Source organism: Molothrus aeneus, chromosome 12 (genome assembly GCF_037042795.1).
Source record: "Molothrus aeneus isolate 106 chromosome 12, BPBGC_Maene_1.0, whole genome shotgun sequence".
Taxonomy (NCBI): Eukaryota; Metazoa; Chordata; class Aves; order Passeriformes; family Icteridae; genus Molothrus; species Molothrus aeneus.
The window spans coordinates 5,502,365-5,646,543 of NC_089657.1; the positions used below are offsets into that span (position 1 = coordinate 5,502,365).

At 39.8% G+C, this 144,179-nt stretch overlaps 1 protein-coding gene across 1 annotated transcript; it reads left to right on the top strand.

The window, feature by feature from the left end:
- The first annotated feature begins 10,745 nt into the window (after positions 1-10,745).
- Positions 10,746-117,919, top strand: SUCLG2 (succinate-CoA ligase GDP-forming subunit beta). Its single transcript, XM_066557974.1, has 11 exons — positions 10,746-10,832; positions 30,964-31,105; positions 57,875-57,974; positions 58,104-58,194; positions 64,132-64,284; positions 65,244-65,333; positions 67,753-67,849; positions 71,161-71,322; positions 72,720-72,862; positions 108,663-108,783; positions 115,961-117,919. The coding sequence occupies exons 1-11, from the start codon at positions 10,749-10,751 to the stop codon at positions 116,074-116,076; spliced, it is 1,299 nt and encodes a 432-aa protein (XP_066414071.1). The 5' UTR covers positions 10,746-10,748; the 3' UTR covers positions 116,077-117,919.
- The last annotated feature ends 26,260 nt before the right edge of the window (positions 117,920-144,179 follow it).

The window sequence follows — 144,179 nt, forward strand, 5'->3', positions numbered from 1 at the left end:
TTCTTTACTGCTGTGCTGAAGCAGAGAGAGGCTTTTTCTTAGCATTCATTTCATTCAGTAAAATGAATCCTCCTAATAAATTATTGTATGGGAATTGAAGTCTTACACCTCACAGGTTTAGTTTTGCTTGTTTTATGGTATGCACAAATGTCTGGGTATCATTTCTCTGACAAAATATTTTACAAGTTTCTATTACAGCTATTTTCTGAATACTTGCAAGGGCAACTGACAGGTTACATTTTCATTTCCTGGGCACACAGGAGTGCTGGATATGGGAGGAGGAATCTTTGCTGGGTTTTCTCTTAAAACTGCCACTAACCTATAGCAGTATTTTCTCACCCTCCTCTTCCCTCCCTTTAGGCAAAATGGTACCTCAAAGGCTCCTAGTTTTATGCAATGCTCTCTAAGCCTCCTCTTCCCCAACTCCACACTCCCAAAATAGAGAGCTACAGTTGCCCCTATTTTTGTCTCTTCCTAAAAAGTTTTTAAAATTTTTTCTTTATGTTTCAAAACTGCAGTATGTTTCAAAACTGCAGAAGGAATGACAGAAACCAGTAAAAACTTTACAGCATTTCCACTTTTCCCCCACTTCACACTCTATAATCTCTGTAATTAGAAAGAAATTGTATTGCTTTTTGTTTTTCTCAGACTTTCCAGAATAATTCAACTTTCAGCAAAAACCATATCTGGAAATACACTTATATCCTAAACATAGAAATAAAAATGTTCTAATGAAAGTTAAGTTGCACTCTTACCTACAGCATTCCCTACTGTGAAGGTTACTGTTTAAAAAGTCTGATTATAATGAACCATCTGCTTGGCTTCTTTACACTCGCTTTATTCTTTATTGTGTGCTGTAATTAATGAGGCTTTCTGTATTATTACCATAATAGCCGATGTTTTTCTTTATAAATGAGAAGCAAAAGCTCCCTGATGAAAATTTCAGCTTACTTCAACAATTGAGAGGAACTGCCCTAAGACTGGATGGTTGTTTGGGGGTCACTGCAGCAGCAGAAGTCTCAGCAGCACTGCAGCCACAGTGCTTTGAAACACTGTGGCCATGAAATGATGGATGAGCTGGATGAAGTCAGGATGGCAGCCCTGTCTGTAAAGGACAGTTGTCATATGTGACTGCTGTACACTTTGGCAGATAAGGAAAGAAATGAGACAAAATAATTGAATATCAAATCTCTCTGTGAGTTTTTGCTTCATCTTTGTTCCATGGCTATGAAGTATATCATGAAGATAAGGACAGGCTGCTGATGCCTTTTGACTAGGAGGACAATTTCTGTGTTCTCCTGCTGCCTCCTTTGTGTATTTTTTTTTTCTAAGTTGCAGACCATCTTATTTTCATGGAGAATGATGGAGTTTTTAGACATACAAACCCAGCATTCTTTACAAAACAGGGAGAAATTGCATGACAAACAGGACCTCTGGTTTGGTTCTACATAGACAAGGGAGCAAAATGTCACACAACATAAACAGTCCCTGGCTTTCAGTTCCCAGATAAGCACAATGTCCTCAAAGGTCCTTTTTGTGGTCTTTGACTTTTTCACTTTTCTTCAGCTTTTTAAAAACACCTCTCACTCTGCAGACCACAGCTGTACATATAAGCCTTATGACCTTGCTATTTAGTATTAGCTAAAGCCTAAGACATACTCAGCTGAGGCTGAAATGACCTCTGATAGTTACCTTTCAAACACTTAACAACCTACCCTCAAAAACACATTTCTCCATCTGCTCATCAAGAAAAATGATTTCTGATGGTCTGTACTCACCGTTCATTCAGGACTGATTTTCTCATTTGGGGGGAATTTTATGGAGCTGATTTTCACTCTCTCAACCTCTCTCAGGTTATTAAGACAGACCTGTTCAGTCTGACAGCACAGATGCAACAGGGCATGACTGGGCTACATTAACAATTCCATGCAATTTGATCTGTGCTATATGCAATTAATCTGTTCATGCTGGTTAGAAATCCCTGGAATACTGGGTATACTGAAACTTCCTCACCATTTTGAATAAACTGGAGGAAGCCTGAGGAATTAGGAAGGAAAGTATTGCAAAATTCATAATGTCACAGAAACCAGCAGAAGAAAGATCTTAAATAATATTTAGCATATATTTTAATATAAATCTTCTATCAGTAAAGGTCTCACTAAATAAATATATATATATATGCACACACACACATATATATACACACACACATGTACTGACACACACATATATATGTACATGTATCTTCTGTGCTTGAAATGATGCAAGAAATATTTGACTTATCATTTCCACTGGCCTCAAAAGAATGAGACACTTCTGCAGGATACAGTGGTGACAAGTTTGCATTAGGCACAGTGCCACTGCTGAAGCCTGTGCTTCTGATGCAAGACAGCATGAACTGCACTTCTCCTTCCAATGAGAGGTTAAAATAAAAAGTCATTGCTATTCTCCAGGAACTCTGGAGAAGAGATGAATCTGTTCCCCATACTATTCATTGTCTGCTTATTGACTGGCACTCATATTTTTATGTTGTATCACAAGATCATACTTAGCATTAAAGCTAAGTGATTAATTCATAACAATTACTGCCTAATAAAGTCTTCTCTTCTTCACAGAAGACTGATGTATTTTGCAAATTCCTCAGTTATTTGTTGTTCTGAAGTAATGAATTAATTGCAATAATTTTCTGTTTTATAGGGTGGCAACAGTTGTGCTCTCAGTTGAAACATGGCATGTGTCATACCAGGCATACATTACTGTTTTTCTTTCCTTGCTGGCAATATTAGATGCAATTATTGAATGAAACATGCACAAACTCTCACATAGATATAAATTTCATTGGAATTTGGGGGAGTATTCATTGGCAATATTAAAATTCTTTTAAATTCTTTCAGTCATAAACAAGACTTGAGCATTCTTACATTATGCACTCACATTACTGTCTGCAGGATGATTAGTAGTGAAGTTCTCTCCTTGGAAGAGAACTGAACCATGGGCCATAGATACTGTAATAACTGTGCTCCCAGACACCAGCAGAGATAAGGAAGGTTTCTCTCAGCATTTATCCCTTCAAACTCTGTTATTTGTTATGAATCCTACTCTGAATTCCATCAAGTAAGCCACATGTAGCCTTCAGTAACAAAAGGATTCATTCCAGTATAGAGCTCAACACTCATTACATACATTAAAAGTCTAAGGAAGCCAAATCCAAAGTGAATAAATAGTGATTTGCTCAGGATACTACACTAAAGATGCATGTTACCTCAAACATAAAATCATCACAGCCATTAAATGAGCTGTCCATGATATTTTCTGTTGTTTCCATGAATTTTTATCACAGTACACAGGATTTTGATCCTAAATGACTCTCCAAAGAAATCACATACCTCCTATGGCACTTGTCAATGAACTGGTCTTCACTCGTTTGCTAAAGAAAAAAATCCACATTTTCTGAAGCACAGATTGGTAGCTTAAAAATGCTTCTTGGGGTAGAATTTTGATTGCAAATTTGCTTGTATGCACTAAAACATTCCCAGTGTTCCTAGAGAAACAAAATCATCAAAACACATTTATTAAGGACAAACAATACACAAAGCAGAAGCTGTACCTGACAGTGCTATATTTAACAGCTAAGCTTGCAAATGCTACTTTACTAATTTAGATGGATACTAGAACTTGTTGCTCAGAGAAATTTTATTCCAATTTCTTTGTGAGGCAGAGTGCAAAAGAATTTTTTTTAGGCTCTGCTACAGCCAAGCTGATGGCTAAAGCATTCCCATTTTGATCTTTATAACAAATGCATATTAATTAAAACTATGGTAATTCCTATGTACTTCTGAAGAGGCTATTAAAGGAATAGGCCATGGGGAAGTGATTTTTGATTCCTCCTAGCTCTACTAATAGAAGAAAGCTTTATATTATGATTTCCCAAATGATGAAAAAAATGTAGTTTATATGTGTACACACACATAAGACTTGAAGGTGAGATAATCTATGTCCATTTCCAAGAGTTTATGAAGATAGTTAGCTGTATGTTGTAACAATCTTCATAAGCAAAACAATTTGGAGTTATTCTGCTTACAGGGTAAAGAAAGCTTTACAGAAATGAAGCTAATAAATGATATGGGCTTCTTTTACTGGATAAAATGCATCAATATAGAAGGCAAGCATGAGGCTTTACCCTCCCTACTCATCTGTTCATATAGATACTGTCCCCTGAGGATACAGACTTTGCTTTTTGCCCATTTTCTCTTTGAATTTCCATAAAATTTGCAAACACCATTCAAAAGAAAATACTAATGCAGCTGATTTACAAACCTCTGTGTGGGGGAGGTGATGCTTACAAATGTAGTTGGAATTCTGTTAAAGTATTTAGTCTATATGGTCAGGAAATTACATTCACCACGGGTATGATCAGCTGTTAGTCAATTATATTTAATGTTTTCTTCAGGTTACTAAAGGTTCCCTGCATGAAATTTGTAGGGATCTCAGAAAGAGTCACTGTCTGTTTTTATTATTCCATGAACTTACATTTTGACTACATTTTTAAAGAATTGATACATTAGCTGGTAACTGATACATTAACTAGCAAAAGAGAGACTGGAAGTACCCCTTGCCAGTCCCTTGTGCAGGAAGATTGCTATTTGCTATTTGCTGGTAGTTTTATTCTAAAGGGTAGATTTATTCTATACAACATTTGTTAGATTTTGTAATCTAACAGATTACAAAAAAAATCAGCACAGTCTCATCTGTGTGATTGCATTTGTAGGTATTCTCCTTCTTCTCACAGCTGGTTTGAGAGATGACACCATTCAACATAAGAAAACCAGAAAAAAATTTACAAACTTTGGCATTTTTATATAGAGGCACTGAGGTCTTTTCAAAGCAGTGGAGATGAAGTCTGCCTGCAGTTGTGACTGGGGACAGCCTGGCTCCATCAGCTGTAACTGCTCTTGCCACCAGCTAAGGTAAAAAAAATTCTCCTTTATTTTACACACTTGTAAATGTCCAAAGATGCTGTCTAGACAACAAAGTAGTGAGCATATGCACCAAATGCCATAGTAACTGTTGTCACCCTGCTTTATGTTTAGGCAGTTCAGTTTCCTCTGGTGCATTCAGGTTTTGTTACAAGCTTTTCCACACAGTGCTGCATTTCTTTGTTAGGCTCCTCAGAAAGGTTATGGCTTTTATAAACTTCCATGATCACTGAACCACTTGCAGGTGTCCAACCAATTGTAATGAAAGTGAAACCTGCCTCCATGACAAAAGGTTTTATTGAAATAGGAAAACACAGCAAGCAATCTACAAAATCCACAGAAATAGTACCCTATGACCCCAAACTAGGTAGCATAGTAAGCTTCTTTTAGATCAATACTTCATTTGGCAGAAAAATCAATTTCCCTGCCACTGCAATCCATAAAATTCATCAGGAAAAAATTACCCCTCACATATTAGCAGCCCTTTCACCTTACTGGTTTGGAAATTAATTACAATAGACAATTTCAAACCCTGTAACAGGTTGGTGCAACAAGGTATTTTGCAACCTGTGAATTAAAACATGGATTAGCTGTGATGGGAACACCTATAGCTTTCCTGATTTGTCCAGCCTCCCTGTGGTAGGGGTAAACAATGTTTTTTTAGTTACAGGCTTCAACAGTCTCAAGCTGTAACCAGGTTTCATTCCTGGAAAATGCTCACCTGTTTGCAGATAACTGTGCAGGACACACAGAACACCATAAACCAAAGCTTTTTCTATCAGCATCCAAGTAATTTCTCTTATGGCAGTGCCATCTTGCCTTTATTCTTCCATATGGGAATTGCAGCCCTGCTGGAGAAGAGTTAAAGAGCTTTACTGCATGGCTCATGTGGGATTCACAGATTCCTATCAGCCACCATGGTGGATGTGGAGGTTCCACATTTGATTGCCTCAGCAAACTCTTCATCTGGGAACTTTCCTGTACACTCCAGAGAGCTTGCTGATAGGAATGTTTCTAAATATAATGCCTTGCTGCTAAATATGTTTTTAAATACACTGCACAGAAGATTATTGATCTAGTCAAGATCTTGCTTCATATTTAATAAATCTAATTCTTTTTTGGAATGTTTTTCTACATAATAAACTGAGTTGCTCAGCAGATACAACAGAGGCTGTCTTTTCATTGCATCACTGTTTTGCTGCTACTCTAACTTCCACTCCTTCCCCCAAGTAAATTTAGCTTTCTTTTTTTTAGACATTTAAAAAAATGTCTGTTAGACATTTCTTTCCTGAATTTAGATTCACGGTATTTTGTAGAGAATTCAAAGTTTTTGTAAGGATACAGTGACATCTTATCAAAGAGGTCCAGACTCTGAGATGTTGTTTTCATGTATCCCACAGCTCAGATCTTTACACTTTTTGTATTCACAGTCCTGTATCGTCTCTGACAGAAGTTCAATAAAATTGTCTTTCTACCCTCAATATCAGGGTCCTCAGCATTGTGGGAACTGAGTGTTATAGACCTACAGTCTATCTCTGCTGAGAAACCTGAACTCCCCTGTCTGCCTCATTATACAGCAGGCCACTGGCAAGAGGTAGCAGTAGCTCTCCTGTAAACTGATGCATCACTTCTATTGTTTTCAGCCTATTATTTATGTTATAAATCCTGAAATTTCTGTTTTTACACAGTCAGGTGGTTAGATATCAAAAAAGGTGGAGCATAATTGTTACTATTGCTATGCCTAATGTTGCGTCTCTTGCTATACATATTTTTTAATTTGCTTATTCCACTACTTTTTATTTTTTTTTCCATGTTATTATTTCCCTGTTTTAGACACTTATTTTCACTTTTCTAGTCACAGTTATCACACAGTGTTAAAATGCAGCACCCTGGCTTCCCCCAGCATTGAGCAGAAGATACTGTTCTAAGGCTTCACTTGGTTCCCTCATTCTGAGCCACACACAAGTTCCATTATGTACAGCAGAGGTGCAGTCTGAAAATGAAAAGGGCAGACTGATATTTACATACACAGCCTGGTGATACAGCAGCACACAGAGCTCCCATGTCACTGCAGAAAGAGAAACCAGGATGTTTAATCCTACCTAGCCAAAACCACCCTGTCCTGCTTCCTTCCAGGATACCTTCCAGTACATTTCAATAATGTTCTAATGAATGGGGAATTTGTGGCTGTGTGCAATCACTGAACTCAGTGACCTAGGAGACAATTTATCATTCTAATACACTATTTTTCATTCCTTATTTTCATCCTTCTTTTCAGACCCAAACATTGTTATTTTAATCCTTTGTTACCCTTCCTCCACCCATTGGTATATTTACCATTTATCACCTATTTTTCTTTTTGGTTTAATATTTGAACAGAGAAAGGGAATGAGAAATAGTGAATGATTGGGAGAACACCATAATCTGAGAGGTGCTTGAGCATCAGGACTCATGCTCTGCAGTGGCACTGTCAGACTCTCCCTATAATCTTGTTTCCTGTCCCTCAACTACCTACAGTGGGACTATTTTAGGGAGTTTGCTGCAGCTTTATTACCCTCACTTGTTATTCTTGAGGATGCTGTGCGTGGGGTATCTGTCAAATAAACTTATTTATTATAAACTTATTCCCTATGAAATCCGTGTGAATGTGAAGCTCAAGTTCTGTAGAGGAACACATTATTAAAAAAAAAAAACCAAAAAAAAAAAACCCCATGGTTTGGGAGGTAATCTGCACAGATAAGAAAATGAATATGCAATGTCATTGCAAAAACACTTAGAATTGTGCTTTACCTGTGATAAGGTGATTTCTTTTGTCTTTAAATGTTTTCACTTGAACACTATCAACCATTTAGCCTTAAGGATAACTTCTAAAGAGGTATAAACCTTAGACAATGTTCTTTTTTAAACTTAATTGCAAAACCATTCCTGGTTGTTTTGCATTAAATAGACCACTACAAAAAACTTAGTTACTATCCAGCCTTTTGTGTATCTTGGGGAAGACAGAACAGAAGCACACTCAAATGCTGCATATCCATGAGAGATACAGGGAGAAATGTCTGCAAGTCTAGAAGGAAAGACCTTTGAAACCAGCCTCTCCCTCTATCCTTTTATAATTTGCACTTCACCCCCCTCCTTATTTGTGAGGATGGTGTGTTGAGACTACTCCTCAGCTGCTCCCAAATTCTTGCATTGGAAGTGTTTTCCCCAACAATAATTCATCATTTGTCCCTCCTCTCACACACCAACACATCTTGTACTCCATGATCCAAAAATTCTGGCTCTTGCTTGCTCTAATTGCTTCAGAGACCTGTTTCATCTAAATTTGCTTTGGCTGAAACATACACAGAAGGAAACTGGATGTGAAGACAATGAATCTATCTTTTCTCCTCATACTTTAAAGGTCAGGTATGTTCTGCAACAAAGATACAAAAAGGAATATGTCTTGGTGACTACTCCACACTGTGCAGTGGTTTTCCACTAAATCTAAACAATAAAAAATATAGTAAAGCAGGTTCTGCATTATTTACATTAAGCAGTGAAAATGCTCCTCACAGCATTAAATGATAGCCTTGCATGCAATTCACAGACATTATCTGAAAGCTTATATACCTGCTATATATATAAACCTAATGCAGACAGCCATAATAGTCTGTATGAATAGGGAACGCTGTGCTTACTGAACCACAGCCATGAAACTAAAAATGAAATTATAGTTCCTCCATCATAATACCTAAGTCAGTACATAATATTATGAAAGAACAAGCACACAGTAATACCTGGGTTAATACTGGCACCATACATTACTGCTCAATGCTATCAAAAATAGCATCTCCAGATTCTTTATTGAAACACATTACATTACCTAAATTGTCATGACAAAGACAAAAGTGTTCAATTTCAGACTTTTCTAGCACCTCAGTTTTTATGAAATTGCAAATTTTTTCTCTATTAGACGTATAATTTATTTGCTGATTAAATTCCAATAAAGGAGTTGTTCAGTCCTGATTTTTTTAAAAAACATGTTTGGGAGTGTAAGTTCTAAGCCCCAACAGGAGCATTTTCCTTTGTTCCCACTCACATCCTGGACTGGAAGATGAGGATTTAAGTGTTTATCCAGCTATTTCATCATAAACCACTGAATAAATAATGTTCAGCATAAATAATGCCTCCATATAATGCTAACTCTGCATGCTTCAATATAGGTGAATTTAATATGAACTGTTGTAAAATTGCAAGGGTATCTCAGCCACTGCTCAGTTTTAGCTTTTTGTTTTCAAACCATGATTGTAAACGGACGATTTGTGTGAGCTATTTGGTTAACTCTCTATTACTCATAGGTGGATTATCTCAAATGTGCACTAAACAGAAACAGACAAGGAAATACTCAACTGAGTGACATAGCAACTGTATCTGCAAAGACCAGGCCATCAGACTGTTGAGTTTGCTTCAGACTGTAGACATGGTGCACCTGTGTCCACACCAGCCCCCAAGTCATTCCTGATGGATGGAACAATCTTCAAAATCTGGCTGCTGGGACTCACTTTCATGAAACCTCTGCTCCGACTGTGAACTCATGTCAGACTTTAAGTCCACATTATGGACATAAAGCTTTATGGGCTTTGCTCTTCTGCTCCATCCTCCAAGAGGGCCTGTGTTTGGTGTCTCAGGTTTGGCATTAACTCACAGGTTTCACAGAATTGTTTAGGTTGGAATAAACCACTTAGATATTCAAGTCTAACCTGTGACCAATCATCACCTTGACAAATAGAGCACAGCACCAAGTGCCACATCTAGTCCTTTGTTAAAAACCTCCAGGGATGGTGACTCCACCACTACCCTGGGCAGCTGGATTGTAACACCTGGCAACCCTTTCTGTGAAAAAATTCCTCCTAATATTCAACCTGACAGTGACATATTTCACCTGTAGATTAAGAAGAGAGTTTTATGGAGTTCAGATTAAAGTGGCTATGAAGAGTCAGCTGGATCCCGTGAGGCCTTATTAGGGTTTATTAGATTGGGTTAATTTGATATTTCCTAACAAAAACCAAAAGACCTTTTAGTCATGAAAAAAGAAGTCGGAACAGCCTCCAGCAGTGCAAGGCTGGCACCTCACACTCCCCAGGCACTCCACTCATGGCTGCCTGCCCATTCCGAGGCGCTGCCTCCTCCACAGAGCCCTTCCTGCTCTGGTCACCGCCCTGGGCCCCAGTCCCTAACCCGGCCATGCTGGGCACACTTATCTCAAACACAATTTCATGGGCAGGGCTGGAAGGGACCGCAGTGGCTCCTCTGGTCCAGCCTCCCTGCTCATCCCAGAGCAGAGGGCCCAGCATCGTGTCCAGACAGCTCTGGAGCATCCCCACACCCTCCCTCTGCAATCCGGTCGGTCAGTGCTCAGTGCACAGCGAGGAAGTTCTTCATGTTCAGGCAGAACTTCCTGGGCATCAGTCCCTGTCCATTGTCTCTTTGTCCTGTCGCTGCGAGCAGAGCCCGGTCCATCTTCTAGAAACCTTTAGAGAGTTACACACACAAACGGAGTCCCCTCTCGGTGGTCTCTTCTCGAGGCTGAACAGGCACAACTCCCTCGGTGTTTCCTGGTCAGAGATAGCGCACCCTCCTTCAGAGGGGCCTATACCCTGCCCCAAGGTGCGGACTCCACTGTCCCGGCCTCCCCCAGCCCCTCACGGCGGTGCCGCGGCCCCGCCCGGCCCCTCTCCGCCTCCGCCGGGGCTTCCGCCCGGGGCGCGGGGCAGGGCGGGGACAGCGGCGAAGATGGCGGCGCCCTTGGCCGGGCAGGCGGGGGCCATGCTGCGGGACCTGGCCCTGCGATCCGCCCGCCTGCGGGCCCGATTCCCGGTGAGTGAGCGAGCTCGGCCCCGCGCCCCGCCGTCCCCGCTCGCCGTGCCCGCCTGAGCCCCGCGGGGGGAATCTTTGTGCTCCCGCTGGCTGCGATGCTCGGGCTGGAGGATGCGCCCGACCCGCAGCCCCGGCGCCTGCGGGGTCGGGGCGAAGCTGTGGCGGCGGCGCTGGCTCAGGGCTGGGCAGACCAAAACTGGCCGGGAGCGCCCCGCTCCCCCCACACCTTCCAGAACTCTGAATTATTTCAGCAGCATAGCTGGGTGACGCTGTGCACGAAGCGATAGCGTCTGTCTGAACGCGTTTCGGTGGCAGCATCGCGGTGGGTTGGCTCAGTGCGGCTGGCTGAGGTCACGCCGGGGTGAACATGCCTGGTTGTGCTCTCCTGGGAAATCCATCCTAGCCCAGGCTTCCCGGTGGTCCTGAGCCTCAGCAGAGCGGTGGGAAAGAGCCCCTGAGCGTCCTGCAAGGGCTCAGGGGCTCTCTTGAGGTGTAGCAGGAGTTCATTATTCACCTCGACAGCAGCCTCGCCGAGGTAAAATGAGATAGGCACATTCTGGACAGCCCTTGTGCCTTTGGCAACCAACTCTGTTATTTTACCTTTCCATCATGAGCACCTGCATGAGAACCTTACTTTGCTCCACACTTCTGAGCATAAATGTTTTCCACGAAGCAAAAGCCCCTGGAACAAGCAAAGCGTGTTTGTGTCCGGCTCTGTGCACAGGTGCCGCTGCTGGGAACGCTCCTGGCTGCAGGTGCAGGGCTCTGGGGTAAAGGGTGATGTTGGTGCTTAACCTGTGTTGCACAACTGCAGCTGTGTGGTTAATCTTTTAACCTGAAGGAGGCTGTAAATCTGAAATCTTTTATGCCCAGCTTTCCTATTTGAATGCTGGGTACAGAACTCAGTGCAGTTGATTTGTTGATTTAGCATTCGTCCATTTCACGTCCATTTCACCTCCTTTCTTTCAGGGAGACTGTTTATGTGTGGATATACACACACTAAAACAAAGATATCTATAAACATACATTTTTCTATATATATACAGATTTAATCTCATTACTGTGGATGGGCAATGCTGTCAGTCACAACAATGTTTGGGGAATAATCATTTTAGGGTTGAAGATGTCTTCCTGCCATCAAGTTAGGTGAGTCTGATCCTGCAGTAAGGAATTTAGATGTAACATCCCTGTTCTTGTAGGGTTTGGAAAGGTGGGAGTATGGAGCATTGTCTGAAAAGTGTCATTTGGTGTGAACTTAGGAGATGTTCTGGTTGAGGTGCTTTGGTTGGGTTTCAAGCCCTGTCTTTACCAGGTGGTGCAGTGAGATATAGGTGGAAATTAGGAGCTCCTGGTCTGTTCTGTTATCTCTCAAAGCATGGAGGCAATCTGTAAATTGCCCCACTGAAATAACTGGCTATCAGCTCAGATACTCAAGAGTATTCTTAAGATATCAAGGTGGCCAACTTTAAAAAAAAAAACAAACCTTCTTTTTGTGCATTATTTTTGAACTAGAGCTGTTGAGCTTGTATTGTAAATCACATTTTTTAATTCTGTTTCTGCACTCTGCCAGATACTGAGAGCATCTCCCAAGATCTGTTTTCCAAGTAGGCTATTTTCAAGAACCACATCAATACCGTATAACAACAAATCAAGTTCTTAACTTCAAAGCAAACCACTTTCCTTTATAAAGGTCTTCAATTCGGCAATGTTGCATAATAGAATTCCCATCTAAACAGTCCCCTAATCTTCCACTGTCTCAGACTTTAAGCTACAAATGAGTTGATCAGCCAGAGTCTGGATTTCTGTGCTAGAAAATAGGATAAAGGATTTGAGAGTAAGATCCCGTCCATTGAAAGTTTTTCTCATTTCTGTCACTCATTCTGTTGCTCAGATGAGAAGTTACACTGTTACTTTATTTAGCACAAGCCACCAAAACCTGTCCTCAAAGCCCATCACAGTGTTTCTTTCACAGATGAGGGTCTTCCATATGGTGTGAATGCAGTCAAGAAATACCAGTCTCCAACTTTGTTGTTTTGGTAACCCTGTGTGAGATTTAAGATTCTTTCCTCATAGCCCTTATGACTTACTGTTGGAGTGATGTTTCTACACTTTGTTGCAATATTTCTTATTATTTCAAAACTGTAGCTGTGAAATTTGGTTATATGCTGTCATTGTAATCTGAACACATTTTCCTGTGCAGCTTCATTTTAGGGGTGGAGTAAATGGTAGTTGATTCTATAATATGAAATTATTTTATCATCCTTTTGCTTTCCCTTTACTTTTTTATAACTGTTAAATATTCTTTTACTCCTTTTGCTCTTTATATTCTTGATAGATTCGATTCTTTGTGCTGCTGGAGTTTTAAACCTGACCAAACGTTTCAAGAAGATAAAAGATAGGTTTGAGTTGTCTGCAGTGCATGTGGACTGGAGCACTGAGGCCTGCTCTTGCTGGAGCAATATTTGTGAAGAGCTGTGACAAACGCTCCGGGGACCGCTCGGCAGCAGAATTCAATCTTGTTGGCTGGCAACAAATAGGCTCCATTGAAGGCTGTTTATTTGAATGGGAGTTGGATTGGGCCCTTTGGGAGAATGCTGTGTATTCAAAATAGCTTCAGATGCAGTGAAATTCAGCGATGAATATAAACGAGGGACAATTAAATCAGAATCATTTAAAAAAAAAAGTGCTTAAGGTAACTCTCCAGTATTGTAATAGGGTGAGCAGGTTGGTTGGTGCGTTATGAGCCCTATGCCAACCTTCAAAATGGGCCTCAGTCCTGCCAGAACACATCCCGATTCCACATGCATTGAAAATATTAAAAAAAAAAAAAAAAAGAAGGAGAAAAAGGAAGGAGAAAAAAAAGGAAGGAGAAGATGAAATTAAACAAGATTTTTTCTTATAAAATCTGCCGGAATGTAAAGAAGTTACACATAGGGAACTGCAAGGTTGCTCACTGCAGATGCCTTCAGTTCCTAGACTTGGATATCTGTAAAACCTTATTAATGTTGAACAGAGAAAGTTCTGCCTTTTGCAAGAAGCTATCTGCTGTGATAGCTGATCCTCCATGTGACGCAAAACTGAAAAAAACTTTTCAATTCATAGCTTTAGAAGCTGCTTCAATGTTGAATTCTTCTTTTTTTCCCAGTTTTCTTTGGTGTTCTTGAAAATTTCTTTGGACTGCTTCCCTATTTGGCTTTTCCTGGTTGGCAGTTTTGCTATATTTTCAAGGTTTTACATTTTAGAGGCAGGAAATACATGAGCCTACAGACTTTCACAAACAGCTTTTTCTACAGGCACCTCATCCAAATGACAGGAAAGCCCTCCTCAAACTCTAGACAAAACTGAAATGCCAAAGTGGAGCAGATGTTTGGCCCACTCCTCCCCGGCAGTTCCATTAAACACATGGTTATTGAATCCTATTTTGAGATGAAAAAGGAAATGAAAACATAAATATAACCTCAGACTGTGATTTTTTTTTTTAAATTTTTTTTTCTCCCAGTTAGTTTTCTACTAGTGGAACTTCTACCCTGGGAGCAATCTGGCTCTGACACAGATATCCCAGCTCTGTCTTGAAGCAGAAAAGCTGCATTTTGCTGCACTGATTTACCTTCCTTTCTACCTCATGGAGGTATAATCAGGGGATGGGGCTAATTAGATAAGAAGAGAGAGCCTTCATGAATATGTTATTAGATGGAGAATTAGCTGCACCTGTGGTTTTAAACATGGCTCTGAATAAATCGTTCCTGACCCCCCCATCTGAACTCCCAACCAGTTTACCCAGAGACTCCTTACATTCCTTGGGTATGTTTAGCATTGGTTGAAGTTTTTTTATATAAAAGCAAGTGGTTTTTTTTCATTGATCTGCCTCCTGAGGAACTAGATAAACTGTCAATAGACAAACTGTGTTTTCTTTACAGTTATCTGAGTGATTGTTTCCTCTTGTTTTTCTCTGGAAATGTCAGTGTATGTGGTAGTTTTCATTTTTTTAAATTTTTTTTTAAGTCACCTTTCATTTGGTCTATCTGGCTGATGACTGCCAGCAGGGATTTTATCTGAAATGTGTGAAGCTGCTGAGGTTCTTTTGGGAATACAGAGAAGTGAGATGAAGGTTTAGACACAGTTGGGTTATAGTTGTTTCTTGGAAGTAGTTAATTTTTCTGCTATTTTGTCCTTTCTCTTGTTTAGAAGGTTCATTTTCACAAAAATGGGCAATGTCCTCATTTAATGTATAGAGATGAGGTTGTCTCCCTCACTGTTTTGGGAACTCACTCATTCTAAAGTGATTTAACCTCAACTGATAATTTTTATTGTTGGCCACACCTGTAGTGAGTAGCTCAGCTCGTTATTGCCTTGGCCAGTCCAATTTTTCTGTGCATATTTGTGACTGTTACTATCATCTACAGACTTGAGCACATACTCTGAGGGTTTTCTCCAGAAAGTTTCCTCCTCTAATTCTCTAAAAGCAGTTTCTAACCATCGGTGACTCAGCTTATTTCTTCCATAGCACTCTAATAAAACACAGGACAGAGAAGTCATATTACCTGTCCAAGTGCATATGACAGTAGCTTTGGAACTGGTTATTAAGCATTGATCCATGATTAGTAGCTATTGATTTTATTTTAACTAGATAACAGCAGGAGTGGGTATGAAACAAATAGGAGTTAAGATTGACTATTGTGAAAAATTCCTTAATAGTGGAGTTTTGCTGTGGTGCTGAATTCTTTGTTGTACAAGTGAGACTTAAAGCAGATTCTGAACTGCAAGCTGAAGCCATCCTTTAATGTGGTAATGAAAATTAAAACCCTAGATTGGTGTTGTAGTTTGTTTGTGCTATTATGCTGATGGTGATGTTTTCGTATAATTAGTGGCTAAATGTTAACTGTGAAGGAATTTAAAGACTTGCTGTTTTTCCACTTACTTGTTGGAACATCTTTTTTAATTCTTCAGTCAACAACTTATACTGATAGCACAAAATACATTCAATAAATCCACGTTTTGTTTTGAGCAGATTTACCCATGAGCTTTTTTCTTCCTGTCCTCTCTCTGGTTTCTTCCTAATTGCTCATAGGTTTCCCTAAACTATAAGAGTCTGTATCCCAAAGTTGAATTAAATTCTGATTCTGCGATGATCTGCGTGTTTGGAAGCTTTGAGTCCAAAATCATAAAGCTTTAGGCACTCACAACCCCATTGGGCTTGAATGTGGTTTGGGATGTTTCACTCAAAGACTGTTTCATTTAAGAAAAGACTTTTAAGCATGTTTTGTGCTACATTATTATTCAGTTGTGTTTACTTACCTTGCACATGGGTAGTACTTGGTGACAGATCAATTTCTGTCTACCCTGTTTGTCTTTAATTTGTGTGTTGTAGAATCACAGTCTGGGTTGGGTTGGAGTCTGAGCAATGTAAACTGTGAGAATCAGCCTCAGTTTGTGTCAGGAGAGAAAAATCACTTGTCCACCTAAATTCTTCATGAGATGCAAAAGTTTTGTAAGAGTTGTCAGGAGGAGTGAAAAATTAAGTGAGAGTTTTGATCATGTTTGCTAGGTTTGCCTGCTTGTCCAAGACTTTTGACTGAAAAATATGAAACTGCAAATTAAAAACCAGACACAGATTACTAATGGAACACTTCATTATCTTTTGATATCTTTCTCTGAAGGATCTGTGGACAAAAGGACAGTTTAATTTGACATCTGCTAATTTCATGTCAGCCAAGAAAGCAGTTACTGCCTTGTGTAAAAAAAAAAGTTGTTCATACAGAGTATTGGTATGAAAATGTCACGGAAATTCCAGTTATTGAAGGAGTTCTATGTGCCAATTGTACATAACACTGATGGGTATAGGTAAAACATAGAGCTATTCATGATAATTAAAGATGAAAGGCCTATTAAAAGAAACCATATCCTTTTTATTGTCAAGATAGTACTTGCTAAGGTTTGAAGATGGCATAAAAATGTATTTTCCCTTAAATTTTCTATCATCGTCAATTCTGTCACTCCACACACATTGGAAACAGTGAATCTATTTAATTGAATTCTTTCATGCAGAGTTTCAGTCTAGATTTGTTTTTCAGTTAAATGGCTCAGATTAAAATAGTCTAAAGTAACACCATAAATTTTGGAAGCAGAGGAACAGCTATTTAGAGCTTGCTTTAAACATGATGTGAGATGATTGGACATGACTCCAGAGCAGCTGGAGTGCTGGAGCTCCATCTAGGGAGGGTTGATGACCCAGCTGGAACCCACAGGTCAGGATTTGGGGGCACACCAACATCTCTGACAGGGCTGTTGTGCATTTCTGCTGCAGGCACCTGCATCAGCAAGGAGCAGATGAAGCTGCCAGAGCCTGAGGAAGCCTCAGCAGGCCCTGTCCTCATGGAGGACTTCATTCCCCCCAGGTCCTCCTGGAGGGACAGCACAGCTGGGAACATATCAGGAGTTCCAGGAGGTTTCTGGAGAGCTCTGATAACTTCCAAATGCAGATGTGTGAGGGGCTGACAACAGGAGAACATGTGGGAACAAGAACTGGTCAGGGCCCTGGCAGCTCCCTCTGGGGAGAAGGTGAGGGAAGAACAGTGGCTGTTGTTTATTCTAATGTTGTTTATTTCTGGATACAGCATGGGCTGCAATAAGACACAAGAAACAAGTCTGGGCACAATCCCAATTTCCTTAACCCATTGCCAACATCCAATGCCATCATCCTTTGGGCTTGGAAGTGCTGTTTCATTGAATTAAAGTCTACATTTGTCTCCCTCCATACAGTCAGAAATGTAGAAATCTGCTTTAGGTCAAAGTCTTTGAGGATGATGAAGTGATGCTTCTTGTAGTGTCCTAAGCTTGCTTTGAAATTTGAGAATGGCAGCAGAGTGAATTTATATAATTAGGTATAAAGAATGGAAAAATATTAATAAAGAAATTACCAGCAAAGGAAGGAAAAAATATTCTTAATGTTTGGCTTCATGTCAGTCTGAGTCAAATGGTCTGATTAAAATGAGGACTTATTAACAACAAAGAGTTTCAATTCAGACTGAAACAAAAAATGGGTACCAGTCTTTTCTTACTGCTTCCAGGAAAGAAATTGGTATAGACCATTCTGGACTGGTTTAATAAACCAGATATGGCTTAGGCACGCACTGAAACTGTTTCTGTAGATACTTTTCTGTATTTCTTTATTTTACTACCATGGGCATTTGCATTTTTGTTGCTTGGAAGTGTTATGTTGCTTAGTGCTCAAAGTCATATTCTGTGATGACATAGTCAGGTAGCATGGAAATTATCATTATTTGACTTCAATATTAAAGGACTGGAACAAAAAAGCTGTGATTATGTTTCATATTTCCTTCTCTGTGATGAAAAATGGAGCTCAAACTGTCTAAATTGGCATTTTATCAGTGTTTTTCTTAAAATATCAGTGACTTCTAACACTTGAAAAAGCATTCTTCCAGGGTATGGTAGGCGTGAACACTTCTTTGATAGATATGATTACTTGAGATATGAATGCAGAAACATTTCTGTTAATCTTATTGAATATGCTTTGGGTTTTGTAACAATTTAGAAAGCTGAATTTGCATACAGGAAAGAAAAAATTGGTAGTGGCTACTTTGTCTCATGTTTGGTGGTACAATAGTTTCAGAATTTTTTTTTCTGGCTATGTTTACTGTTTAGAGCATTTCTTCATAGTTGCATAAAAATATCATTTTAATCTTGTAAAAAAATTAGGAAATTAAACATTTTTATGATCAGAACAAAAATATAAAATTTCCCCTCAAGATACTTAAAATATGTGGAGAAGATGGCTTATTTCACTTTTTGAATGTGTTTTGCATATCACCAACAATCTTCTTTCATTTGCCAAGGCAGGGAACATGTTACAGTATTTTCTGCAACTGATTATGCAGTTGTGTATGGTAGTGAGTTTATTTTCATCAGATACTTCAAAGCCTTACTTTTTTAGGTCAGGAAAGGATGCTTCTCTTAAAGCTTTGAAGTATGAAATAAGCAAAATGAACATAATTTGACTAAAATTAATTACTAAGGCAAAGCAGAACTTCTGATGGTGAGAACATTGACAAAAGCAGAAATTGAATCTGGGAATTCATATTCTTCCTTTGCCCAAGCAAAAGCTCTGAAAATCGATTCCAGAGGTGTAAAGCTTCTGTAGACATGTTTGCTCTTTGGGCACATGTAATTCTGTTTTATTAGGCTGAAATTCGGTTTAAAAATGCAAGGAAAAAATACTTTGCCAACAATTTCTGCAGTAAGGACGGAGGGCATTGTTTGGCTCTTGGGGTGGATTGGCAGCTTGGTGTTTGGGCTGGCAGCTTTGTTTTGTGACATCCTGTTTGTGAGGTGACCTTCTGCATGTTGTTTCAACCAGATAGTTTTCATGTAATCCCGCAGAAAAAGGAACCTGCCCTGTGTCAGGGTTTTTGGAAGCTGTTAATGGTTCACTGGTCAGGTGAAGGTTCATGGCTGGGGTGTCCTCAGCCCTGCTCAGGCAGCCTGTCCACACTAAGCAAAATGCATCCCAGGGCTTCTCAGGGTCACGAGGCTGCTGTCACTTAATTTGCAGAAATTTTATTTTGCTGATTGCCTATAGATAGAGTCCTGAATACTCGCCTGGGTGGGCAGCAGGATGCAGTTGTCAGGGGTTTGGTGATGTCCTGCTTTATTTGGAGGTCAGTCTGTAGCAGCCTGACTGAAACAGCTGCTGAACAAGGTGTGGGAAATGGAGAAGAGAGGTCAGGGTCTTGCTGTTCAAGAGAACAGTCTTCCCACCCTCTCCTCTGTTGCTTTTGAGGACTGTAGTCCTCACAAACCCATACATGCAGACACCCAGAAGGATCATCCAGGATGATGATGATCTGCTAGGATCTGCCTTGTAAAGCACGAGGATGTGGGCTCAGATTCTGATTTTGTGAGATAAGGAGAATAAGAATGACAGAAGGAGCTTAAGTGTGACCCCGTGCATGTTCCTGGTAGTTTACAATGGAGCTTAGTGGGTAGGAGAGTGTATTTACAGAATAGCTGTCAAAATCCCTGAGTGTAAGCAAGCTGTAAATAAGTCTATAAAGTGTAATCGTTACTGGAGACTTTAAATCTGCAATGAGTGAAGGACTTGCTTCAAGTTCATTCTTGTGTCTGCTTCCTTGCATGAGAAGTAAACAGAGGGATAAATCAGAAAGCTGAGTTTGTACATATATAGGCACACTGGAAGATATAAAGGCACATTGGAAGAGGATTGTGTGATTTCATTTGTGTTTTCTGGAGCTAATGACTGACTGAGCTCTGCAGTGGAAGAACATCACACCACACTCACTGTGGTTCAGGAGAGGGCAGAGGTAAAGCCTGGGATAATCAGTTTGCAATCAGACTGAACCTAGAAGGACAAGGAGGGGCACAAGATCAAATCAAAAGAGCATAGTAGGGCAGGCATTCAGAAACCCTTGAGGTAGAAAAGTTTCTTGCAGTAGAAAGCAGGAACATTGAGGAAAACTAGTAAGGGAGTCAATACATTTTGTTAAGAATGCAGTCAGGATCTTCAGTCCCACTTCCACCCTGAGTACATTTATTCTTACAATTTCATCTGCAATACTGTGAAACACACAAGAAATAACTGAGATGTTTATAAAACTTTGTGGTTTTCATGTGCATATTGCTATGGTTTTGTTTAAAGGGAAAGGTTCATGAATAGACACTCTTCTGTTTTCTTAATCCAGTTAATATGGTTTGGTAATCTAAATTTTGGAATTGTGAAAGAGATGGGTGCTGTCTTCTGAAATCCTCTTCTGTTTCTGTGATATTTGGTAAAACACAGCAAAATTTTTGCTGTTAGAGCTATGGTGGAAAAATTTAATGTGCTTTCATGAAAGAGAGAAATAAAGCAAAGAAAGCCTCCCCAGCATCCAGCCACTTCACACACTCCTGATGTTCCTCATTTCCAGATGAGGGATTCTACCATTGAGAGAGGAAAGAAAGCACTGGCTCAAAAATAAAGAGGGATGTTGAAGTATCATTGTATGTTTCCTATAAATATTGATTAATATGTCATTGTAGTTTAATATATCTTTTAGTGGAAGGGAATGTTGTTTTAAAGATGGAAGAAGTAAATCCTCATGAATATTTCATATACTTATTAATGAATTAATTTTGAAGCAGTAGGTAGCGAATTAAATGTATAAACCCCCCCAGTAATGATGGCATTTTAATTTTAATGTGGAAAACCTTTACTAGAGCCACATATTTTTAGATTCAATTACCTTGGAAAGTTGGCAGTTCAGCTAGCGAGTGAGTTTTGGGAAGGTTCTCCCACTTCAGTGAGCAAATCGGGGGAGAGTGAGGGAGTTTGATTCATGACTTGACTTTGGGGTCAAATCCAGTAGGCTTATTTCTTTAGCTAAATCATTCACTTTCCCAGGTTAATTTTAACATTCTGGGTAGGCTGTTCAGGTTGAGGCTGAAACTGTTCTTTTTATAATTGGTTTCTGCAGGATCTTGCTACTTTGAACTGTCTTGTATTACACAAAAATGTCAGACCTTCCTACTCTGCCTAAAAGTGTTCCCTGCTGCAGTTCCTTGTGTCTAACTTTGTATTTTCTTCTTAAAAAGCAGAAATGTGGCTTATATGGCTATCTTATGTAGAGGATATTTTATGTTTATTTGATAGAAATTTCTGTTTGTTTCTGTGGTATTATTGAAATAAAACTCCTTTGGTAAAACTGAAATTTGAAGGGGAACTTAATATTGTTTCTCATTTAAATTGTGTATGAATAAATGATTACAAATTGACAGATATGGCTCTTTCTTGAGTGAAAAACCAATTTCTATTTCCTTCTTAATTTAGGAACTTAAAATTATTAAGAGAGAAAAACAGAAAATAGATGCAGTCCCAACTCAAGCAAAATGAACTATGAATTGAAAATTTAATCAGTGCTTTTGTTTCCAGGGCTGTGTTGCATTGCACTAAATGCAGATGAACCAGCTTTTCCTTAGGATTTATTGGTAACAGAGGTACTGCAGGTGGTTGTGTGGAAAATGCAAAGTTCTCCCTGTTGGAGGACCTAAACACCTACTGCTACTGATGCCTTGTTGGGATTACCTAAAACCAGACAAAATTAAGATAATAAAAAGCTGGTTTGTTTTTATTGAAGGGCCTTCAGGTACATTTCAGGCAGATGAAGCCTCTCCAGGGACCACACCCAAATATGGATGATGGGTCGTGGTTTTAACTTGGGCCTTTTTCAGAGGGCTCACCCAGAGGGTTCACTTGCTACCAGGCTTTTATTATTCCATTAAACAGTGTACAATATTTTCTGCATTAATTTGTTTTGAAATAATTCAGCCATACTTTATAATGCCTTATGGAACTCATCAATATTGCCTGCATATCTGTCTAATGAGAGCTCAGTAAATTAGCATATTCATTAAACAAACAAGTTATTGTTCTGTTAGTAATTGGTGACTGCCTGTTTTTCAACAGATGAGTGATGTCAACTGGCATCAGTTGGTTTAGTGTGCTTTGTTACCTACAGGTAGGTAATCTGTGCTTGATAATCCTTGCTTTATTAGGTTTTATTAAAATAATCAGTGCTGCCTGGTGATGGGAGAAAAGTAGTTTCTCTTAACTAAAAAGGATTAGATCCCTAAATATACCTTGTTTAGCTTTTCAGTTTAAATACATTCCTTCCCTAAAATTGACATTTACTAGTTTAACAAAGCTCTTCTCTTTGTTTCTTTCATGTTTGTCACCTTTTTTTTTCTGCTATGATGCACTCTGATTCCTCTCTCTGGTTTGCAGCAGCTCCTCTTAAAAAGAATCTTGCAATGTGTGACAAGAGAAATTGGCTTGTCCTTGAACTGTGGGAAAGTATTGAGGGCAAGATTTAACTAAGCACTTGTTTTGATTGCCTCGACTAGAAGTAAGTGGTGACACAAACACCTAATGCAGTAATAAAAACAATCCTGTGATTGTTTCAAACCACATTTCTGAAGTTCTTCTGGAGTGTTGCTGTTCTGGACAGAGAATTGCAGTGAATGTGAGTGATTGCTCTGGAAGGAGAAATGCTCTTGAGCAGGGAGGGAGTTTGATGCTGTCTTCCCAGGCTTGGTTTGCAGCAGGCAATGAGTCTCATTTTCAGGAATGAGAGCTTCTGAGCAGAGGTGGTGGCTTGTTCCACTCCTCTGAAGTTGATCAACTTGGAATACTTAAAATTTATGCTTTCCAAGCTCTTGGTCACACTCTCAACTATTTGAGCCCAATTTTTTAAACAATTTAACAACAGCAATCCTAATAATTATAGTAACTGTGAGCTCCTTTTATAAAAAAGCCCCCATTTCTTTTTTCTATATTTTGTCAGTATATGGAGAGAACCATTTAGTTATGTAACACATCTTGTTTCAAAGAGTCATAGATGTTAGGAATAGTAGCAATTATCCAACAGAGCAGGCAGTCCAGATTTACTAGACAAAAAGGTAGGGCCATACTTCATGTGTGTTTTTTATGTATTTTATTTAAAGTTAGGTTTCATAAACCTTTGTTGCTGGACAGATCTCACTTGTTCTGAAAAGTGAGTGTATAGTTTATTGGTATAAAACAGTAAATTACCCTGCAGTTTATTGATCAAAATGCATTAGCCTTTAAAAAACTGGGAAATATGATAGGTATTTTTTTTCGGTATATTTTACTGCTCAGGATATTTTGTGTGCTATATTTTCAGGAATAAATACGGAATTCAAAGGCCTATAGCTGTTAACTAGAGTTTCTGTGGGGGTTTTAATCAGTTAAAATGAATTCCCATTTGTAGGAATAAGTAATAGAATGTTAAAAGGTCTTCAGCTTTACCTGTAGCTTTAAAACCAGATGCTCTTATTTAAGGCCTGATCTGCTTATGGTGCTTTGATACAGACTAAAAAATAAGCAATTCCTGGCTGCTGTGAACAAAAGTATGGAAATTGATTTTGTCAGGAAAATATTCAAGGCTTCTTCCTAAACTAGTTCACAGAACCAATTTTATCCCTCATAAATATATCACAGAGGTCTAGATGGAGGCTTTGATCATAATCTCAGTATTGGATGAGGCTGCTGGACCTGCTGGTACCAAAGGGACCTTGCTGCCATATGGCATCCCAGCCCAAGCAGGCAATTTGGGATGGGCATGGAACACAGTTTGCTCTGTGGCTTTTAAACAGCATGACCTGGATGCTGGCTCCTGCTGTGGAAGATGACAATTGCTGGTTTGTGGCAGCCAGCAGGACATTAGTTGGGAAGGGCATTTTCTGTCCCGCTGTCCCTAATGTGGCCCCAGGTTTGCAGTGTTGGCCCTCTCTGAAGAGAAGGGGATATGTGCTGTGGCTCATGGGACAGCTTCAAGCCCATCAGCCTTACCTCTTTCCAGTTAATTTTCTTCTTCAAAGACTTGCGTTCCCTACAGAGCATATTTTTGCATTTTATGACTATATTTGTGGTAAACTTCTGTTTAGTTGTGGTGCCATTTTGCTACATTTTTGTTTCTTCTTGAATGAACTTACTCATTTTGTGGGCACTGCCAGCAAACTGAAATAAGTGCTTTAGTTTGTTTTCAGTGGCCTATGTGGTATATTTTAAATACATGACCTAATAAAATGTGTCTGTACCTACAGTGGTTTATATGAGGGTATTCAGTTTAGTTTATTTCTGATGGTTTCTTTTTGAGAGAAACTTCTACATCTTTGTCAATTACAGAGACTGTATGTCAATAAATATAATAAAGGTTTATGCCTCACATTGATGAATGGTCTGCTCTTTCATTACTGTCATCTTTGTGTATCTGCTTTCCTTCATATGTGCTTGGAATTGTATTACAGGGCAGAGTGCACAAATTGAATAAACTGGAATGCTGTAGAATGTGTTGGCTAAGCAAATAGATTTTTTTGGTGACAGACATTTATTTTTGATCACGTACACTAAATACATCTCCTCTTAATTTCAGATACAGACTACATCTCCTCACCTCCTCAAAAACACCATGGTTTTTCTTCCCAATTGACTTGTTTCCAATATAACCATTACAAAAAAGTCCAAGTTTATAAAACCTGATACTTATATATTTGACATATAATTTGCATTCATGCAGAGCTAATTTGTGTTGCTAGAGCTGTTTCATACTGGCACAGGATCAATGAGCACAGTTACAGCTCCTTGGCTTCTGTGGAGCAGCAGAGGGAGAAGAAAGAAGTGGGCATTTATTTGCCCAACTTTACTGCCAGGTGCTTTTAAAAGTCCATCTTTTTTTTGTGATACTAATACTGGTTTTCACTAATACTGTAAATGAAAAGGAGATGTTGGATGTTAGAGTGTGTCTTCCTTTTAACAGTGATGCAGTAAAATGCATTAAGCTATGCTAATGAAAACAGTAGAGCTGCTCAAATTATATAGGTGTGTCAAGGGATGTTCAATTATCCTAGAAACTTGCTTAGTGGTGGTTTTGTTTTCTTTAATAGTGTTGATTAACACTGGATTCTCTTCCCCAAGCTAGAATCATTTGGCATTTTACAAAAGTAGAGTCTTACCAAGAGAAAATAAGTATTATATTTAGGGCTTTTTTTAGGGAAATGATCTACACATGAGCTCTGGACTTAATAAGGTGAAATATTTGGTTGTGGATGGTTAGCCAAGGTAGTTCTACATGGAATTAGGCATGAAATGGCACTAAATTTTTAAAATTTTGATTTTTTTTTTATGACCAGGAGGCTTCAGTTGTAATAGAGGGTGTAATTTGAATCTTCAGTTGTTTGTCAGACTTGACCTTTCAGTTATTCCTTTTGACAGCTTCTTCATATTCTTATTGAGGAACAGACATAAGTGATTCTTTCTATTCTATTTATTCCATTTTAAAAAGTCAGCCTTGGATATTTCACCAGGGAGGCCAAGGAATGAGAAAACCTCATCCTGAGCATATAGGTTCAGCTAAGAAATAGTCAGTGCCACACTCTGATGAAGTTTGGGTTCTCTGATGCTGCTCCTGTTTGGTGCTTACATGGAACATTTGTTAACATTTCTTTTCAAGCAGAGTTTTGCTGAAGTAGTTAACATGCAACTTGCAAACTTCTTGATGAATGTGTTAAGACAGTTTCTTCTGGTTTTTTGTGTGTGTGTTTTCTTTTTCCAAAAGCAAGCACTCAATAGATACCTCCTGGGTCATCGGTAAGATGTTTTACATCTCAGTAGTTAATGCTGCACATATAACAACGATGTCTCTGTTGCAGTGTTTTCTAAATCTGTTTGGGGGTTTTTGGGGAGAAGTTTGGTGTTTTGTTTTTGGTTTTTTGGGGTCTTTTGGGGTTTTTTTTTTTGTTTATATTGAAGCAAATTTTTGCTAGAAGATGTACTTTTAGTTCCACTCTGCTTTAACTAAGTTGCTAGTTTTTCAGCCCTATTTAAATAATGCAATTTTTTCTTGTCATGTGACAGCTAAAGAATTGGCAAATGGAATAGTGGAAGAATAATGCAAATCCAAATACATTATTTGTGCAGAGCCTTTAGCATTTTTAAAAAAAAAAAAAACTACCAAAAAAAAAAGTGTTAAGCAAGAGCTTGTGCAGGTTATATGAAGAATCAATTTTTTTCCTAGCAGTAGTCAATAAACCACAGATACAATTCTGCAACACCTGACCTTGTTAAGATGATCAGAAAGAAATATTTGATTTCTTGATGTGTGTGCCACTCATTTAATCATGCTGTGGGACTAAATATGGTCTCTGCTTACATAAAGAAGGAACTTTGGACAGAAAGCTTGTTCAGAACAAAATACACAATTCCCACTAATAGCAATTTTCTAAATCCTCCTCACTATATATATTTTTGGTCTACATTAGTGTGATTCTCACTGGTAACAAAAATCTTGGATATTGAGAAGGGAAGAGAGATTAGAGGTGAAACCCAAGCAATATTTTGTGCTTTTGGAAAATGCCAAATAATTCTAGCCAGCAGGAGAAAATCTGGTTTGAAAATTGTACTTGAATAAATAATTCTGCCTTCATCTCACTTCATGTTACTGCTCAGTTGAGGCCTTTTGTTCCACTTACTTGAGTTTTGGGATTTTTGATGTTGTTGTCAGGCTCTCAGGAAATGTTATCAGTTGTAAAAGAGCTCTATTTAAGTGTACTAATCTCTTTGATAAGCACTTTCATTAGAAATTTAATCTTAAGAAATATCTTATTAGGATGAATTTAAATCCTCTTTAAAGCTTTATTATTTTAAATAACAACATTTTATTTTCTGTGTGCTGCTAGTAATGTTTTCTTAGTTTCAAAAACTGATTTATTCTTAAACCTTATTTGTGGTTTGAAAATAAACAACACCTTTTGATTTACCAGGCAGATCTGAATCTCAAATAAGATCCACTCTGCATCTTCAATGTGTACATCAATACACAACACAAAGTTCCTATATGAAAGAATAACCGAAAATGCTACCAGTGGAAAATTTTCTGGTTCTATGTCTGTCATCTTATGCAGATGAAAGATGAGATGTCACACTGGGAGTCAGGGTTTACTAAAATCCACACACAATTTCCAGTCTCTTCTTCACAGGGTGGTGGGACAGGATCTACTCCTTGTACTGCAGCCCAACCTTGCAATAAAGAGAGAGATGAATCACAGATACAGCTTGAACTTGTGGAACATACTGGGTGTCAGCTGGGACAGAGCTTCATGGAAAGATCTGAGACATCTCTGGTGTTTTCTGATCTGTTTTCTGACCAATGTGTGAGGAGATAAAAATATTCAAGGAGGGATAAACAGGGATTAGAAGGTGATGAGAACAATTAACAGAAATTACTAAAAGCTAGACTCTGCTTTCCTGTGCTGTAGGTTCTCTTTCAGCTGTTCTCCCCATTCCCTTTTTCACATTGAGATTATTTTTCTGATGCTGATTTACCATCTAATTCTTTAGTCTGTCTTTGCTGAGAGCTGGAACTGAACTGGCCAATCTAACAGTGCTGTTTGATGCTGCTGCAAGCAATGGAACAGCTGTAAAACAGGAAAATGAGTAAAACAAAGATGTGATGGCAGAGTTGTGTTCTGTGCCAGATTAAAGTCTCCTTCTAACAAATTTCAGGGGGAAGGGTTGGATTAAGGCTGCCCAGAGAAGACTATCTATGGGAAATAGCTTTCTCTCAAACCTTGTAGGTTTTTCTCTAGAGTTTTGGGGCTGTACCTTTGTGCATTAGCATCTTACTGTCAGTCTCACATGTTGATTTATCTGTAGAATGCATAAAAGTTTATGATGCCCAAGAATTTAGGCCATTTGAAGCTGATCTGAGATTTTTGAGAATGTTTGGTATAAATGTATTTGGAGGGTAGGGATTCAAGGTTCTTGTATAAATTCAGATACAGATTTATTGCAGCCAAAGCATCTTGGGCTGGAAATTAGTTCAAAGCAGCATCTCATATTTCTGTGATTTCATGGTCACCTTTTTTTTGTCTTCACCCTAAAACGCATGTCCACAGCTGTTTTGATTTTTCAAGATAGTCTTGAAAGAGCAGTCACCTTTACAGATTCAAAGCTTGTGCTTTATTTCATCTCTTGTACCTGCTTTGGTTTTCCTGCTGTCCCCATGACATATGGTGGGTATGTCCTGCAAGTGCTTTAAAGCAAGTTTTTCATGTTCCTTACTCTTCAGAGCTTCTGGTACAGACTTCAGATACTTATTAATTATATCAAGCAGTTCATTCACAACCAGGAGTTTGTCTTTTGTGCAAAGACTTGATTGAAAGTGCTCAGTTGGCACTCAGTAAGATGGTCTCTCTTTGAATTATGTGATATAGCAGGGGAAAAAACCTCTAACTAACCTGGAGTTTGTAGGCTTTGTTCTTCTGTGCCAGCAGTTGTTGAGCAGACCTTTGTCTCATCACCCTTAGGACTGTCTCATCACCCCACAGACCCTTTTCTAAGGAATGATTCTTTTATTTTCTTTCTGTGTTCTTCAGACTAGTCCGGTTCATAATTTAGGAAAGAAATATTTTGTAATATCATAATATTAATTGCCCAACTTCTATAAGAAATGTCCCTTATGTCTGTCTGCACTTTATGCTTAAGACTTTTAGCATCTCATCAGTGGAGTATCTCTGTGGGACATTTTGAGTTATATTTTGAGTTTTAATGCTGTTGGATCCCAAAAGCACCTGTTGAGAGGGTTCTTGGGAGCAGAGGTCACTGCAGTTCCCATTAAGCAACAGCCACAAAAATCTTCCCCAGAATTAATTTTTAAAAATATTTTCCTTCTTATTTATTTGATTTAGATCAGCTTAGTAATACTTATATGTGAAACTGGTTTATTTTTCTAAGTTATGAATAAAAGTTGTTTTGAAGACTTGGTCTAAATTATAAAACCAGTGACCAGAATTTTATCAGCAGTATTACTGACCTGTAGAATTTTTTATATAAACTAAAAGGATCCCTCCTGGCCCCTAGTGTTAATCCCTTTGTGGGAATGATCCTGAAGTGATAATTGTTAGAGCCTAGCAGAGAATTTATAATAGGGAAACAAATTAAATGTCAACAATTATGAAAGGGACTTTAAATTTTGACCCTACCTTTGAAGTATTGCATAACTGTAATAACATATCATCCATGAATAGCATGGAATAATATAAATCATATGAGGTGTCTGTATGATGTGCAGAATTAGAGATAGCCATGGAGCAAACTGACAATGCCATTTTGTTCCTCTAAAATACATTAATCAGGTTATGCATAAAAGGATTTAAAATGTCATCCTGAGCTATTTGTAACTGTTTAAGTTCAGTGGGAGTCACTTTTACAGAAAACATGCAGTTCTATACTGTAGAAGATGGGTTTGTGTTTTCTTTGTGCATCAATCTTTTGTGCTGTGTTTCAAAGAGAATAGAACAGATGGGAGTTTGCTTTTGAGACAACTCAGCCTGTAAACCTTGAGTGTTGTGAGAGGGTGTGTTATTGATAGCACAGAGAGGTTTTGTTTCCAGTATAAAGTTGCATTAGATTGATAATTTTTTAATCATGCTGTTAGAGATGAAAGTATAGTAAATAATCCTCTTTGTCCAACATTTCAAATACCTAGCACTGGCTTGCATGCTGTATTCCTTACTTCAGGAGAAACCAAGAACTGATTGTGGCTGGCTGCCAGGGGGACAGCACTTTGTCTCTCCATGTGGGAAAAGCATCTTTGGCTGGCACAAAATGGAATCATACCATTGCCAGGAGCCAGCTCCACCTTTGCCATTATAACATTGCCAGGAGTCAGCTCTAGCTCCTTAATTATTGCTTTTGTGTGCTTCAATTCATCCTGTGTGGAGAATGTGTCCTTTCTTAAAACCATTCAGTAAAGATCTCTGACTTCTGTAGTGTCTGAAGGATTCCTGCCAGGACAAGCAAATGGGGTGTCTTTGTGTGTGTAAGATCTTTGTACCCATGGGGTGTGGATGTGTTTATATTCCCACAGGGGCATCTAAACTGGCATGTCGGGAACGAGGAGGGAATTATTCTCATTATTCTAATTATTATAACCAGCTGTTGTTGGCCTGGCATGGCTGATGTGGCTCTGCTGGTGTCCTGCTGCTTAGAAGCACAATGAACAAACCAGAGATAGCAGACCACTGAAAATACATGTATTAGTGTATAGTTTCTTACAGAATAATGCTAATTCCATGCCACTTGTTTTTCTTCTCAGATGTGCTTCAACAAATGCATAGAATCAGTGGAAATAATTTTATAGGGAAGGATTAGGTGAAATGTTGTAGAATAAGGATATTTAACATGAAACTGAATTTGTTTCAATGTAAGAGTCTGTTACTACTTTTATAGCAGAGGAAAACATTGAAACATAAATAGACTTTGGAGTTCAAGCCAAATTTGCCTTGATATTAAATGCAAGACATTTTGTCTGGCCAAGTGAGCCTTGTGTAGCTTTTAAAAAATATCTGTAGCTTTCAGAGCACTTGGGATGCACAAATGTTAAGAAAAGACGCTTAGGTAAATCAATAAGTATTTTACCTTTTCTCTGGGTGTTGTTTAACTGCTGGTTTGAGATAACCATAAGGTGGAAGAGCTCAGTGGGCTGTCTCATGAACTCTTCTTAATGAGCATTATGTTATTTTCCCCTCTTGTTGTTTCTAGGCTGTTCAATTAACCCCCAGACGACGGCTCAACCTGCAGGAGTACCAAAGCAAAAAAATAATGGCAGACCATGGGGTTACAGTTCAGAGATTCTTTGTAGCTGATTCTGCAAATGATGCCCTGGAGGCTGCTCAGAGACTGAGTAAGTTGACTGATAATGGGAGAACTCTGCTTCACTGGGTAGCAATCTGGAAAATAAATTGTTTTCTAATAAGTTTAAACAGTCTTTAAATTCATGCTTACTGAAAAGCTTTGATATTTCATCCAGACTATAAATATATGCTCAATTTTATATATGAACAAGTTTTTAGTGGCAGTACTTAGAACTTTATTTCACAAATGTTTTGCATGCAGCATATAACATGAATTCTTTAATTAACATTGTAATAATTGAGAATGTAATAAATTGTTGTGGAGGAAATGTGTTTTGTATACTTGATATAACTTAAGGACCTGAAATAAATGAACTTATGTAACAAGCTGTTTTCAAACAAAAATTTGCTGTATTCAAAAGCAAAGGAAGGAAAAGGTTGTGGCCTCTCCATTTTAAAAGATATTTAGATGTTTGTAAATGTGTGTTCAAATGAAGAACTAGAAAAGGTGAGTTGAGTTACCATCACAAAAGGATGTAACAGTGCCTTGAAGACAAGACCCTGCATCTGGAGCTTTATTTTGTTTCTCTGACAACATCCTCATTGTGGTGTGGTGAACAAAAGATGATAATGTGGGTCAGAAATGAATTTATGTAATAGCTTTTCTCTCAAAAATAAATTGTTAAAGTACTTTTTCAGTCTGTTCTAACTGAAATAATTTTTCTATTGTTTAAAGTTGCACAGTTTTCCTCTTTTCATTCAGAGTTTTTTAATATATCAAATCTCAAAATGCCAGAGGCCAGACATTATTGTAGTCTAATTGTGTAGTAACAGGAAGGTTTTTTGGTTTGTGCTTTACATAATGCACAGGCCACTCAGTTAAATGCATTTCAGTTTTGCACACTGGAAGGTAAATTAACACAACTTACTCATATCCAAGATCTCATCAGAGCTCAAGTAGCTGAGTAGCATTAGCATAATGGCTTGTTCAATCTCTAGAACTTCATTAAGGTGATACATCTTTCAGTGATCAAAACCTTCTTATGACAATCAGTATATTTGAAAATATATCTGAAATAAAAAACTAAATGCAAGTGTTATGGGCATTTAGCAGTACAAAATGGCAAATTTGGACATAAAGCAAAGCACGTGAAATTGGAGTGTTTCCTCATGTCTGGATATCTGAGGAAATCAAGGAATGCTAACTGAAGCTGTGGCAGGTTTATCACCATTCTTACAGCACTTAAACTCTCCTCTTCGTGATTGAACTCATAAATGGATTGGCCTGTCCAATAACAATTGCTGTTCTTGATCCCTGTGACTATTTGGAGATATAAATTACTCCATTAAAGGCAGTGAACCTCCTCTGTTTTATGATGCTAGGTTTATTTTAAGTAACCTCTGTAGCTTGCTTGCTTTGCAAATCACAGAAATACCTGTCTGTTAAAAAGAAACAAACAAATAAACAGTGTTTAAATAACTAAAAGTAAAATCCATAACTAAAAAACGTTTGCTCACGCAACTTTATCAGGTAATTTTTATTTTAATTGTGTGGGCTTGCTAGCACTTCAGGAAGTAGAAGTTAGTGATACCTTTCTTCATTTGATGTAGTTGCACTCAGCCATGGTGCACTACTGAGCATGAAAGAATTGTGGTTTATGGTGTGGAATCTATTTCATGTTGGAATGACTGACACACCATTGATCCACTTAATAATTAACAACATCCTCGTTATCATTCTGGTGCTGTGCTGTCCTTGTACTTCTAACACGCACTTTGAAAACTGAGAATCAAGAACATCACTTTTGCTGCTGTGGTCATTGTTGTTCCAAGATTTTGCCAGGTTTATGTTCTTTGTGATCCCTCAGATTAATATTGGCTCTGTCACTCAGGGTTATCTGCACAATTTGCAACTGAATATGCAACCACACAAAGTAAAAAGACATGGGAAAACAGGAAACTTCAGCCTACAGGAGGCATGAAATATTATGAAATAAAATAACCAGTGAAGGCATTTTGGGGATGTTGTTGATAGGCAGGCATTCTGCAGTAAAATATGGGGAGAGGCCAACCTCCCCTGCCAAGTCCTGCTCAAAAATCTCATGTTTCAGGTGCTGTGTGCCACATTGCAGCTATCCTTCACTTTGGCTTCTTCAAACAAGAAAAGGTGCTTGTCAGCATATTTTAAGGGTAAAGATAGGATAAAGTTCTAAAAGTCAAAGGTTCAGTATTTTTCTTGTGAAAGAAAACTCTTTCTATAGCCCTCAGGAATACAAGAAATACAGAAAACAAGAATTTTCCTTTTTAATCTTAGAGCATTACATCACTCATATGGGTCTGTGTGTGTGATTAAGGGGTACAGGTAAGGGGATAGGAATTTCTGTCATGGAAGTCTGCATAAAGTCTGGAATTCACAATTTAATTTCACAATTTCACCAACTGTTTTGTGCTTGACAGAGCTGTCTTTACTGCTGCAGGGCCTGCGCTCACCAGCTTTGCTATTGTTGGATTTCCTGTTGATGCAATGGAAAGAGATGAGATGAGATGATTTTTTGCTGCTGTCTTCACTTGTCAGGAAGGTGTTAATGCATGTCTTCTTGAAAGGGTTTGCCTTTATCCAGTATCAGCAGTTTTGTTACACTTTGCTCATTTCCTCTGTTTTTCTCTATTTTTATTAATATATACGCTGAATGTTAATTTTTCTCAGATACTTTCAAAACTTACCAACTGCACAAAAGACAGTCTGCAAGGAATTTTTAATGGAACTAAAGGATTTTTTTCCCCTTCTAAGATAAGAATGGCAGATGTAAGAAAAATTAACATGACATCACTAATATTGACTTCAAAAGAAGTTGTACACAATACAGAATTAAGCCCCAAGGAATTCATTGCCTTCTATGTGCTAAGCAATTTCCCAGTGTAACTTTTTTAGAGAAGGCAATATTTGCAGAGTGCCAAGAAATTCAGTCACAATAGTTTTCTCATTTGTGTTAAAATTCCTTGTTTTTCAAGAGAGGAAGGAAAGATGTTGTCCTGCTTTGCTGCACAGTATGGTGTTGCTTGATCTGCTTTCTGAAGAAACTTAATTTCTAAACAAGTTCTTACAATTCCAGCGCAACTATTTAATAGAAAAAAAAAAAATACTTGGGAGCCAAGTTTTTGTCTGATGTATAAGCTCCTGTGGCTGTTTTTATATTAACTCACAAGTCTTCTGATCTAATTCTCACATAATTTAGGGCTTGTTTAGCCAGAGAAGGCATTTCCTTACTTGCTGTTTCTTTTCCTTGTACTGTAGCACCAACACCTAAGGAAATAATCCTTATATAGACTGTGTGTGCCTGCACTGCCTGCACTGTGCATCATTTGTGAAAGGAAAATGTGTGCACTGTGCATCATTTCAGGGCATCGTTTGCTCTGGGTCCTCAGCACAACCCCTTGAGTCTCGTGTTCTGCTCTTTGTGCTCTGCCTGATGGAGAAGTTATTAAGGGCCCATCATTTCCAGCCAGGAGGTGGGCAGAGCTGAGAGGGGCTGTGATTCTGGTGAGGGGGCTGCTGTGCACTGTCATTTGGCTCTTTGAATCAGTAGAGAGCACAGAGGTGGCTGGCACTGCTGACAGTCCTAAATCGATGCCAGGAACTTGGCACGTGTTTCTTTTTCTGAATTTTAACAAAAACAATAGAATGCTGCCTGTTGCCACTTAGAGTGTTTCATTACATTTAGGAATCAGTCAGGTGCAGTGTTCACACTCTATCACAGAGAAATGCAGTTCAATTGAGAGCAAGGTTTTTATTCACTCTTCTTAAAAAAATAATAAAACAAAATATAGCCTCTGCATGTCCTATTTCTATTGCTTATGCATGAGGGAACTCATAAAATTCAGCTTTGGACTGAAGGTGTGCTTTTTTCTATCAGGCTGGAGAGGTAAACATGTATTTTATAAGGAACAGAAAAGGTTTATTGAAGCATCTTTTCATGAGGTCATTTACCTGTCACCTATTAGTCACCATTTTTTAGAATATTGAAAGAGTTCTTGGTCATGTGAGCACCAGTCTCCTTCCTTTCTCAGTTCCTGAAGATTTTTTTCTCCCCATGGCTTTTTAATTTAAAGGGAAAGCTGCATTTTTAGATGCTGTTTTAGATCCCTTATCTGAAAATTCACTTCTCTAGTACTAGTTGTGAAAACCACTTGAAAGCAATTTACGTTTAGCAGGGATCAAAAATTGACCTTTAGGCTGGTGGTGTCCTTTTTGTGTAGATCATGAACAATTTGTTGGTGATAATGCTGTCTGCATTTAATTTAAGCTTTTATGCTGGGAAAATTAAAAACATCCTTGAACCTGATGTTTCTGAGGATATTTGAAATGTGATTTCAAGTCCTTTTTTGTTATATCAGGAAGAGCTATTCTATGAGTATCCTGTACAGAGTGCCCCCCTATATAAAATTTTATTTGAGAAACTTGGCTACTTAGCTGATCTTTTTTTACTGTCATCATGGGGTTCCTTATGTGATTTAATTTTCTCTCTGTTTCTGTCCATCAGGATAGGTAGCAGAATTGCTTCTTTTAGCATTTCTATGATTTTCTTATTTATTTCCATTCTACGCCTCACTGTGAAGTAATAATTTTTCACCTGTGCATAAAGAGTTATTTCTCCAAAACCCTCATGTACTTCGTGGTTATAACTAGTTATTTTTTAAAGCCACTCAGGTAATCCTTTTCTGCATATGTTGAAAAAGTCATGTGTTGCTGCAATAGCATTCCAGGGAACTGCACAGAACTTTGCTTGCTGGTGAGCAACAGCTCTCCCACAAGTCCTCTTATTTTCTCTGACAGCTTTTATTAAAGTTCCTTAGACTTAAATTATAGCTTTCTGAAACTGTTCTTTTCAGGCAAAATAATGCTCTAAGTTATTGACTAATATGACCTTATTCTCACATGGGTAAGTATTTAGAAAACAATCTTTTAAATTTAATAGAAAACTGGTGGTGGATGAGCTGCCTTGGACCACGTTCAGTGTTACTGAACATGAGTACATGAGTATTCCTTTGTTCCACTTAATGGATTTTGCCTTGTCAGAGGAATGAAATCTAAAATTAGAGTGAATCTGCCTTTTCCAAGCCACTTCTCAATGATAGAAAATACCTGTTAATGCTCCATTATTTGCAGTCTTCATAACACATCCCTTGAATGCATCAATTCAAAGCATTGAATTTGTCAGTGGTTTTGCTCTCTTTCTGTCCCTTGCTCAGTTCCCTGTTGTTTCTCAGAGCCTTCTCCTCCCTGTGCTCATTTGCTCTTTTCTTCTCATCCTTTCTCCCACCTTATGAGTTCTGATTGGGAAAATCCTCTTCCCTGTTTTTTTGTTTGTTTTTTTTTTTGTGCTAAACAGTCAGTTGTTACCCTATTTAGCATAGTTAGTGCACGTATTTAGCAGTTGTATACTGCTAAAAGCCATTTTTTTGTGCATACTGGTTTTTTGCTTGCTGGAGTGCTTTGCTCAGACCCACATTTGCTTGGCTTGGCAATCACAGAAGGTGATTTTTCTGTGTATGATCAGAAGAGAAATACTGATTGCTAACCATGGTTTATATGATATTTAAATATTATCAAACAATATTGCAAATAATAGTTTTTTCCTACATTTGTCCATGTTGCAATGATTTGATTTTTGGAAAAAATCCCCAAGTATCAGAGTTGTGCAAACAACTTTAATATTCTCATTTGTGTCTGAAAATGATGAAAATAATTAAGTAGAGTAAAAATTATGAAGGCAACGTGTTGTTTGCTGCTGTTGCAGTAATCCTTTGTAGGAGGCTTGGTAATCAATATGTCAGTGACCCAATTTATTTACCTCATATACTGGAGGAAAAAGATCAGTCCTGGAAAATCAGAGGAGCCAGAAAAGGTGTTATAGGGTTTTGTTTACCAAATGTGCTGTGCTAGCGAGTTTGTTGGAAGGTCCTGGGGAATTTGCTGTGATACAGCTACAGAACAAACCAGGAATAAAGCACCTCTGCATTGTAGTTATTTTTATGCACATTCTTGATTTCCTCACACATTGCTTTTTGGGGCTTTAGCTTAATCTGTCTTGGAAGCTGAACTGCACAAGGCACAGTCAAGGTGGAATTAAGATTTCCTTTGAGGGTTTCACACTCAGTGAATGTTGGTGCTACAGAACCTTTCCCCTGGACAGGAGCCCTAAAGCTGTGCTGTTTTCTCCTCTGTATTTGTGTGGGTTGGTTGGGTTTGAATCTTGTAATCCTGCCTATGCTTCCCTCCTCCCTTTGTGTCTCATGCTGAGAAACTGCTTCACAGAGGTGGCAGAGAATTGGAAAACTTTTGTGTGCAGCAGTGTTTTAGCAGTGCAACATCCTTGGTACACCCTGGGAGGGCTCTCTGCCTTTGCTTTCCTGCTTGTCTCATTCCACCAATGTTTTTCCACATAAAGCCTTGGCACCTCTGTGTTTTCTGTGGAATCCAGGCAGCTGTGGAACCACACATGCATTTGTTGGTAATGGCCAATGTATTGCATCCTGTGTACCAGAAAAAACAGGTAAAGAAACTTCCAGCTTCTCTAGCTGGGAGCTTGAGTTTTATTCTTTTCCAAAGAAACTTAATAATGGATTTTGTCAAAGCTCACCACTGGGTATTGTTTTGTTTCAAGTTAAACCTTTTTATTTCAAGTTAACTTAAAAATTGTGGGGTTTTTTTTATATTTTAGAAATGAACGTACTTTGCAAGACCCTCTGCCTCCAGAGAAATTACAGAAATAGTTATTTTGAAATGCATTGTTATGAAAAACAAATTGTTTTGTTTTTCTTATCTATTCCCTTCGTTAGAGAATTACATGCTGAGTGTGAGTCAGTAAATGCAAGCTTGAGACTGCTTACATTAGTTGGATATTTTATAACCATTCTTTGTCACCAAATGTCTTCATATTCAATAGATTTATAGTAATATGAGTAATGGCTTGGGGGCTAACAAATCAAAATCTCATTTCAGATGTTTGACACTAATGTTGAGCTGACTTATTGTTCTCTGTGTTGGATTTCTGATCAAATTACCAAAATAGCTGCTTGAAAGTAAAACACAAAGTCAAAAATATTTTAGAAATGGGGTACTGAATTCAAAACATAATGTGTGCCACAGAGTGTGGGCTTTTGGAAATTTCAGTTTTGTCAAGTACACTACTGGATTTCTGTTCAAAAAAGAAGGAGACAACAGAAGTTATAGTTCTTGATTCAGGAATTTTATCATGTGGTGAAAAATGCAAAGTTTTACAAGAAGGGTACAAGATGACTGCTGGTATTTATTCCACTCTTGTCACACCATATTTTATGGTTCTTCAAGGTAGTTTTGCAGCTGCAGAACAATAACCAGATGCGTAATTGAGAAGCAGCTGCATGAAATTTTCATTTTTTATGCATAAAATCAGAACCATTACACACACTTTATGTATAAGGTACGAAATACTAAACAAAAATGTTTTCTCTGTAGTACTAGCAGCTGTGTAAAGGAGAGAAATCACTTCTTCTATATTCTCTAGGTGCCCATCAACTTCTAAATGTTCAGGGCCTGATTACTGAAAGCAAGTTTCATTCTTCTCTTGTTTTCTTTCTTCTTTTCCTTGTTTGTTACTTGTGCTGTGTTGTGCTGCATCTTCTGTGTGATCAGTCCCAGTGGATAATCCCATGTGTAGAGCTCTCAAATACAAAATTGATGCTCATGACTGTTTTTCATTTAAACTTTTCAGTAGAAGGACTAGTAGCACAATCATGTTGAATAAAATCTAAGAAGGAATGATGGCAGTCCTAAGATAGGAGAGTTTATGATTGATATTGTCATGATTTTCCTGTAGTGTGCCCCAAGTGACACAGGGTACAGCAGGAAGATACTGTTGTTGGTTATCTACTTTTTATATATAATTTATTTGGGAAAGTTTCCTTTTTTTTTTTTTTAATTTGTCAATTGTTTCTATTAAATTTATTACACATTTTGTCTTTATGCACCAGGTGGTGGTTTAGGATGGGCTGGATTGACAAGTAAGGATATTAACTTGTACATTTGCTATAAAAGCACATGGCTTGGAACCAAGCCAGGAATCTCTCACAGCTGACTTTTCAACTCTTGTGAAGCTCAGAGAACATGCAGCATCCAGCCCCCATGCCATGATTCCCATCCCCTCTTTCCTCCTCAGCCTCTTCCAGTCAATGAGGTAATATTAACTGGTATTTTGCAAAGGTTAGGGTGCCTTGCAAGAGCTTGTTTTATCTTTAAAGATGGGAGTAATTTACAAGTTGAATATATCAGCAGTTGAGAAGTATGATCATAAGAGGCTGTGATTTTTTTTTTTTTGGTAGATAATCTCTACCTAAAATGGTAGAGCAGTTTTTGAAGCTAAGGATGTTCTGACATTTTGTTAATCTGCTACTTCATATTTGAGAAAGTGCTGTGAATTTAAAATATGTTTATCTACATTTCTTCAAATATTTGCAGTTCAAGAAAAGTAAAATATTTCAACACATTTATGAATACAAAATGTGTCTTTGTAACCCTGCTGGATTCAGCTGGGAGATATTATCTGACTCTCTGCATCACAGTATATTTTAAATGATGCTCTAACCCTTGAGGATGTCACCACAAAAAAATATTTAGTCAGAATCATGTTCAGGGTAGTTCCAGAAGTTAGCTATGCTCTTATTTTAAGTGATTTTTGTTTTATTAAGAAAAATCCGAAGTTGACAATTTTACCTCTGTGTGGCACACTCTCCCTGGTCCTGCAGTTAAAGTCAGCTTTTGTTCTGTGCATCATTATGAAGGGGAACATTTTTCTTGCACCTCCCCTGGGCTTAGTTGGACTGCTCACCTGAGTAAGATGAATATGGCTAAACTTCAGGCTATAAATCTTAAATTTATCTATTGTTCTAAATACTTAAGAACAGCCCTGGGGGTTTTGGAGAAAGAGAAGAGAAAGGCAACCAAGAAGAGTTTGCTGTATAAACAGTTAACAATATAAAGTTATTTACATTTAACAGTTAACAATATAAAGTGCAGCAGAGGTGAACTGGGAAGGTTCACCTGTGCTGCACTGCACTTCCCTCTCCTCCTGCCAAGTCTTTGACCCCTCTATTCCTCCAGTTATTCACCTGTTTAGCAGTAGCTTTCCTGATCTTGGTGTGTTGTGCTTTGTCCCCACTGCGGGTTATTCATAGAAGTCCTGATGCCATGTCTGCATGCCCAACACCCCCTCTTGTTCTTCTTCCCACAGATAAATCTTGTACCCGGGTTTTGGGTTTAGCTCATTAGATGTTCAGTGTGCTTGATTTGCTTACTGGCCTTTCCACATCTTGCCTTCAGTATAATACAGGTTTTGCTTGGGTATTTTGGAATAAAAGTGGGACATGAGAGACTTGAGACTGATTACTGCAAATTTGACTATCTTAGGAAAAACTATTCTTATGCAATCTTCCCCCCCCCGCAATTAAATACAGGCTTATGTCTCATGCCATAAAGTAATTTGCCATTTGAATATGATGATTAATTTATACTATAAATAACTTGCTTATTTTATCTTCTGAGTCACATTCCTATTTGAAGTGCATATACAGATAGTATTTATTTAGTTGTTTTTTTGATCCTTAAGAAGCCAAACTAGGTGCTTAAAGATGTTTGTATGAAAAAGTGGTTCTACAATTTTAAGATGAAAAAATTTCATGTATTTTCATATTTTATGTTGTTGCTTTACAAGATGAGACTCCTGAATTGTTGAGCTTATGCAGCTTTGTGACCATTTTCACAATTTTGATTTATGGGTTCTGATTTATGGCTGAGTTTTATGTTGAGTTTCTGATGTTTTGAGTCCTGTAAATAGGGAGAGGTCTGGACTTCCACAGACTGGAGTAAGCATTCCTTCAGAAATCTCTCTGCTGCTGAAGAAACAAAATAAACCAGTCAAATGAAATACTAGAGAGAGACTTTTAAGGGCCAAGGTTCAGTGGTAATTGAACATGAGTTGCATAGCACTGAAGATGGCTGGATGTCAGAATTTTCAGTTGTGCAGAAAGGATGCAATTAGTGCAGTTAACAGCAGGTAGGGCATGATAATTATATGTTCTTTTGTCTCTATGAATTGTTTTAGCTATTTAGAGCCTTCTTCTTTTGCATGCTATTAAGTGAGGTATACTTCAAGAGGCTTTCTGAGAGTAAACTGTGACCACAGTTTATACAAATGTGATTTATGCTCCCTTAGACACCAGTTCTGAGCTTGATTTTGAGATGAGAAGGTTGGAAGGTAAGAAATGGCAGAAGCATGAACAAAACATCATGCAAAAATGTTGCCTTTAAATAAAGGTTGCCCTATTCTGTATCTGACACTTCAATAAAATCTGGAGCTCTTTCCAGCAGCACAGAGAGGAGGAGTAATCTGCTGTAGGTTTATTTTCAGCTGTTACCTCATGTGATTTGTAAACCAGGCAGACAGGATTCCATGACTCTGCAGAAGCTGAGAAGTGGGCTTTCTGATGTGCCAAAGCAGCTTGCTGACCTTGAGCTAATGAAATATTAACCAGTTGTCAGGATGACACAGAGCATCTGTTTTTGAGGATTTGTAGGAGGGGACGTTGGGATGGTGCTTAGGTCACATCCCTGTCATTTAAATGGCAGACTGGCTGATCCCACACACTCAGCTGCCAGGGTTATAGAGCTGCTGTACAGATGTGGTCACATCTGCTGCTGACAAGTTTGACACACATTTGACCCGTGATCCTGCTTGTCTCAGGCTGAGAGGGTGCTGAAGGGCACTGTGCATGAAGGGTGTGACCATCTGAGATGTCCTCACTCACCTGTTGTGTCAGCCCCTTTATAGGTTCAGCGTGGGTTCAAGGCACTTAAATCAGCTGCACATTCTCTTTCTTTGCCAACAAACCTGGTGTTTAATTCCAAATCTGTATTTTTTACCCAGAAAAGTTCCGTTTATATGTGAGTAATTGGGAAAGCTCCCAATTCCACTCTTTGATATGATTGCTCACTCATTGTGGTGTTTAGACTGTGCAATTTCATTAAAATATCTAGAGTTCAATTTCCAAGCATAATATCTGCCTTCAAAATCCCCACAGAGCTCAACTTGCAGGAAGCCTAAATGAAACAGCTTTGCTGGTTTCCACTTCATGTTGAGATACATCCTTTCCTGCAAATGCTGATTGCCAAACCAAGAGCTCTCTCTTGCTTTTATATTCATTTTTCTAGGCTAATTTAATGTTATGAAACCTTTAAAACATGAGGTTTAATGTATATAGTTATATCTTTGCTGCTGAGCTGGTGATTGGAGCTTGAGAGACAAATGCCAAGCTGTCAGAACTGGGGGGTAGAATGTTTGTATTCCCTCAAAGGACTGGAAAGGGCTGGGGTGTGAGAAAGTCATGGAGGATTTTAATTAATCAGGACAGTGCTATCAGTAATTGAATGTATGTACTGCTCTCTGTCTTTAACTAACTGCAGAGTGCCCTGTTGAATAGTAGAATTGGGTTGCCTTATGTACCCTCCCTGCTCTTTCCAAGCTCTAAAAGCTGATCATATATCTGAAGGAGAATCACAGATTGCATTCCTTGGGTTTCAGCTTAGCAGTGGTTGGCCTCAGTGCAGCCTGTTGGGTCATAATTACACAGAATTTGCTGTGCTGTCCAGAAATCTGCTCTGAACTGCCCTCTGTGGCAAGTCAGGTGCTGAATTGATTCAGATTAAACACTTGGGCAAAGCTATGTGAACCCTTCCAAGTGCACAGGAAAAAAGAGATTAAAAAGACTGGAGGAGTGAAGGGAAGCACTGGGAAACCTGGAATTGACAGGAGCTTCTTGTGCTTCTCTGTGGGCTTTTGTGTGTCCTCAGCTTTCCTGTGAGGTTCAAGAGCAGGTCAGCAGTTGGTAAGCTCAGATTTCTTCAAGGACTTAAGGAGAATTTGTGCAAATAACTCAGGAAATTTGTGGTCCGGGAGTACCAATAATACCTGGTGTTAGGGAATGGTGGTTTCTGCCAATATCAACACATTATTCTGTAATACAAGTTGTGACAGTAATCAAAGAAATTAATTGGTAAATGCAATAATTTTGGGCTCACAGTGGGTTAAAATGTGCCCCTGGTATCTAATGTCCCTACTACTCACTGTATACAGTAAACTCAGTGGGAAGAAAGAGCCCATTTTAAAAGAGTGAGGAAGAAGGAGCCATCAAAAATATCCTATTCCTCCCAACAAAGAACTCCAATGAAGAACAGCCCTAGACCAGAATGAAACTGCCCACAGACCCAGAGGTTCAGTGGAAGGATGAGCATAACACCAGGAAAAGAGGTAGCAATTAGGAAATAGTTGTGTAACAATTTAAACTGCTTTATTATAGAGTTTTTTCCCCTGCATATAAGCATTTATTCCTGTTCTGACAAGTAAATCTGGAATTTAAAAAAAAGCAACTACATTGTTGAGATCATGGGTATATTTGCAATATAGTCTTGACTTTCTATGTGTCTAAATATGTAAATTGTGCTTTCTCTTTGCCTGTAAACAAGGTTTTGAGTGTAACATTGCTCATGGCTTAGGTTTCTGCAGACACCTAACAAGTGTGACCTGCTTCCCTGAAGGTTCTGTGCCTCTGGAAGGTTCCTGAGATGTGTGGGCTTCTCTGCAGGAGGCCAGTATTTGGGTTTTTAAACACCTTCCCTCCTTTTTTGTTATGAATCCAAAGTCAGTACACTGAGACCATTCCCCGCTTGGAAATATTTTTTTACAAGAACAAAAAGACAGTTTCTTTTGTATATAAAGAAAGAAATAGGCTTATGTGCAGGCATGAAGGATCTTAAATAAAACATTGTCCTTTTTCTACCTTAGTTCAGCTGGGAAAATCAATTTTTGGTTCCTCAACTGCAAAGAAAGATCAAAAGGAAAAACTGACAATCCAAACAAAGGGCAAGGTGATGTGGGCTGCTTGCACTCCTGTTCCTTGGTGTGCTTCATACAGGCATTTTTCCAAGCAGAATATATTTACAGAAGAATCAAGGGTGGGTTTTTTTGTATCTCCAAATCAACAATGCTGTGACTAAAAGTGACCTGAATATAAAAGTAAAAAACCCCAACTTTATATTACACTTTGTGGAGCTCTTTGGTGCTAATTTAGGTAACAGTTCTCAGATATGTCAGGTTCTTCTTTGCACAATACTTATGTTTTGAAGAATTGTCATTGATTTTGCTTCACTGAAACTGGCCAAAGCCAGTACTTTTTCTTTTTTTTTCTTTTTTTTTAGCATGTTATGTAATGCAAGAGAGAAAATATCTTCATTCTTGCTTAAATGCCAACCAGATGCATATTTAAATCTTCATATGAAAACTAATTTCAGTCAGTATGGAGGGAAACTTTATGGAGATTGGCTTTCCTGCTTTGTATTGATTCCTGTTTATATCTTTAATAAATAAAACATGATTTATTGTTATAAGCTCATATTTACAAGAGGAGGAGATTAAAGTGTCAGCAGGAAAAACAGAAAGGAGGAATGTGAAAACTCTTTAAAACACACAAACTGAAAAACAACTTGAATAGCTTTTATGAGGTATATTAATTATCTTTTGCATAAATGTAAAAAGTTGAAAATTGTTATAAAAGTATTTGATTTTAATGTATTTTCACTTCTTTGAGAGAATTATTGTGTGGACATCAATTTTGTAACCATACTAAATGTTAATTCAATGGATATTAGAAGTACAAAAGAGGCTGCATCTGACTCAAGGCACACCCTTTGCAGGCAAATATTTTTGTCTGTATGTTGTATATCAGTGTGTTGGGTCTTTACCCATGCAGGCAGAATGCATTTACATTTGGGACTCTGTGTTTGGCATGTCTTGGCATGGTAGGGATGCAAATAATGTACAGAATGCTCTTTTCAAATACAGATGGTCCCAAGTTTCAAAAGCAGCAACTGTAGCTGGCAGCTCTGGAACTTTTGGGAGTGTTTGCAGGGAAAGGCACTCTGCACTGTGGCATTTGAAAAGCAGAACCTTTAGACAGATGATTGGCACAAATGACCAGTGATTTATAATGTTTAGTCCTATGATTTTTTTCCTCAAGCTCTGATTAGCTCCAAGACCTCCCCATTCTCATCAGGTGTGTCCAAGGAAAGTTATGAAAGCAAATCCATTGATTTAAGGCCTTAAATTTGTGTGCCTGCGTAATAGCTCTGTAAGGCTGATGTCAATATTACATAATCAATAAAAATAGGTCTGTATGTTTGACCTGTGTAGATTTTGAGGCACTTCAAACTGCTTGCAGCTTGTTTATTGTGCAGTTAAATCTTGATTTGTGATAACAAAGTGCTCTGAATTAGGTGAGTGGTAAGAAGCCATGTTGGAAAATTGTTATGATAGTAATGAAATGTGCCTGATTTTGTAACTGTGCTCATTTGCAAGATTTTTCTTTCTTTGTCTATTAATGAATTAATTGTGTGACAGGAGAGTTCCTGGGAGGTGTCAACAGAAAACTGGCAGCTCCACCTGCTCAGTCTGCAGTGCCATGGAAGTGTCATTGTGGTGCTTTATCACTTCACTTCTTAGACAGGAGAGCAGAGGTTGGTTTCAGCTCTCTGCTGAAAGTAATACACTCTTCATTTCCATTTTTATTTGTTTTCCTGCTTCTTTTACTGGTCTGGGGCATCTTTATGAAAAGCTTATTGCATGGAGCACAGGTGACTGACCAGGGTGCCAAGGTCAGAGCCTTGGATGTCTTGTTCTCTCTATCAACGCCTGTCCTGCACTGCTGGCTGGAGCTTCCCTCCAGGGCTGTCCTGGACAGAGCTGTGCAACAGCCAATTCCTGGGGGAAATTACTTGAGTTCACACCAGCATCCTGGTATTCCTCTCTGCTGCCAGGTCCCTTGTCCCCCTGCAGCTTTGTTTTTTTGGGTTACAAGCACAGTGGCAGTGCTTTGCCCTGAGGGTGGGGGATCTTCATGCCTTGTTTTGTCTTCTGGCTTGGCCCTGGGGGTTCCACACAGGCTGCCCCAGAGGGTGGAGGATTTCATTTTACTCAGGCCATTGTTCTGTAACATACTGGGGTTTTGTTATGCCTCCTAATGTTTCCTTTGCTGAAAACTCAGGAAATTGTTGATATTTCAACCTTTCTACAGGCTGCAGGTGAGTAGGACCTACTCTCAACTTAGTTGCTGATGCTTCAAAATTTCTTTAACAAATGCAGACTTGGTTCTGCAGAAACCAGCCAAGGTGATGTCAGAAAATCACCTTGGTGTTAGTCAATTGAAAGAAAAGGTGTGATTGTAGATGTTCAGTTTCAGATCAGTGGTAATAAAGCAACAGAAAATTATTATGTGCATTATCAGATTTCATTTCTCATATATCCAGAATACTTGGCTTTAAAACTGTAGTCCAGAGGCTTTGCATCTGATTTACTTTGAAGAAAAATCTATTAATATCACAAAAGCTACTTTTGTGATTAATTTGAAAAAAAATCTTTCCTTGTGAAACAAAGGAATTTTTACTGACAAAGAAAAAAATAGATTGTGTTAAAGAAGTGCACAAGAAAATACGAATGGTTTAGATTCATGTAGGTTTGTTTAGGACATGTGCTAATCCGTCTTAGGGGAAAAAATAGGAAAACTATGAGTCTGATTGGCAATTACTGCAATATCCTTGTCACTCTGGGATAAATGACTCTACACCAAGATGGACAACTTTATTAGCACTGTTCTGTAAAGTGCTGGTTTTCAGTATTTTTAAGAGTTAAAACATCAACAAGGTTTATAATGTCCCTTTAACCTCTTATTATTTAACATTTGGGTTTTCTAAGGAAGAACCATTTTTTATTTTTACTGTGGAATTGTCAAAACTCAACCACAGGGATTTTCTTGATCTTTTTCACTTGGGACTACGCTAGCAACCAAAAAGAATGTTACTGATTCTGGCTTTGCCCTGTAAGGCAACATCATTGAATTTAAATTCTCTTCCCTCTGTCCCCAGCCAGAAAACTCATTACAGCATGACTCTGGGAAGAATGGTGAAATGTATACCCAGGGTGAATTGGTTCATAAATTCAAGTCTTAAGATTACCTTGTAAGATGGACACTTTCCCATGGTTTTGTTGGATAGCTGCAATTTGAAATATGAAACATAGTTCTGTCATTGTATAGCCTTAATCAGACAATTAGTTACAGGCCACTTAAAAAGAGACCTTCAGGAAATACATAATGAAGTATTAAGTATTTAATACTTAATACTCTCCCTGTTAATGAAGGAAAATGTGCACTTAACCCAGAGTTACTTAGGAAATTGTTGTCTTCTTTCAGACTGTATCTGTCTTCTCTGGCATAAAAGTGGTATTTTAGTTCAAAACTTTTCAAAGCAATTCTGAAAGGCAAAATGCACAAATAAGTGTGATTACCTTTGAGGTGCTGGATCCTGGCAAAGAGTTGTGGCTCTTCTGCTGAGGGAACATCTGATTTTTCTGCCATTGTGTGTCATGTTCTAGCTTGGCTTGAGTTGTGTAGGCTGTGCTCCAGGTTCTAGGAAATCTAGAGGGAATGTCAGTGTGAAATACCAAGGAAAGAAAGTGGAAGCAGCGGATTGTCTAAATTGACTCACCCCTGAAGTGGATTGCACCAACTAATGTGTGTGTGTGTATGTATATGAACAAATATACTATATATAAATGTATATCTGTGTATATATATATATATAAAAATATATATATGTTTTGTGTGTGCCAAAAACTCTGCCCATTAGGTTGACTTCCAGTAGTGGACAGCAGTAAAAGCAGTTTTCTGAGTTATCCTAGGTGCTTTGAAGGAAATTTCTGCCATTACAGATGTTTTAGTAAAAAGACCATTCTGATGATGGAGGTAGTTTTTTATTTCCATTTTACAGCCAGAGACTTCAAGAGTTTATGTAACTTCAGGCGCTCAGATGGGACTCTCAGACCAAATTGCTCTCCAATCAGCACATACACAAGGTGTCATAAAGGGCAGGGAAGAAGGAGGTGGCTGTTCTGGAGTCATTCAGAGGAGCAGCTTGCAATGATTTAGAGTCAGCTGGTTTTTCAGCTGCTGTGTTGGGTACTGGGAATTCTTAGTCCCTGTAAATGACAAGGTAATTTAATTACTGGGAGCCTGTAATGAGCTGACAGGCTCCCAGTCCAGTCCCAACCCATGGATTTCATTTCTCTGACTGGCAGAGCTCTGCCAGGTCCTTGTGGCTGGGCAGGAGCCATCCTGTTAGCAAATTCATGGAGTGGGTGAAGGTGAAGAGTATCAGTGTCACAACACGAGTTGTGCTACACAATTCATACAAGCTGCTGTTGTGGTGAAATTCCACTTCTAGAAGAAAAATCTTAATTGTGATCTTTGAGGCAGGCACTGTGATTGATTGTAACCTCCAGTGGCTGGCATGGACCAGAAGTGTGTGAATGGGAAAAAGGCTGAGGAAGTGCTTGGAGCATCCTAGACATATGCAGACATTCCAAAGCATAATTTCCTTTATATCATTCCAAGCATATGTTTTTTATGGGCTTTTTTTTAGTGCCTAAAAATTAGAAAATAACTTTTAATTGTTGTTTATGAAGCACCATATGGCTGTCTGAAATTTTGCCTTCTTGTGGAATGAGGAAAATGAAATTAATAGGAAATCACACTCAGAAATCTATTATTAACTTAATGGAACTAACAGCTTGTCCAGTGTCCTCATACAGATCATGTTGTAGCTGCATATAATAAAAAGCAAATCCTTATAAAACCGCTGAGAAAATGAAGTGGCAGAGAGAGGCCAAGCCAAAAAGCTGCATGTGTTGGTAGTGGGCATGGTCATGAATGGCTCAGCTAACAAGCTACTGGTGAAAATCAAGAATACAACATGTATTTTCACAGTTGCTTTACCATGTGTTTGAAATCATTATATTTTCTTCTAGGTGGTTTATGAATTAAAGGTTTATCTCAGGATAAACATCTCTTGTCTTATATTTTATTTTCATCTTTCAAGCAGAAACTTGTTTAGTCCACCCAACTTAGTTGTTCAAAATTCTGTGCTTTTTTTTCGTGGCTTAACGTTCAATAAGTAATGGGAATACTTTAAACCTAATTTTTTTCTCTCTTAACCTGTCCTAATAGGCAGAGCTGAAACTATAAAGTTTGCATTATCTTGCTTCCACCAAACATGCAAAATTGAAGGCTCTTAATACAATGGTGTGAAAAAAGAATACACCACAATATAAAAATTACCAAGCTCTTAAAAGCACAGCAGGACTTTTTTTCCCTCCTTATCTGGAACATTCCCTAAATTGCCTTTCTTCAATATTTTTGAAAAGTGTCTGCAGATGATGTGATACTAAAAAAAAAAATCACAACACAAAAGAAATCTAGAAAAAATAACCAAAACTGGTTTTTTTCCTTAGAAGGCTGATTAATATTGGCAGGGATGCAGTGTTAGGGATATGTTCTGGATGGGTTTATGTTGAATGTAGTGGCTGTATGTGTGAGAAGGAATTGTATAGGCTGGGTAATTTTATAAATTTGTAAAAATAACTTTGTTCAGGTAATACAGATTTGAAACTATGTTCTAAACAATTTTTTTCAGCATTGAATCTAAATTAACCAGTGTATCATTGATCACTGAGGTGGCCTTTTTATGGAGTAATTAAGTCTGCAATATTGAATTAGATATTAAAGATTCTTCTAATAGGTCTGCTCTTAACCTTTTTCCAGTATTAGATTATTTTGGCAATTGCTTCTATTTCACATATGTGATGAGTAAACAAAAACAAGAGGAGGTTGTAGGAGGTGAAAGTCAGGTATTTTGGGTTAGTTATGGCAGGGGGTGGCAAATCAGTGTCTTGCTTCAAAATCAGGGCAAGGAGTCGAGGGCCTATGTAGAATAACAGCTCCAAAGTAATACTTTTCAACTTTCTGTCTTTAGCGCTACTGAGGCAGACATAAATTCTTCAATGTGATAATTTTCCCATCCAGATGTTTCCCAGATAATGACCAGTCTAGCATGATTCTCTTCAGAGGTTCAATAAATTATTTCAGCAATACATTGAAAACTTTGTACTTAATTCCACTGAATAAGTTGGATAATGAATCAGGCTACTGGAAGACATTTCAATCCTACTGGAACTTGGCTCAGATCAAAATACTGCCAGATTTGCTATTCTTTTGTATGTTTCTAGTTTTGGATGTGGATTGATTTATTTGTGGTCTAAATAGCAAAATGTGTGCTATCTAATGCAACCCTACACAATGAAACAAAAGCTAAGAGATACAAGGCTAAGAGCTAGAGCAGAATTGTATAACCAAAACTGTCTCTGGGAGAGAAATGTTAATTTTGCTAAAAATGTAAATTTTCAGCTGAGAGCTGTTCAGTATTTTCATTGCTTTGGGTAAAAATGCAAACTGTAGAAGAGATTTAGGTTTGGAGCTTCATTAAGAAGTTCTTCATGAAATGTGTCAAAGCCCCACTGAGGGAAATATTTATGCAGGCACCCAAATGCCAAGCTGGCATCAGTGTGTGCTTAGAATTAAGCAGATAGCTACCTGTTAGATGAAAGCATCTGTAAATTGTTGTGAAGAGGAGAAATGACCAGTGTGGTGGTGTGAGTAAAGAGGTGAGGTGCCTTGAAGTGGGGCAGTGCATGCGCATGGGCACCTGCCAGGTCACTTTGTCCCAGCTTTTACAAGGCAGCAAGAGAGGATGAAACCCTTTGAAGGAATTTAGTCCGGGCCTAGTGTTGGCAGCCTTGCAGGAACTGGGTCTAAAGCTGATGCCCACTGAGATTTCTCCCTCTGAGCCTGTGGCCTGTTCCTCTCACTTCCCAAGGCTGTTGGTTTTCCAGCCTCGACTGTGTGATGTCCTCCACGTTTATTTAAGCTTTGGCTTCCATTTTAATGCTTATTTTAAGGATCCTGCTGGGCATAGCAGGCCTGTGTGGAAAGACTGTGCTTGGCAAAGGGCTAATTATCAAGTCTCTGCTTGAACAGGGTTCACCTGTCACATTATGAATTTGTGAACACTTCTGAAAGTAGTGGTGGTAACATTGCAGTTGTCTTTATTCTCTGCATATTTTCAGATATGAAAGAGAGAATATTTAGATTTTGTATCAGGAAAGAATTCCTTACCACCAGGGGGGTGATGCACTGGAACAAGTGACTGCCCCATCCCTGGAAGTGTCCAAAGCCAGGATGGGCTTGGAGCAGCCTGGGATGGTGGAAGGTGTCCCTGCCACGGGAGGGGTTGGAACAAGATGGGCTTTAAGGTCCTTTCCAAATCAAACCATTTGTAATTCTACAATTCATATTAACAATTCATCTTAACTTGCTTTTTTACCATGTGAACTCCCTGGTGTCTGGCTTAGCTTTTTTATTTCATGCTCCATTTTTGAGACTATCTCCAACTACAACAGCTCCTTTATGATTGAAAGTGAAGTGTGAGAAAAATTAATATGTGTGCCTTGGTTTATGTATTCTACACTACATACAATTTTTTCAAAATCATCTCTGCAGTTCAATAATGGATAAAAGAATTAGAATCAGTCAGAGAAGGCTTTGTATCTTTTTTTGCCTTACATATAATCAGAAAGAATGAAACTTTGAACACGTTCCAGGAAAGCAGGTGTGTGTATTGTTGCAGTGTTTGTTCCTAATGGCTGCTTGACTTCAACACTACAGATTGCATAGAGCCTGTTCTCTGAACTGTATTAAAACAAATTGTGTTATGCTATTCAGTCAAGAATTTAAGGCACAGTTGATCTGCCTGAGTCTGCTAACTTTAAAATATATTTTACTGGGGGGGGCAAAAAAAGGTTTGCATGTTATTTTGGCAAGGAATCTTTAAAAGGTAATTTTTTTAGATTTTTTTTTGTAATTTAAGGAAATGGGAAAGATAGAGAGAAATGTCTTGATAAGAATCTGTTCGAACTGACAAATTTTTGAATGAAAGTTTTAGAAATCAAGTCTTGTGATTTATTCATGTATTTAATACTTGCAAGGAAAGCACATGATTTTGCATGCCCAGGTTTCTCAGTGCTTAACAGAGTATCCTTAGAAACTTCCATGGTGGTATTGTCAGGTCATAGGGATTGTGACTAATACAGAAGGAAAAGTCTTCTTTGCTTGCTTTTGCAGCCTCTTTAAAATGAAGTCATCTGAAGAGGAGAAAAATAACATTGGCTTGGGCATAGTATAAAGGATATTTTGAAGTCTAAAAGTAGCAAGAATGGACCTACTGGGTATAATGAAGAAAGAACCCTGGATTCCTTTGCATGGATTTTTCTATTTTTGTTCAGTATTTACTATTTATATGCTGCAGGATGCCAGGATGACTGCAGGTTACAGAAACTGCCTTTCTCTGTTTTGCCCATAGAATGGATGTTGCTTTAGAGCTGGCAGAAAGAGCTTTTTCTCTCTTGTCAGTGAACTTCAGTGCTCTTCCACAAAAGAACAAATTCGTTCCTTTCCTGATTGAGTTTCAAACCACGTCTCCTCTCAAGTTTGTAAGCAAATGTGAAAATAGCTATTTTTCTAAGCCCTTTGTCTATTACAGAGGAAATTTATGTAAAAAATAATGAGAAGTTAGGTTAAAAAAGAAGCTGTTAAAGGCTGAAAAATATCAGGAGTAAGATATCCCATGGAGTTTGAATCAAGCACATACAATGAGCAGTTTCAATATGAGAACTGTTTCTTTTGGATCCCTGCCTTAGTGTGCATATTTTTCCATGCATTATAGTGGTGCATGGATCTAGTGAGGCTCCCTTTGCTGTATAAGTAGTTTATCAGGTTTAACTTACATGTAGGATGTGTGAATACTTGATTACTTTTACTCTGAGAGGGTTTAAGACTGCAATATTGAGAGTGAGCTTTAGCTTAGCTGATTTTATCTAGCCTTAAAATTTTTATCACTGGTGAAGTGTGTAGTAATGGCTATGAAAGCAATTAATAATAGTAGTGACAGAATCAAGAGACTGACTAATTTATCATTATAGATTTTAATGAGGCCTATAATCTAGCAATAAATATACAATATATTCAAAAGTATGGAATTATAAAAAGGATGATTTATTTAACTTTAATTTTAAACTAGTCTCCAAACCAAAGGTTGTAGAAAGTGGGCTTGTAAGAACGTAATTCTTTTTGGTGTTATGGAGCAGAAGGATGAAAATAACAAAGGAAGAGAGTTTAAATTAAAATTAAAGGGGGGAAAAAATCATTGTTTATCTTCATTCAAAAGGCCTTTAAGCACAATAGTTTTGTAGGTGTGGGAGGTACCTTGTGGACAGCTTCTTTTTCATCTCAATCTGCTCACTTGGCAGAGCCTGGGAGCTGCCTTGGATGCTGCATCCCTGCAGCTCTCAGAAGATGGGCAGCAGTGGAAGTGGCAGCAATACTTGGGAAAAGCTGTCTCAGATTTCAGACCAAGCTGGTGTAAAGAAACCCAGATGTGAAAAGTTATTATAACAAATTTAAGATTCAGTGTTCATTATGGAAACTAAGCTTAGTTACTAGGTTAAAAGTGAAAATAATTTAGGTGTCATTGCTTAATTGGATAGTTTGTCCTTAAAAGACCTTGCATAGAAAGATAGTTAGCCTTTTTGTAGCTTGTTAGTAGAATGCTGTAGAACTCAAGGCTGTCCTGACTTTGCATTGTGCAGCTCCAGTGACCATGGGTTGCTCTCTGCTTTGCAATGTGTGGTAAGCTCATTCTGAGAGGGATCAGGGCACATTCCAGGGACACTCTGCTGCTGCTGCAGTGCTTACACTGCAGTCAGGGGTTTGCAGTGAACTCTTCTGTGCTCAGCTGCCTTACACTGGGGTAAAAATACATTGATGTAATGGTGGAGTGGGTTCTGCATTTTTTAAAGAAGGCGCAGATAGTAATTAATTTATACAGAGCCCCTGCAGATAGAGAAGCCAGACCACTGAAAGTCTCATGGTGAGACAGAAATTTGATTAGGAATTCATGTGAGACCTCCTCCCTTTGTCCCAAGCTCTAATTCTGTAGTGTGGGAGGTCTTGTCACTGCAGTCCTGAGTTCCCTCTGCTAGAAAGCCTTTTGTTCATGAGCAGGGGAGCTGTTCCCATACATCTCGTGTTCTTTACAGCAGTTTATTTTTGATAAGCTACAGCACATTTTAATGTAATTGTTAACATGCCTAATTTGCAGCCACACAGTCGTATCAATAATAATGGAAAGTTGTTCACAGGTAATAAATTAGCATAGCATATAACCAGCAGAACTCTGCTTCTCACTATATTGTTTCATGATCAAGAATTCAGTAGTTAAATATACACAGCAGTGGGCTGAGAACAAGCTGTTCATTTTTGCTGCAAGCAGTACCAGTGGACCAGAGTAATCATAGCTCCCAAAAGCAGGACTGATTTTATTGATTTTAAATAGGCTTTCATTACAGCACTGAGCTTATTCCAATTGCAAGGAGTATCACTGCTGTTTGTATTCACAGTGCTGGCTGAGGGAAGGAGAGGTTTTGTTGGATGCCATGTAGAGGCTCTTTGTCCCTCAGTGTTCTATTCTGCCCTGCTGAAACGTCTGAATTTATTATAGAAAAATAAGTACTCAAGGCTATTTTCCTGTGGTTAAAATTTTTTAGATACATAGAGCCAGACCCAGTTCTCAAATTTTGAATTCTGAGTATTCTTCTTAGGAGTCAAGGTCTTGCTTATTTATTGGCATTTGACTTGGGGACCAGCTGTATTTTGGTTCCATTTTTTTTAAAGGATTCTTTAGAAATCATGGAATCACTTTGCTTGGAAATGATGCTAAGATCACCAAATCCACCCATTTAACCCAATACTGCCCAGTCCAGCCCTTAAACCCATCTCTAACACCACACTTGCACCTCTCATTTTTTTCCATAGATTAATGTAAAAAAGGCAAATAAGATAGCTGCTCAGTCTGAGATATTAATGTATTCAGGTTATAATTAGTGAAGAACACATGCTGTTACCAGCAATGTGTCATTAATCTGCATGAAGCAGTTTGCAGCTATTTGTTGCTAAATTAGTGACACTTCAAAGCTGTCGGGTATTTGTATTGTTTCTAATGATAAAAAAAATTATAAATCTGTGACTAAAAACCCACATATGCACACTTAAGAAGCAGGCTGGTTTGTTATTTGGTTTTCTTTGGAGTTTTTGTGTTTGTTTTTGTGTTTTAATTTGCACCAGGCTGGTCAGTCAGTGGCCCTACACAGAAGTTGGTTGAAGCCTTAATGCTGTTGAAAATGTTGTAAGGTACTTTAAGGGGGTGTACAGGCATGTTGTTTGTGAGAAGTTTTCTTCAAATACTTTATGTGTAACTATAGAATTCTGCTTAAACATTTTTTTACAGTGTTACTAGAACAGTTTGGAAGGCTATTAATAGAAATTAGTTACACCTTTCTGGTTTTAATGGGTTTAATACTGACTTAAGGGATGTTTTTTATAATTTTTTTTCCTTAAACCTGGAGGTGAAGGTGAATTACTTCAAATATTCTAGCTAACCCCACGTTTTTGTTTTGGCACAGTCTTTCATAACATAATTTGGGAATTCAGGCAGTAACAAACAAAAACTGTGTGGGCATTTCTAGAAATCAACTCTTTAAATAAGTTGGTGACATTAAGTAGTGAATCAGCTTGGTAAATACTGAATGATCAAGCCCAGTTACTGTAAAATGAGATCTAGATGGTTTATTTAATTTTAGAGAGTTTGGGCAAATAATTATGGAATTAAATTGCTTCCTGTTGGTTTCCTGCAGGGCATGAAGAACCTGCTGTACTGTGCTCTGCTGAGCTGCTGCATTGATTAGTTCTTCAGGTCTAATCTTTACATAGCTGTGCTCACTTTTGTGTCTGTTGTTTATGGGTTTGATAGTTGTTTTTCTGAAGCTACTCTATTGCCTTGATAGTTCTCTGGTGGATTATAAAAATGTACACATTAATTCCTTTCTCTAGCTTCATTTGTTGGAGCCCAGTGGAGATAACTGGTGTTCATGGAAGGTGGTGGTTGGGAATGAGGGTGATGATCACTCCCAGAACTGATACCAGCCATCACTGACAATCAAAGCTCACATTTTCAGGATGGCTGGAAGCTAAAATTGATTTAATTAAATGCTTACAGCATCTCTTAACAATACCATATTAGATTCTTTATCACAGCAGCTACTGTGATTTTTAGAGTTTGCTTCTGCAGGTTGAAAAATGATTTATAGTTTTAATTCATCTTAATTTGTGTGCTTACGAAACATTTTAGATAAAACTTTTTGTTGCATTTAAATTTCCTTGTTATCTGCCCTGCAGTGGGCATGAGTAATAGGGAGCCCAGAACATGAATATATTGGAATGCATGAAATATTTTCAAGGAGAATGCTTTTAAAGTTCAGAGTGATATATGTCAAATTTTACTGAATGGATAAGCATGTGGAGAAATTTTAGCCTCCAGAAGCTTAGAAATTAAGCATTTCTTTGTACAGTATCTGTGTTAAAAATAAGTATTAATAATAATAATAATAGTAACTACTACTGCGTTAAAGTACAATAACTGTGTTAAATAGAATATTTGTTTCATAATATTTATCCTATTCTAAGGTTCAACTTTTTTTTTGTAGCTGCTGAAATTTATTATACAGGCACTTTGAAATGATGCTGTGTCAGAGCTTGCCTGCACCAAAAATTGCTGCACCTCTAAACTTATATTTAATAATCTTTAAAGTGTTTTTACAGCCTAGAAAGCCTGTATGTGTTTGATTGAAAGTATCTGTATCCTCTGTGCCAATTAAACAGTAAATTTGTCAATTTAACAACAAATTCTCATGTTTTCTTGGTACTTAGATAAAATATTATTGTCCGAGGTGTGACCTAATCCAAACACCACTGAAATCAGAGATTTCCACAGACTGCAGGAGAGTGTAACAATTCCAGACACACTTAGTGGTCTGGTCATATTAGGATTTTGCAAAGCAGCCAGCACTATTATGATGAATGTGCAAAGTGGCAGTGGTTGGTGTTAATAAACATCTTAAAGGCACCTGGGAGGTGTTCATGGTTCAAGAATTTGCTGTGATCTGGAGCTGCAGGGATGATGAGTGATAGTTTGGTTTGGTTGGTTGTTTTCCCTTTTTCCCCCCTGTTTGACTCTGTAAGGATGTAAGGATTGCTTTTGTTTGGAATGTAGGATATGGTGCAATTGCTTTTGTCACTGTTTTGCTGCTCTTTTGTGTTACTGAGACTGTGACACTCAAATTGCCAGAGATCCAGGTGATGCCTCACAGACAGATGAAATGTTTTCATTTCACAGCTCCTGCCTCTGCTCTGCACTCACCTGCCCTTTGGACATTGGGATTTCTTCTTTAAGAACCACATCCATGCATTTCCTTCCCCGTGTTCAGAGCAAGGAATGGAATTTATTTCCCTTGATGAGCATTGGTTTGTTGTGTATTCAAGACAAAATATGATCTGATTTATGTTTAAAAACCGTGCCGGTGTGTGAGCCATGGAGCTGGGCTGGCTGTGTGTGTGGTTTGTTGTGCGGGCCATGAAGCATTAACAGCTTGGTTCTGATCTCAACAATGACTTCTTTATCCCTCTGATAAACTGTGTATCCCTTAAATTCCTTGAGCAATTCTTTTTTGGCAAGGTTGCTTTATAGAAGTGATGAATTTACTCTTCTTTTATTGCTCACTAGTTATAAAAAACTTCTTGTTGGTTTAAGAGTCCAATCTGGAAATGCTTTTTGATCTCATACTAACAAGCTCAATAATTGACAAACTACAGAATTGCAATGTGTTTTTCTTTTACAGAGGCAAAGGAAATTGTTCTGAAGGCACAGATTCTGGCTGGAGGGAGAGGGAAAGGTATTTTCAATAGTGGATTGAAAGGAGGAGTTCATCTAACTAAAGAGTAAGTATTTTCAATTGAAAAAAACAATAAATAAATTGCTTCTTGTATAATATTTAGGCTGTTTACAGTAGCTATGGACTGTTTCTTTTAATATTTTTCAGTAAACTAACATTTTTGCTTTGTTTGTAGCCCTAAGACTGTTGAACAGCTTGCTAAACAGATGATTGGGTACAATCTGTCAACCAAGCAAACTCCAAAGGATGGTGTGACAGTTAAAAAGGTAAGATTTTGGCCTCTTGAAAGTTGAAAACTATGTTCAGCTGCAATTTTGCATTAATAAGCTGGGATGTACAACACAGATTTTTTTTCAATCCTTTTCCAATTCCTGATTGATTACATTTAATTGATTAAAAAAAAAAAGATAATGTTACTTCTTCAGTTCGTGTATATATTTTGTTCATCAATTTTGCCATACCCACTGATGGAAAAATAAATTGTTTTCTCAATGAATATTGAAAGAAATCCTTTGTCATAGGCTTATCTTTCAAAAAATACATATTAAATGATGATACAGCTGCACTATAGCATTAGCTGTACATGCTTATTGACATTCTACTTACAGAAACAGTACATACATGGTTCCCTTTAGTAATAATATTATTGTACTTAGTCACCCTCAGGTCTATGCAAGTCTAAACAGAGCGACAGATGAATCACAGAATGGTTTGAGTTGAAAGGAATATTTAAAATTCCTTCAGTCCTACCCCCTGCAATGACCAGGGGCATCTTCAGCCAGATCAGGCTGTTCAGAGCCCCATCCAGCCTGGCCTTAAATGTTTCCAGGGATGGGGCATCCGCCCTGCTCTGGGCAACCTGTGCCAGTGCCTCACCACCCTCATTGTAAAAAAATTCTTTCTTATGTGTAGTCAAAATCTGTCTTCTTTAGTTTAGAACCACCTTGACTTATTGCAACAGACCCTACTAAGAATTTTGTCCCCATTTTTATTGTATGCCCTCTTTAAGTATTGAAAGGTTTGCATGAGATTTTTTCTCAATTGAAAAAGTGTCTGAACAGTAGATTTTTTCTACTTGTTGCAGATACAGACTAAAATATGTTCATAGAAGTAGTTGAGGTACCAGATAACCATGGGAATTCATTTTCCAGTGGTGGTGCTTTCTGCAAGGCACCAGGATTCACTTCAACATAAATTATTTGCTCTGTATTGGCCTAAATAAGGGAAGCAAAGATTCAGCAAGAGTCTCCTTCAAATTAGTAAAATTCTTTGAGTCAGGAAATCCTGGCAATTGTCTATCTGCTGTATCTGTTTTTATCTCTTGCTTTGTTTGACTGAGCAAGAATCCTCATACAGGTAAGTAGTCAAGAGCCACACTCAGTCTGATGCCAGGAAATAATCTGGCATGAGCTGAAGGAGCTGCAGTTCACATTTAATATCCTGTGAACAGCTTGGTGTATTAGCATAGAAGGGGAAGGAACACCTGTCTAGAAAGATCCTGTCTAATGAGGGTGGAGGAAGGGGTTCAGGCAGTTCTTCTCTTGGGGAGCAAGGAGAGCAGATTTCCATCCACTCCTGAGAGCTGTTCTTAAAAAACAATACCATATATTAAAATAGGAGACTCAGTATTACCATCAAGGCATGTCTGTCAGAGATCCTGTTAATACTAAGGATATAAGATGGGATGTACCTTTTCCATATTAAGGCACTCTGCTTGGGAAAATTAGTATTGTAAAAGCAGCTTTCCTTAATAAGTTCTTTGTTTTTATTCTTTTGCCCTCGTTGGCCTGCCTTGAATCCATACAAAAATTCTACTTTTTTGTCAAAGTGCAAGCCTGTTCATCATTGACAGATTCAGTTATGGAACAGAAACTTCTAATTTTCTTTGGAATTGATAGAAATGGAAGAAGGGCATGGGTGTTGGGGGGGTTTTGACATGGATTATTCAAAAGATTTATATTAGGATGACTTTTGTGCCATGTAGCTATAGAATATTTAACCTGTGGTTCCTTTCTCCCCCTCCACATGTTTGTGTGAATGAACAGTGGGCAAGACCAAGCAGCTGGGGCAGGGATGAAGTTTAAGGTGAAGTTTGCACTACTGAGCTTCAGATATTTATTTTGGTGGTACAGGATTGTGCACAGCCTTGAGAGACTGTGAATTTTTCCTTTGCTATAGAGTTCCAGGGAAACTGGTATTTTAATGCTGATCCATGATAACAATGTGATGCTTTTCACTGGGAGAAGCTGATGATTTGCTCATAGACTTTCATCCTGATTACAGAGTTGGCTTTTTAACTACTATGTTTTATATTTTTTTGGCATTGAGTTCTTGGTTCTTAGTAATTAATGCTAAGAGCATACACCCTGCTTTAAATTAATTCAGTTTATCCAATGTTATGCTTATTAGATAGTGAAGAAAACATGTTTAAAATTATGCACTACTTTATCAAAAAACTGTCTCCCAGCAGAATTATGTCTGTTTTAAAAGAATTTCTCATTTACAAAGTTAGCTCACATTAGGATATTAAAGGTAGTTAGAGGAGCTGAGGCACTCAGGTTTGTGGTGTCAGGACTACAAAATCAAACACTGACATTTTAATCAAGGGGCAAACTACAGTAATATTATTAAACATGTACATTTAGCTAAGTCTGAGATACCATTTAATGCAGTGGGAATGTAATGCACTGAAAATGCTGGGCAGGCTTTTTGGGCTTGCTAAGGGCAGTGGGGAAGGTGAGAACAAATCACTGACATTTTTCTATTTCAAGGCACGTACTTTCTCTCTGCATGTGTGGAAGAGTTTGTGTTCTACATGTACTTAAGGAAAATTGCATTTCAGGAAGAAAAGGATTTGGGCTTTTTAAACTTTTCAATGTTCTGGAAAGTTTGAGTGGTTTAAAAAAATAGGTAATAAGCATTTTTCAGAAGGAAAATATTTATTATGTTACTTTCTGTGAGGCAATAAATGAGCTAGTGTCAAGTCAGGGAGTGGAAATCATGTACCTTTTACATCTATTTGTAAGGAAGTTATAAAAGGTAGAAATTTTCTACAATTAGAATAATTATGAAACAGAAAATGATGGTTTTGGCTTTCTTTCTCAGCTTGTGCACCTGCTGCAGAATTTAAAATGTGTTTATGCCTGTTCAGATTGATGTTTCTCAAATTAATAGCAATCTCTTCAATTCCCTTATAACTTGGAACCTGTTTTTTGAGTTTACATAAAATCCTCTTATGGCATTTGGAATTTGGAGAGCCTGGCTATCTGTGATGACAGTCTTCTCTTATCATGACAACCTGAGAATTCACTACCTGTGTTTTTCTCTCCAAGCAATAACAGAATGAACATTTTGCATATTTGATTCTGTTTAAGAAAAGCTGTTACAGTTACCCTCATGACATTAGATGTGTGACTTAAACTTTTAGGTAAAGATTTGTTACAGAGAAGGAAAGCTTGAAGTTGTCACAAAGTTTAAATGAAAAGTGATTTTTCCCCAGGACATTTTAAATATAAATATGATATGGTAAACAGATAATGATGTGTCATATTCTTTATCAAAAGCAAAACAGACAAAATGTGAGAAGAGTCAACAGTCTGTAGATTCAATTTCACTGTTCTTAACTGTTCATCAATGTGTTTGCATTAGTTCTGTTGTGTGAGTGATAGGTAAACTTAAATGATATTTAAAGACCTGGAACACCAATTTCCTTGGCTTTGCTCTGCATCAAATGGGAAGGATGGTGAAGGAAAGTTATTTTGTTGGGAGGAATTAGAGATATTTCACAATCTGACAATTTTTGCCCTAAGGTTGCCTACTGCAAAGTAGACTCTCAGTAGGTTTGTGAATTAAGACAGAGAAGTATCTGATGATGTTGACATTGTTAATTAGCAACAGTGAGGACAATCACTCAGGCTGGAAGTCTCAGTTGAAAATACCTGATTTAATAATGTCAGTTCCACCTGCTGTGCCTGCAAATGTATTCCTCAAAACTTGTTGAGTGTATTCCATCCTAAGTCTGGCCCTGACCCTGAGCTCTGTGGAAACTGAACATCTCTGACATGATCCAGTAGGACCAGTTGGTTTTATCTGACTTATGTCTAAAGCAACTGACTCACATTTTTCAGATACATTGATGCAGGATATGTAAGAAGGTGAAAACATGGATGCAGGTAAAAATAGTAGCAAATCAAAGATGCTTTCTGTACCCTTGCTTGTTAATATGACAAAGCTTGGCAGGTAGCCAAGCTATGTCTCTGAAGTTGTCTTTTAGCATCCCTCTGTAGTAGACTAAAATAGGCAGATGCTTTTAAGTAGTACAGTAGTTTTCTGCATTCTTGGTTCTCTCCTTCACCCTGCTTTCTTTACTTTCCTTTTGAACAGTTATTTATTTGAACTATTCCTTTACATCCCCCTATGTTGTGTGAATAAAGTGAGGTAAAAGTAGAAGGAAACAAAATTACTGTAAAGCAAGTTTCTTCCAAGTCAAAAACACCATAAAGAAATTTCATCTTTCCTTCAATTCTGAGCACTGATGGCTTTATTTGATTTCTTGTTTCTTACATTTTTCCCCCCCTTCTCTAATACCTACTGCCTGGCAGAAAGTCCCTGCATTCTTTCTTATGTTCTCTGGAACAGACTGTCAGAAATGTGACTTGGGTGAAAGTATAGTGCATCTTTCTTGTTTATAGTCCTTGAACTGTGAAAACCCAGAAATACTCATTTGATGGAGCACCTTGTGCCAGGTAGGCAGAGTTTTAGGGCTGCAGGTACAAAAATGCCTCTTGGATCTGCTGACTGAGAGAATGAATTTCTCCTTGTGTTATATTCAGTGATGATCATTGTCTGCAGTCATTGTTCAAAACTGTCACTTCAAAACAGACTGTGTCAGAAAGATGTTGCCACCTAATGCTTCTTAATTATATTAATATTTGAGAAGTGATTTTCCTGATTTCTACCACTCCCATTGAAAGATGGGAATTAGTAGCTCTCTTAAGGAAGAATGTAATTCTAATTAAATTGCAGAGGTGGCTGCTTCACTTTCAGATTGAAAAACAAAACTGTAGTGCAGAGCAGAACTACAGCCTTTGCAACTTTGTGGCATCTGTTATGATCACAGGAAACAATTATTAATGATCATGTGCAGATTTTTTTCCTGAAATTAAGAATATTTTTGGGAAATTTAGTATTCTTATAGTGAAACAGTTTTGTGAGTCCTTTGCAAGTGTAAAACTACTGAGTCTCTGAAATTGCTTTGACAGCTGTTGTTAATCTATTGCAAAAACAGTTCAGGTGAGGAGGGAGGTACAGTTATTGTAATACTAAAATGGAAAGGACCTTGTCATGTTTTGGGGAGGGGGGCAAGAAATTGTAGCAAAGATTTTATATGGCCAATTTTTGACACTTTTACTGTGGTGCTTGTAGATTCCAAACATGGGATTTGAATCATCTTTCTGTTTGTGCTGTGGTGTCTGTCAGATACTGGTACAAAATGGCTCTGTAGCTTATAGTAATAAATAGAAAAACAAATATCTGTGTTTCTAGATTGTGCCAGTATCTGAAGGACACACATCTGCTCAACTCTCTAAATTGAAAGTAAAAAGCTGGATGGCAGAATTACCTGTGAAACCCTTTTGTTAGGAAATACCTGGGCTGGACAGGAATTCAGTGCAGAGATTGTAAGGATTGGGTGGCCTTTGGTCAGAATAAGGGAGAGAAATTAAGCCCGGGGATTTTCTGGTGAGGAACAGCACTGCTGGTGAGATGCAGCCAAAAGCCAACATTCCAGTCCTTCTGTCTGTGTGATCTGCACACCAAGTCCTTTGGGACTCAAGTCTTTCTGGAGACAAGAATTACTGGCCTGAGAATCAAGAATTATCCCAAATTATTGGGATTAAAAGGTAATAGAGAGGTCTGCAGTGTGGACAGAGCAGCAGCAGGAAAAAACCCCAACACTGAGCTGTTCCTGGTTTATATTCCTCACTGAATGCCCCGGTGAAAAGAGCAGCATTAGAGGAGTCTCTTACTTAAGGAGAGATCATTTCTTGGGAACAAGGTCACAGGGTTGGAGTACTGCAGTAAAAGCAGTGAAGCCAATGCTTCTCTTCAGGGTAGCAAGTATCAAACTGCTGCATTCTAAGGCAAAGCAGAAGGACCAGTCAGAACCACTAATGCTTTCTTTTCTTCCCTCTCTGCATTTTTAGGTGATGGTTGCAGAAGCACTGGATATTTCCAGGGAAACATACTTTGCAATTCTGATGGACAGAGCCTGCAATGGACCTGTCATGGTTGGCAGTCCACAAGGTGGTGTGGACATAGAAGAAGTTGCAGTAACTAGCCCAGAACTTATCTTTAAGGTATTGGAGTAATGTTCTGCAATAACGTTTTTCCCAGACAGGTATTCAAAAGAATATTTTCCCCCTTTCTCCTCCCATTTTTCCTTCTTACCTGTAAAAAGGAGACAGGAAGAACCATAAAATAATGTTTCATCAAATACAGGATCATACCTGTCATCTAGTAAATGAAGCACATTTAACATCTGATTTTACTAGAATTTTTCAATTAGAAAAAGATCTTAAATCTGGCTGTTATGTGATATGTTAAACTTCATATCTGAAATGTTTTATGAGTGAGTTTCACTTTCAGGAAAGTACACTGTTTTTTCTCAGGTGGATTGGTGCCAATATACTTATTGTTTCTGTGGCTGTTTTTCTCTAATTGACAGAGTTGTTAATTATTTTTTTGTACCTGCAAGACTTTTGCATCTGAAATACAACTGTTGTAATTGCTTTCTTAATGATGACTACACTGAAGTATTTTTTAAGTTACTGTGGCAAGATAATGAGTAGACAAGCTATTCAGCTGAGAAAATAATTGATACTATCAAGTATAATTATTCAAAAAATTGTAAAAATATTTAATGTGCACTTAAAAATCATATAAACTTCACAGTGTTACTGGGCAGTGACACTCATTGCCTTGAAAATATTCCAGAATATGTCATAAAAATTAACAGACTAAATATTCATCAATGCCATCTGTACAGTAATTAAAAGTGAAAACTGGTGTCACATTCTCTTGTCAGCATGCCACCCTGAAGAGTTATATATTTTTTGGAAGGACTGTTTCATAGTCAGTGTGGTAATTATAACATCCCCTATAGGCAGCTGCTATAGCCTCAGTCTCAGGGAGCCTTGGCAAACAGCCAGGCTTTAATTACTAATTTGCACATGTACACTAAGTGTTTTCCTTTTGAAGCTATAACCCTCCATTCTGATTGAATATTTAGTTATATTCATCCATGTTACTGTTGCAGGAGGAAATAGATATTTTTGAAGGCATAAAGGATCATCAGGCATTGCAGATGGCAAAAAATTTGGGATTCCAAGGACCTTTGCAGCAGCAGGTAACTTGACTCCACTCCCTGGCTTTAGGCTGAGGGCTTTTTAGCCCAGCTCTATGTTGAATGTTTTCCAATAGGAAAGGCCACTTGGAAAGGCCAAGTGTCCATTAAATCAGCATCATTTTGACATTCTAAATACTAAATTGCACTATGTAATTGTCATTAGGCTTTAGCATTTTGAATAAGCTCCTTCTGGTTTTAAAGTGTGAGTCCCTTGTCTTTGAAGGAGTTGATGGCAACATGCTGTTCCACCATGTGGGATTCCTTTGTTTCCACTGGAATCCCACTGGAGCTTTGTGACTGCTCTGGGTAGAGATGGTTTTGAAAATTGGCCCTAAAAATAAGGAGAAATAAAAGTGTATCTGGCTGTGTGATTGGAACCTTTTAAAATTTTTTTATTCTTCAACTCAAAAACAAAAGGCTGACAGCGTATTGTATTTTCAGTATCTCTTTTCTATATGTATATATATTTTGAATATATATATATTTGCCTTTGTGCATCATTTTGCAGAGAAGAGAAGAAATCTCATTTAAGCTGGCCTGTTTTTTTTCTGAAGTATGAAACTCATTTTTGTAGAACTCCTTTATTTTTAATTCAGCGGTTTTAATTCTTTTCTATCCTAACATGCAATTAACAAATGCATAATGATTAAGTTGATTAACACACATTTGAAGATTTAGCTGTATATATAATGAGGAGGAATGATTATGTAGAACCTTTCAACCCTTGAAGAGTTCTGGTACTTAATAATTAACAGCAAATATGTATGGACTTTTAAACAACACATTTAAATAATGCTGCAGGAATGCATTTCTTCCATCATGTAGTCAACTAAAAGGAATTTACTGAAGCACAGGGACGCACTTTTTATCCAGACAAATCCTGGTATTTACTTATACATTCTCTAGTTCTAGGCTGGGATTTTCTGCTTGAAGAGGCTCAGTTCTTATAGACCCTGAGAAAGGGAGGCATTGACATTAAGCTGCCTGATTCAGAGAGGTGCTGAAAGATGGAGCAGCCTTTAATAAAAGTGCAGTGATTCTGGTGTTCTGGTGCCATTGCAGCAGAGCCCTGGGGCAGCAGCAGCTTTCCAGGTGGCCCAGAGCCAGCGTGGGGGTCATGGTGGGGCTGCCTCCCCAGTGTCACTGCTGAGAGCTCCCCCCTGTGCTCTTGGGGTGCTTTGTCAGGGTTGGTGCCAAGGAAGCTGCTGCACATTTACAGCTGATGGGCTTTTTAAGGTCAAACCCACTGAGAATGCTTTGATAACTCTTGAGGAGGGCAGGCTTCCTGAGGAATTTGTGCTGCTTCCCAGCTGTGACTCTTTAAAGAATCTTATCACAGAATCACAGATTAATTTAGGTTGGAAGGGACCTTAAAGAACATCCAGTTTCAACCACCCTGCCCTGGGCAGAGGCACCTTCCCCTAGATCAGGTCACTCAAAGCCCCATCCAGCCTAGCCTGGAACACCTCCAGGAATGGGGACTTCACAACCTCCCTGGGCAGAACTGGGATTGGGGTTGAGTCTTTCCACTTGTAATGTTTTCTTTTTCATGACTGACCTCATAGGGGAAAGCTGACATATGCTTTCTTTGTTCTAATTCATTTCACTTATCAGGAGAGGTCCCAAGGATTTTTGGGTTGTGTACTTCAGTTAGCTGATCAGTAATGAGAGGGAAAAAATTGAGTGGTTCTTTATTAGTGCACTTCATCTGCAAACTTATTTCAGCTAATAGGTTCACAGTGTGTAATGAACCGAAGGGATTTTTTAATACACATTCATGTTGCTGTTTTTAAGTAGTTCTATTAGTGGAAAAATATTAAAAGAACAAAAGACTTGGAAATTAGTAGTCAGTGGTGATATTTTCAGCCATGGAATTAGCCATGGAGTAATAGGGAACGAGCAAGAGTATCTTGTCATGAGTAAACAAGCATGCTTCAGATGTGAGTTCTTCAAGAAAAAATTTTCAGACTGATGTAGGAAGGAGAAATAGATATTTTTTCTGAAGTCATCAGTGTGCACAAACTACTTGGTGTTTTCTGACTTTAGACTGATTAATATGAATGCAACTCAGATCTTGGTGTACCAGAGAACATTTCATTATGCTGGTGCCTTCAGTCACTTCCCAAATTAAACTTTTCATAGTAATTGCACTGTCTATTTTGTACAAAATCTCCCGTTCTTGTAGTCTTTAAATGCACATTTAGTAAATCTTACACAGTATCATAACAGTGATATGCATTATAACAGTGTAAGACACTATGTGAATATGGTTAAGAAAACAGAAATAAAAGCAGTAATTATCTAGAGTTACTGTGCAATGTAATACTTTAAAAATAGTCAATAATGGTCTACCTTTGCCTTGAAAACATGAACTTTTGTTTTTCTGTGTGGTAATTGTAAATCATTTGATCACGTTTAGGCAGCAGATCAAATTAAGAAGCTGTATAATCTTTTCTTGAAAATTGATGCCACTCAGGTTGAAGTCAATCCCTTTGGTGAAACTCCAGAAGGGCAAGGTAAGAAATTGAAGGAAACAAATGAATGCATTATAATTCTTTATTTATGCAAACTATAAATTAAATTGCATAGAGGGATGTAGCAGCAGCTTTGCATTAATTTCATTTTGTAATGTAATTTAAACAATATTCATAAATATTCCCTTGGCAGATTTTATATTTCAATACCTTTTGTTGTTTCATCCAAATACTGGAAGTATTGTCTTCTACATGTTCTGCTTGGTGAGAGACAGGAACATTATCTGCTCTTCTGCTCGTGTTCAAAGTTGGGGTTTTCTTTATTTTGTTTTGCTGAGGCTTTTTGGGGTTTTTTTGTGTGTGTGTGCGCGTTGATGCTGCTAGAATTACTGAGATTGTGTGCAAAGAAACTTGTTCTTTTATGTTTGCATTCATAGGGATAATTAAAATTTTAAAGCGCATGACTCTGCAGTCTACTAGAGCACAGGACAAATTTCAGCTGAAACAGACACTTGGCCACATCCTTTGGGAAGAAAAAGGGTCCTGCACAGGGCTGAGGAGGTGTAGGGTAAAACTGAGGAGCTGAATTAGCTCTCACCTCATTATAACAGTTGGTATTCCAGCTGAAACCTTTCCTTCCATTTAGTAGTTTTGTCCAAGTAACTTGGACAAAGGTGAAGAGTAGAGGAACTAAAGGTGCCTGTGGGATATTGAAATATGAGAGGGCTGATCCAGGGGGATCACAGTTACCTCCTCACTGTTCCATTTCACTGAGGTGCTGAAGGCTTATTTTGTGAGTACCAAGAGGAGAAATTGGTGTGCAAGAAGAGGCCAGTGAGGGAGAGGACAGAAAGTAATGAGAGGAAATAAAATGTGGTCCTTAAAGATTGGAAAGAGCTGTGGTGGCACTCACCTTGCATCCTTGCTGGAGGTGGCTCTGTGGAAATAAAGATTTGGATAAGTTACCAAGTTAGCTCTCCTGGAATGGCTGTGCATATTTAGTGTGAAGGGCTTAATCTGAGGCATGGTAGGAGTTTTTGTGCTGTTTTCTCTGAGGTTTTTCCCCATGTGGTTTGCATCCTGGAAGCTGAGGAGCAGAAACAGAGTGGGTTTCAAGCTGTGAAAGGCTTCTTGCTCACAGAAATGCACAGGAGTCTTCCTGTGCTTATTCCTTTTTTTTGCTGGAAGTTTCTCCATCTGAAATGTCTTTAAAAAAGAATAAAGATAAAACAAATGGAAGAACATTTGAGTAGCTTAATGTAGCTCTTCCTAATGATAAAATAGAAGTCTCTGTATGAAGCCCATGATTCTTGTCAAAGTAATAGATAAGATGGATTTACTTCTTGCTGTGTTTTGTGTTTATAACTTGTGTGGATTTCCATCAGGTTGTATGTATTTCCTTGTTTAATATCCTAGCAAATTATTTGTTAACACTGGGTTTACAATGGGTCAGAAGCCTGAAACTTCACCTTTTTTTGTTGTTTGTTTTTGTTTTGTTTGCTCTCAGTGTAAACTGTTGAACTGGCAGATGACAAAAATCCTACATTGCTAACAAAAACAACAGTCCTTCATGAATATAAGTGTTGGAGCATTCTTTGATATTTGTTTGGAAGAAAAACCCATTTGTATAATCTATCATACATGTAACAATGTGCTTTTGATATTGAAAATGGTTTGATAAATATTAATACGTGTTTTTGCTTCTACTTTGTACAGCATGGCCTTTGTTAAAGATGAATGTTCTGTAGAAATGAGTTTCTATTAATGAGACATGGAGGATGTTTGTGTGTAAAGTAAACAATTCTGAAACTGTAGTTGTACTCTAGCTTTGAGTGGGTTTAGCAATTTAAGCACCTTGAAGCTTGAAAAGGAAAAAATATCTTACCTCATTGCTAAAAAATTAATTAAAGCAGCTCTAGTGCATTAGAAGCATGTTAGGAACTGCAGCTGTTTCTGCTTTTGGCACATTCCCACATGATGATTGACCAGGTAATATCTGGACTCTTCCAAGAGATTTATTATGCACATTCATGAATAATTTTCTGAAACTGCAGTCACTGAGGTGAAATTTGATAGCTTTAATTTAATCTGTTATCAGTTATAAGTCAAATATTAATTTTTTTTAAAAATCAACATCAAAAAACCAAAACAAGAAAACCCAATGCAAATCAAGATATACAGCCGAGACTCTCCTACTTGTGTGAATGTTTTATTTGCTGTTTCCTTAGCTATTTTTTCCTAAGTTAAGAAACTATATATTGAACAGAGTTACATTTCCACCAGACTAAAATTGTCCTCTTAATTGTCATTGACTTCCAGATGTGTGCAATGCTCAAGAACACGTGCACAGATACCATGGGCATGTCCCAATGGCAATGTGAATAAAAAACACCAGCAGATAGAAAAACTGTTAGATTTTTGTGGACACAGCATTTAAAGGCACTTAGATTTGATTGGTTTGTCTTGAGAAATCAATTATGCTTAAGTCAGTAATTATAATCTGAACATAGTACAAGGGAAATTACTTGCATAGTAATATGATAAGTATAGAGTCTTACATTTGCTTAGAACATTTTAATCTAATGAGGCATTTGCCTATGCAAACCCATAGAAATAATGAGTCAGAAAATAGGCAAATAGCACTCTACAGGCATTTCTGTTGCTGCTGTGTTTATGTGAATACTGGGGCTGCTAGCCAGTCCTTTGTATCTTTTATTTCATGTAGTCAGATTTAGCAACTTCTTAATTTGTTTTTATATCAATAGTGGATGTTGAGATCGATGAGAAGGTTTGTATTTCCTAATTTTCTTTATTTAAAAGTAATGTTTTGGTCATTTTTAACATATTTGGTTTCAGGTTTTTTTCAGCTCTTTAATGAAATAATGCATGTATAGTTAATAACACCAGAAATTTAAAATATAGCTAAGGAAAGCATTTTGTGTTGCTCAACTCTGAATGACTGCATGGCTTTGGGTTGTTGTTACCTGTTATATCTGTTAATCTTTCAAAATATGCAAGGTAAACTCTCCTGTGTCATTGCTGCAGCCCACCTGTCCAAATGACAAAAACTGCCCTCATAACATACAGGAGCTTTGTTTGTAGCAAACACAGAAAACCTTCCTGTGTGCTGTGGAGATCTTGCTGTGCCTTTTCCCAATAAAGGATTTATGGGGAACCTGTCCTTTCCTGCTGGACCCAGTGCTGGAACTTCAGCTGCTCCTCTGTTGGAGGCAGCATCATTCCCAAATTCCCAAAGCAGCCTCCCCTCTCTGCTGGAGGAGCTGCAATATTTCAGGAGCTCTGGCTGACTGGAAACTCTAAATTCCTGGCTGTTGTTTTATTCTCTCCTCCAGTTGTTTGCTTCGATGCCAAGATAAACTTTGATGACAACGCAGAATTTAGGCAAAAAGAAATATTTGCCATGGATGACAAGTCTGAAAATGAGCCCATAGAGAACGAAGCTGCCAAATATGACTTAAAATATATAGGACTGGATGGAAACATTGCTTGCTTTGGTAAGAACAAATACATCCAAATGACATTTGAAAACAAATTTACGCTTGTTCAGTGTAGAGACTTTGTTTACATCTGACATTCAGGTCACCCTTTAGAGAATTTCAGTTTGTTTTACTGAGTGTTTCTGCAGTTTTTGTCTGTCCTTCCTCAAGTTCTTGCAGGAATGAAACTGAAATTGTGTGCAAACTGTGCTGATGGCCACAGCACACCAGCAGTGGTGTCAGAGAGAACGCAGGCTAAGCCTTAAAAACTCAATTTCTGACTTTTTAACCTGATGTAATTGGTCTTTTCAGTAATTAAAACAAAACAAGAAAAGTCATCAAACTTAATCATTAATTTTAAAAAATAAGAATGTGTTACTTAAAAGGCACTTGGAAAGTGTGTTTGTATGAATGTGCCATTCCCAGTTACAATTGAATATTAAACTCCATTTCCCCTTAAGGAAAGCTGCTAAAGGACCTGCTTGGAAATGGCAGTTTTTTATTTTCCTGGAGTTTCTGTAGAACAGAAATTACTCTGCTGTTTAGAAGAGATAAGTAGAAGAATCAGCTGTGCTCTAAATAATTGACTTTTTGTACAAATTCTTTCAGCCAATACAACATTTTATTATTAATCTAATTGAATTAGGCAATTTTTTTGACTTGGTGGGAAAATGCCCATCATTTATATTGGCTGAGATATATTGGCAAATCTAGAAGATTCTGATAATGTGTTGCAGTTGATTCAGTAAGTAGCAGTGAGACTTCAATCTCAATTTTAAAAGACAACCAAAAGATCCCAAAACCCAAAGAATAATTGCCAACATTATGCTATTTTTTAGTGGTCTGTATTCTGGTTGACACAGGAGCATTTGTCCAATAGGAGCAACATTAAGGGGACACATAATTCTCATCACTTTTCCCAGTTTAGATCTTCCCATCCATGGAAATGCTTCTAGACTAGTGCAAATCTGAAATAAGATGTTTCAGGAGCATCTGAGGTCTGTCCCCAAAACTGAGTTATCTATGATGCAGCAATACAAAGCATCCACTGCTATCAGAGTGATGGGAAAGGAGCTTAAGGAGTCAATTTGTCCTTCACTATTTCCAGAAATTTTTATGTCTCTTTATTTTTAATAAAATCAGAAGGTTCTGCATTGCCACAATTATTATCCCAGTGCTCATACATGCTTAAAGGAAGGTCCACATCTAAGCCCTAAAAAAACCCTAAATGTTGGTGTGTTTGCACCAGATTTTGAATTATTTGTTGCATTGGATGTCCTTGAATGACTACTAGTATTTAGAAATAGCTGTGTAACATTTTGAGCCATGCTCTGGGATTGTTCTGATACATTTTGAAGCCTTTTCACAAACCTTATCTATGTGAATTATAAGCACGTTGGTGTTTGCAATTACAGTCAATGGAGCTGGACTTGCAATGGCAACATGTGATATAATATCCCTGAATGGTGGAAAGCCAGCCAACTTCTTGGATCTGGGTGGAGGTGTGAAGGAAGCACAAGTCTATCAAGCATTCAAGCTGCTGACTGCTGATCCCAAGGTAAAAATGTTGGGTTGGGACTGGGAGCTTCCCTGTGCAGCAGCAGGGCTGAGTAGGACCACGAACAGTGCACAGAAAAGCCCAGATCATGGTGAGAACACTGAGGGTGAGTTCCTAATGGGCTGATCTGGGAGGAAAATTAATTCAATATCAACCACTGGACAGACTTTTCAGCTCCTGATCCATACTCAGGTTTGCTGGTGAGTTGTGAGTGCAAACTTTCTCAAGGCAGTTCAACACAGGAGTGCAGGTGTGCTAATGCTGGGCATTGCAGTGCTGAACTCAGTGCACCTCACTCCTGAAATGGAATTTGTCAGACTTAGATGTTTAAAATAGCATTCCTAATAGTGTTGTGCCACAGTAGACTGAGGAGAAAAATGGGAAAATTAAGCAAATAGCTAATTCCAAGGGCTGATTTGTACTCTTTTAAACTCAAGGTTCCCAAGATATCTGACTCTGCACTGCAGGATAATCTGTATTTAATTAACAGGCTGGAATCATAGCCTGGAACGTTCTGACACTTCCTGTTGCAGATGGAGCTGCAGTTGCTCTTTTCTTTTTTGAACAAGAGGAGAAGACATTAGTCTGTGTGTTCTGAGTAGAAGTTATTTCTAGAGATGTGTGTTGAGGTCACTGGTCCCCTCTGCAGACAGAACTGGAGTATCTGCTGAGAGAATATTGATCAGGTGTGGGCTTTGGAGCAGTGCCAGCTGCCCATCCTGCCAACGAGGAGTTCTGCTTTTGTGTGCAGCCAGAGCTTCCTTGCTGCTGATATTTTTACTAATGGGAATCTGTTGAAGGGCTTTGATCATCTTTCCCATCTCCTGCACCTAAGCATCACAGCTGAAGTCCCTATTTCAACATATTGCTTCTTTTTGTGGATCTGGCTTCATCCCCTTTATCTCATGTTTGCTGTGATTCCAGTCATTTTCCTCATGTTCATTGTGATGTGATATTGGCTTCTAAGTGCCACCTTCCTGTGACAATTACATTGCTCTGATTGTATGCTCTGTGCAGCAGAAAGTGACAAAATGCTGTGGCTTTTCAAATAGAGGTGGGTATTGTTTGCAGCAACATTTCAAGGCAAAATTAGGTAGAAAATTTACAGAACAAAATAAGCACAGGTCAGCTTTATACTGTAAGCTCTTTGCAGCTGCAACTCTCCCTGCATATTTTATAAGTACCTGGTACCTTGATGTCTCAAGTGTTTGTTGTTTGAGTTGTTTGAGTTGCTCTGCAGTGTTTGCTTGGTGTGATGATCTGGGTTTGCCTGAGATGTAATTTAGTTCTGAAACTTGTGTTAGTGGTACAGGAGCAGGTGCAGTAAGGTCTCGGATACACAACTTAGCTGGTGATTATCACTGTGCTAAGTAGTTTGTACTGTCTGCTGCAGCACAAACAGCAGGTATTAATTTTGGTGATGAAGCTTACTGAGTTTAAACAATTTTAAAATAAAAAGGCATTCTAGTAGCTCTCAGTGATAGAACATCTGCATGCCCAACATTTGACTTGTGTTATATCCTTCTATTACCCATTTTGCTTATATGTTACTGCTTAACTATTTCCAACTGCATGCACCAGGGCTAGGGAAGCTCTGCTACTGAGAGAAGGCAAAAGGGAGCATGGAAGAAACCTGGATTAGGCATTTATGCTGAGGCTGTGCCATTCCTGGCATTGTCTGGCTGAAGATGCAGAAGGCAAAACATTTCATGTTTTATTTCATTCTGTTCAGAAAATACAGCAAATGTCTGTTATTTCTTCTCCTGATACACCATGTCCATTAGCTCACTAATATATAATCAGAAAATTGGATGAATCCTCTCTTTTCTTAACTAATGGTAGGGTTTCAGTCCCAACAGTCTTGGTGGCTAATGCAGCATTCACAGGTTGCATGTGGTCAGTCATTTCCCTGTGGCCTGCCTGTAACTTGATTCCCATTTGATTTGATAATATAAAAATTTGTTTTTGGGAACTTGAGATTCAGTTAATTTTTGTAAATATCCAAATGTCTGGAGACTAATGAAATAAATAACAAAAAAAAAAGTTTTCAGGGCTGTAATATGGAGAATTGCTGTTTTTTAGTTATGCTGGCAGAGTTCAGGACATTGCAAGAGATGAAATCTTCCAGAAGGAAAGGTTCAACTGCACTCTGAAAAAGATCTTTTTCTCCCTCTTAAGTTGTCTTTAAAATGACAAAAAACCCCAAACAAACAAACTCAAAAACAAAAAAACCACACAGCCTCTCCTCCCCCCCAGACAAAGAAAATAAACAAATCAAGGTAAGCCATGATTTGATTCAGTGAAGCTGAGGATATTGTTTTTGGGAAAAGTGAAGATCTGGCTTGGTTTGCTGCTGGTTTAATCTGTCAGCTGTCAGGGTCTATAATTCTTGGGGAAAAAGAAAATAGTGTAAGGGGTTTTGTTGCAAAAGGTGATCCACTGGCTTTTGGATGGAAATGCTGTCCCTGGAGCCAGTGACCCTTTTTACACTCTGCTGGTCTTGTTTGCTGTCTGCCATATCCAATACTTCCTAGGTTAGACAGGTCATTGCAATGGTTCTGAATTCCTTTCTACTGACTGTCTAAATTCCAATTGCTTTTTTTCTTTCTTTCTTCTTTTCTTTTCCTTCTTCCTGCCTGTCTTATTTCTATAAGTTTGTGCTGTGCATCTGCTCTGGCAGGGAATGTACAGTCTTCCCTGTTTTTAGATACTAGCAGGAAAGGGAAAGATGGCTCAATTCTGGCAGTTCAAGCTGCTGGGAGACACTGCAGGAGCTTCATTTATCCCCCTTTGTGAAGTGGAAGTGGTTGTTGCCTTTGGTATTTCTGAGGCTCTGGCTGGTGCCTGGCTCTCCCTTGCATGTGTGAATTCCTGCTCCAGGCATCCCCACAAAGTCCTCATCTGTGAGCACTCTCACATCCTTGTCAAGCTCCACAGGTGCTTGTTTTTCTTCATGCTGAAGACCTGGTTACCATATGATGACTCTTTGTAGGATTCAGCAAGGTTTTTTGGAAAGGCTAAAGCTGAAAAAAAAAATCTGCCCCTTCCTGGATCTCCATGGGCTGCAGGGTAATCTCGGCCCTGGCACCTGGGGCAGTTCCTGCCCCTCCTCCTTCACTGACCCTGCTGTCTGCAGGGCAGTTCCTCTCCTATTCTCACTCCTCTCTCCAGCTGCTGTTGTGCAGTTTTCCTTGCCCTTCTTAACTCTGTGATCCCAGAGGTGATGCTACTGTCCCTCATGGGCTCAGGCTCCACTGCAGAGCTGATGGCTCCATCAGACATGGGAAGCTCCTGGCAGCTGCTCACAGAAGCCACCCTGCTACCAGAACCTGGCCTCACAAATCCACACAAAAGCCAATTTAGCTGTAAGCAGGTTTTTTTTACCTTCAGCACACTCTAGCCCTGATCTTAGCAGTGGATTCCTGTGAGAAAGTGTCACTAAAACACAGGCAGCTAAAGGCCAACGTGGTTTGTTGTTCTTTTTCTCCTTCTCCCACTAAAGGTCATTTGAAAACCTTTTTTGAAGCCTGTCATTGATGATATGACTAAAGACTCACCAAAGCAATTGATGTTAACAACTGTTGCCTTGTTATTTAGGCAAAGTACTATTGACAGAAAGACAAACGTTTCTCAGGAAAAACAATTCCATATTGACATCTGTTAGCTCATATCCAGGGAATAATTAATATCAAACCCACACAAGACTTTATTTTTTTTTTCTTAAGCAATTATCTAGTCCAAATTCAGATTATTGTCTTAATTATATGGAATAGACAATCATTCCTGTCACCTTGCTTTGCCTGTTCATGTTCAGATGTATCTCTGTGCCCACCACATAATTGGCACTGATGTGTTTCACTGTTGTGTGTCAGACAGAGGTTTTGGGGCTTTTGTTTTCCAGGCATCTGACAGAGTGACCAGAATTCTGAAAGAGGATATCATTAAACCATAACTTTGCAATTCACTTCTTTCCCAGCTGTGTTTGGTGTGAAAATAATACAGTTTATACATCCTTATTATACAAGACATTTTCATCACCAGCTTATCCTTTTGGCTTCAGGGATTTTTAGTATTAGCTTTCTTAACATTTGCAGTCTGTTATGTGGCAACAGAAAGGATAACATTATACTAAGAGGAAAAATTTGGGATATACTTTTCTTAGATTTCAGAAATAAAAATAAAGTTGCCATGTATAATGTGTTTGGTCTTTATTTTTGGTAATTAATTTAAAAATGAGTGAGCTAGCTCAGTTCAGACCATTCAAAACTTCCCAAATCATTCAGGCAGATTGGGGTGTAGTAACTATTTTTGTGTTTGCTCTCACTCTGCAGCTTTGAACAATGACCTGCTCAAGGGGAAAGTTTTAAAAATACAAGAATTCCAAATGCCACATTTCTGTGATAGGGAACTTCCTCATGGTTAGAGCATAGGCTGGCTGTGGGCAGTTTGCTGCATTTCACTGATTGTCAGCAGTGGATTTCTCAGTGTTGCAATAATGCAAACCCATAAATCAGTAGGAACAGATAACCTTCCCTATCACACATGCAGCCTATGTCAGTGGGCATATAATTTTGGAGAAAAAATGGAAATGTAAATAAGATTCAGTTGCAGACATAAAATAAGAGTGTTAACACTGAATTTGTTTAAATTGTCAGATTTTGTGTCATTTCAGAACCCTGTTCTTAGAGCCTCATTAGGAATCCTTTTGCTTTCTCATTCACATACCATGCACCCTTTACACACTTCATTAGCCAGCTCTTCTTTGCACAGCATGGAAATTCTTTACACCTTGTGCAAAGAAGAGGGTGAAGCATCATTCTCTGGTTTGAGGACTCCAAACTCTGTAGCTGAGGAGCTGCTCCAGTGCACAATGCCTGTGTGCTGCCCTGCTCTGCACTGTTCCCCAGGTGCTATCTGCCAGTGTCTGCACTCTGCATGGCCTCACTGCTCCAGCTGGGTGTCTCAAAATGGTAACTCCTGACTTGAGTGATGAATTTTGGAAATTGAGGCTCTGACTGCTGTTTTTACCCCTCTGTGTGAACTGTGGGTTGTAATCCTCATCTGCCATCTACAAAGATTGATCAAAAACTAAATAGCTTGTTAAAGAAGTTAAGTGCTATGAAAATCATAGAAGTTATCACTGTTCCTCACTGCTTATTACAGAGCCCCCTCTTCCTGGCAATTTAGTGCTTAGCACTGGTTTTGTAGAAGTGCAATATTTTTTTTTTTAAAAATCATAATAAAATAACCTGTTGTATTTTTTGCTAAAATTTTGACATATTTGTAGGGTGTTGTCTAATCAATCATTGAAAAATTCCACATAGTTTTTGGAATCTGGATCTTGCTACATCATCTTAGTATTCTCTCCTATTAGCACAATAGAGGGGCCTTTTAGTCTTGAGGGGGAGTAAACAGGTAGGTAGAGACCAAGCTTTTCTCTGATTTCAAATATACAAATGATTCAAGGGTTGAAAGAGGAATCAGACACAGAAAGGTGAAGGAGCCTTCAGTTAACCTGAGCAGTCTGTCTGGTGGTGCAGGTCACTGACTGCCTCAGGCAGGAAATAAGGGTTAAGAGATCAGCAAAGAAATGTGCCTGTACAGGGTAGCTGTTCTGAAAATACTGCAGCCAAAAAAGGGAGTTGAGTCCTACAGCAGTTTATTTTGGGAATTTAGACACCATCCAGCACCACAAGGTTTTAAAGACTAGCTAAAAAAGCAATTATCCAGGAAATTTCAGGGAGAGTGGATCCTGCCTTGGAGCCAGTGAAGGGTCTGGAGCTTCCTTTCTGTGTTTCAGAGAGGAAACATAAACATAAAGCTGTGTAAAGCTGTGATTGGCATTTTTGTAAGAGTAATAATGTCTTGACTCTGGAAGTTGAAGATTATTCTCATAAAATGACAGTTTGTGGAGGTAGAAAATACCTATTAGGGCACGGAAATATCTTGAAAAGGTGGGTAAAGTTTACAGAAGCATATTGTGGTTTTTGTCTCAGAAATCTGTACAAGTATTTTGCCTTTAGACAATGGAGCAGGTTATGGTTCTTTTAAAGATACTGTAGGTTTTGAGTTTATAAGAGTAATTTAGGAATTTCCCCACATTTTTTATTAGCTCTGCATTGGTGAGAAAATACAGACTGATAGAACTATAGCAAGGATTCTTTTCTAATGTGCCTTTTCAGTATTTCAGAATTAATATGAAATGACTATTCATCTTTTAAAACACTTAAAATATTGAAAAGTCATTCTTTCATTTCACTGAGGCACTTTTACAGACTGATAGCATATTGACAATATTTATGAAAATGAGAGGACAATTATGCATTTAAAATGCATAAATGAATTGTCTTGATTTATAACCAAGAGTAAAATATTTTTCAAGAGCATGTGTAGTATTGAGTCCTAAGTAATTGATATGTAAATATACTTGAACATGAATCTGTCATTATTTATGGGCACTGACAAGTTGAATGCCTTTTGGCATTTTATAGTAGGCTATAATGAATCCTAAAAACTGGATATGAAAATAAAATTCCTAAACAAGAGGAAAACTTGCAGTGATTTTGTAATTGCTTCCTTTGTGGCAGGAGTGTTTTCATCGATGGTAAATGCTGGCAAATTTGTGGAAGAGCCACAACACAAACGGAGCTGTTGGGTTTGGATGGACCTTGCAGTGTTTGTGTGCTAATTATCCTCTCTGTTGTCTTGTCCCTTCTAAAGCAGGGAAGGAGGAGCAGGCATTTCCAATTCCTTGGAGCAGAAATGGCATCACCCTCCTGAGAGAGCTGCTCTGTGGGCAAGGCTCGTTGCATTTCCCAGCCTGTTTGGAGGTGTGCTGGGTTAGTGATCAAAGTGGGAGATGATTTTGTTACTGGCTTTGGTTTTAGTGCTCGGGGCTGGAGAATGGGGACTTTTCTGAGGTCTCCGCTAGGAGAGGATGAGGAGAGGATGAGCCCTCCTCAGCTGGGAGGGCTGAGCTGTGGTGGGAAATGTTTGGGAAGGACATGGGAATGGTTATGGGACCTGTTTCTTGTAATGGCACAGCCTGGTGTCACCATCTCACTCCAGAGCAGGGCCTCAGCTGGAAGGTGATGGATCCTGGCAGTAAATCTCCATCCTGAGCACCCTCCCAGCACCTCTGAGTGCCAAGGGCCTGATGGCACATCCAGGGTGTGCAATAGAACCTGCATGGCTTGGGATTGCCCACTAAAATACATCAGAAAAGTGTTAATCCTTCACTGGGATTTCCAAAATGATTAAATTTTGAAAATTTATATGACTCATTTCACAATTAGCGAAGATAAAAAGAGGAGATATTTTGGGAAAGTCAATTTGGTAATTCATCTTGGTGAGATGAGTAATTTATTATGGATCTACTTTTAGATCCTCCATCTAGCACACATACAGGAGAATGAAAGACAAATAATCTGATAATACAGGTAGGAAATAGTATATTAAAAGAAAAGTTGTAGGTGTCCTTATTTAAACTCTCCTGTAGAGAAAATCACATTTTAATTCTCATTATTTTTAAGTGGGTGTTATGGCAGTCTAGGATTGTGTTTGTTCTTTCAATCAAAATGAAGAAATTTAATCACCTTGCCTCCATCTGTTCCTGACAAACTGGCCCAGATGATGAAATGTGTATCTCAGGTAGGTGCTTCCAGCCATTTGTGCTGGGTTAGGCACACTCTTGTGATAGTGAAATAAATAACAACAGGTTTTACTTATCATTGCAGAAGCACCCTGGATGGATGGAGCACAGGTAGATAGGACTTCCTATTTTTCTTACTGATAAGACTCAATTTGGGGAAAAAAATGGTAAACCATGACAAAATTAACAAGTATTTTCTCATCATAAAATTATCTTTTAATGACAGAAGGGCCTGATATTGCTAAAATTTTTAGAGTAAATATACTTTTTTTTTTGAAGGGTATCATAGGCTGATGGAGAAGTTTTGTAAAAGACAAAAATTGTTTGAAATATAGCTTAATTAAAGAGGACTAAAGCTATTACTCTTGAATCTCTGTTTTGCTTCAGGTAGGATTGAATTATTTCACAGCTTCATATTCATGCTCAAATTCAACAAGAATTCAAACCTGTTTCAAGTTTTAATATTTTATTATCTATTATTCTGAGTGGGTTGATAAAGCTGAAATAAATGAGTCTATTTAAAGCTTATCATGTGCTTAAGTAGTTGGCAAATTTAGTCCATGTCTACCACAAATGAGTAGCTCTCAGTCTTTTTGCTCCAGGTTTAGTTTCATCTTCTAATAAAAAGCTACCCTTTAATAGGAAGATAAACTTAGTCCTGTTTCTCAAAAGATGTTGCATTTTTTGTACCTGTCACACTCAGCAGTTTCTAAAGTCGGGTGTTCTCTTTAGAGTGGTGTGAAAAGTGAACACTTTATTTCTTTTGGTGCTTCTACCTCTCATAGCAATCTGCAGGCAGCAGAAGTTGTCCCATTTCCAGCTGCCAGTGGCCAAATTTTCCTGTTTGTAGTCTGGGGTGTGTGTAGGTGATGCCTTGTGAAGGCTGACCTGGAACAGAGGCTAGACAGAGTTAAAGCATAAAGTAGGGATTTATTTTCCAGCAGAAAAATACCAAACTTTTTAAAGATTTTTTTTTCCCAAGCAATTAGAGGAGCTGATTAGGAATAAGGTAGCCTCACTTGTTTCAAATAGCCATATAATTTCTTCTTTCTGGCTGGGATGGAGCAGGTATTGTACTACTGCAGCTATTCCAAATGAATTTAGAAGACATTTGACTGCTTTTACAAAACCATTTTCACCTTGAATCTTCTGCTATGGTTGTCGCATTCTTTTTCATTTGCATACATATGTTGCTCATCAAATAAGTAGAGGGAAAAGAGAACTTCCTTTTGAATTTTTGCATGCAGCTTGCTATGGTGAAGGTGAGTAAATCTGCAGATCTCTACCCCACTGCTGCTCTGACACAACTTGTGTGCACTTTTCCACAGCCTGTTTTGTATGCAGTGCTGGCTGCTGCTGTACTTTAGAAACCATTTCTAATTATTTAAGGGTAAGCCTGAGTAACCAAAGAGCTGCAGAGCACCAGATGTTCATTCCCTGGGAACGTGGGGGAGAAGGAGCCTCCCTTGCTGCAAAAAATCTGCTCAGGGCAGAGGAGCTGGAGCTCTTGTGGCTCCCACCATCCTCTGCCATCCTCCCCCAAATAACTCTGCAGCGCCTCAGTGCAGGAAACAGCCCTGCTATCAGTGCCAGAAAATTGGATTTCTGGGTGGCTGACAGGTGAGCTGACATGGGAAGTCAGTATTCACTTCACCAGAAAAGGGAATGAAATCTGCACCTTCAGACAGGGCCCTGCTGAGAGGGTTGTTCAGCAAAAGTGTGCATAAAACTCTGTCCTGTGACAGTGATGCCAAGCCTGTGATTAAAGTAGGAACCTTTGTATAAACTATGGATGGCATTTCTGAAAGGTGGATTTGGAATTAATAGTGATAACCTGGGAAAAGAGGAAAAACATCTCATTAAGAAAATAGATTATATACATGCTTATGTGGTGCAAGTTTTAATCTAGACAAGATTAAAACTTGAAAACGCTCAGGATTTCTTTTTTCTAAACTAAATCTTGATTAAGTCAACCTCCCAGAGTACTGTTATGGGCCTGTAACAGGCAAAAAAAAAAGAAGAATCAGTTATTGGGTAGAAATGAATGAATGTGTAGAGTCAATATTTATAGGGGGTGTTGAAACTTGAATGCCTGATGCCCAACAAATCATTTGATTTAAAGGTTTGGGACTGCAATGCTCGACTTCTCATTGAAGAAATATAAAGGAGCAAATTACTATTTGCTGAAAAGTCACAGAAACCTTATCAGAATTGTTTAGTTCCTGCTGCTCCCTGGAGGTTTTCCTCTTCAACCATTGATTGAGTATGTGCTCTCTGAATTGTGAAGGATTTGCCTTTAATCAAAACTTCCATGGGGCTCTGCACAGTTGTTCTGGGATTTTTGTGTGTTTTACTTTGAGGGAATCTCAAATACATTTTTGTTTTCACTTAGTCATACAAACTGTGGAAGTAATTGAACTGAAAAGATAAAAACAATTAGAGCAAGGATGGTATCTACATATCAGCAGCATTCTTTTAACTCTCTTTATAATGCTGAACATCTGTTGAACTTCCATAAGAAAAGCAGAAGGGTTCAGCCTTGCCCCTGACCAGTGGAAGAGCTTCCACCTTACTGAGCACTGCACTGTGAGGCTTTTCACCAAAGAACTACCTGCTGCCACTTGGTCAGCTCTGTCATTCCCTTCTATCAAGAACTATTGGGATTTTTTTTTTAATCCAAGGAAATAAAAAAGAAATTTTTTGCATGAATATGTTTTCATATTTAATGTCCTCAAAAAAAAATTAAATCTAGAGAGAGATATTCTGCAGCTCACTCTTATTAGGGATAAAATGTGCTGCCCTCTTCCACCCTTTGTTTGACACCTGATTTGGTATTTCATTTCTTTTTCTGTCTCGCTGAGTTCAGTGTATTTTACCACACAACACTCCAGAGTGCTCACCATAAAAAGCTGGCCACCAAATTTCCATTATTCATAATTTCAAACCAAAGGAGAAAATCTGGCATGAGTTTGATTTCAGTAGAAACTATTATTGGCATTTTGTTGATACTGGTGCTGCAGTTCTGTGTGGTGAGAGATCTTCTCTTTGTGTGAAGTTGGACAACACCAACACAAGATTGTCCCAGCAATCCACGAGCCAACTCCACTACTGAATTCTCAGGTGCAGCATCCTGGCATATAAATCAAACCCTGTGGAATTCTAGTGCCAAACTCTTGGTCAAAATCTCAGCCCTGGTGTTGATTTTAATTACAGTGTGGATAAAGAGCATGAAGTACTTTTGTGATATTTTGGAAAATATGGTCATGACTACTAAAGAGCTTTTAGTATTCCCTGAACTTGGTACAGAGATAATTGTTTATCACACACCAAGTCCCTCCATTTCTCACTTCTTACAGTCAGAAGTGCTGTAAGTGCCCAGAGTCACAATACCACCCTCAGCAGAGGAAGATGATGTCTATCAGAAATCAGGGGAGCTTGGAATCAAGCTAAAAGTGCATCAAAGGTGGGGCTCTTTTCCCTTTCTTAAGAGTAGAGAAGGAAAACTTCAGTGAAAATGATTGGGCTGTCTCAGTTCCTTCTCTGTTTTTGATGTACTTTCATCAGCTCATTTGCTCCACAATAAAATGCCACAACTGAATTATTGTAATATAAAAGAAAATACTGTTTTGGTCAGCTCTTCCTTCTCTGGAGGTGCATTTTACATGATAATGCAATGTTTTTGTTACTTTGGGGAATTGTATATGCAGAAAGTGGGGATTTGTTTTGAAAGTCAAATATTTCACTCCATTTTCACACTGGGGAGGAGGGGTTGGTTGGGTTGGTTATTTTATTTTATTTTTTTTTTAAGCATTTTTCAGGCCAGAACAGCTCTGGAGGCTTTAAGTAAAGTGCTGATTGCTCTGTCAATCAGGGTGCTGAGGAACTGGGAACTTCACAGATTGATGCTTGACAGAATAATTAGAAAACTGTCACTTGAAGTAACCACTCTGGTGTTCCCTAAAGAAATGTGCTGGTGCCAAATGTGTGCTGTCCAGATCTAGAGGTTAAATGTTCAGTAAGACAAAACATAGCATGTCACCAGAGAAAATTACTTCCAACATGCTGGGGAAGTGATGCTCCTCTAGTCCCTAAACAGGGACTACACAGTTTATTGAGCTTACCTGCTTTGATCTTGCTCATGTATTCAAGAGCTTTTTAGCCCTGAACGAGGGGGTTTAACTTGGTAGCCCACTGAGGCATTATCTAACATTTTAGATAGCAGAGGGTCTGGAAGGGCTGAAGGCAAAAGCACTTAAAGCTGTAGCAGTGTTTTCCACTTCTAGAAAGGTTTTAAGGCAATTCTCTGAGTATTTTTGAGTACTTCTCACTTAAAATAAATGGAGGTAGGTAATATTCGATTTTTTTTCTTAATCCCTAGCTCTTAAGGAAACTTGTTTTGTGTTTTTTTTCCTGACTTGGGTTAATTTGGAGAGTACTCTGAGGAGCACAGGACAGGGGCTGTGACATTTGTGAGCTTTGGTTTTCACCTGTGTTAGTGCTGCAGGGTCTGTGTGGGGCTGGCATGTCAAGGCTTCCAGGAATCAGCTGTGGAATCTCAGGCTGGAAAGATCCAAGGAAGGGCTGTCCCAGGAAGAGTTTCTGTGGTAGAAAGCTGTTCTCCAGAATGAGCAAAGTAAATTTGTCTTTTGCAACAACACTTGCATAGCCACTGAGTTGAGGTTTGCCCAGTTTTCAGCTTGAAGTATATTTTGAAGTGCAAGGGGCTTTTTCAGTATAACTATTTTACCTAAATTGCTTATGGATTCTCCAGGTAGTAAATACAAAGGATAATTCAAGATTTTAATTGAAAGCTGGCACTTTCCTATTGAGATGGAGTTTTATAGGAAGATTTGCTTTATTTTGTCACTCCAATGCTTAAGATCACTTCATACATGACAGTGGTTTCCTGATTGCTGTTATCTGTAGGGCTGAATCTTGAATTGTGCAATTCCCCTGACAAGGAAAAGCTGCTTCAGTAAGTTAGAATGAGAGAGCTGTAGATGCTCAGGTTGCATTTCTCAGCACTCACACTGGAGCTGCTGAGACTGTGTTTGCAATGGATCTGTCAATCAGAAGTGCAAGTGTCTTTTCCTTTGAACATTACAGATATTGAAGGTCAGTGCTTCTATGGATTTAACTGAGAATAATTTTGAAATTCCTATTTTCAAAGTTGGAGATGAAATTTCAAAACTGCCATAGAGAGAGAAAAAGTTTTATTTCCATGAGCAGTCAAGGTCTGATTCTCTCCTCAGTGAGATATTTCTATTATTTATAAATCTCCTGGTGCTGGAGCATTAGTCCTGGTTTGCATTAATCTACTAAAATCATATTGGATCCTTAATACCTATTTAGTTTTTTTCTGTTCAGTGTGAATTGAACTGTTTGTTAGGGTTTTTTTTCCTGGATAATGCACCTATGCAGTTATGCACATGCACAGAGCCTGAAGCAGGGTTCCCTGTGTGCACACTGAAGCCAAGTGTCCAAGGCCAGGCTGGAAGGGGTTTGGAGCCACCTGGGATAGTGGAAGGTGCCTCTGCCCGTGGCAGGAGGGGGAATGAGATGAGTTTGAAGGTTCCTTCCAGCCCATTCTGTGATTCATTCTAACACAACACAGTTCCTGTGGTCACAGCAGCTCTGTAGCAGCACTCCTGGGAAAATCCTTCTAGGAAGACAGGAGGAGCTGTCTCAGCTTTCAAGAAAAGCTGGAGTGGTTTCATCCAGCTTACAAAAACCATCAGGAATATGTGTGACAGAGATGATCTGTGTTTTGAGAATTAGAATCAAGGCAAAGAACTTGTTGAAGGCAGGATTCCTCCCTTGCATAATGTGGGATGCTGGGACAGAATCTTTCCCTTGGGAAGGATTTCAGACTGTCTGAAAGGTCCAAATTCTGCTGGAGTTGGAAATTTTTGAGTTGCTGTTTTTCCTCAGCTGCTGGCTGCCTGCAGAGTGAAGGGAGCAGGTTTCTCCATTGCTGGATGCAATGCAGGGATTGAGCACTGATTGTCCACTGGGCAGTTGGTGCAGCCACAGATAGAACACACATTTCAGTACAGATGAGGTTGTTTTTTTACCCAGCCACCCTTCAGATATCAAAATGGTGCAAAAACTAACTTTGCACTGACACAACTTTTCACCTGCTGCATCAGTGACAAATTGGTTTCCACAGAAACTGATTTCCTCCAAAGACCAACATCAAAAAGCCAAAATCAAAAAAATGGCAGGAAATAAATGTGATGGTGCAGATGCTCTATCTTTATGATTATTGTCACTCATGGGGGGAAAATCCATGTAGGACATTCCTATCTCTGGCACCTGTTAGAGATGTTGTCACTTCAAGCTCACAGCAGTGAAACCTTTAGAGGCTCCCATACCATCTATTAATTTTTATTCCCTTTTTTTTCCCCTATCACACATGCCAGTTTTCCATGCATGCTTCATACACATTTTTATCATAACAGTTTCAAGCAAACTTCCCTTATCTTGCTGATATTCTCCAGTCCAGAGTTTTTAAAGCTCTAGTGTACCTTTCCTATCCTGAGCCACAATAAAAGTGTTCTCTCTTATTTTCCTTTTTAATATTTTTTAAAGGATTTCTTAAATTTTGATTGCATTTTATAAATATGTGAAAAGGGAAAACTTTTATTTCCTGTCTTTTGAAATCATTCTTGTGTAGATTTTGATAAATTGGGCCTGGCATAAATGCCTTCGTTTTGTTCCTCTGTCAAACTTCTGTGTCTGAATAAATCAAAGAAAACATCAAAAATAATGGAGGCAGGAGGTGAAAGGGTTATAGGGAAAGTGGTAAAAAATTATACTCCCTGGGAGGAAGAACATGCTGAGCATTTTGAAGTGTATAAAAGGTGTAAACATGAAGGAGAGAGATAATTATTTAATCTTAGTAGAACTGTAATTAATCATTTTTAAAAACAAAGAGAAGTGAAGACCATCCAAAAAAAACCCACCAAAAACCAAATCCTATCAGCAGGAGCTATAGGGTGAGACTTTGATCCTGAAATTAGCTCGGTGTGTGCCCTTCCTGATGAGGCAAGGAGTCTGCTGAGTAGGTTCTTCCCTGACTCAATCTGCATTTCTGTTTGCAGAGTCCTGCCAAAAATCACTTCATATTTGAAATAAAGTACAAACCATCTCTCTGGAAAGCTTTAAAAGTAAGTAGGCTGAAAAAGGAAAGATATTTCATGGTCTGTCAAGTGAGTAACGAACTCCTTGCAGGTATTTTTGGGGCTGGATTAGTGATCTGGTTGCATGCACAGAAGATGGCAGGTAGGAAATGCTGTTTCCTTAGGCTGTGGTATAATTCCAGATGTGCATCTGGAAACAGGATCTGGCTTCAAATGTGTTCTCTCACTATGCCCAAACTTCTGCAGGAGATACTTGTACAGTTCCTCCCTCTTCTTCTGAGTCTTCATCCTCTCCCATGTGGGAATTTTCATTCCTAACATCTTTCCATTCCTTATTTATGGATTGTCCTTCCAGCCCCTGTGCCCTGGTTTGCAGTGGTTCTTCTGAACAGAGCCAAATCCACCTCCCTGGTGGGAAGTGGCAAGCAGGTACATCTCTGTTCAACCCCTGGCTGGTGGAGGAAGCAGAGACTCTGAGAAGATGAGTAAGGAAATGGGAATGGTGTCATTTATTGTCAATATTCACTTCAGTTGGACTCGATGATCCATGTGGGTCCCTTACAACTCAGAATATTCTGGGAAGATGTGTCTGGGTGACGTTTTGTCAGGTTTGGGTTGTGGTTTTTTGGGTTTTGTGAGGTTTGGGTTGTGTTTTTTTTGGGTTTTGTGAGGTTTGGGTTGTGGTTTTTTATGTTCTTTTGTCTTATAAGATTGTTAAAAACTCTCCAGCTCTTCCTGAAATTTATTCAGTACTTGGGAGAAAAGTCAGTGTCAAAGCATCAGTGTCCAAGGCTGATTCCAAGACTGGGATCCCAAAGTAGCCTGGAGGAGACAGAGCTTGTCAGTCTCTGGGACAGAACCATGACACAGACTCGCCCACACTGTTTTCCTTTGATTTTTGTTGGATATTACCTTTTTTAGAGTTAATATTTTCAAGCTAATCTCTTTGTTTGTAGCTTTTATAGCAGAAAGGAAGTGATACGTTTCTGTCTATGCCTGTTAATTTTCTATCTTTATTTCCCAGTCAACACACACCACATTTCTGCCTTATCTTAAAAGCAAGGCTTTGCTGGTGCTGGAGTAAATATTCTAATTGAATCCCTCCAGTTGGCACTCTAATAGCTTGTCAATTTGCTCACATTTGACAGCCAGCCCTGCTGCCTTCACAACTAATGCTCGTTGAGTGCCAATATAAATGAGCATGATAATAGTCTGATATTATGTCTAGTCTTTTTCTAAATTTAGTGTCAACATTTTTCTGACTCTGTTGTGGTGTGGTGTTTTCCTTAAAGAAAATGATTGAGGAATAATGAAATCTTGCTGTGTTTGTCATATGACACTGAATCCTACAAAGAATTTTTCATTTTCTTGTGAACATCAGAGTTGTGAGCACTTTTGTAAAACACATTTTATTAGCTAGAGCATTACAATAAGGAAAGAATGTAAAACTTGCTGTCCATTTAAAAGAATAAAAGAAAGGGAAAGAAAAGGGTGAAGAAAGGCTACCCTTTAGATGATTGAGGGGCTGCCTAGATCAAATGTGTCTAAATTAGATACTTTTGTGTAATTGATTCTGAATGGATATAGATTGTGTGATTGATGGTATCACAATTTAAAGAAAGACTTGATTTTCTTTGCCATTTTTGATGGCTTATTCTGTTGACATCCAGGAACAATAAAGCAAATAATTTGGCATGACATTTTAAAAGACTAATAAATGGTGTGGAGGAAAGGTGATGAGTTGTGATTGTTGTGAGGGTGCTGAGGCCCTGGCACAGGGTGCCCAGAGAAGCTGGGGCTGCCCCTGGATCCCTGGAAGTGCCCAAGGCCAGGCTGGACAGGCTTGGAGCACCCTGGGGTAGTGGAAGGTGTCCCTGCCCATGGTTCACTAGCTGAGCTTTCAAGTCCCTCCAGACCAAAGCATTCTGTGATTCCTTGATTTTTCATGTACCACTTCAGTGTACAAAATTATGTACAGGGGAATGCTGAATTTGACAGGCTCTTGGGAGAGTTTTGTTGTGATTGCTTATGCTGAAATATGGAATAGAAACCTGGGCTGAAATCGAGGTCTCTCCATCCTCATCCTACAGTAGAACTCTTCCTTTCCTTATGCAGTTTAACCCAAACAGGTAAAGAATGAAAGGGAGACGTTCTCTGGAGGTGGCAATACTCTCCCAAGTTACCCAACAGCCAGAGGCCGAGAAAAAGTGGGTTTTTTTGTGTTAGAAACCAGGCTGTGTAGCCTGAGTTGTGCAATGCCACGTCCTCCACCGTGGTCCCTGCTGGGCTGAGCTGAGGGAGAACAGCTGTTTATGGAGGTATCAGAGACATGCTGGCTGAAGGAGGTTTGGTATCCATATTTTGACAGGAAAGGAGATGTTATTTTTTTAGTGCTCAAAACAAATAGATGCAAATAAACACAAATAAATGCTATTCTTTTGTAGAGTTGAGGAGAATCCCTGCAAAACGAAGTCACTTTCATCTCATCTGTCTGCTTGGTAGAAATAGAGGTCTGTGAAGAGAAAAAGGTTACTTTTGGAGATTTAATGCCCTGAAAATTTACAGGCTTGATGCTTTAGCAGTAATAAGTGAAGCATTAAGGCATTTCTTGTGGATTAATGACTGGCTGGGAGGAGTTGATGGTTTGAAGAATAGCTGAGGACCATTAACCTCCACTGGTCATTAATCTTCAAAGGCTGCCTTGAATACTGAGGTCATTATTGTATGGAAAATAAATATTTGAGGAGTGGGAGAGAGGAAGGATTATACAGACTTCTAAAATATATGGTTTGAATGGTTTAGTAGCAGTCCTTCTATTATATGTCATTGTAGGTGGACAGTCACTAATATTATTAATTTACTGGATTGATAATTGTTTTGAATTTTTACTGCTGAGGGTGCTTTTATTTTTTTCATTAATTCGACTGTAAAATTCCTAACATCAGGATAACTACAGTTGTAGAAATGTGACTGTAGGGTGTGTACAGCTGGGTGGTCAGAGAACTGGCCATGTAATGGAGCTTCTAACATTGTTTTCATTTTTAAAGGAGGTGGTGTGGCCTCCATTAAAACCCTTTGTTCTGCAGCCTCTTCCCCTGTTCAGGCACATGGTAGGTACATCCCTGTGTCTTGTTTCCCTGCCAAAGGATGTACCTTTCCTTGATTTAAGTGCTCAGCAGTGTTATTCTCAGCAGTTCTTCACAGAACAACTTGATGTAGCATTTCATTTGCTGCAAGTCAGCTTTGCTGTGTGGATGAAGAGGGCTCAAAGTGGCCTGTGTGCCTCAAATACAAGTGAAAATCAAGCTGGCAGTCCTGCTGCTGTTCACAATTCCTTGCCTTCAGCTGCAGGACAGAGAACAGTGACACCTGGAAAAGTGGATGCACATTTGCAGTCTAACCTGGAAATGATTCTTTCCATCAACCTGCCAGATGCACTGATTTATGTGCTCTTTGTCCCAAATTCTGCTCATGAGGAGTGTTTATGCTATTAAAGGGGAAATGTCAGATGAAAATCAGCTCATCTTTATAAGGGTTACAAAACTGAGCAAATTCATGAGCAAAACAGTTGGGGCAAGAGGTTCTTCCTCTCTTTGCTCGTTCAGCACAGCTTTCCATATATTCTTAATTTCTTTTCCCTGCTCTTATCTTGTGTCCTACCATCAAAATGAGCTGTCAAGGGAGCAGCTGATGGATATTCTGATGATCAGCTGCCCTGTTACTCTAGAGTTAAAACAAATTCATGTCCATAATATGTGAAAAACATTGTACATGAAGGTTATACAACCCCAAATCTGTTATGTGCTCCTTGAGACAGATTGGAAGATTAGAAAAGACCTTTAAGATCATCTAGTCTGACTTCCCACAAACATTTGACCAAAAATCCCTGCCTTGAGGTCAGAGTTCTGTGTTTGAATTAGCATATGTCTTTTTTAGAAGAAATTCTCAATCTTCATCATTAGTTTAGGCAGAGACCACTTATATTCCTGAAAGCTTTTCCATAGCTAACCTGCTGTAGTATGTTGTTACCTTCTGAAGTATTAGCTGTCTCCTGTCACAAGTTATTCTGTGGTGTTCCACTCAGTGCTGTATTAAAATGAGTTTCTTAAGTGAGTTTTTGATATTCTGAGTAGCTCCTCTGACTCCATTTTCTTTCCAAAAATCTGAGAATGTGAGACTTAAATTGAATTCTAAGAGGAGAAAAGAGTGAGACAACCATTTCTTTGCAGCCCTCATATTTTGCACAGGAAGGAGTATCTGGAAAGCAGAAACTTGTAGATAGCAACAGCAAAATTAAGGTAAAGACTTCCTTAACGGCTGTGCATACCATCAAATTTGAAAGTGTGACAAAGATGCTGAAAGTCCTTTTTCTGGTTCAGTTTGTAAAATCTGCCTTTTCCTACTAAAACATTTTAAATGGGGGACTTTACCTCAAGTGAAAGATGAATTAATCAATTTAAGCCTAAGGCAAGACAAGGTATATGTCAAGTTACAAGTTTTTGGTGAAAAGCTGTCTGCTGCTGGGGTTGATGTGTGCAAGTTGCATAGCAAGCTATGCAATGGAATTGAAAACTTAGGAATAAATACGTGTCTGGTGTTGAAAAGTGAATGAAACAGACTTGCACTGACACTTAGTGCTCCCAGGAAAGACTTTTTCTTGTAGGAATGAAAAATTAATGAGAAACAGGCGACAACTGCAGCATCACATTATACTGAAAACTGCTACCTGTAGTTTTTTCATAATTGGGAAACCAAAATACCTATCCAGAAATCAATACAATGGGTTTTGTTTCTTTGAGGGTTTGTACACATCTAAGTCTTTACCATTTGCAGCTGTGTGCAATGTTGAACAGTGTCCGTGCATTTTTTTTGACTTTTTTTTGAATGGACCAACATGCTTTTAGAAGAATGCTTACAAATGCTTGCCATAGATGGGAAGGCCTGAAAATAGCTCACTTCAGTGAGTGAAGTAAAAACCCAAACATCCTGGTGGCATCCACATTCAGCAGGACAAACTATTGCATTACTCTGTGCTTTAAAATAGTTTGTCCTGCCTACCAATAGCTGTAGCTAAATGTAGATCCTGACTGAGGATTTAACAATAAGTAAGTCTTGTTTGCTTGGCTGTAAAATGTTGGAAAGAATTCTAGTTGGTTCCTCACATGAAGCATTATTTACTGTGAGCATTCACAGCTCTGCCATTGCATGGGTGAAGTTCATTTGTCAAATCAAAAATGTGGGGCATGAGGTAGAGTTGTAATTCCTCAGTGTTGGGTGGGGTGGAAGGCCTTGGGCAGACACAAGAAGGACTTGCTGGGTTTTGATTTCAAGGCCTGGAGAGTAGACAATTATTTCAGGCTTTGTAACTTGTGTGTGAATGTTATACCAGAGGGAGAGCAGCAAGCTCTCAGTGTAGAACCACTTTGGCATTTTCTGCCAGTTCCAGTGTTCTCCAGAAGTCATTTTCACAGCTGCAGCCATAAGAGAAAATCAGGGATATTGGATTTGCTGAAGTCCTGGTAATCAAAGCCTAGCAGGTAATAATAGAGGCTGGCTATGATGGTGATTAACTGAACCATGGTTGTTTTGCAGGAAGGAAGATTTTATAGAAACTTGAAGTCCAGGCCAGAAAATAACTGAGGTCATGACATTGAATGGGGGCTCTTTGTGAGTTAGTGCAGAAAACAGTGGCCAGTGTGAGGTGTAAGTATTTAGACCAAGAATCCAAACATCCTGGTGACAGTCAACTGTCATTGACACTGTCATTGTCCTTGGGCTTGCCTTGGCAATTTAGATATTCACTGGTACATACCTGCCAAAGTGAAAACTGACCCTTTCCATTTTGCACTTTGCTTTCCAAATCCAGCTTGTCTTGTTCTTCATCTCTGGCAAAGCTCTTTCTTCCACATTGAGTTACTCCTTTGGCAACCTCTTGCAAAGGGACCTGTACAAATGCTTGTGCATTTCAGTCATAATGCATGAGGGGCCATAATTTGCTGACACAGTTAATTCTTTTATTCTGAATTCCAAGGCCTCTTGATATACTGTTAATCAAATATTTGGGGGTTTGTAGTCTGGTTGAAAAAAAAAAAGAAATATTGACTATAAAGTATTTATGTATGTATTATGAGAGATGTACTGACTGTTGCAACAAGGATCCATCACATTTCTCCTGTGCTTCTCATTTCTGATTTACATCAATTTTGTCTGCAGCCATGTGTTTCCTGGAGTTGTGACTGGTAATCATTGTGTTTCTGAGATAGCTTTGATCATGTGCTCTCAGAAGATTTTGTGAACAATCTATTTAATCCCATATGATCAGAATAGTCCCAAATGAAAGGAGAAATGCAGTAATCACTGTACCTTTTACCTTGGCTTTAATTTGTTAATTTTTTTCTGTTTAAGTATAAATTTTTCTTTATGCAGTTTAAGTTGTGTTTCACTCTTAGTTTTGTAACAAAACTGAGGAGACCATTTTTCTTCATTGATGTGAACAGCAGCTTTTACTCTGTTTAAAGTGTTCCTGGTGAATTACATACAGTAGAGCAGATTTAAACACACACAATTTTTTTTTGACTACTTAATGAGGGTCCTTGGACATTCAGAGATGCTTCTAATTTGGATCAAAATTAGAACTAGGCAGAGAGGTTTTCTTGATACATTACTTGTGATACTTCTTAAATTTTTCATCCAGGTTGTGTTTAATTCTGAACAGAACCAGCATTCCAGGAAATGCCAAGGAACAGGCTGCTGGTTTTTCTGTTAGGTACGATATGGGACTTTTTGGGTGTCTTGAAGCAAAGTCTTGAAACATTGCCCAGTTGTTTGTGGAAACAATTACATTTGTAGGCTCAAGTCAAGGGACTAATTCAAAAGCGTTTGCCAGTTTGCAACTGGCAGAGGATTATAAATGAGTGTATCTGTCAGCTGCAGACACTGAAGACAAACAACAAAGTGAAACTTTGATAATGAATGTTTTATTATCTGTTGTTATTCAAGAATCATTCTTGTTGATTTCATGGATTATAAAGCTAAATTGTTTCTCCACCTTTCCCACTTCTCATCACACCAAGGCAATGCTGTACATGACTTACAGGTATCTAAACAAAATCATTGATTCTTAAGTTACTGTATTAAATTTCTGGAGCAATCTCACATTAAGTTTGTAAGAAATGTGGTGCTTTGTTAGTTCCAGGTTCAATATGATGAAAAAGATCTTTCAAGAGCAGGAGGCATCATACTGTTCTAGTCTAGGTCTTAGCACATCTTCCATGTCCTGCATTGTGTGTGTTGTAGCTTTTTGGTTTTTATTTTACCTGCAGTTTTTTGTCTGTCACAGATGTCACTTGGTCACTATGACTGCATATTACTTTTATTCTATTTGAATGCATTGAGCTTGTAAAGACCTTGTACATTTATTTTTCCCTATTAAAGTGGTGAAAAAAAGCATACAAATGCTGCCATTACCTTCAGAACCCTATTCAAGCAGCAGATTACATTTCTGATCTATTTTGGATTAATATAATATTCCCACAAAGAATTTAGTCTTTTCCCATGAGCAATATGGTTTCCTCTGTCTTCATATTGACTGCTAATTGTTGGCATTCGAGAAGATTAAAGTCTGGTCTTACAGGGAGTGCAATCATACAGCCTTACAGATCTAAACATCTTGTTGCTATAGAAAACAAAATATTCTTGCAAATTATTTAAGCCTGAAATTAAATAAGTTCTACTGAGTATTTTTTATATCTGAAACTCAGCCTCTTGAAATAAGACAGGATTTCAAGCAGTTAATTCCAGTGACAACTTTTCACAGCTTAAGAGTTACCTCATTTTTCAGAATTAGTCTTAACCCATGGCCTTTAACATTTTAGCCACTCAGGCAGGCATTTTTCAATTTATAAGAGGGGTGGCATCTTAGCAGTGAATATAGACAGAGGAGCCTGCAATTAATAGATAACCTGAAACAATAGCTTTAATAGCCCATGATTGAGTGTATTTAATAAGTAAGGAGATTTTCTCACTTTAAACAAAGCATAAGAGAATGTGTGTGGGATTAGCAGTTTGCATCAGGGGAATGCCATTGTCTGGGCTGAAAAGAGCTGCACATCTGTAGATAGTTGATAATTCAGATAATTATTCATTTATGTGTAGCTGACTATTTCATAATAAGAGGGGGTACAAGTTTGGGGGTTTATTTTTTCTGACTTAGATAGGGAAATGATTAATTACAGAGCTGTATTTCGTGTCAAGTTGTGAATAAATATGTTTAGCATTCATACGGTTGTTTACAAACAGGAAACCCACACCGCTTGCCAACAGTTTGATTGAAAAAAAATCATTCAATTCATCACTAATTCTCTGTAGGAAAGATCTTTGCATTTGTGTAGTTTGGCATTTTATAATTAAATTCTTTTAAAACATTTTAATTAGGCAGAAGTAAAGCAGAGTCCTTTTGTTTGCTCTGTGTAAACACTCGAAGGTGTCACTGAGGTGAGAGCTGTCGAGAGTGCTGCAGGGCATCTTGGCTTTGAAGAGTGCTCAGCTTGAGGTTTGTAGTGTGTCCACACTTCATTGGGAGATGGCTTTATCAAATCAAATAACAAATTCAGGAAATGCTTTTTCAGTTCAAGTTCCTTGACTGTGTGTTGGTTTGTCAGAGTGTGGTAGAACTCTTTGGGCTGACATCTCACACAAATGCATTTGTGATGTGTTCCATGCAAAAAGGGACATCTGGAACAGGGACTCATAGCAAAGCAGTTCAGTCATCTCCTGGCCAGACAGAATCTAGGCAGGAATCTGTGCTGTTGGTGCTTAAAAAAAGAAAAGGTGGGAAAGTCCAGAGGAGGGCCACAAAGAGGATCTGAGTGCTGGAGCATCCCTGCTGTAAAGACAGGCTGAGAGAATGAGGGTTGTTCAGCCTGGAGAGGAGGAGGCTCCAGGGAGATCTCAGAGCACCTTCCAGTGCCCAAAGGGGCTCCAAGAGAGCTGGAGAGGGACCTGGGACAAGGGATGGAGGGACAGGACACAGGGCATGGCTTCAAACTGAGAGATGGTGCTTTGAGATCAGACAGAAGAAATAACTTGTTCCCGGTGAGGGTGGCAAGACCCTGGCACAGGTGCCCAGAGAAGCTGTGGCTGCCCCTGGATCCCTGGAAATGTCCAAGGCCAGGTTGGACAGGGCTGGGAGCACCCTGGGACAGTGGCAGGTGTCCCTGCCCATGGCAGGGGGGCTGGAATGAGATCCCCTTCAAGCTCCCTTCCAACCCAAGCCATTCCATGAATAAGATTCTGCTGGGCCATTAAAGGCCTTGGAAATGAAGCCAAGGCTGTCCTGGTTAATCAGCACTGCTATTACAGACTGTGGCTCAGCATGAAACACCCACTTGGAAATGGTTTTATGTAATCTCCCTTTTATGTAATTCCTCTTTAGCCACTACTGCGTAAGTGCTTAAAAAGTAATTAACAAAAAGTACATGCAATGCATGCATTAAACTGTGTCTGCCTGCAATAATTTCCTTGGTTGTAACCATTTCCATTGTTTTCTTTTGAAATATGGATTTTCAGTTCACTTCTACAGCTTAGCCCAGATCATAAGTTTGTCTTGGTACTGTGTGTATTGGAAAACAAGGCATGTTTCTCAGGTGAGGAAATATATTCTAATAATATATTCTAATAATGGGAATTTTTCCTTTTTGTGAATCATCCAGGAGGAAATGAAAAAAAAAAAAAGTCGCCATGTGAAGATATAAATGTGCAACTTTACTTTTATGCTCTCAAATAGTTGAATAAGTAATCTGCTTTGGATGTACTTGCTTATCTGATTTTGTGATTAAAAGGTATGAGACACTCCTGGACTTGTGTGCTTAGCATTAAATATTGCCATTGAATTTTGCACTGTATTAAGGTTCTGAATTAATTTTTATTGGTGACTTGCCTCTTTGTATCTTTGGAATCCTACACCGAGGAATTGTGTTTAAGTTGCTGATACCCAGCAGAAAATCTGAATTTAGAAAAGGTGCTACTGAAGCCAAGTGACAGCTTTTGGCTGTGTGAAATGTGGTTGGTTGTATAACTGAGAATGTGCTGGCTATTTGTTTGTTTTCATCATGCTTAGTTTCAAGTGTTATGAGAGCATACATTTGAGGCTTGTTCTGACATTTTTTGGCAATTTAATGTGGGAGTTTTAAATCCTAAGCTTTTCCCAATTTTCATTGAAGTTAACAAGTCTAGGAGAGCCATTTTTTGAGATAGATATTTTCCCTGACCAGCGTGCAAAATCACTTGTAAAGCAAGGGACACCTACAATTCCATGTGTTGTTCTGTACAGAACTGGGGTGAGATATAAGAAGCAGCTTGTGATTTACATGTGTCTCCTGTTAATTTTATGTGCCTGGCTTCCCATGGTTGCCTTGAGCGTTTCAACCTTGATTAATCTAAAGTTAAGTTCCTTTATGCTGGCTTATCTGTGATTGTTTTAGGCTCACTCCATCTGTTTCTTAATGTAGCTCTATAACTTCTTTCACAGTTCAGATTTGCTGATTATATCACTTTGGGTTTGTGGCTAAAACATTCAGCTCTGGTTTTATTACAAGATACTTTGATAAACTTGTGAAAAGTGGATGGGAGATTATTATCGAATAATTATTTCTCTGAAGGTGATTCCCTTCTTAAAACAGAAAATAGGTGGAAAAAGTTTAGTAAAGATGAAGACAGTAGATTAAATTATTAGGAAGACTGAAGTGACATCACTGATTTTTACTTGTCAATGATTCAGGCCAATCTTTTCCCCTTTGCTATAAGGAAAAAATGTTAAGCTGCATTTTATGATTTTGCAAGTAGCAATATAGTCCAAAAAAGTATGTAGAACCCCTTTGTCAACTCCTGAGTCATCCCATTTTGCAATAATCCAGTTCTTAGCTTAGCATCCTATTTGTGGGGATGTTATTACAGGTCATTAATTTTTAAAGTGGCACTTCTTTTTTTTTTTAGTTAAATTCCTTTATATAAACCTTGTGGAAGATGAAGATCATTCTTTGTCTTTCAGCAGTCCTGTCCAGAGCTGAATGTCTTTAAATGTAATGCCAGCCTTTGGAAGAGGCATTTCTGGAACAAAAATTCTCCCTGATGTTGAGGTGGCAGTGAGTCCTGCTGGTGACCACTGGGAAAAGCCTGAGCTGCTGGGTGGGCAGGGAATGTTCCAGGCTCAGTTTAGCAAGGTGGGAGGAGAATTTCCTAATTCTACTTGGGCTATGTTCCATCCAGAGCTTGTCCCAGGAACAAGCTCTTCCCTCTCTGGCTGAGCACCAGAGGCTGGATGAAGCAAGAGGAAGAGAGCACAAAAGCTCTTCTTAAGCTTGTTCCACATGTGGACAAGATCATAGGCATTAATTTCTGTTCCCACCTTCTGATGGGTATCTGATCCTCAAATGGATAGGAAAGAGCAAGGAATTAATTGTATTAAAATAAAAGGAGGAGTAATCAAAATCACAAATCACTAGTCCAGTGCCACGATCCTGATGCTATGTGGTAACTGCTGAGATCAGACAGTTTTGTAATCAGTGAAAATGATAAAGGAACATATGACTCAGGCACCAACTATTTTGTGATTTAATTTGGAAAAGGGTTGCATAGATATATTAAAGAAATGTAAGCTGTGCTTTACTGGAAGAATGCAACTGCATTGAGTAAGCTTTGGACCTGTCTTGATCTGATCTGTTTTCTCCAGCAGCAGCCAGAGGCAGGTAAAGAGGAACTCAAGAAGAGGACAAGTGTCTGAAGATGCTTCCTAGCGATCTTTGATACTCTTGTATTTACAAGTTTTTGGTTGTTTTCTTTCCAGGAATTTGTTGCTGTATATTCTCAACTCGTGTAAGCTTTTGACATAACCAATATCCTGTGGCAGCATTTCTAACTATGGCTGTATGCTGTGTCTGAAAACAACAGTAAAAGGACCCCTTTTGTACCTTCCCTGTCTCATTTCAACAATTAAGGACTAAGAAATAAAACTACCTGGAGGCAGGTACAAAATGATTGCACCTGGTTCCCTTTTTCCCTTGCTATTTGCAGGCTTGGCTCTGAATCCTCCTTCTGTTTCCTCTGCTAAAATGGAAACTTGTGGTTTATTTAGAATGTTCTGAATACAAAGCCTGCCCAGTGTCTTTATCACTCTTCTAAGTACCTTTCTGAGTTTTACTAGTTCTGCTTTGGTTTACTACATGTTAAAAGTGAGCTGATTTTTATGTGGTAGTAATTTGGAACCTAATGAGGACAGCAATTCCCGTTTTTGATGACTACAATGTTACTGTAAAAGAACGTGTTTTAATTATTTGGAGATTTCAGATGTGTATGTGCAGTTCAGTACCCATGACAATGCATTTTTGTACTTTAATTAAGCTTCTTGAAGTACAGAATTCCTTTTTGAAAGTTTCCATTGTCTCAGTAAGAAATGCAGCCTGACCTAGATAGTAGCTTCTATAGCATTTCATTCTCTTCTGCATGGGGAGTAGAAGTCAAGGATGTTTCTCAGGTGACAAAAAGGAAGATCCCAAGTCTTTCTAGAGCACAAGGATAACTGTTCTTCATCTCTCTTCTCCCATGTGATGAGCACTTTTACTTAGTACTTTGATACTCTAAATAAACATAGTATTTGTATTTCTAAGGCTATTTCTAAAGAGAAAATAAAGATAGGTTCTGGTGACTTTCTGTTTCAGGAAATAAATTTTACTAGTGGACCTCAAATATTATTCACATCAAGATTTCAGATCTTACTGGGGCTTTGGTTTTTTGGTGATTTGGTTTTGGTGTTTTCCTTGCCTGAATTATGAAGCAACTCTCTGTTTGGAGCAAGGCACATTCTAGCTGGATTTAGGAGAAAGTCAAACCAGAAGGAAGAAAGGAGGAACACCTTGAGATGTCTCCAAACCAATAACACATTCATTTTTAACTGGCTGTTGAATTCAACAGAAAGACTTGTACAGAAAGTGATCAAATCAGCAGTTCTGTTCAGTCAGGCCTCATTGTGGAGATTTGTGATTGTGCCATTTAACAGCACTGGCTTTGCTAATTTGCCAGGTTTGTGCCACACACCACAGCACACCATCCAGTGTGACTTACCCTTTGAAAAACTCATCTGGCAGCAGCCCACCCTGTGGATTGTGTCCTGCACCAGCTCCATTTTATCATTTATCCATGATGTCCATTATATCCATATATCCATCATATATATCTATATGTCCATGCTCTCCAGGTGCTCCCTCTTTTGAGGAATATTTCAGTTAGTTCAAATCATTTAAACTTGTCTGACCTTTTTGACTTTAACACCCCTTAAAGGATGATGAAACTGTGCAAAGGCACCCCAGGGCAGAACATGTTGGAATAACAGGGACACCTTGCTACCTCCTGTGTCACATGCTTCAATAATGCTGCATTATTTTTCAGAAAGCTGATTATTGCTTAGCAAAAATCTAATTGAAACTTCAGGCAGTGAAAACATTAGAGAAAGTGTATGATGTGCCTCTGAGAAATTAATCTGAAGTGCAGAGGCAAAATTCAGCAAATATTGGATCAATTTTTATAGACTTTGCTGTTGTGGAGGAACTACTTGCAGTCATGCTGCTGTATAAACTGCCTTGGATGAGTGGCTTTGGAGGGTGTCTATAACTTACCATGCTAATATGGAGCAGTCAATAGGAGTTCCCTGAGTATTTAATGACCAGTGTGCACTACTTGTGCCTAAGAGGGGTGGTGTGTGTGCCTCTTGGTTCTGCTGGATTAATATGCCCCAAATCAGGTCCAAACATGCAGCTGCCCTTAGTTCTGGGTGCACAAAGAGGAATTTAAAGGCAATCTGAAATACTGTGCTCTCATCTGACACACATGAGCTGGCAATGTGTGCTTATTTCAGTCTTGCAATGTGGTTGTCTAAGTAGTTGTCTTCCCTGGATTGTTCTGAAGTCTGCTCTGTTCATCTAGGGGTTCATCACATTGAATTCAGATATTTAAATGAGAGTCAGAACAAATTTATTCCAAATACCCATGATCTGGTAGAAAAGGTATCCTGCCATATTTGCACCAAAAATGCAATTTTTCTATCAACTGCCTGCTGCATTATGTCCCCAAAACAATACTAAAGGCCATTGTCTTTATTCTCAAGTATACTTCAGAATGGTACTTTGTGGTCTCAACCTTTTATTTTCCTTCTCTTTATTCTTTACCCTTATTATCATAAATAAGGATTATATTAGGGACTGGTTGTGCTTCCTATCAGTGGAAGAACATTAATTAGCTCTGCTCTGCATTAACCTGGGGGGGATGTGGCTTCTGGGCAGGACCTGACTGAGGTCTGGCCAGGTGGGAACACAGGCACAGGAGGCAGGGGATGGTTTGCAGCTTCCTAAATTCACCTCAAGTTGGTCCCAGACCAAGGGATATGATGGATTATTGTGATGGATGTGATTGTGCCAGGGCTCAGCGGGGCAGAGTGTGTGTCCTGCAGGTGAGGAAACCTTCCCAAAACAGGCTTGGTGTGAGACTTCACCCTGAAATTCATTGAAATGGAGGTTCCTGCCATGATATTTTGGAATTTGAAGGAAGCTGTGTGGATGGAATTGGAATATTTCTGTTTCCAAAACATGCACTACTTGGAGCTGGGCAATGAAATGAAAGAGAGTCTCTGGGGACTGTTTCCACTGTGGTACTCTGATGTGTAATTTGCCACTCATCATTTCATCTCATTCCATTAATGAGCTCTGATCCCTTAATTTTTATTTTTGTGTCAGTGCTACAGAGAATTGAGACAAAATCCCACAGCAGGGATGTTCCTGGTGGTCCATTCTGGGGGGTATCTTTGGTATTGCAGAGCACCAGAGCTCTCCCTGCTCCAAACCCTCCTGACCTGCCTGGTTTTCATACCCCAAGGAACGGCCACACCCTGGAGTCTGCTCAGGTAGCAGAGGATTGTTGCTGAATTGTTTTCAAACCAGCAAAAGCCAATAAATTCATGTCCTGTTCTAGATCCTGGATTTGCTGTAAGCAGAAAGGACTGAAAACTGTAGGTGGCTGTTTCAGCACGCCAGAAACTGAACCTACAAAGCTTTGACTTTGCAAAAATGTGGAATTTGGGACTCTTAGCACAGCACTAAAGGAGATGCATTTCAAAAAGGCTTCCCCCAGTGCCAGCCAGGCACTGCCCTCTCATCTGCCATCCAAGAATGGGGCTCCACATACAACAGTGGATGTGGCAGAACCAGGTGTTTGCTTTCAGTGAGATTTACATTGCTCAAGAACCTGTTGAATACAGACCAAAAACTAGCTTTAGGCAAAATCCTTAATCTGCTTTTCTTACCTAGTAGTTGGGGTGCCCCAGACAGAAAAATCTGAATTGTGTTTTGGAGTTCCTTTCCTGCCAGGGCAACAGGTGCATCGCCAGTGAATTATAAACCTTGACCTGTTTTAGAGTAGTGCAAGACATTCAAAACTGCATTGTGTCAGTATTTCTTCACCTGACTGCAAGCTTTCCTGCTTTGCTGTTTGTTGATTCAACCTTCTTACACTTATCACTTTCAGACTTTCAAAGTTTCATCCCAAAGAGGCAGAATGAGATTCTGCATATTTACTATAAAGTTAAATCATATCGTTTGGCTTTAAGTAGAAAAAATAACCCTGCTCTCCTCCCCAAAGAAATTTTTATTTCCCTTTCCCACATTGAATTGCACTGTCCTCTAGTGGATGTTTTAAGGAAATGTTTTTGTGTTTGTAAATCTTTCATACTGCTCAGATAAAGAAAGCTTAATCTTTATTTTCAAATGAACCATAAATGTTCTCTGATATAAAAAGATAGAGGATTAGAGTAATATTTGAAAACCAAATAATAAAAAGTTACATTTGACCTGTGGTCCAAGCTGTAATAATACAGAGATACATAAAAATGTATTTATCTGTTGGAGCAGAAGGATAAAGAGTGAAGACACAACTGTGGGCATTTTATTACTTTGTATTGAGAATTGAATACAATCTACTTCTTTCACATTGAAACAAGTTTGGTAAACTATGAATGAATGAATATTAAACACCAGTGGACTAGTAGGAAGGATTAAATGCACTACATTAGGCTCAAAGTGAAGAACTATGTATCCCAGTGGTTTGTTGTTTTTTTGTTTTTTTTTTTAATGTTGCTATTTACCTCTTAAAAGGCAATGCCCTTCTTTTAACTGGGATTTCCTGGGATTCAGGTATAAAACATCTCTGAAAATCAGAATGGGAATATGAAAGTTTTACATGACAGTGATTGTCAGGCTTCTGGATTTGCAGTACTGGGTGTCTGGCTCCAGCTGTAGGTGACAGCACCTTTCCTCCCCCTCCCTGGGCTGGGAATACATCTGGATCTTCATTGCTTGTGTGCCAGCACCCAGCAGTGTGAGCATCCCCAGTCTGGGACATGTTTGAGTGATCTGATATCATCCTTCTGCTGTTTGTTCTGTTGGAGGGACGAGGGAAGAAACAAATGCCTGGCAGTGAGCTGCCAACTTGCTTTTCTTACTCATTTCCTGGCAATTTAATGACTTCATTTGGTGAAAGAAAGTGCTTTTGTAGACACAAAATATGACTGTGCTGACCAGTAAGACTGGGAGATGCAATGCATGTTTTAACCTTAGAAAATGCTGGGAGCCTCCAGGCAGGACCATGTTTGCCAGCTGTACCATGCAAAGCCACTGTCCTCCACACAGATGTGTCCTGTGGCATCCTGGAGAAGGAAACCTTACTAATACAATCTCTGGATACACTTACAGGTGATGAAAGAGTTAGGAGGGGTCAATAAATTAATTCAGTTTGCTTAAAATAAAAGATGTTTTTTTTCAGGCTTCAAGAGACAAACCATGAGCACGTTCTTAGCTAGTGCAGCTTTTAATGTGCTGCAGATGTAGTTTTACTGACAGTTGCTGAATAGTTTATTTTCATCTAAAATGCATGGATTGAACTTCAAAGTCACAATTTCCAGCAAGCTCAGAGATTGCATTGATAAATATAATATTTTGTAATATTTATATTCACTCTGTGGATGTTCATGCATCTGTGTGAGGAGATGTGTACAAAGTCTCAAGGCATGCAAAGGACACTGAATAACTGGAAACTGTTGCAGGTCTTTGGTGTCAGCAGATGAGGTAATGTGGGGAGGATTGTGAAAAAGGTTCTCAAAAGGACATGAGCAGAAATTAGACACAGGAGAGGGGATGTTTGGGTGCTGGGGAGGAGAGCAGGACATCTTCTTTATGGGGCTGCCCATGTTTAGGTCATCTCCCAGTGCTGATGAAACCTCATCTGTGTTGGGATGTCTGCTTTATGTGAGGTTCAGAGTTTGCCTTGTAGGAAGGACCTGTTGGTGCTGCACAGTGTAATCCTACACCTGTTGTTCTTGTTCTGTGGTGACAGCAAAAATGGGAAATAGGAACAGCAGCTTGCCAGTGTGAAGCTTTTGTCCTCTCTGTTGCTGCATGCAGGGCTGGTGTGGTTGGTGAGGCTCAGAAGGTCAGCAGACAGCCCCAGTATGGATTTATAGGTGGGCTGTGGAGAGGGGGAATGCTTTATGGTGCTGCCTCTGTTCATCCCTAAGTGTGTGATGATCACATCTCAGCCTACATTACGTTAAAGCTGGGAACATTTCTAGAGAAAATAATAAGAAGAGAATATAGTAAATGCACACACACTCGATTTGATTTTAGAGAGCAGCCAGCTATGCTAAAGCTGCTTCTGTGCTACCTAAAATGCTCTTAGTTTTGTGGAACCTGGGAGCCCTGTGGATGATGTTGGTGATCCAATAAAGTTCTAGCAGTCATCTCCTAACACCAATACTTTGGTTAGTACACAGTTACATTTATTTGCAGTGTGGGGCTTTTGTTGGTGCCAAACATTCAAAGCAGAATTGCAGGCTTTGTCAAGGTTGGCTTTACCAAAAAGTGACTGGAAATTAAAACTATTAAGTTAACTATTAAGTATTCACTATTAAGTTTTAGTAACAAAGTGACATGGATTTTACATAGGTATAGCTATCCATAAATATATCTACTTTCATCTATAGAGAAAATACTCTCTGAGTCTGCATAGCTGTTCATACAGCACTTAGGAGCTGTGGGATTAATGGCTATCCCAGTATTTGCCAGGATTTAACACCAAATCTAACATGAAAACAGTGATAGTGCAGCACTCAGTTTCCATTCCTTTGGCTTCCCAGCATTGGTGCTGAGGCCTAGGAGACTGTGGGCTTTTACCAACACTGGTGCTGATGTTTCCATGCCATTGTGGGTTCCCTTATTTCTCCAGAGGAATCCATAATCAGTTGCAAGTACATTTTGTGGGGATTTCACATCTGTCAGTTGTTTTGCTGCATTAAAAAGTCTTGACCCATGGATATGCTACTACCTTTTGTTTCCTTAGCAATGTTGCTGGAATACAAAAAAACATAAGTCATTCTGGAAGGTAAAAATGGTTATTAGAATAATGATGCTATTTAGTAACCTGTCTTGCATGCAGGCAGTTTGCCCTGTCCTTGATATGTCTAACAGTCCACAGGCATTAGATGCTGAGCATGTGGGTATATAATGGTTCTGATATGCTACAGGAGGTTTATTTTTCTCACAGACTTAAGTAATACAGACACAGTGCATTCTCTGTGCACATGAAACACTGAAAACCCCTTCATCCATCCACTGTGTCTGAATGCTAAAGTTCTTTCAGCTGGAAATGCAGGATCTAGTCAGGCTACAGAAGCATATATAAACAATGTTCACAGATTTCAGCAGAGTTAAAGTGAATCTCAGCATCATTGGAACTGATCTTCTGGCTTATTTGGAAGATTAGGATAAAACCCAAGATCGAATTCCCTACCTGATTCAGTTTCTTATTGATTGAATCCTTTTAGACTCCTCTCTAATTTAACAGTGTATTTTTATTAAAGCCAAGTACACAAACATCAATTATCCAAGCTGCATCTAATTTCCTTCTTTTTTTTTTTCCTCTTGCTGCCAATGGATTAGAAGACATGATTAGAATTCAGCTTGAAAGCTGAAAAGCAGATCCCTAAATGAAAAAGTCTGCGCTAGGAATTAAAATATCTGTAGTGGGCATAAAATCCTCCTCCTGATCTCTACTAATGTAAACACACTTGGTTAAGTTGATCTGTCACATGTCTGCTGCAATGTCCCTGAATTAGGAGGATGTATTGGAAGGGTGGAGTGCTGTCTGTGGCGTGTCCCACTGTTAGAATCCATCACCAGGGTGCTCTGACACCAAAGGGTTTTGCACAGAGACATCTCTGCCATAAGGGTTAATGGGATAAGAGTTGGAATGGCTCTGTTTTTCCTCTTAGGTTTTACTTGCTGACACCAGGAATGTTTGTGTGTGCACAAGCAGTGGGAAAAAGGCAGAGAAGGGGCCTTCTATGGTTTTACTCTTGTAGCTTCTGCAGAGTTGAGGATTTTGTAACACAAAGGTGAAATAAATGACTGCAATGGCATCACCAACTGAAAATCCACAAAACCCTTAACTGGTAAATGCATGCATTTAATGTGAGTATAAGGAAGAGTTATAAAATCAATTAAATTGTATATTCTTGTTTGACTGGGTTATAAATTTCCTTCTGGTGCCTCTGCTCTGCCTGGGATGAGGAAGGCATGCCATGAGCCATACACAGGCTCCATGAACTCAAAATGCTCTGGATCATCTTTTGATCAGCCTGGTCTAGTGAAAGGTGTCCCTGTCTTATGGGAAGTAAAGCATTTGCTGGGATGTTGTGTTTTCCTGTTGTACTGTGGATGGCAATATTGCTACCAGTGCTGAGCTCTGTGTGAGTGCACATCCCAGGAGTGAATTGTCACATTTTGTCTGTGGAGAGATGCAAAATCTGATTGTGCAGAGCTATAAACGTGGGTGGCCTCAGGGAGTTTTCCTGGTGCTGGTATGAGCCTGGCTGGCTGGAGCTGGGCAGGCTGAGTCCCTTCCTGTGGTGCAGTGAGTTGAGGTAATTGCAGCTGACATCCTGCACCAGTGCAATGCACTGATATTTCATTCCTTCACACCTAATCCCTTCTTTATCCTCTCAGGTTTTGAGTCAACAGAGTTCTGGCAGAGCTTGTTTGTGACACCCAGTGGAGCTTCTTGTGGAGCACCCCAAATGTTGTGGGTTAGCCCCAGGGTGGATGAGGAGCAGCAGGGCTGCATCCCCTGGGTGTCCTCAAGGTGCTAAGGCATGCTTGGGAGCCTGGAAAATGGCCTTGGATTCGTGTTCTGCTGCCTTACCAAGTGGAAAGAAATCATATTAATATCTTTTGTGTATTAATGTCTTGTATGTTGTGAAGGGCAAGTTAATTGTGAATTGGGTGGAGAAATTGCAGTTTCCAGAAACTGATGAATAGCAGTTTTTTGAGGTTATCAGTTAACCTGTTGTAATGAATGCTCTTCATTACATGCCTCTTCTTGTTAATTAGAAGGGATTTTTACTCCTCTTTATCAAGTCAGGGCAAGTTTATTACCTTTTCCTCTGTCGTGCTTGTGATGAAGTGAAGATCCAGATTGTTTTGTGAAGTGTCCACATGAATATTTCATTGCATGTACATCACACATTCATGCCCTGTGTTTTCTGAGCTCCAACCTCTGATGATTGTTCAATACATTTTAAAAATAATCAAACTACTGCTTGTATAAGATCTTTTTATTTATATTTATAAGTAGAAATTCCCTTTTTTTTTTTTGTAAATACTTTAATTATGACATTAATTACCATGCCAGACTAGACCAAGACAATTAATCACTTCTGTACACTGGAGCAATAATAGACTCAGACTCAAGTTCTCTGAGTGCAGAGGTGAAGCTTGTACCTTCCATAAAACAGGATCTGCCTGACAGAGAGGAATTGGTATCCTGGTTTGGATCTTTTAGCTGTGTTTATTTAAAAACACAAAGGCAAAACATAAACATGACCCCACTCAATTCCTCCTTGGTTTCTTTCCTACAGGTTGAAGCAATCCTTGTGAACATATTTGGTGGGATTGTGAACTGTGCCATCATAGCCAATGGTATCACCAAAGCCTGCCAAGAGCTCGAGCTGAAAGTACCTCTGGTGGTCAGACTGGAAGGTGAGTGCTGCTGGATTCAGACAAAATCATCCCTCAGGATCTCAGTAATTCACTCAGAATTTCTTCTTCTCCTAAAGAAGAAATTACTTTACATATTACTCCCACACAATAAGAAAATGTCCAACTCTTCAGCCATAGCACAACCTGAAGTCAATAAACTCATATTTCTGCATTTATGGACCCTGATGGTACTGGAAGCAATGCAATTTTGCAATGGAAGCTTTATGAGTTTGCCTGTAAGATTTGCAATGCAAATAGGAATTATTTTGATGCAAGTTTATGTTTACTGGGAGGTATTTCTTTTTTCTTTTTTTTTACTGAATGCAATTCCATTATTGCTAAACCTGCAGCAAAATATAGGTTGTTTTTTTTTTAATTTACACCAGTGCCAATTAAAAGAAAGATGTTAGAAACAGTATTTTTCAGAGAGAAATTACTGTAACGTCTTCCTCTGCCCAAACCCCCAGTCCAGCTAAAATCCAATAAAAACCAGAAAATTTGGTAATGGTAAGGAATATTTTTTCCTTAGTGCATCCAGCATTGTTTCACAAGAAACAGAAAAGCCATAGAGAGGGGAGGACAAGCACTCTTTGGCAGCTACAGCCTTTAATGGCAGTGGGTGTGGAGTTCTGCCTGTAATTTCTGAGAAGTGCCCTGAAGGAGGGAGAGTCTTCTGCCACTGAGTGAAAAGTGCCTTGATTGCAATCAGCACACAGCCCTGGTAAGCTGAAAATATTTCATTCTGGCCAAGTAGGTTTGGAAAACAGAGGGATTTCTGGGTGAGTTTTAAGGTTCTTACTCAAAACCATCCATATTCATGTCTGTGTGTGTCTAAAGAGCATAAAATGTCCTGTCACTCTGCAGTGGTGATGAAAGGAGGAAGTGCATCCCTTCATGGACATGAGATGCAATACTGAGGTGGTTTTCACACTGTGATAGGGAGAGGAAAACATGTTTTGAGTACCTCAGGCTTTTTACTTTCCAAAAATTACCCTCCCCCTGATTCCTGAGGATGCAGAGTGCCCAGGGAGCCCTGGCTTAGGGGGATGCTCCTTTTGTGTTTCAGGAGAAAGCAGAGCCTTCCCCTCCCTCATTCTATGCTGCACTGCACGTGCTGGCGTGGCTTCTGCTGGAAGTTTAAATGCCCTAAAATGGATTCTAGAAACAAATTGTGAAAATTTTCTTTGGATGGTGTAGCACCAGTCAACACCTTTAGAGACTGAGTAAAAAGTTGAATATGGATGAAGGAGACTGATGGATGTTGCTTAGAAGCAGAAAAGTTTCATTATATAAAATCTCATTGTTTATCAGCTTTAGGCAATGCTGTTTCACTTTTTGTCATAGCAAAAAAACTTTTCCTGTCTTTCACAGCTGGGAAAAAGTTTATCTGTCAGATCTGTGAGACTTCTCAACTGTTGTAAGTGCTGCTTTTTAAGTGAAGATATTGCAAAAGCCATTAGTTTTTCCTGTGAACAAGATGTTTTTGTTGTGATATTTGAAACTGTTATAAAAGAAACATGAAGAGCAACTTGGTCATTTTAAACTGCAGTCTGCTGGGTCTGCCACTGTGTTTGCTTGGCCTTTCTCCTGTAATTTTGGTAATTCCATGATTGTACAGAGGAGTGAAAGCCCTGCAGAGGTGCTTGTTCCTCTTGTGTCTGTGACCTTTGAGTCATTTGCTGCTCCACCCACAGAGATCAAAGCTGAATCTTCAGAGTGTCAAATAAAGACTTAAATGGAAACATCTTTGGGTTACCATCTTCCCAGGACTGCTCACTCTTCCCTAGAGCTGTGATAATGTTTCTCCTAGGCTGGTTGCTGACTCTGGAAATGGCAGTACCACGTTTTCTTTAGGAAGCTCTCTCCCAGAATAATACAGCAAACTCCCACTTTTGCATAATCTTTATCTCATTTTTTTAAAATTCCTCCTCATATTCCTCATGTTCATCCTAAACAAAGTGCTGTGATGTTTATAACCTTCAGATGTTGTATTTTGGAACTGTTAGCAAGTCACTGCTGTTTTCTCTGCCTCCTTAATCACTTAACCAAGCAATACATGTGTGTTTGGTCCTTTTAATCTTTCCTCAGAAATCAATCCCTCTGCATCCCTTACCATCTTCATTGTTCTTTGAACTCATACCAGGTTATTTAAACTTATAAGGATTTTGAATTAATAATGAGCACTGTAGAAGTAATAAGACTATCCAAGACTTTTTAAAACATCCCTGATTACATTTTACAGTTCAAAAGGAGAAAAAGGAGCAAGCACTCTTTTGGGTTTCCATTTTGAACATTTTCCCAGCAGAAGGTTTGTGATTATTCCCATAAATCTAACAGATTTGTGACCTGCACTTTAAAGACTCTTTGCCCACATGCACTGTACTACAAGTGTCTTGATGACGAGGGTTTTAATCAGTCAAATCTGTCTTGATTTAGTAGGATTCTGTGGACAAATCTTTGTTCTCAGTTGTATAATAGTTACAAGCCGTTTTACCAGTGGATAAAGAAAGGATTACTCTCCTCTTTGAAAATGGTAACTCCATAATTACATATGTTTGCTTGCCTTATCAGTAAAGAACTCACCAGCTGAGACACAGGATTATTGTTTAAAAAGCTCATGGACAAATGGAGAATCCACATATTCCAGATTTCATCTTCTACAGATAGAAAAGTAACTGCTGCTGGGTTTATGCAGGATTTTTTTCCCTTTAAAATGTAATACACTTCACTTAAGTTTTGTGAAAACTGACTAGGAATGATGAAGGGAAGCCAAGCCTTGCTTCTCATTTATGTAGCTCAGAGTTAGATGAAAAGAGGAAAGAATAAAAAAGGAATTATGAATTAGATATCTGCCTCCTATGCTGGAAATTTTACATCCTCTCTCTTTCAGAAAATGAATTCTCTGCTCTGGTCATAGGGCAAGAAGGACTGGGAGGAATCATAGCTACTTAATATGTTGAAATTCAGATAGAAACAAGTTGCTTTTTATTCACATGTCTGAATGCAAATTTTTTTTATATTTTTCATTCATGTGATCAGTGACCTTGTGTGTTCTTCAGAATCTGAAATATTCTAATGTCTTCAGAAATCTTTTGCACACAAGTGAAATTTTGCTCCAGCTTGTGTATCTTGTTTGCAGGTATAGTTTAGTATGTGTGCCTGATTTTTTGATTTTTAGTGTCCCAAATTGCCTGTCAAGAGAGAAGAATGGGATATTGCAAAGTCACACAGCTTCATTTAGATCAGCCTATGCAGACATCTTGGGTTTAAACATTCAGCACAAATTTAAATGTGCCCTTCCCTGTTAGGATGTAAACATGAAGTAGTGGGAGAGATTAAATATTCTTTGGGGAAGGTTTAAGGTAGGAAATGGCAAATGGAGTGAATAAAATAGAGTTTAATTGTCTTTTACAGATAGCCAGTGGAAGCTGGTTTATTCTTGACTGCAGAGCCAAGAGGTGGGAGATGTGTGAGCCACCAAAACTTTGTGTGTTCCCTACCTAAAGGTCACTCATTTGAGCCTGGCACCAGCCAAACCTCAAATCAAATGTTGTTGAAGAAGGTGAACTTCAAACCTGATTCTCCAATACTTGTCTTTGGGACCTGAGAGGCCCCAGTTTCCCAGGCTGGGGGAAGACAGGAGTGCATTCATTGCCTGGATCCCTTCTTGGGGAGATCCCTGTGGCTCAGTGCACTCAGCAGTGCAGCATGGCCAAGCTGGACCCCTGCTAGGGGTCCTGTACCATGGGCACAACCTGCTCATGTCTCTAATAATAATTGACATTCTGCATATTGTGACATTTTTTGTCATAGCAGAATGTTTTGGGTCAATCAGAGTATTTTTTATATTATTCATCTATTTGTTAGCACATAGCAAATGTATATAACAGTGTCTTATCCCTTATAGCTTATTTACCTAAAAAGCCAGAAATGGCACTGCAGAGTCCTGCATCCTCTCTAAGCATCAGCATTGAGCAGTGACCATTTAGCCTGTTCCTGATGGGTTTATGGCAGGCCAAGTGAGTAAGGGAACATAATCCAAACCCTGCATGTGGTTGTGTTTTATTGGTTTGATTTCCATTCAGCCTCTCCCAGTGAGTGCTGGTGTAACCTTACCACTGGTAGAGACATGCTTAGACAGAAATTTATTATTAGGATTTTTTTTGGTAATGAGTACATGTGCTTTGCTACTGGTAGCAGAGATTTCAGGCCCACAGAAGTGGAAATGTGAGATTGCATTGACACAGACTGAGGTTCTCCAGAAGCCAGGCTTGCAGCAGGAGGATGTTTAGATTACAAAGCCTGAAGGTGCATGCTGATAAAATTACATCTTCCCAGGTTTTCTGGGGTGTGTTGTTGACAGTAATAGATGTGAGAAGACAAAAACTTCTAATTAGAAAACCATTCTCTTCATAGAATCCAGTTAAAAAAAAACACCCAAACAAACACACACACCCACCCACAAAACCCCCAAACAATAAAACCCAGCAACAACAAAAGCCCCACAGCCTCCAGCCCTGTGAATTTTCTCAGTTGGCTGCAGGGTAGGGGAAGGGCAGATATTCTGATATTCCTGGGTATGGGATTCTGTTCACAGTTCTCTGACACCATCCAGTGGCAGGAGGTTAATGCTGGAATAGTGGGATTCTTTATTTGTTTATTTTAACATCTGTTGCAACAAGGTGGTGTTCTTTGTAGATTCCTAAATGTTTCCAGTGTTTTTGGAATGTTTAATTTTAAATCTTTTACCTCTGCTTTTAACAGGTTCATTATAATTTCCATATTCTCCACATAGCTAAAATACTTAATCACAATGAGATAAAAGGCTATCAGCAAAAAAAAAAAGAATTATAGCAAAGGAGATGCTTGCTGAAAAGTGTGGTTAGTTGTGTGGCCTGCCTATAAAAGTGTTTTATTTAAGAAATACAAAATGTACCCATACACTTTTGTCTGCAGTGAGATTTTTTTTTTCAGCTTTCATAATTTCATTTCCTTGCATAAACTCCCCCTCCCTTCTCAGGGGCCTGTGTTTTGTATTGATTTTGTAATGCATGTTAGACAAGTGCTGTGGAGAGCAATCAATGCAGTGCAGAACAGATCCAATGTATTGTTCCCTCTCTGACCCGTTAATAAATTAATATTGGCCACTTAGTGAAGAACAAAACTTAGTTTTAAATACATGGTTATCACAAAAACCACAATACTTTTTTTCTGTGTGGGAAAATTTCCAGAAAAATTTCCCTCTTTCCATTTTTTTCCCCTCATAACACTTTGTCTTGTAGAATCCTATTTTAAAGATCAGAACATTCTTGACTGTTTTAAATGTTTGTCACAGTTGTATCTAAATAAAAGGCAAAACCTTTTGGGAATCAGTGTAAAAATGTGAGGGACTCCAGAGAGCAGAACCTTGGGAATGGCTCCTGCCTCCCCTGTGCAGTGCTGGGCTGACAAGTAGCAGCCTCCACATTATATTATATAGGATACTTGAACAAAAATCAAATATTATGCTCTTTTTTTTGCCCGTAATATTTTTTTTTCCTGTATAAAAAGTTCTGTACAGTTCTGGGTGTTACTAAGCAACCAAATCCCCCTTCTGTCAAAGATTTCAGATGCCTTTGACCTCCCTCCACAAACCCTGCAGCGTGTCCTCTGCACAGCCATGGGAAGCATGACCTGTTCTGCCAGAGCCTTTGCAGAGGGAGCACATGGGTCCCACATTCCTCTTCCTGATCCTGCCTCTCCCATCACAAAGTACTGTGACAGGGATGCCTTTGGTCCCTTTCAACTGCAGGAGTGGCAATCCTGACTTGAGCATGCTGATGAAACAGGCTTTTGAAATTGCTCTGCTTCTGTGGTACCATTTCAGATGTTTTATGAAGTCTGAAAAAAAAAAAAATTGAAAAATCATCCTTTAAAATGAGCATTCTGGAAGTTGCACAGCAAAGAAAATGCTTCTTGCTTGGTTAATAATTAAAGGTATAATTAGTGTATAGCTCCAAATAGAATTAAAATTCATTTTGCTAGGTCGAGGAATTACAAAGTAATTAAGCATTTTGGCGTGGCAAATGAACAGGGAACCTGACATGGGAGAGGACAGAAATGATTCTAAAGAGGCCCAGCTCTGGGTGCTTGTGACTAGTGTGTGACCCCAAAGTGTGGATTCTGCTTCCTCACTAGGATGTCTGACTCCAGGTTCTTCTGTGGTGCAGAGAATAGCAGTAATCAAAAGTGTCACTTGGCTTTGCTGCAGAGAGCTCTGGAGAATTCAGATTTTCTGTTAGTTTTCCAAAAGGAATGAGATAGAGCAAATGGGAAGGTGATGCTCTTGTCTTTTAGACAAGGGAAGTGGGGTAAATGCATTTTCCTGAAATATCTTTTTCAGCTTTGTATTTTTTCCTTTCCTTTGCATTAGTCTGTTGACTGAGGTTGAGCTTGTTCCATACAAACTGGAGCCCTTATGCTGTGTAATCATATTTTCTCCTTGAGGTGGGGTGGACATGGCACTCAGGGACATGGTTTATTGGTGGACTTGGCAGTGCTGGTTTCCAGTCATACTTGAAGATCTTAAAGGTCTTTTCCAACCTAAATGTTTCTGTGATTATCATAATTTAGTGCAGCAGCAGAGGAGGGATTGGTGTCATGCTGAATTACTTCAGGGACCTCTGTATTCCCTGTTTTTAGTAAAAATGCAACAGCATATTCAGGAGCAGCTTAAACCTGGTTAAATATTCAGGATTACCCAAATCTTTGCCTTTCAACAGCTCATTTGGCAGCTTTCAGTTATCACAGGTGAATTTTAGCTATTGTTGACTCACTGATTAGCTGTAGCTGATTGTGGCTAATAAATGCCTTTAAAAGAGCCTGGCACGTGGTCCATTCCCCAGAGCTCTTGCTGGATGTCCCTGCTGGCTCTGGGGGATGCTGCACTGCCCCTCTCCTCTCCACCAGGCCCCTGTTGTGCACACAAGTGCCATTTTCAGATTGCATTGTCTGTCACAATTGTCACTGGAATTAGGAGCTCCTTCTCCTCAGCTCAGTCTGAGGCACCCATTTGATCTGCTGCTAGACTGAAATGATCTGTAGTTTGAGGCATTACCTGATTTTTCAGAGGCATGCTGGGAGATGTTCATTTACTCATTAGTATTAATTACTAATTATAGTCAGTGTTCTTTTTTAGGAACAAATGTCCAGGAAGCCCAGAGGATTCTGAGTGAAAGTGGACTCCCCATCACGTCTGCCAATGACCTGGAGGATGCAGCAAAGAAGGCAGTGGCAAGTGTGGCCAAAAAATAACACCTTGAAGGTTATTCTCATGGAAAACTTGTGTTTCACAAGGTATCATTCCTGCTGTTGTTCCAGAGGATTAATGGAGTTCTCCCAAGCAGGGATCAGGACTTAACTGGAGATACCTGGCCAACCCAGGCCACAGCTTGCAAGTTGGCCTTCAGAAATTTTGCAGCTACAATCTTCAAAAGTTTGTATGTCTTTGTCTTATTTTGATAATTTTGTTAGTCAGAACTGTAATAAGTAATACTTCACTCCCTAAAGTTCATTTTTGTCTCTCTTTCCCAAATTGTCACTGATAAACTCATGATAAGACAAAATAAGTAATAATTGACTTCTGTAAACAGAATTTTTCTTTAATCAAACACTTTTCGGTCACCTATTTCACAATATTTTTATTTGTCTTTTTATATTGTAAAGAGTCAGCAAACTAACAGTCTCCCTATATTTTTATGGACTTTTGCAATAATGTAAAAAGCTATGCTTACAATCCTATTTTTTATTCAAATGAATGATGTTTATTTTCTTTTTTTGGAAATCACTGGTTTTGCCTTAAGATGATTCTCTTTTGTTGATGCCAATGGATACCTCACAATAGGAAAAGGGACTGAGAAGTTGGTAGTGAAAGGAACTCCCACTCTTACCGTGCCTATAAACCACTGAAATGTGATTCATTTATTTTCTGATTTTTGGAAATTCCCTGCTGTATTTCCAGGTGTAGCAATGCCATCCAGGGAGCTCCAGGAGGATGTTTCTGCTACTAAGGAAATGGCTGCTAACTTTTTAAAATAACTTCTTTGTGAGAATGTGACTGCTGTGAGGTTTTAAAACAAGATGAGAAACTGAAGCAGTTTTCTTTCAGGAGCATGGAGAATTCTTCATCTGATTTGCCTTCCAACAACCATTTCTAATTTATTGGGAATAAAACACAAGTGAACTTTTCAATTTTTAAAGTATTTGGCTTCTCAGGCCTCAGTAAAAGTATGTATAAGAAAAAAAAAAAACCCTAAGTTTCAGGACTCAGGTATTGACCAAGATTCATTTTGATTATATTCTCTTTTGTAGCAGTCAAAATTCAAGCTGTTAGTTACACAAATCATTCATTCAGGGAGCAGAAGGCAATACTAAAGATCTTGTGTAACTAAAGAGCTTTGTACAAATCTCACTCTGCCCAGGAATTATCTGCTGAAAATCATCAATAAATTTGAACAGTGAACAAATGAGGGGATATTATGATCTGGTCTTGTAAATGGGCAGAGATATAAAAATTTGTGAAATAAATTCCTAATTGTGATTTTTTTGTGCAGCTCTAATCAATGCCGTGTTCTGCTTAGAAAAACGTAAATAAATTTTTCTTGACGTTTCCATTAAAACTGTTATATTCAAAATGAACTATCTGCACTAATCTTTGGCTCCTGACACAAATAGTGCAGATGGGTTGCTATCATCAATTCCTGCAGGTTTTTCCTTCTCCATTCCTTTCTCTACATATTGCTCAAGGAAAAAATGTGTGACCATTAGAACAGCAATAAATATGCCTCTAGGTCTGTAGTTATTGGCAGAATGAAGGAGAAGGGTATCCTTAGCAGCTTTCTTGAAGGTGCATCAAAGCCACACTGCTTCTCTGAAGGAAGAAATGTTTACCTCACCACAATAAATAACACTCTATTTTATATATTTTAATACTGGAAAGTTAAGATTCTGTGGAAGAACTGTTTGTGCAATGTTGTCACACACTGTGTCCCTAACTCTGGTCTCAAAACCATCCACTGTGCATACACAATTATTATTTTGCAAAGATTAATACTGTGTAGACCATTTTGTCAAATAAATGTAAAAATTAACATGTTTATTGACTTTGTCCTTTCTATAAAACAAAAGAATGTTTAATTTGCCTATGCTCTTCCATTCAGCATTTTGTGACAGGTGAGTGAAATCAAATGCATTGGAATTTAGTTTCAGTTGGATGATACTGCTATACTCCAACATATTTGCCTTTTATCTAAAAATGTAAATCATTTTATCTCTATATCTTTTCTTATATGTAGGCCAATGACAGTACATACAAGTTTTATTCCTCTTAGGCCATATACAGAATGGAACGGTATAATTTTAATTTTTCAGATGTGAAATGGAAATTTCCCTAAGTTCTGGTTTGGTATCTTTGAGGGTTTGGTATTTCACAGGCACTGAGCACTGGCTGTAACCAGAGGCTCACTGTGGTGGTGTGGACTGGTTTGTTTTATTTGTATGGATCATTTCTCTCCATGTGCAAACGTGTAAAGTTGGGTTTGGTGTTTCTGGGAAAGGTGTTTTTAGTTGCATTTTCCCCACACAAACCAAACAGCAGCATAAGCAGTGGGTAAGTTCCAGCTAATCCCCTCTGTGAAAGCTTTAAGTGGGATTTAATTAGCTTTTAAATCTGGAATTTTCAACCTGTATTAATAAAACTCCGTAGGACAGGACACTTTGGAAGGCAAAACAGGAGGAAACTGTTAATGCTGACTGTAAACTGTGCTACATCTTTAACAAGATACCTTTAAATTCTCCCAGCAAAAGTGTAACAGCTGGGAGTGCTGCAGGAATGTCCTTAAGGAGCACTTACTGTCCTGTTTGTCAGGGCTGTGCTGCCTCCATGGGGCAGAGCAGTTGGTGTCATGCAGAATTGCTGTGACTGGAACAGCAGGGCAGTGCAAATCACTCAGCAGAGGAGAGGAGATGCCAGGCAGGGCCCCTGCCCTGCCCTGCCCTCGGAGCTGAGCCCTGCCTGGGCTCTCAGGCACCTGCAGGAGCATCCTTGTGGCTCAGGGAGGCTGGGCCCAGGGCTGGCTGAGTGCACTAAGGGTGGCCCAAAACACAGGGTGAGCAGCCTTGTGGGCTGGGAGAGCCAGGAAATGTGAGCACACAGCCAGGCAGTGGCCAAACTGTGTCCTAGGGCAAGAACTGTCACCTTACAGAAATCCCCAAGCACTCCAAGGCTTAGGGCTTTGTTACATGACATGTGGAATGCCAGTTCTCAGTGCTGCTGCAAACCTCAGCTGACTGTGAGATTTCATTCCTTGTTTTTCTTTTTGCCTTTTCATTCATTCTTTTTCACTCCTTTTTTTCTTTTGCCTTTCAGGAAACTGGAGTGTCTTTTGCAGTCAAGGTCTGCTCTGGCACAGCCAAAGTGAGGCAAAGAAGGTTGTTGCACATTTCAATTTATCACCCAGCTTCTTTCCCCTTCCTCTTCTGAACTTCCTGGGGTTTCCCCCATTTCCCCCCACACCCAGCCCCATTCCTGGGTTTCCTCACTGCTCTCGCTGTGCTCAGAGCTGGCTGAGCCCAGCTCTGGGTTTTGCTGGGTTGGTGTGGCTGGGCTGGTGTCCTGGGGCTGTGTGAGCATCCCCTGGGAGCTGCCGTGCTCTGCTCAGCCTGGCTGGCACCAGGGGCAGGGTGCAGGTGGAAGCCAGGCTGGAATCCTCTCAGTGCCCACTGCTGCCCCAGGAGGGAAAGACCTCGAGCTCCTGTGTCCTCCACTCACTTCTGTGGGACAGGAATTACAGCAGGAGCAGGAATGGGCTCAGGAGTGTTTGACTTGTCTGCTCTGGAGTGCTGGGCTCTGGAAAAGGGCTGAGTTTTTGAGGTTGGGGACTGTAGCCATGATATTTTCTGAAAAATCCTTTCCTTGGGACTTTTCCTCCTGAGAAGCTGAGAGGCCTCAGGAACAAAATGTAACCAATGGTTATCTGCTGCTGTGGAATGCAACAGGTGCATCTGGGATTGGTCTCGTGGTTGTTTCTAATTAATGGCCAATCACAGCCCAGCTGGCTCAGGCTCTCTGTCTGACACACAAGCTTTTGTTATAATTCTTTCTTTTTCTATTCTTAGCTGGCCTTCTGATGAAATCCTTTCTTCCATTCTTTTAGTATAGTTTTAATATAATATATATCATAAAATAATAAATCAAGCCTTCTGGAACATGGAGTCAGATCCTCGTCTCTCCCTCATCCTCAGACCCCTGCGAGCACCATCACGGTAGACAGAGATATTTGGAATAAATGAGAGGAGTGAAAAGTCTGGAAAAGCTTGGCACCCACCTTAAGGTCTGTTCCAAAGTGAGAAGTACTCTTCTGCAAGGAGAAATAATCTCCCCAAGTTCAGTGGGGACAGGACAAGCCCTGGGGAGCTTTGACTGTTGTAGGGACATTGAGGTCAGACCTGTAGGCATGAGGTAAGCCAAGGCATGGGCTGTGAAATCATCAATGGATGTTTTTTAGAGGTAGGTGAGCATCTGTCAGGGATGGCTTAAGGAGAGTTGATTTTTGCCTCAGGGCAGAGGGATGGATGAGGTGACCTTCCAGCCTGATTTGATAGGATTTAATGCTTGTTGGGAAGGTTTTGTTTTCTTTTTTCTCCCTAACTTGTAGGTACAGGGAGGAAAAAGGACAGATCTGGTGATTCTTGAAAGAAACTGTTTTTAATTTAGTCACCAAGAATGATCTGCAGCTGCCAGGGAAATGAAAAGCAGATTATGCAAACTCAAGACTTTCCCTAACAATGGGAGCAGTGTTATTGCAACACATAAAAGGCTGAGCAGAGAATTAGGGATATCTATCAACTTTAATATGTTCAATTTAAAAAGGAACAGGTTGCACCAACAATTTTTTTCCCTACTTAATGAGGCCCATTCATAAGTAGAATAACAGGATTTGCCTGTCACCCAGAGGAAATCATGCCATGTGTATTTGTACTTTGGTGCAAAACTTGTGTTGATCGCAGTGATTTAAAACTTTTCCCAGCCCAGCTGCAGTCAGCTTGATGTCAGGATCCTTTCATCTGGAGACAGATGCACCCTTGGTAGAATCCTCAACACGTCTCTGTCTTTGTTCAGTCTCACAAAGTACCAGCTAAAGATTAAAAATAAAAGTATGCATGGATTATTGGATGTTACTCCTCAGAGATAACTGCTGTGAGGTAAGATTTGACTTCTCCAAGACCTGGTAGCAGATTGCAGAAGAATCTCTAGTGCATGATGTGGATTTGGCCTTTTGCATTCCTGTTCTGGCCGTGTTGGTGGGTGCTGGGCAGTGACAGTGACCATGGCACAGCCTGTGGTGCTCCATGTCCTGAGCCATTCCTCTGCTGCAGGACTGAGGCACTGAAGAGGGAAAAGGGTTTCTGTGTGTCTTGGATGAGTGTCAGGCTGGAGACAGGACCTGTGTCCATTCTGGAGTGTGGATAGACCCAGGCTGCTGCCACTGAGTTTCCCCTGCCACGTTTCCTTTCATAAGCACAAGGTGGCCTTGATGGGCAGGCAGAGGGCAGAAAGGCAGGGAGCTCCTAGGGCTGGCAGGGGATGGGGATGGCAGGAGGATGGGAAGGGCTCTGCTTCTCCTGTCTGCTGTACCTCACTCTGCCTGCCAGGAAAATCCCTCACACTGGAATTGGGATGGTTTCCCACATCTGCCCTCCTTGCGTCCTTGGAGTCCTCACACATCATCCAGAAGGTGCAAGTAACAGCAATGCCATGAGGATAATAATTCCTGGTACAGAGGAATGAGGTCCCTCATTCTGGACCTCCTTGTGTTTTCAAAGATGGGAATATCTTTGAAATATGGAATATCCTTGAATGGGCCAGGGAATATCCTGGCCCTCAATTCACAATTAAATCCATGCTAATTTTTAATGAAATCTAACAGAGTTAGCCGAGCCTGGACAGAAGGAAGCAACTGACAGAAATAGGTTGCTCCATGAATTAAGTGCTGTTGGGATGTGCAGATTTGGAAACTGAAACCTTTTTATTTACCAGAGCAACTCTTGTGAATCATGGATGAATACAAGCAGGTCATCATCAAGGAGGTGACAGTGACAAAGTATTGGTAAGCAAATCTGGGAAAGGAGGGCTCAGAGAGATCAAGTGAAAGAAATTTTGCATTTCTCTAGATACAGAGGTGAGAAAATGAGAAATTTGATCTTTCTATTATAATCGACATAAAGAATTACAGGGCAGCCAAAGGGCACAGAGCTAAACAAAGCTGTTCCCTTGAAGTTTATTTCAAATGTCTCTCTGTTTCAGCACTGTGTCCTTCAAGACCTTCTCTCTGTAATTGCATGTGGCAGCCTCTTTAGAGCTAGGTGCCAACTGCTGCTCCAAAACAGAACAAAAATCAACAGGCAAGAAAGGGCATTGCAGCAAGTCCTTAGGAGGGGTGCTGCTCCTTTGTTTCAGGTCAGTAAAGGGGGTTAGGAAAAGCCACTTGGTTCAGGGGCACTGCCCTGCTTGGCTCTGTGACCAGACATGGGCAGCACTCTCAGCTCCATCCCTGTAACAACTCTCCCTCCCTGGGCTTCCATTAAAGACCTGACCCTGGAGGGAGCACAAATGGCATTTGCTGCCCTGCCCCACCTGCCTGCTCAGCAGAAGTGACCTTGTGGCTGAGCAGTGTGGGACCAGGGGCCTCATTCAAAGGGCGTGGGCAGCACTAGGGCTGAACCCCACTGCTGCAATATCCTGGGCTGGGGGGGAGCCAGAGCTGAGCACAGAGCCCCCTGCAGCTGTGGGGACACTGCTGCCCTTCAGTAGGAGCCCTGCAGTGCTGGCACTGAGCATCAAAGGGCTCATCCTCCCTCTGCCACCTTGGGCTTTGAATGCAGAGCAGCACTGTCCTGCCCCTCTGAGCCATGCACAGACAAGCTCAGACTTTACTGGGAAGGTGGAAATGTTTTCTTTGTCAGGCCTAAACTCCTCTGACCCTGCACAGCTCGTTAGGATGTCCTGACTTGCCCCAGAACGGGTGCCAGGGAAGTGATTTGGGGTTGGCAGCTCTGTGCAAGGAGCTCCTGGAGATGTTTGGGATTTTGTCCCTCCCTTTTTTTCTTACAGTGAATGGAAAAGTTGGTGGGGTGATTTTCTCTCTGCCCCTTTTGTTTTTTCCATTTTTGAGGCAGACATGGGGAACAGGGCCTTTTAGGAATCCTGGTTGCAGCATTCCTTTCTGATGTCAACAGAAATTATTAGGGTTTGCCCAAAGAATCCAGTATTAATACAAAGTCAGCCAAATTCCCATTATTTCTCTTGGACTTTCTTAATGCTGTCCAATCTTGTATTCCTGAAGTGCTGGAAAGCCCTCAGTGCCAGAGGCTTTTTCTGCTGTTTTCCCAAGTGATTTTCCCATATTGTGCAGCAGGAGGAATGTCATCCAAAGATGTTAATCCCTTTTGAGATGTGCTCTAAACAAGTATGTGCAAAACATGGGGAAAATGAAGCAATACATTATTTTGCATTTAATTTTCCATCCCTATTGTCTTGTAGCCCTGGTGGAATGCTTGGACACCTCCACAGCTTGTCCACTGAATATCTGTCAGTCAGTCCTTACATTCGCTTCAGAGAGCACTCAGAGCAGAAAGTAAATGTTCTCAGATGTGCAGAATGTCACTTGCAAAAGAATGAATCTTTTTTCTGTGTTTGCCACGGTGAGAGCAGGACACTGCTGCTCTCATTCCGATGTTCAGAATGCTGAGTGCTTCCTCATCAATCCAAAACTCTTGAGGGCAGCAGCAGAGCAGTGGGACTGTGAGTTCTCCATGTGCCCAGCTCAGCCCTGGAGCTTCAATCCCATTGATTGCCTTAACAGAAGCCATCTTGATGATGTTTTTTCCCCCACTATCATCTGGATTATATTCATTGCAGAAATTTCTGCCCTCAGACCTGAAGGATTCTCACTGTCATGCTCCATCTGCTGAACCTGGCTTGTTCTGCATGGCAGCTGCATTGGATTTTCAGATTGGGAAATTCCCATCTCAGTGTCATGAGGCTGTTCCTTGAAAAGGGCTCCCTTTGAAAGGACACAGAGGGCTCTGCCAGAGCACTGCCTCCTTCTAATAATTGATTTCCAGGTTTCACCATTCAGCTTGAGCTGTTTCACATCACAGCTTAAGTTCTTCCCTGGTTGTTTCCTGATCTTTCAAAGATCTGAAAATGCAGTAACAGCAGGAGAGCCCACGTTTGCAGGATGTGTATGTAGGGTTCCCTTTGTTCTGCTGTCTGTTCTGTGCACTAGAACCACACACACTCTGTGTTAAGATGGGTGTTAAAAGCAGGTGGTTCAGAAAGTGCCTGAATCACTTCCAGCCTTCAGGACAGAGCTGGGCAGTGTCTCTGTGATGTCCCAGGGTCCCCATCCCTAATTCAGGATATGTGACTCACAATTAAACATTCATTTGGCAATTCAAGAGCAGGTGCTGCTTTAATGGTTTGCAATTATTCCCATTCACAGAAACATAAAATGATTTGGCTTGAAAGGACCTTCAAAGATCATCCAGCCAAACCTTCCCTGCCAACCACCTTCCACTGTCCCAGGTTGCTCCAAGCCCCATCCAGCCTGGCCTTGGACACTTCCAGGGATGGGGCAGTCACAGCCTCTCTGGACACCCTGTGCCAAGGCCTCACCACCCTCACAGGGAAGAATTTCTACCCAATATCTGATCTAAATTTACCATCTTTCTGTTTAAAACCTACACTTCCTGACAAATTGTCTCATTTATCTTTCCTGTTGCCTCCTTCAGGCACTGGAAGGGGCTTTTTCTTGTAGTATACATAAATGCCATAGCATGATGAAAACTTCAGCGGGTTAGGATTTTTCCACAGACTTCACCCCTTCAATCTTCATTCAATTCTTTACCCAGAAAGAGTAAAAAAAAAAACCCAGACTGATTAAAACAGAATAGTGAATACATCCATAATAGTGTAATGTTTGATTTCTCAAGCCTGAAGCACAAGTAGGAGTGAGGGCTGTCCTTGCAGCCCTGGTGGTTCTGATCTGCTGGCATTGGGGCAGCTCTGGGCTGGGAGCAACCCTTGGTTCCCCTCCCTTCCCTGCATCTCCAGCCTGGCTGAGTGCCAGCAATTAGAAATTAATTGAGAAGCTTTCAAAATGCATCTCTTCCCCATTCCTTCTGCTCTGTTTAATCCTCTCAGAATCCCAGCAGAATTCTGCACAGGGGATTTTGCAGTTGTTTGTGTTTGCTCAGTGTGTGCAAGGTGTCTCAGCAGAGTGGGGCTCTTTGGGGACCTGGGAGGGACTCACTTCTCTTGCTTTTTTCTCTGCTGCTCTGTCCTCCTGGGCACTCTGTTCTGGCACAAACTGGGATGGCACCTGCCTGCACAAGTGTGTCCAGGTCCAGAACCTGCACTGATCTTGGTGCTGTGGAGAGCAGGACATGGATCTGTAACACTGGCAGGTGTTTCTGTCCTTTTCCCTTACCTCAGCTTACCATTGAATTCTGTTGCTATTGATATTCTGTTGCTATTGATTCTGGGATTTTCCCAGGAGCAGGGAGAAGGTGGCTTCATCTCCTCACTGCCTCCTGGCCATTTCTGGGTGCACAGTACCTGGGCTGTTGCATCCTTTGCCTGAGGAGCCCTGATCAGTGACCACCATTGTACCCAGCAGCAGCCAAAAATGCAACACTTGAGCCAGGCAGTGCCTTGGGGGCCAGAGATCCCCTTCTGAGCCAGGCAGTGCCTTTGGGGGGCCAGAGATCCCCTTCTGAGCCAGGCAGTGCCTTTGGGGGGCCAGAGATCCCCTTCTGAGCCAGGCAGTGCCTTTGGGGGCCAGAGATCCCCTCTGAGCCAGGCAGTGCCTTTGGGGGGCCAGAGATCCCCCCCTGCTTTGCAAGTCTTTCCCCTGACCTGCAAACCATTCCTTGCTGTCATGATCATTCCTCAGTTGCAGATGTTTATTCCCTGCATCCAGCAGGGAGTGCAAACAGCCATCCACCCCCTCCCTGCAGCTTCTCCCCCGGCTCTGCACCTCTCCCTGCTCAGCCCATCCTCCTGCTGCTCTTGTCCAGGCATTCCAGAGAGCCAGGGGAGGGTCAGGAGGGTGTGGAGCCATCATTTCCATCCTCAGCCTCTGCCATTCCATGGAGTGTGGGTCAGACCCCAGGTTACTGCTGTCACCCCTCTTGTGGGTGTTGGGAGACTCAGCCCAAGGAAGAACTGTTTGAGCACGAGCCTGGTAAGTGGAAAACAAGGAACTGCTTTGCCATTTAGACCAAGATGCTCCCTAGCAAGGGGAAAGATGTGTGGAACAGGTTTTGAAAGCACAGGCCACCCTCAGCCTTCCTCCTCCTGCAGGGTGGCTGCTCAGGAGTGCCTGGGAGTGTGAGGAAGCAGCTTTGGGGCACTTTGCTTTTCCCCCTGTTTGTTCCAGTTCCCCAGCCCATTTACCAGTGGAGAACCTGTTTGGTTTAGTGCTCACCTCTGATCAAGCTCATCAAGAGATTTATTAAAGTAATGTATTTACATCATGGTCTGTCAGGTGTCAATAAGCAGAATAAAGCACTCAGACACTGCAGTTATAGAGATCCAGCAATTAAAGCATTTGATGAAAGTATTTTATGGGGGTATATATTACCATTTGGTTCAATTATTCTGCCATTAAACATTAAGAATAATTGAACCAAATGGTGCCTGATAGAAGGAATACATCTGCTCTGATGAATTCCTGCCAAAAGGCACTTGGAATCTTAGTACAAGCATTTTGTCAACCAAGATAACAGTATTTTTCTCTCCAGCTGATAAAGCAGGGCTTTTGAATCTTATTTATGACGTATAAATTGGCTAATTTGTTACTAATATCAAACAGCCCATAAGAATCAGGCAGTGTAATAGCTAACAAAATACTGACAGCTTCATCACTTGCTGACTGCATGGAGTACAATATATGCTCAATTAATAGAGAGTGCAATTATCACAGAAACTGTGAGCAACAGCTAATTATACAGAAGCCAATCAAAACCAGCCCAAAGCAAGGCAGAATCTATTTCAAGAAACCTGAGATTTTTTTTTCTCTCTTTTTACTTTTTTTGGCATTTTTTTTTTTCTGCTCTCCATATTTTCCCCACCTCCACAAGAGAAAAGGGGAGGTGGAACCAACAGGAAAAAAAAGTCAGCCAAGCTCCTGTCCATAATGCTGTGGTTCCAATTTCCATGTGAAACAGAAAATCACAGTGTTTTGCTGTTTAAACACATTGCAATTTTGGTGTAACAAGGGATAACCAAGCCATAGCTACATCCTTTCCCCAGGGTGTGAGAGAATTGTACCCAGGGACAGTTTAAAGGAGATTTAAGAGAAAATAACATCTTGACATGTATTTTGAGAAAAATTATGTGTTCAAGGGAGTGGGAAGGAAGTGCCCTCTGGGAAGGGCAGCTTTTAATTATGGGATAAATAAAGCACTTGGCTTGTTAAATTCCTGATGGTCTCTTAAATACTCAGTGGTTGCTAGAGTGGGAGGTCAATCTGCTGCTTTCACTGAAGCTGAAGGGAAAAAAAGTCTATATGAAAATATGGATTTAATGGATTTTCCTTGGCCTTGATTTCCTGTAGCTCTCATACTCTGGGAAATGTTTGTCAGTCTTGGAAATATCCAAAAATATGAAAATCTGGAGAAAAAAAAAACAAAAACCCAAACAACAAAAAAACATTAGAGGCAAATCCTGTGAAGGGCCAAGAATTCTCCATTGTTTCAGAAACTGAGAATATTTCGAATGATCCTGGTTATGTTCAGCAAATTAATAGTCATTACTGACCCTGGAATTACTGAATTTTCCATTAGTGGGGGTTTTAATTTGATATGCTGATCTTTTACATACCACCACATTTAAAGACCACAAAATTAAATGTAACACAAAAAAAACCAAAAAAACCCAACCAAACAAAAAAATACCAACCAACCAAAACCAAAAAACCCAGCCTTAAACCACCTGAAATCTATGATCTGGCAGCCACTGGAAGCTTTCTGCTCAGTAGAGTCCTTTCTGGAATTAGGAAGGAAGCTGTTTTACTCATAGGTAACTGGAAAAGGGACTTGGTTTTTTTCCTCTCTGAGGACAATAATCTGCACTTGAAGTACTGTGGTTGAAGACTTATTTTTGCTCTTGAAGATAAACGACCATTTGGAATGGAAGTAATTCACTGAAAGTTAGGAAATAGCAGTTTATACTGAAACCAAAGGAGTATTGTCCTGGTTTTGATTGATTCATATGACAAAACCTGAATTTTCCTGCGGTAGAGCCAGTGCCTGGGTTTTTTTTCCTGGAATTTTTTGCTGCTGTTGTTCTGTTTCGATAAAAAGATTTGGATGCACGAATTGTACCCAACGTGTGATGTTACATTTTGGAAACTGCTCTGTGTCCTTGATTGGACAAGAAGCTGTTGGGTTCCAAGGGATTTCAGAGAGAGGTGGAGTCAACATTTTTCTTTCACTATTTACTTTTTTTTTTTGTTTTAATTTTATACTGAAGTTATTCCCTGAATTTACTGGCTGCAAACCCCTCTAGCTCCCAGGCTGCATCTCTGCATCCATGCATTCTGTGCTTGGTGAAAAACAAGATTGTTTACCCATGGATGTGATCAATGGCTCCTGCAGGCCCAGCTCTGCAAACACATCCCTCAGCAGGAAACCACTTCAGCATGTGCTCTGCTGTGAGCAGGGCTGGAAGGGGGAAGCTGTGCTCCCTGAGCAGCCATGGATAGGTGCTGATGGGGGTTTTGAGTTCATTTTTATCTCTAAGGGGTTTATTTGACTTTCCCCTACTTCCAGCTGTATTGTAACCAGGACCTGCAAAGGAGTTCATTGCTCACAGCAGCCTGGGAGAGCACCTTGTCCCCCTGGACCTGTTCTCAGAGCTGTCACCCAGCACTGCTGCTTGAGGATTACACCCTGGTGCTGTTTTTGCTGGAGAGCTGGTTCTGGTAAGCTGCACCCCTGGCTTAGTGCGGGGTGATCTGACCTGGTGGGATTCCCATTCACAGTTCAGGCTGTGCCCACCCCGTGGGCTCTGGCACCCCTCAAAGCACATCCACAGGGCTCAGGACCCTCCCAGGGAGCTGAGCATCTGCTGCAGGTCCTGGCAGGGCTGGGATCTGGGAGATCCATTCAGTGCTGCCCTGCGGCTGGGTTAGGCACTGTCAGCCCTGTGTGGCTGGTCCTGCAGGACACCAGAGTCAGGGCTCACCCCATGCCAGGGCAGGGGAGGGGCTCAGCCCCTTCAGCCCCTTCAGAGCCTTCAGCCCTGAGCTCTGCAGTGCTCCTGAGCATCAGCAGCAGCCACAAAGCTGCATGGATGGGCAGTGCTGCTCATGAGAGAGGCACTGGGGTGCTGGCCACACCTGCCTTTTGCTCCTGGCTCCCAGCTGCTCTCCTGGGGTACCAGGACAAAACCCCTTTTTATTTCTTTGTACCTCAGTTTGCTATCTGCCAAATGACACTGGTTTCTTTTGTAAAACCCAGGGCTGAAGAGTGATATTCCTATTTACTGCTGTATGAAATTCACCATTGTTAGCTTATTCAATGTCATTTTCCCATGATTTAAAAAATATCCTTAGTGGTTGCATTTATTTTCTTCAGAACTTTTGAGCTGTGAAGCCTTTTCATTTTCTCTGACAGCTATTTAAATCTAGTTTTTTTCAGTTGCTGGTATAAACTTCCAAAGCAGAATAATGTTGGCAGACTAGGTTAAATAGTTATTGGATGCTTTATATCTTTGCACTTGCAAGTCCTCCAGAAGAAGTCCTCTAAACTCCAGAATGAATTTTTCTTGCTCAATTTATGACTAATCACATTAATCCTCTTCTCTGGCCCTGATGCTGATCATGCAGCATTTCTGTGCTCATCATGAGACACAAGTTGTCAGAGCAGCACAGGGATGGGTAATGATGCTCCCAAGCATTCAGCCCCCTGTCACCTCTGCCAGCAGAAAGTCCAGGGTTGTTACAATTTGCATGGAGGTTTGCAGTGTTGAAAGGATTGGGAAATCTTCAGCAGAAGCAAAATCAGCTTTTCCCAAACGTTTCCCCCCTTGCCTGGACAGAGCAGACAGGAGAGGCCAGGGCTGCTCCAGGCTCCTCTGCAGGCAAACCCAAAGGAGAGGTGAGAGCATGGCTGGGTTTCCTGGGCACAGAAAGGGAAAAGTGCTGTGAGCAGGGAGGAGAGGGCTGTAAGTGTTGTTGGGGGCTGCTGTGACAGTTCTTTTACTCCTGGTGCAGCTCAGAGCTGGTCTCTGCAGGGTTTCATAGCTGAGAATTGTAAAGCGGGGACTGAATTTTATTTCTTGTTTGGAAATAATGTTCCACTGGCACTGGGTGCTTCCCCAGCTGGGAAGAACCACACAGGGCATTTTCCTGCCCAAATGAACCCCAGTTCATTTATCTACCTGCATGTGAGTCAGTGAGCCTCACTCTAAGCAGGTGCTAAAGCTTTGCTGGGTCAGAGCTAATAAAGCTCTGAGTGCTCTCCAACAAAAAGGGAACAGAATCTTTTAGTCCAGACACTCATTAGACTGCCACCATTTGTCAGGAACACCTTGCAGCTCTCTCTCTGCTCCATGCATGTTTGATATTCATGTTTCCACAAAAATCCTTTGTCCTGTGGTCAAACCTCTCCCAAGGTTCAGGACCTTGGCTGGGGGCAGCTGATTCTTTGGGTTGTCTTCTCCTGTCTGGACATGAAGATGTATGAGTGACCCAGCCAAGTACTAATCAAGGCTTGAATGACTCCCAGTATCCCTCCTGTTCATTTTGAGTTGTGAATATATCAACCACAGAGCAAAACCGTGTTCCTCAGCAGTGTGTCACAATGATTGGTTGTATGGGTGTCACAATTCTGCAAGAAATACAGCAAGTTCTGTTCTATTGTCAGGAGTGCTGCCTCATGGGGAGGCATTTGTAACTAAAACTGTTGCTCATTTGCAGAATCTGTAAGAAGAATGAAACCTTGACTGGAAATATGCTGGAAAGCTGTCGTAATAAATTTGACATAATATGCATGACATGGATGGATAGATCATTGTTTGCCAGGCCTGGCAAATAAAACTGGTGTTGTGGAGTCAGAATTACAGGGGGAGAGAAACATTGTTCTACAAGGCATGTTTCAGAGAGGAACCAAATCTGAAACAGCTATATATTTTACTTGGGCTTAAATTGAATAATAAAAAAGGCTTGCTCAGAAATCTTACTGTGCCTGGGAACACACATTGCTTTTTTTGTTCTTGTGAACTTCTAAGAAAGTTTCCTACTCATAAATAGAAGCACCTGCATTCTTTTTAATGTTATTAAAAGGTATTGAAGAAGCTGGAGTGAGATACCTAAGAAAGAAAGCAGAGAATCAGCAGTGCAGTGTTGTACCAGGGAGAGTTTTGGGACAAGCATTTTAAATTTCACTTCAGATATCTTGCTCCCATTCTGGGTGCTCTGAAAATTCCCTGTGTGTCTTTGGCAAATTGCTCATTCTCTTTGGCCTGGGCTTTCAAAAGTCATCTCGAGGTTTGATGTTTGCATTTCCAGCTGGGGAGCTCCTGGAGGACCTGTGTGAAATAAATAAAATGTCTGCAGCAATTCCACTTTGGGGTTTTGTACCCTGCCATTGATCTGTCTGCATCTCTCAAACCAGGAGTATGTCTTATTATGTGCACATGTAATTTCTAGCCCAAACCAAATCTGAACAGTTGGATGATGTGGAGCATTTACAAGTACACACACTCTCAGTAAAATACTGCAATGATGGGTAAAAGAAATTAATTCAAATAGCTGGAAACTGCAGCTTGCAGAAACAGGCTAGAATTTGGAATTTTATAGTAGAAAATAGCAATTTCCTGCTCTGGAGATTTTAGCAAAATATCCCTGGAATGCAGTACCACTTCTGGCACGTACAGGGCTCGATTCTGAAGTGTGCTCTGGTATTTACACTTTGCTTTAAAAAGCAGCTGTGGGTCCATCCCAGCCACAGCCAGACTCCAGCTGTGAGATTTAGGGCAGCAGTTTTCCAGAGTTCTGAAGTGAACTAGGCTTCAAAGACATCTCTGAACTGTCTGTGTGCTTTCTGGGAGCAGTTGCATCTCACCAGGGCAAGATGGGCTTGCAGGCAGCTCTGGGAGAGCAGGGACAGCTGGAGGACAGAAAATGTTCTTCCCAGAGGAAGTGCAGGAGCCATTCTTCCCAAAGGAAGGGCAGATTAATTTTGGCCCCAACTAAGAGATGCAAAATCTAAGCAAGCATGGAAATTGCCCTCATTAAGCATCAAAGCAATTTGCTGAGAACAAACTGCAGCTGATGAGATCTGGGGAGAGGTGAGGTCACTCCTGGAGTGTTGGAAGCAAGAAAACACCTATGGAAATGCTCAGTGAGCAGAGGCAGGCACAGACTCTCTCTCTCTGCCCTCCTGGTGATGATGTGGGGCTCTGGGGCTGTCAGTGCTGCCCAGCCCAGCCAGGCCATCATTAATATTCCTGACTTGTGGCTCTGTGCTGCTGTGACAGCAAGGAAAATGGATCACTAAAAGAGAAGGTTGTTTTTCCTGTTGGTTTTTTCCTGTTGGTTTTTTCCTGTTGATTTTTTTTCCTGTTGATTCCTACATTAGGGAGCCCTGTCCAGGAGGATGGGGAGAGTTGGGGACATTTCCCTCCCCTCTGCAGACTTGGTGATGGTTTTGGGATCCTGTGGGCTGGGAGCTCGGCCTGGAGTGTTTGGCAGGGTGGTGCTGGCGCAGGGCAGACAGGCAAGATGTGTCTCCTGAGCAAACAAGTGACATTATGGAATTAGGAAATCCAGTTTCCACTTCCATGCCTTTTCCAGAGTGTTTCCTCAGCCCTGGGGACGGGCAGGACAGGGAATGGAACCCTTGGTGGTGATTGATGGTGTCTGTGTGTCTGTCAGGGCAGAGCTGAGCCTCCAGCTCAGCACACAGGCACTGAGAGCTTTCCTGTTACCAATGCCCTGCCTCACCTCCAGTTTAATTACAACCACCTCATGGTCTAATTCGGGGCTCAGCTGGGGAAATCCACCCTCTGAAAGGGGCTGCACTCAGGAGTGGGGCTCTGCAGGGTGTGAGGGGCAGGATCCACCTCTCACAGCCTCCTTCCCTGCCTTTTTGAGGAAAAGGGATCTGTGCTGGCCATCAGCCCCTGTTTGTCAGTGCCCAGATCCCAGACAGCTGCTGACAGGAGGACAAGGCTGACAGGAGGGCTGGATTTACACCTCTGGAAGGTTTCACACTGCAGGTCTCTCTCCTTACAAACCCAGTGTTTGGTCTTACCAAGGGGACTAAGGAGCAGTAACTGTTTGGGAAGCCAGAGGACAGCTCCCTTAGAGCCTGGATAAAGGCCACCATCTCACCCCCCTGCCCAGCAGACACAGGGTCAGAGATGCTTTTTTAGCAGCACAGGCTGGTTTTGATGTGCCCATGGAAGATTGGGAGAGATAAATGTTTTTGCACTCTCACCAACAAGCTGTCTGTGTGGGGATGAAGGTCACCTTGCAACAACTCAGAGCAATTATCTGGAGGAGGTTAGATCTCTGTCCTCTGCCTTCATATTATTCTCATAAACTGCATTTTTGGCATCACTTAGAAGCCAGGAACATATCAAACCTGCATATGTCAGATGCAATTGACATCAAATACCTTTCATCGAGCCCCAAGCCTCTTGGCATCTTTTGAGCTCTGCACCCAGGAAAGTGGCTTGTCAGAGATGATTTTTCCAACTGAGGAAGCAAGTAGCATAATGAGACAGTGTAGCTTCAGCACACACCTTCCAACAAGTTTCCCAACTGCTCAGAAAGCAAAACATGAGCCTGAATAGTAATTAGCCCATGAAGGAAGCTGGGGATGCAAGGAATGTATGATCTTGTGTTTATGGCCCCTCATTACCATTCCCTAAAAGTATTTCTGTCTGCATTTCCCATTTTCAACAGCCAAGATCATAGAATTACAGAACAGAAAGACAAAACAAAAATCCAGCTGTGTCAAGTGGCCCAAGCATGATCAGTGCAGGAAATTACAGATGTGCCAGGTGCTCTGCAGATGTGCTCAGCACTCAGGAAAGCCCTGGAGCTGCTCATTGAGCTGCTGCTTCTGGCCTTCACAGCAATCAGGAGGTATTTGCCCTCCACCCAGGGTCAGAGGGGAATGCCCACCAGTTTCTGCACAATGTGGATTTGCTCACAAGGAACTTCGTTGGGTTTTTTTATGTTTCTTCTCCAGAGCAGCAGAGGGTGAGCACTGAGCTGGGAACACACAGGCACCAAATACAAAGATGTTGTCAAAGGTGTAAAGGACTCGGTAACGAGGCCCCTTGTTCTGATGTCAGCTCTGAGTTCCCAGGTGAGGGAACTCAGCTGTACTGGGTTTTGAAGGGTTGCCTGTTATAAAAGCAGAACTCCAGAAAGGCAGCTTGAGGAGCTGGATGTTGCTTTAAGGGGTTCTCTGAAATAAGTCAGCCTTGCTCTGGATAGTCATAGGTCTCACAATGCCTGAACAACATATAATACAGGTACTTTCCTTTTTTTTCCTTTTATTTTCCCATTTATTTTCTTTTTTTCTTTTAATTTTCCCATTTTTTTCCCCTCTGAATTCACACAGTTTCAATATTCCACACTTTAGTTTTATTCCTTCTCTTCACATGTGCTCAGATAAAGTATCAGGGGAGAGTTTTTATCTTACTTTCATGGTCATTTTTGTGGTTCTTTATATGGGTTGTTTTTCTTATTTAAGACTTGACTCAATTCCCCAAGAAGGATAAATCTTCCAGGACTCACCTTCCTTGCCTGATGTTATGTGGAATCAATCATTGCATTATCTTCTCTAATTACCTGTTATCTTTATTAGCTTTTATTTTCCAGGATTAAAAATATGTATGTTTACAAAAGCTCTTGGCAGTGCTGGAAGGTAAAGTTGGGAAAGGGAATGAGAATCAACACAGTTTTCTAGACAGTCATTTGTGAAAACATTCATTTACATGAGCCTCCAATAGACCTTGACTTGGAAGAGTTTTCAATGAGAGACAAATATTGGAAAAAATTTTATTACTTTTTTAGTAATGTCACACTGGAAGCTGGGCTTCCCCCAAAAGAGTAGATTTAGCAATTAGCGCAGAAATTTGTGGATAGATTGGCTTTGAAACTGCCCAAGCCTCAGGCAAAGTCCAAAATGGCTCTGGCCTGCTCCCACCTTGCAGTGCTCACAGAAACTTTCATCAGCCAGCACAGAAACCCTGACCTCCCCCTGCTGCTGTGACCTGTTCATCCAAAAGCCACTAGAAAACACTTTGCCCTTGCTTTTCCCCACTCATCAAAGGTTCTTTCTTCTCTGCCCTCCTCAAAGCCTAAAACCAGAAGGAAATTATGCATTCTCCCTAATTAACGTGGTGACTTTACAGAAATAATTGATGTCTCCATGTCCTTCACCGCTGTGAGGCTCCTGTGCTCGTGAGGTTTGCTCCTTCCCTGTCTGGAATGTTTGGCTGCTGGTTCTGAATGTTTGGTGGCCAGAACTGTGCTGAGCACCCCCAAGGGTGAGATGCTGAATTTCCAGAACTGGTGGGGTCTGAGTTTCTGCTGGAGCTTGATTTCACTGCTGGGAGGAAAGGAACAGGGAAGCAAAAATCCCAGCCCTGATGTCCAGGGTTACCCAACACCTCAAACACCACCAGCAATGACTGGGTGCCTCCCAAGTCCCTGCTGATTATTTAAAAGGATTTTTTTGTATAAAAATAATTTGCAGGATCTGACTCAAGCTGAGAGCTGCTAATAAGATGCTGAATGAGCAATTGTTTAATGGTCTGACACAGCAGAAATCATTGCTGTCCCTACTTCATGCTGTTAGCACTGATCCATCAAGGTTTGAGGTGGTGGAGCTGCAGGTCCTTTTCAGATGTGCTCAAACTTTCTTTTTCCCAGGGGATGAGAGGTGTGTGCCCTGACCTGATACAAGATCTACAGCAAAACCCACAAATTTCCTGTATCAGCCATAATGAGCAGTGCTGTTTAAGCAGCAGTTGTGTTCTGAAATGCTCCTTCAAGGACTTGTTGGATCAGTTATGTTAAAATTGCAGAGCAATAGTGTCTGTAATAGACTTGTGCTGGGAGAGTAACTTGCCCTACTTAATGTATTCATAGAAAGCTACAGCTGTAGGTTTTGCTTTTATACAGGTCAAGCAGGGGGAATCACTGCTGAATCAATGTACCTAACTCCTCCAACGCCCAAATTTACAAAGAATACATTCCTTCTAAAATTTCTATCTGCTTTTTTTTTGATTCAGTCTCACCAGAGCAAATTCACATAAGGTGAGCCTCTAAAAAGACTGATTTTTCTGCTCCCCTTGACTGCACAAGATATTCAAAAATTAATGGAAAAGTGACACCCGTCTGGCTTCCAGGACATCACATTTATGACTGCATAAATTCTCCCAGGTCAGCTCAAAACCAGTTCAGGGTTAAAATCTCATCTAGTCACCTAGATTAAAAACTAATTTCTTCAAAGTATATCCTATATTAGAGCCTTTTCATGCAAATAAATAGCCAAGGGCCTCATTCTCTCCTTCTCTATTAGTTGTGCATGTCATGAATTTGAACAGAACATTTTGTCCTGTACTCTAATTACATGCATTATAAAGAAAAATCTATTCCTTGCATACATATTATTAGGAGCAGTGTGGAGGCACCATTCCATCAGGGTGGCCGTCATGGTGGCTCATGCTGATATTGACAGTTTAATCATTTTGTTTCATAGGAGATTAAAAGTCATATGATGGCTGCTCCTCTGTGGAGCAGCCAGCGAAGCCAATTGGAGTCAATCTGTGCCTAAGTGCCTTTTCTACTCTGAAAACAGACCTGCAGTTTACAAAATATATTAGGTAATTATCAGTGGCTATGGAAGAATGATAAAAAAAAATGCTGGCCTGATGGCAGAGTAAATAGGGTTACTGTTAAAAAAAAAAAAAAGAAAAAGCTCATTTTGCTCACAGCTGTGCTGCAGCACATGCTCATGAGGACTAACTTAGTTGTTTCCTAATGTATTCATGTGCATGATCATTAGCAGCTTCAATTCCCTTCACTTTATCTCACTGGAGAAGGATGGAGCAATTGATACACCAGACAGCCACCTCACACCTATTGCAATTACAGTTGCCTTTTATCAAAGGAGAGCATCACCTCCTTGGAAAGATGCTGAGAATTTCAATAAACAGAGCAAAATATTAGAGCTCTACCCTTGTTTATTTTGGTTTACAACAGTCTGAATTAGCTTCCCAAGGCAGGATGTGATTTGGCCTCTGTCTTTCAAGATGCAGCCTGGGAATAAGGAGTGTTGAGCTCTATCCATTTTTGGCATCTCCGTGTGAGACATGACACAAAGGGGTTCTGGAGGAGTGGATAATGCTCTCTAAAGATCAGTCCCCTCCAAACCATCACATGTGGGACACCACACATCTCCTCTTGCCTGGAGAAATGTTGATTAGAATGAAATCCCAAAGGATCCTTCACCTCCTGAAGGACAGGATTGTATTCCTAAGAAGGAATCTGAAATTCAGTGTGGGTCTTGTGTGAATGCAGCTCCAGGGTGAATGTGAATAACTCTGTACCTGCACCAGGTGATATGGGAGATATGATATGTGTGTGTGAGATATATAACCTGACTGTCTCCATAGCTGTTGATTCAATTTATTTGTAGTCTAGGACAGCACAAGAACCTGGTTATTTTTATTTTTTTTAATCACTCAATTTAGTCTTTTTCTCTAGTATGTTTCAGACATGATAAATACCCTGTACTTTCCAATGATGACCATAAAAGTTGAGAAAGATCAATAACTGTCCACCAAGAAATTTGTAACTTGACTCCCTTGAGTGCTTTTCCTTCGATGGAGCATCTTGAAAAGTGTAAGCCAGTGTTCAGTAACTGCCTTGTTCCTGTGAGAGCGCGTATTTGAGGCCACAGATTAAAAAAACCCAAACCAATAATTGATAAAATCTCTTCTCTCTGGCTGAAATTCCTCTTGGAGTGGATAAAATGTAATTATTTTTATCTTAAATCCCTCTTGGTGCAGTGCCAGGAAGGCAGATTTCAGCACAAAAAGGGGAATCAGAACTGTTAAATATTTTCACAGGTTCATGGGGTTTTGGTTGTGCAGTGTCGGGCATGGATGGTCCAGGGAGGCTCCTGTCCCTGTGTGCCAGCTCTTGCTGTCCCTCTGAACCACGTTTAGCAAAGCCCTGGCACAAGGGCTCACCAGGAGCTGGGGAGAAAGTTTTATTGCACACTGAATGTCTTCCTGCTGGAAGAAATATTCCAGCTGCAGCTCCCAAGCATTAACCTTTCACTTGGCTAAATCAGGCAGAATTGCCTCTGTGCTGTCAGTGTTTGCACATAGGAGCAGTAATTATGAGAGCAGGATCACTCCTACTCTCTAGCAGAGTGCAGTCCTTGAGTAAATGAATTGTGATTGGGAAACAATTGCATGCTGGAGATGTTTCTAAGGAGAGCACCTTATTGACATTATTTTCAAACTAACAGGACACATCCTTGCAGTGCAAATATTGCTTTCTTTTGCAAATGTGAAAGAGTTATTACTTACTGCTCTGTGAGAGGACAGACCTGCCACTGAGATAATGGCAACTTAGTGTTTTATTGTGAATCCTTCCACACAGACCCAGTGATGTTTATGATAGCAATTGCATAGACAACCCATTCTTCATTTCCAGCATAACTAAATTACAAGTGACAGCAATATAAAGCATGATATTTAATTGCCTCAATGAGCATTGACTTCCCTGAGCACGTATGATGCACTCCCAGGCTGACACTCTCCAGGGCTGTGTGTCATTCTGAGGGGCTGAGTTTTGGGGTTCCCAGCTTGAGTCACTGGCAAGAGTTCTGACCTTCTGGAAATGCCTTTTGTGAAAGAGTCTTTAAAATCGAGTCTTTTGTGGAAGGTTTTGGGTGCTGTTCTCTATCCCCCTCTCCCAGGCTGTGCTCAGAGTGACCTTGGCAGGCACAGCACAGGGGAGGAGGCAGCATCCCTCGAGAGCTGTGGGAGCTGTTCTCCAGTGCTGCACACCCTTGTGCTGAATCCCCTGCAAACCAGGAATGTGGGGAAAGCAAAACAAGGCAAAAACCAGCGTGGTTTTGCATTCACAATCTCTGAAAAAAAATCCCTTCACCCAGGATTTTTCTCCTGGGAAGCTGAGAAGCCTCAGAGAAAAGGAAAACAATTCTTATCTCATCTGCTTCCCCCATGTTGTGCTCACATGTGGGATGTTTTTAGAGATTGTTGGATTGATTGGATTCTGGCGTGAATTGTTTTGGCTCATTGGCCAACTGGGGCCAAGCTGTGTCGGGACTCTGGAGAGAGTCACGAGTTTTCATTGTTATCTTTCTAGCATTCAGTATCTCTCCTGTATTCTTTAGTTTAGTACAGTATTCTTTACTATAATACAGTATTATAAAGTAATAAATTGGCCTTCTGAGAACATGAAGTCAGATGCATCATTCCTGCCTTTGTTGGGACATTCCCAGCTAATACAATAAACCAGCTCAGAGATGAGAAGCTCTGTTGTGGGAGGTTTTCAGGAGCAAACTAGCCAAGCATCTGCGCTGGTCCTCTGAGAGCTTTCCTTCCCAGAGCCATTGATTTGGGCTCTGTGGAAGACCACACTGCTCCTTCGAGGATTCCCTTCCCTGACAGCAATTCCAAGTAGCCAAAAGCATGCATAAGTGCTGAGAAATACATCTGGAAATTTAGAAACACATTTGCCCTTCTTAACCTGGAGGCTTGGGGATGCCTCTGACAATAATAATCTGACATATCTGCAATCAGTGCAGCCAACTCTATTTTACAAATACTTCTGTAAGTCAATAAATCAGATATATCTCTTATTCATCCCAGACCCTTTAGGTCCTTCTGCAAGGAGAAATTCTTAGTATTTGGGAGCCCAAAGCATAATAAAGCCTTCAGCTGTTTTTTTTATGAATTGGAAATTACTGGTGCTATAACTTTTAAGAGAGCACTGAAGTTTTAGCTGATGTCCTAAATTATTTAAAATCATATAAAGTGTAGTACCAGTAATTATTTTCAATTTTAAAATGACACTTTTAGAGAATGTGTTGATGATGTCTTATGTTCAGGCTGTGCATGGCATGTACATAACACTGTGCAGTTATAAACTTTTAGTGGGATCATTTAATAAATTCTAGTGTGTGTTTCTCTGTAAATACACCTGATATAAATATCTGATGTCTGTTTATCTATATCAGATAAAGTCACACCTAAATATCTTAATTGGAAAATATTCCTGTGCCAGCTTGTCTACCAAGACCTCATTAAATGTGGATACATGGTAGCCCATTTTGGCATGCGACTATATAATATGATTTTTTAATTTTTGATATGATATTTTTTTATTTTTTATATGATATTTTTTTATTTTTGATATGATATTTTTATTTAAGAGCACAGAGTTCCATAAATGTCCTCTAAGATTTATCTGCCCTAGAGACTGAGTTAGTTTTTGATTGATTTCTAGAATTCCTGAGTTAAGGATGCTTTAAACTGATAAGCCCAGCTTGTACAAACACTTGGGATCCTATTAGATTCAGAAGTAAAACACAAATATTTTTAAACTGACTGATTTGGATTCATTGTTTACAGATTTCTTCTTGGAAGGGATTTGTCCTTCTCTGCTGCATATGCACTCATTTCAGAGAGAACAATTTCCTGCTGGCAGAGTTGCTATGGCCCTTTCTGTGTTACTGGTGTGAAGTCCAATCTGAGCACAGGTGAAGTGCCCAGCACTCATCATTGCAGTCACCAGTGCATTGTGAAAACCCTGGATGCCACTAGGATTGCACATTTTTTGTCATGAAAATGGGGCATTGAAAATCTCCTGTGTCACAGACAATGTTCTGTTCTGACTGATGCTTTGCAGCTTTCTGACTTATTTCACTATTTTGTAATTCGATTCTCTGACTACTGTGTTCTCTTTTTGATTCAAAACAGGAAAGGGTAGAAAGTGGGTGGCAATTGCAAGCAGTCTGTGGGAAGAAAAATGTAGAATTTTTTATCAGTTGGATGTAGATCCACAGATTTTTTTTGATTCCTTTGGTTTAGTCAAGGTTGGACATATCTGCTGAGGACATGTTGCTAGAATGTAAACCAAATTCACACCACAGAGATTATTATCCAGAGAGATGTAGGCTGAGTGTCTGTGACAAATGTTGTCATGAGAAGGAGAAACAGAAGGAATTCACTGTGTCTGAATTCCAGGAGTCTTCAAAGAATGTTTTGACCCTAGTGCTGTTTTCTTCTTTTTTGAAGCTTAAGAAAGCTTCATCTTTCTTTCTAAGAAATAATCTTGGAGAAATGAATGGATTCAAGCTTCTACTGAGTTTTTCATCCCCAGGTCCTACAGAGCAAAGACACCATCCAGCTGCTACTCAGGAAAGTTTATTTGATGCAAAAACTACCTGGCTGAACCTCTAAACCTGTATTTGGAGCTCTGTTGCAGGGTTTCATCCTCAGCATTTCCCCCACTCTTAAAGCGAGGCTGCCTTAGTTGGTTTGTGGAATTAATTAAAATGAAATGTTCTGGCAGCTGTGGTGCCTCATGCCTCACTTGGCTCAGCTGCAATGTCAGAGCATGGTGAGGGGCAAAGCCTGGCAGAGAGAGATGGGAGGATTCATTCTTCCTTCAAACCCATCAGGTGATAAAAGCTCCACCTTTTTTATGACTATCATTGGTGTGAATCTCCACATCAATAACACATTAATATTGGATATAAGCCATGCACTGCAGGCCAGAGGTGCAGGCAGGTTATTTTTCACAGCAAAGCAATCTTGGCTCTGGTTAAGTGACTGTCTGGGCTGGCTTTGAGCATCCCTAGGACAGCACAGAGCAGCAGATTGCTGGCAGAGTCTGATTCTGTGCATTCAGAGCCTTGGTTTCACAGTCTCAATCCTAGAAGCTCCTAGGAATTCTGAGTCTGGGAAACTTCTCCCATTTTTCTTCAAGATACCAGGACCTTCAAGCAGAGAAATACACTCAGGTTGAAAAATGCTCCTCATGGAAGGAACCTGCACTATGCATTATCTTCTTATTGAGGAGAAAGGCCTTTCTTTGGTGCTGGCTAAAGCTTCTTCAAATGGACAGCAAAGGTTTCTCTTGTCATGGAGGGACACTTTAGTTGGTGCAGAAACACTTTTGCAGGCTTGCTGTGACTTGAAAGGGACACTTTGGGGTAATTCTGGGGAAGAGAGGCTTAGGGCATCTCCACCTCTCCTGACCAGGGCAATAGATCTCAGTGCAATAAAAGTTGCCCACAGAGATGGCTCCCACCACTGATCTTGGTGGCTCTTGTCCAGTGGCTGAGTGTCAAACTTGCAATGTAGAATTTTCTAGTCATTCTCATGGTTCTGCTTGCCATGGCTGATTCCTTTCAAGTTTTATAAAGCCTTAGCTGCAGACAGACACTCAACCCTGGCTGTAGCTACAATGGCTGATGTCATTTGGCATTTATTTCTCAACATCTTCATCTGGTTGAGGACTTAAAACACTAAAATCATTTGTTCTTTGAAGCACTGACAGACTTGGTCATGAAACCGAGGCACATGCCATTGTCAGAGCAGTTCTGCAGTTTTTATTTTGATCAGAATAAGAGAAGTGGTGTGACCTGAAATACTGGTAAGACCAATGGCAGCACACTTGCTTCATTGGACAGGATGCTAGAAATGAAAAGACTAAAAATTCTTACTTTTTGTTTCTTGTTTCCTTGCTGCTTTTAGTTAAGCCAGTGGAATTGTTCTGAGTAACAGTGAGCAGCCCCTTGGCTGTCTCCTTGGCACTGCATCCCTGTCTCTGCTCTGGAGGCACTCAGAGGATGCAGGTTTTGCAGCCCACTCAGTCATTTTGATTTGTTACCCCTCAGCTGGGATCTCAGTTTCAGCTCACAGAACTGAGAAAGAATTTTTAAAGGTGGTATGTGAACAAATTTTGTTGGCATTTAAACATGCATATAATTTCTACAGGGCTTTGGAAAATTTTGCTGTAGCTCACAAATGTTATAACTTTAAAATGCCAACCTGATTGTAATTATAATGCCCCTTTCTCATGTAAGCTGCAGAGGAAAATAATTCAATTTAATAAAATCACTCACTGTTTAAACAAATGGGGGAATAATTAAATGTAATGGATACTGTGGCTTCTGTACCAGTCTGTGAAGTCTCTAACGAAATCTGCAACTCCATCATGAAGCAATGTCAGATTAAAAATGAAAAAGAAAAGAACAGTAGTCATTACTTTTGTGATCTTCAACAAAAATGTGCTCTGCTCCATCTGCTAGTTCTGCAGCTGTGGTTAACTAATAAACAGTATTCCCAGCCCTGCACTAACTGCATTTGATGTGGCTGGTGCACAAACAAAGATGCCTTGGCAGAATAAGGTGCTTTATGAGAAGTTAAAGAAGAGCAGCCTTGTCAGTTTTAGATTCAATGGAAGCAAAGGGGGAAAGCTTTGCCTTTGACGTATGGAAAAACAAACAAGCCAAAAAACATTTCACTCACAATTTTATGAAACTGTAAAACATAACATAGAGTAATAGTAAGAACATGCTGGAGGCTATGGAGGATTAGCATCAGCTTTTAGAGCACCCACAAGCTGTGGTTTTCATTTTCCTTTCCATTTCCAGGGGCTCTGTTGGGTAAAACCAAAGACACCCCTGAAATGCTTCAGAAAATTTCCCAGCTTACTCCAAAATCTTTGTCTTGGGTCTCTCATTGCTCTGGGTGGAAGGAAGGCAGCTGGCACAGAGACTCCTGAAGGAAACAGAGCTTCCTTTGGCCTCCTTCCCTCTTGCTCCATGCTCACAGCCTCAGTGGAGATCCCAAAACTGTGAAGGCTGTGTCCAGGAGCCTTGCTGAACTGCAAGACACATGTGGAGCCCACTGAGAGCAGAACTTCAAAAGGTAGCTTCTCTGCCACAGTGCTTCTCACAATGCCAAAATTTCTAAGGAAGTGATTGTTTTTCAGAGATTTTACCTCCCACAGCCTTGACAGGAATCACAAGTAACACATTACTGTGAAGCAGAATCTCTTTTACACAGACCAGCTGTGTGTTCTGTAGTTTAATCTTAATTAACAAAGCTTAAACCTCTTGCATGTCTTGGTTCAGGGACACAGCAGATAATGCAGGTGCAAGGTTTCTCCTACTCCATTGATGGTTGGTTTCAAAAGTTAATTGAAATTAACTACTAATTTCTCCTACTCCATTGAAATGGTTGGTTTCAAAAGTTAATTACTCCATTG

Coding starts and splice junctions, on each gene's coding strand:
- SUCLG2 (XM_066557974.1), top strand. CDS start 10,749: ATGGCGGCGCCCTTGGCCGGGCAGGCGGGGGCCATGCTGCGGGACCTG. Junction 58,195..64,131: donor ATGGTGTGACAGTTAAAAAG/GTAAGATTTTGG, acceptor CTGCATTTTTAG/GTGATGGTTGCAGAAGCACT. Junction 71,323..72,719: donor TGGAAACATTGCTTGCTTTG/GTAAGAACAAAT, acceptor TTGCAATTACAG/TCAATGGAGCTGGACTTGCA.